Genomic DNA, 144,179 nt, shown 5'->3' on the forward strand with positions numbered 1-144,179 from the left:
TTCTTTTATAGCTGACTCTTTTTAAAGATTCACAAAGTTCACTGAGCCACCCATGTAAATATTTTACATTATTTAGATATGCTTAAATTCTATTTTGTAGCTTATGAGAATTATAACCACACTGTTAAGTAGAGTTATTAAAATACAACAAAAATATCAAAGTAAGTTCATGCAGTAGACATATACCCCTTGAACCACATCAGTAATTTCGCTCTTTTACAGTGTGTTTTTATTTGTTCAAGATTAGTTTCGCTTCATTGAGAAACACAATATTATCTATTAAATATTACATTTTAATACAGTTTGCAAACATGCTTAACTAGATCATAGGTGTGGGTAAAGTACAGGATGCAAACTCTAAGCTGGAGTCACTTGATTGACCCAATTAAGCAAGAAATATTAAAATCCGATCTGGTCTTGTTTGGGGCTAAACTAATTTTCCTGATCTATCAACTCTCACAATATTATGTGAACTACTTGCCAGAGGGTAAACTGCCTTGCCATTGTCCTTCATTGGGATGAAATCTTCCAGATGCCTACAAAACTGGCTTCTCCGCATTTTGTCTGTGATCATTTTGCTATTCACAGCCAGAAGCAGTTAAAACGGGAAAGAAATGGGTAGGATGACGCATAATTGCACCAGCCCTGAAGGTACCACCATAGAAGGAAAGCTTGGAAAGCGAGTCCTTTGCCATAATTGAGAATCATGGCTGCTGAATGATTGACAAGCTCATCTGAGATCATGTGATGCCACAAAGTGTGTCAACTGACTGAGAGTGGAGATAAATTGTGTCATGCAGACAAGTGTTTTACATTCCATTTGTTTTAAGGCAAAAATGTTTGAAGCACCTTTTCAATTTTCCAGTTGAAACCATTGGGCTTAAAAGCACTAAACATTTAATAGGAGCTTGAAAATGATATATAATTTCTTTGGTAAGAGATGATATAATAAAGGAACCATAACACTAATCTATACCATAACACCATTGACCTGGGTCTCATTTTGAAATAATTCAGATTTAATGAACAAAATATACCAAGTCCAAGTTTTATCTGAATTTCAAGCAGCAATGGTCTTTGCCTAAAATAGGGGTGTCAAACTTGCATTGTCACGTGATGTATTGTGACTTTTGTCCGCTAAACTAGGCATGGGTGTGGCCAGTGAAACGCATCCGGCCCACAGGCTGCGAGTTTGATAGCCCTGGCCTAAAACAATGAAGTGAATCTGTTTTTTGGCAAATTCACTCAAAGTTTGCTGCTTCTCTTCAAAAATGGGTATTTACAATTTTATCAGTAAAGTATTTTTACCAATATTTATTTTATTTTGATTTATTTATTCCTTTTCTCACCACCCATACGCTTCTTTCATATGTTCTCTCATACGTGAACATGTACAACATTTAATGGACACTCGGCTTTAATAGGCATTGATTTAATCAAGAGTTATATTTTATGTAAACTTCAAAAAGAAATCATTTTCCATGATATATTTTAAACATCAAGCAAAAGAAATAAGAAAATATGTTTTGGACAAGGAAGACAAATAACTCTCTGTACTTGCAAACAACTGCACATAGTTCTTGACTTACAGCCACAATTGAGGTCAAAATTTCTGTTTCTAAGTGAAGCAGTTGTTAAGTGAATTTTGTCCAATTTCCGACTTTTCTTGTCAGAGCTAAGTGAATCACTACAGTTGTTAAGTTAGTAACACAGATTTTAAGTGAATCTGGCTTCCGCATTGACTTGCTTGTCAGAAGGTCGCAAAACATGATCACATGACCCCAAGACATTGCAGCTGTCATAAATATGAGTCCGTGCCAAGAGTTCTGAATTTTGATCACGTAATCATGGGGATGCAGCAATGGTTGTAAGTGTGAAAAACGATCTTAAGTCATTTTTTTCAGTGCCATTGTAACTTAAAACGGTCATTAAACAAACTATTGCAAGTTGAGCACTACCTGGATGAATATGGTGTGGATATTAAATTTTAAAAGAACATTTTGTGAAGTATCTAACTACATTTACATTTTTTTTCTGTACGTGGGGGGCGGGAAGTTTCAACGTGATATGTAGGCTTATCATTGGTATACCATACAAAATATTTATACTGTATATTAAATGGTGTTAGCTGTACAATAATGGGCAAATTCAGAAAAAATGGCAATTCTATATACTATTTATATTCATATACAATACACTAAATATACTTTACACAGTAGTTTTCCTTCTCATTGGTAGCTAGTAATAGGAACTGAGTCACAGATGTAATAATATTTCACAATAAAAAAAATGTTCTTGAACAGGAAAAAGTTATCATAGCATTCTGACCATCTACCTTTCTGTTTAAAACCATCTGTTTTAAAAAATGCTATCCCCTTTATATTGAGAACCTTACTATTAAAATGTGATTCTTGGTCTTGGGATGCCACTGTACAACTCCCTTCTCAGGGGCATTGGGAGAAAAAAGAAGTTTCTTTTGTGTTGATTTACGTTTCAAATTGTATTCTTTAACCGTATCAACTGTACCAATAAAACCAGTAAAAATGTATTCACTAAAAATAAATTATTATTATTATTATAACAAACTATTACCTGAAGTTCTCTCAGGTTCTATAATACTTGAGGATAAAAGGCTTAGTTTATGATTAAAAGATACAGAATACACCTGCTTTGGCTTTATTATGGCTCCTGATGGGAAGACTTTTGCGCTGTTCTTTTCAGATTGACCCAGGCACTCTGCCAATATGTCTTTAAAATACTGAACTTCTTTTTTCTTTAATTACCCACTCTGCTTGAGGATTGGCACGGTACACATCCAGCATATACGCATCTGGATCCAAACAATGCTCCCCTGAAAGAAACATCAGCTGTTAAAAAAATTAACCTTTAAAAAATTCCTTACATTTAGGATTACGCAAAGCATTTTAGGACCAGTGAAGTATCCCTTCTTGGAGTATTAAAGCAGCCACCCTTTTTGGAGAACTCATGTAATGCTTGGCCTTGGTGTTCAAAATACGATGTCTTGAGAATCTTGAGAAATATATATGACAATTCTATACACTGACTGTGTAAAAGTTAGTATGTAGACAGACAATGATGCAGTTGCCAACAGAGAGGACAGATTCTCTGACCTTCTATCTTAAGACTGAGTGGCTAGCTGGCCCATTGCCTTTCATCTTGAAAAATAATTTAATTCTAAACTAAAAAAACAAAACAATTATGATGAGTGTTTTTTCAGATTACATCATGTTCTAAAATCACTTAGTAAATCCATTTACTTCCTCTGAGATGCTCTAATTTACAGTATTGAAATAAGCATTTGGTACATGGCACTTATGCAGAAAACAATTAAGACTTGCAGAACATCCATCTTAGTGGGGTCCCATATTCATATCTTGCTTTATAAAGATAAATGGATTAGGTACTAAAAGAAATTGGAGCAACACTATGTAGCCCTATCATACTTGCTGCACATTCTACTTGGCTGGACTGACAACGGTAGCATCAAGGACATAGTTGCTATTACTGAGATTTAAATAAGGACTTACCTATATTTCCTCCAATTTCAAATAAACTTTGGATTGGCATTTTCAATTCTTCTGATGATCCAGATCTAAGAATAGAAAAATAAAGCATTCTAGTAGCAAAGAGGTAGGTTTCTGATTAAGTCTGGAATTAAACCTCTCGCTATGTTGTCTGGGGCTAATGTTTACTGGATCCTAAAAGCGTCTGGAAAGAATTTACATCAGTGGTGAAATCCAATTTTTTTTACTACTGGTTCCGTGGGCATGGCTTGGTGGGTATGGTGTGGTGAGGCTTGGTGGGCGTGGCAGGGGAAGGATATTGTAAAATCTCCATTCCCACCCCACTCCAGGGAAGGATACTGCAAAATTCCCATTCCCTCCCCATTCCTGGGGGAAGGATATTGCAAAATCTCCATTCCCACCCCACTCTGGGGCCAGCCAGAGGTGGTATTTGCCAATTTTCCGAACTACTCAAAATTTCCGCTTCTGGTTTAGTTTAGTTTAGTTTTAGTTTATTTGATTTGTATACCGCCCTACTCCCGAAGGACTCAGGGCGGTGAACAGCCAACAATAAAATACATAAATACACAAAATTTAAAAACCCGATAAAATCAAATTAAATTATTTGGCCCAGACAAATTAAAATACCCCAATAATTTAAAAACAGATTAAAATTTACATATTTAAAAAGGGAAGAGATTAGGCCAAGCCCGCTTGATGGAATAAAAAGGTCTTCACAGCACAGCGGAAGGAGCACAGATCCGGGATCCTCCGTATCTCCGGGGGGAGCTCATTCCAGATGGTAGGTGCCCCCACAGAGAAGGCTCTCCCCCTAGGGGCCGCCAGTCGACACTGTTTGGCTGACGGCACCCGGAGAAGTCCCTCTCTATGAGAGCGTACTGGCCGGTGGGAGGCTATTGGTGGTAGTAGGCGGTCCCGTAAATAACCAGGCCCTAAGCCATGAAGCGCTTTAAAGGTGGTAACCAAAACCTTGAAGTGCACCCGGAAGACCACCGGGAGCCAGTGTAGCTCGCGCAGGAGAGGTGTTACATGGGAGCACCATGTCGCTCCCATTACCACCCGCGCGGCCGCACTCTGCGCCAGTTGGAGCCTCCGGGTGCTCCTCAAGGGGAGCCCCATGTAGAGAGCATTACAATAGTCCAGGCGGGAGGTGACGAGGGCATGAGTGACCGTGCGTAACGAGTCCCGATCCAGAAAGGGACGCAACTGGCGAATCAGGCGAACCTGATTAAAAAATCCTCCCGGTCACGGCCGTCAAGTGCTCTTCTAAAGACAGCCGTGAATTCAGGAGGACGTCCAAGTTGCGAGCCCTCTCCGTGGGGGCCAATGATTCGCCCCCAATAGTCAGTGATGGCGTCAACTGACTATATCGAGACGTCGGAAACCACAGCCACTCGGTCTTGGATGGGTTGAGCCTGAGCCTGTTCCTCCCCATCCAGATCCGTACAGCCTCCAGGCACCGGGACATCACTTCAAGGGCATCATTGGGGTGATCCGGGGTGGAGATGTACAGCTGGGTGTCATCAGCGTACTGATGGTATTCCACCCCGAAACCATGGATGATCTCGCCCAGCGGCTTCACATAAATGTTGAACAGGAGAGGCGAGAGGACCGACCCTTGCGGCACCCCACATATGAGGGGCCTCGGGGTTGACCTCTGTCCCCCTGTCAACACAGACTGCGACCGGTCAGAGAGAAAGGAGGAGAACCACCGCAACACAGTGCCTCCCACCCCTAACTCTTCCAACCGGTGCAGCATGATACCATGGTCGATGGTATCAAAAGCCGCTGAGAGATCTAACAGGACCAGGACAGAGGAGCACCCCCTGTCCCGAGCCCTCCAGAGATCATCAACCAACGCGACCAATGCCGTTTCCGTGCTGTACCCGGGCCTGAAGCCCGACTGGAACGGATTCAGATACGTCGTTTCATCCAGGTGCTGGGGGAGCTGTTGCGCAACCACACTCTCAACAACCTTCGCCACAAAACGAAGGTTGGAGACCGGACGATAATTTACCAACATTGCCGGGTCCAGGGAAGGCTTCTTGAGGAGAGGCCTCACCACCGCCTCTTTCAAGGTGTCAGGAAAGACACCCTCACCCAGCGTAGCATTTATAATCCCCTGGAACCAGCCTCGTGTCACCTCCCGAAAAGCCAGCACTAACCAGGAGGGACACGGGTCCAATAAACAAGTGGTCACGTTCAGTCTACCCAGAATCCTGTCCACGTCCTCAGGGTCACAGGATCAAACTCATCCCAGATAACATTCTCAAGACCTGCCCCAGTCCCTCCCCCTGAGACTATCCAGTCGGAGTCCAGATCTTCCTGAATCTGAGCGATTTTGTCATACAGATATTGAACAAAATCCTCGGCTCTACCCTCCAAACTGCTCAAAATTTCGGCTACCGGCTCTCCAGAACCTGTCAGAACCTGCTGGCTATCACCCCTGATTTACATCTATTATTTTTGTACAGAACCATTTAATCAAATTAACTATTTTGCAATTGTAGTGCTTCTATATAAAATGGAATTGCTGCTACAAATTTAACTTGAAGTCTTCTGTGAAGAATCAACAATATACTGTACCTAGCTTCATTCTATTTATTTCATAATCTGATTGATTTACAGACCTCCCAACTCCATCACGATTCTGGATAGCTACATTTTACAATTAGAATGAAATTCTGTGATAATTTCTGTCAAGCATTTCTGGTGGAGTGAATGTAACATTATGCAAATTCTAGCTGTACATTTTTCTTCAAGATTCCCTACATTAAATTAGATTCTCAGTAAATAAATGCAATTGTTTGGCACACATATTGAAAATATGCACCTTTCTCTTTAATTACAAATTACAAAGAACTGTAGGACATACTGGAAGTCTTTCTACACTGGCAGAGGAGATACCATAGATTTTGTATCAAAAGAAGGCTCAACTTTCAGCACTCTTCTGCCAATGGAACACTAGCAGGTGCAGTGATTTATGGACCCAAATCCCTGGTAATATATGTTTGAATGGAGGGAAATTATGCTAGCTTTAGAACTTGTAAACTTATCCAGCTGTCATTAAAAGTAGGAAGCAATGGACAGTGGAGGAAAAAAAGTGAAGTTGTAAAGCCATAAAAAGAAGCCATATGAAAATTGTCTACCTGCTGTCTTGTCTGTGAACACCTAATGGGACTTTGCAAGTGGTATTTTAAGAACCATGGGTTTTCTCTTAATTACTCTGCCTGTTGAGAGGAAATGCTGTTCAGAGGGCGAGCACAAAGCTAGTTTTTTTAGCTGAGCCAGAGAAACTATAATTAAAACCAGCTTGTTGTAATTTTTAGATTCATTCATTTTAATATGAGCAATTTGTGGGGGGGAAAACACTGGTGAATGGGTCTCATTTGTGTAACACTTGGCTTCAGCTGATATTAGAGCAATTCATTTTTTGTTTCCCTTTTGTTTCTTGGCTCAGAGCTCAGTTCCTAAAGTTAGTAAACTTGGAAATTATGACTTGAACAAGTGAATGAACAGTAGATTAATGCTCTGGCAGAGCAATCACATGGATGCTTTCCATTAATAATGACCCATCTTAGCCTCGCATATTAACTAGAGTCAAATACAAGCTCAAGCTTTCTTTACTTCTTAAACAAGGTAAAGGCTACTTGAACAACGAACCTTGAATCTGGGCTATTCGTCCATTGTTCTGCTTTTACTTGCCTGTTTTCACAATAGAATCGTGCCACAATATCTTTGGCTTTTGTTTGATTATTTGGTTGAATTGCCATAGAAACTTTTGAATGCAGTGGAGCATGGACTCTTATCACACCTTCAGGTATATCAGACTACAAAAAAAGGAACAAACAATAATTTAGCAAAACCACTGCGGTATTTAATATATATTATAGTATGATTGTAAATCACTATGCTATACTGAATTGCATTTTCATGCTCCTTTTCCTTATGGCAACTTTCTCTCCTGTACAAAGCCAATCCTGGTCTAGATACTTTCAGAAAAGACCAACTCTGAGAAAAAGGCTGCAAAGGAAGAGGTAAAACAGCAAAGGCAGAGCATTTTCACTTCAGAGCATTTTCACACAGCATTTTCACACTTCCAGGGTTTTACGGGGACAGCTACTGTACATCTTAAAAACATACATGAGATTTTTTTTTTGAGATGCAGAGGACACAAGTGGGTGAAAAAATCTCTTCTCTGTCTCTGAATCTCTGCCACTATTGCTAAATTTCTTACCGTTCAAAGATTACCTACAAGAATGGTTGAGATTTAAATTAAAGCATAGGTTTTTTTCAAAAAAAAAAAAGTCACAAAAAGTGTTTAAAAATGCACTCTCAATAAACCCTAACCTGAAATCAACTTTGTCAAATAATTATGTATCAGTCTGCAAAACTCCCCCACCCCATCCCACTGGCTGTATTTCTGTAGTGTCACATAAAAAGGGAAGGTGAAAGGATTCTGAAACCAAGCTAAAGAAAGGATTCAAAAGAAGTCTAAATCAAGGGAAGCAGTCCAAGTGAATGTAAACCTAGGAGGAGGATCTAAGAGAACTCAGCATGGCCGGATGGGGATGGCCCCATCGCCATGGCCAAGTCCCCTCTGCCAACTCATTGCCACCAGGTCATTGCAGGACAACTCAACATGGGCAATTCACTGTGGGGACAACTTGCTTCTGGCACCCAGATGGAGAGACAGAGGAGTGCAAATGAGGCAGGCAAGTGAGTGAGCGGATGGACAGAATGCACGGCTGTGGCAGCAGTAAGGAAGGGTGGAAACCTACATACCCAGAGAATTTTCTCCACAGTGATTTGCCCATGTTGAGTTGTCTTGCAATGATCTGGCAGCAGTGAGTTTGCAGAGGAGACTTGGCAATGGCGAGGAGGCCATCCCCAGCTGGCCGGATTGAGTTGTCCCATTTTGCCTAGGAGGACTATAGCAAGTGTACTTTTTGCTTGCAAGTGGGCTTTTGAATAATCCTTTTGTGTTTGCAACTGTAGGCAAAATGAAGAGACCTAATCAAGAAAATTTTAGGATTTGTACTATAGGTATTATATTACAGTGTTATTGCAAGCTCTGATACTGAAGCAAGGGCATAACAACACAGTAAATTATAATAAATGCAAGGGAGAATTGGTTTATATAACTATAAGGGTATCATTCAGAGTTTAGGGAGATTCTTTGAAATGCAACAGCTTTACATACAAGATGTCCAAGACTATGCTATATATGTACACATTTTAATTTGGGATCTCAATAATTGTGCATGTGCTTGAACTATCTTTGACCAACTATCTTTGTCATTATATATATAACTTTGAGACTGTTGCTCTTGCTCATCTGAATGTAAGAGACTAGTGATCACAGGTTAACAACTAACTTTAGAAATTGCTGGATCTTTTCCAATTGTATATTGACCAAATGGTACTGTTTATTGACCATTTACACAGTGTGCTAAAACCATATGTAAACAGCACAGCACAGATTCACTGTGAACAGTATTCCTGAATAAGATAGGAAGTCTCCTGTCCCCCAAAGTATTATTACTCTACTCACATAATGTAATGGCATATGAAATAAATTATCCATTTAATGAGAATTTCAATTGTAATTTGATGGCATAAAAAGACAGTAATTTTATTATTGCAGTTAATACTAAAGTAAATTGCTGGTTGAAAAGGTAGTTGCAAACACAATTTGACTGGCCTTACACTAGGTGCCTACAGATGGCCAATTCTTTTTTTGAAAAGTATCAAATTAAAATAATTTAATTTGTAATACTTGCTTCCAGTCCTTAAAACAATTAGTGCCACTGAAAGAAAAGAACAACTATTTAACAGTTTATTTCCTCTTTCTGGGCATGCATAATTTAAAAGTTCTGAAAACTAACATTTATGCTAAATTCACAAACATTTAGCTTACTGATCCAAGCACTATCAGTTTCATCTTTTATGATGGATAGAAATATTTTCTGTCAATTGGCACACCAGATTTAAAGCCTTGCTGTAAATTTGGTCATAAATTCTAGACTTATCATCTATGAAATCTTCATTCATAAACAGGGAGAATCCATCCACTGGAGCTGCCTAAATAGTGCATGGCAAATAGCTATTTCACTTATAGCAGAATACTGTACCTGTCTCCTGAAAAATAAACTCCAATAACAAATGAAATTCTTAAGTACAGAGGCATTGCTTAAAAAAAGAAAAAAGGAAAATATTTACAGACCCCTCACATCCTGGACATAAACTGTTTCAACTCCTACCCTCAAAATGACGCTATAGAGCACTGCACACCTGAACAACTAGACACAAGAACAGTTTTTTCCCGAACGCCATCACTCTGCTAAACAAATAATTCCCTCAACACTGTCAAACTATTTACTAAGTCTGCACTACTATTAATCTTCTCATCGTTCCCACAACCCATCTCCTTCCACTTATGACTGTATGACTGTAACTTTGTTGCTTGCATCCTTACGATTTATATTGATATTGTTTCCTGATTACTTATTTGTACCCTATGATTATCATTAAGTGTTGAACCTTATGATTCTTGACAAACGTATCTTTTCTTTTTTGTACACTGAGAGCGTATGCACCAAGACAAATTCCTTTGTGTCCAATCACACTTGGCCAATAAAAAATTCTATTCTATTCTATTCTATTCTATTCTATTCTATTCTATTCTATTCTATTCTATTCTATTCTATTCTATTCTATTCTATTCTATTCTATTCTATTCTAAAAAGCCAACCCCTTAAAAGGCAACCACTGGATTAACTGCTCTGTCTTTAGTTAAGTTTTATTCTTTAAGTAAAACTAATATAGATAGAATTAGCACTTCTAAATAAATAACTGTATGTGCAAATATAAAACTTTGGCACCTAGGCAATTGTAATCCATAGCACTTAGATTCATTCTACAAAGACTAGTTAAGCTCCTCTGGATCCCATTATATTATTTCATTTATTTTATTGCACATTATTTGGAATCTATGCTGATTTGTTTAAGAAAATTTATTTATTTTCTTAATAAAATAACAACCTCTGTTTTTTCTGGTCTCTCCCGGTCCATAGTTTTCCTTCTCAATAGTTTTCTTACACCCTTGTCAAACATGAGCTGCTTTTTCATATTGTTCATTGCTGCCTCGTTCATCTTTCTCACTTGAGTAATTAGAAATGTTGGGACCTACATATAAAAATAAAAGGAAGATAAGTTTACATGACAAATAGTTTTCTGAGTTTCATCAGAATAATAAAGGTAAAAAGTAAGGTTAAGATGGGCAGCAAATGAATGAATGAATGAATGAATGAATAAATGAATGAATGAATGAATAAATGAACAAATAGCAATAGGACCAGTCGCTTTCTTACAGCTCTAGAACGGAGACACTTCTGAAAAATCTTGTTAAGAAAACTGCAAGGAGTTGTCCAGGAAGTCTCCAAGAATCGGACACAAGTGAAGGAGGTAAAAAAATAATTCTATAGCTCCAGAACCACCATTTTACAAGTACTTTCATAGGATGAAAACATATATGGTTTCTTATCTTGGTGCCTGCTCTTTTCATGGCTACACGAATCAGATTTTATTTGCGTCTACACCATTCACAAATACTGTCATGGACCGAAAAGTATGAAAACAACAATACAGGAATCGGTGAATTATAAATGTGGTATTATTTAATCAGCACTCCTTATAGATTCTTGTAACTTCTAAATACATGGAAAAAGCTTACTACTAGTGCTTGGGAAGGCATGACTTTATTGCTGCTGAATAAGCACTTAATTTAAACATAAATATCAGCTTTATCTTGCAAGGCAGCTACCTTTAAAGGTAAAGATAAAGGTTCCTCTCGCACATATGTGCTAGTTGTTCCTGACTCTAGGGGGCAGTGCTCATCTCCGTTTCAAAGCCGAAGAGCCAGCGTTGTCTGAAGACATCTCCATGGTCATGTTTAGCATGACTAAACAGTAAAGGCCACAGAACACTGTTACCTTCCCACCAAAGGTGGTCCTTATTTTTCTACTTGCATTTTTTACGTGCTTTCGAACTGCTAGGTTGGCAGAAGCTGGGACAAGTAACAGCTGGCAGAAGCTGGGACAAGTAACTCACCCCATTACGCGGCATTAGGGATTTGAACCACTGAACCGTTGACCTTCTGATCAACAAGCTCAGTGTCTTAGTCACTGAGCTAGCTTTACATGGGTATAATTTCTAGATATTTTAAGACCCAGACAAAGGGAAGATCTCTGCAAGAAAAATGGCAATACTATTTAACAGTAAAATTGAAATCATTGCTTACCATCCATAGGATATCTTGGTATTTAATCAAAAGCCTTACAACATGAGCAGTGGTGGCCGCTGCTAGCATCTCTTCTTGATTGGCATGTTTGCCTTTGTAGATGAAGAGGTTTGGGGCAACAATCATGGAGACATTCCATAAAGTCATTTTATTTTTATTTTCATTAGCAACTACCTTCTTCAAAAACTGTAGAAGGGCCTAAATAAAAATCAATAAAATCACTGATATTTATTGATAAACACTGCTGTTGATTTCATTTTGTAAAAAAAAAAAAAAAGAATTATTTCCATGGATTTAAATAACGCTGGACTATATTTCCCAAAAAACAACTAAAGCTTATATAATAGTATAACACTATGTATTTGAAATATTTTAATTCTGCCAATTTAAAATCAAATTGAAGAAATTATACGACAGATTGTCCTTTATCTATCAATGTGTGGACTCATCTCATAAGGCGATCGAAGTTATAATTATAATTGTACAAATTGCACGTTTGTTGTACAAATTATTCCATTTGGTGTATATATGCCAGTACCAAGGATTACCTACCAAGTAACCAAGTGTGAATCACCCAATATCCTATATGATTGTCATTCAATTTAATAAGTCCATTTGATTTGAAAAACTGAAGTTTCACTCAGCCTCATTAAGTACATTTATAAAGGATTTTTCCTGAGAATTCAGAGAAAAGGTTTGGAGCTCCATAAATCATAGATACAACTCTGCTAGTCTTTTCACTTCAAAAAGAGCTTTATGTAGAAATGAGCTGGGAGTTGTGGAAGCTGGGAGGTTCCAGGCTGAGGAAATTCCCTAAGGACAAGAAAGTGGCAGGTTTGTTGAAGGCTTGGGGGAATTTTATTTATTGCATTTATTATTGGATCACGGGAACATGATCAAATATAGATTAATGTCAAGCCCTATTGAACAAATGCCTACCTTGGCTGCATCGCGACTAGCATCGGGAAGAAGCATGATCAGCAAATGCAAAGCTTGAAGCTGCAGTTTGATTTTGGAGATTTCTAAGAATGAAAGATCAGAAAAAGTCTGTAAAACAACTGAAGTGGGCTACCTGGTAGGAATCTAGCATGACATATGAAGCTATGGCTTTCAATGAATGTCATAGGTAAGGATTAAAGATACTTGTCAAATAGGAACATAAATCAAACAAGAAGTAAACTTCATTCACTATTCCTTCCTCAGTAGCTTTAAGGAATAGGACAGAAAGGGAAACACTGGTTTTAAGCTGTGGCAGAGATGTACAATGGCAATGATATATAGCTTTTCATTTTCTTAGTTGAAAAGCTGTTACTAAAATTATCCTCACTGAATGGGTTTAATTCTATTTAGGCATGTAGAGATTCTATTAATTCATAATTTATTGATAAATTCCCAAATGTCTGAAATAGAGCCTGAACAATCTATGTCAGATTTGTGCTATTCCTGAGTTCTAAAGTCATTAGACCTGACATTTGAAGTGGTATCTGATCATTCTTGTGTTTCTTTTTTGATGTTGATTCCCTAATCAATTTAACTTTAAAAATTTTAGGTTCAGATTATGTTAAATATATTTTGTAATCAATTAAGTGAAAATTTTGACAGCGCAAAGTGAAGTATTGGATATCAATAACTTATCAAATAAATCCCAGGAATGCCCTAAGGGCATGTGTAAAATTTTCTTAGAAAATAAAATGGTGAAGATAGTTGGGGAAAAAAAGCAGAGAGTAACCTTGGTGGTTAGAAAAAGTATGGAGCATTCTCATTAGTTTACTTTTTCAGATATTGTGCCAATTGAAAAGTACTGTATATGTAGGATGATTATTTTCTATGGGCATTAGACGCATTCTACATTCCAAGTTTGCCTTCTGGCTTCCTGCAGGAAGCCTACAGCTCTTACAATTTGTTGGATCTACTGTGTAATCTGCCTTTAAAAATTGGCAATACGCTGCATGCTTTCTAATGCCCCACTAAGAGCACTATTTTTAGTCTTAGCTAAACTCTGTTCTATTATTAACAATGTTAGAATTGAATGTGTTAATAGCTCTAGCCTGTCCACATGCTGGCACAAGTCTTAATTATTTTGCCATTCTTGCCTGGGAGGAAAATAAATAAAGAAAAACAGACAAGATTGTTTTGATGGCATCAGATAAATAGTCTATTCAGATTGGGACATTCTTCTGGAGCCAAAAAAAATAAAAATAAAAAAATCAACAAGATTGCATTGGTATATATATTTTTTTTGATATTGTTAATCCTTCTTCCAGAATGGTCTAATTTGTATTTCATTTTCTTGATGTTTTCACTAACCTTTGGATTATTGTAGTGATAATAAAAAAGTCACAACCCACAACAAAAACATTTGATAAAGCAATGATTAAGAAAATATTATTTTGTAGTTCCTCACATTCTACAGATTCATATTCAAGATTAGGAGGTTTTTTCACACCTGAAATTGAGTATGGATTTACTTCTTAATTTCTATGCAGTTTGGGTATTTTTTTTTTCATTTATTTATTTAGTCAGTCTCAAGTGCGCAGCATTATATAATATGGAAAACATCTGCTTGGGCTATTAAAATACTATATCCTTCACAAGGAAGCCTTGTCTTTCGGGATTCATTCTCTGCATAGCTGATATTATCTGGGTCACAAACAGGCCATTTTTCATTATCGCTTGCCAATCAGTTCTTTGATGTCTGAAAAACCATAATTTTTAGTTCAAAGGACAAGTCCTCTGTATAACATAATACATCTCTGTCTTGATAGCTGAAAATAGTACATTTCAATACTTTAGCTTTCTAAAAGCAGAGTGGCTCTGTCATGTCTTAGAGCAGATTTAAATCTTGCCTGCACATGCAAAAGGTGCAAGGATAAGAAAAGAGTCTAGAAATTAATCCCATAATAAAGTGACACTTTTCCTCTTTCTAATTTTTTTTAAAAAACCTGAAATTACAGAGTCAGCAACCTGTAATACCCCAGATATTACTAAATACCTTCAAGCAGTTCTATTCATTAGCTATGCTTCCTAGAATTTATTCTTGAATAAGATGTAAAACAAAACTGGTTACCTAATTCAGTTACTGACCATGGAAAATAAAGCCCTGACACTAAACTATTGCTATTGTTACTGAAGGCTTTGGAATATGCAGTAGGGTTGCATTTTCTCAATTATTGTAATTTAATTACTGATTGGGTTGATTAAATGTATAGCGGTCCGGCCTGTAATTTTCTAATAATTCTATCATATATACCAGTTCCACCTATTTCAATTTCAATTTCAAATCTTTATTGTCAGTGCACAACATATGTACAATGAGATTGGTTGAGCTCACTCAGTGCACACACCCCAACACAATACAACTCACAGTGTAGACAGAAAATCCCTAACCCAATAAATCATATTAACAAAACACCCAGTCCTATTACACCAGTGTGAACAAGTTACACATTGGCCCTGCAGTCCATCATACTGCGTAATTATGACGTTATTTCTCATTCAGGAATCTGACAGCCCACGGATAAAAACTGTTCTTCAGCCTGTTTGTGCATCTGGCTATATTTCTATATCTCCTTTCCGATGGTAGGATGATAAAAAAGTGGTGACCAGGGTGAGAGCCGTTCCCCACCCACCCCCACCCCCACCCCCACCCCTCATTCTCTTCATTTTGAAGCTAGGTCAGTTTAAGTGGCTATGAAAGAGTCTATTCTAAATAACAGTAACCCTATTAAAAGCAATAACAACAATAAGCTTTTAAATGAATCCTGAGGCACCTTACACTGAAGAGTGGTAGATGTATGCTCTCCTTATAGCCTCTTAAGAAAAAAGACCATGACTAATGCCTGCAGAGCTATTTCCAAGATCCCAAAATTAGATTAGGCACAAAGTACTCATGTAAAACACCACTACAATCTGGAAACTATTTTGGAGAATACATAAAAACCTCAATTTACTTTTCACTGATGGGAAAACCATATTTCCTATAGGGAAATGACAATCCAACCTGAACATAATTTTGCAGTTGGTTGAAAAACCTTAACTGAAGCATTGTAAAATTCTCTCTGCTAAAATCCAGACAGAACCACAAAAAGCTGTCTCTGTTAAATCTACTTCTTGCCCATTGAATGAATCTAAAGCAAGACGTCTTTCATTCATTGTCAATACATTTGATTTCTATTTCCTAAGGAAATACCTTTGTATCTGTCTCTATTAAAATCCATTATGTTATTTACAGCCCATTTATTTAACCTGTCAAATTCAATTTGAATTCTACTTAATGATAAATCCTTAAGGAACCATAGTTAAAACACTGTTTAAGAAGTATTTTTTGAGACCACTTAATTGTTGTGACACCCATGGTATAACTTTCTTGCTATGCCATGTATCATAAGTTACTTCATCATATGCTTTACTCTAAATCACTTTGAGGTACCTGCAGGGCCTGCCTTAGGAGGCAGAGATAACAATGATTGCAAAGCCTATTAGTTCTGAAGTACTTTAAAGCCTATGAAGGACTTTGAACTCTCCTAATTCAATATACTAGTTGGAAGCAGGATCCATGTCCCTTCATTGGAGCTGTCTCAATGGGCTGATTTAATCAAAACGTCATCAGTTTGAAAAATTCCTTCACGTTTTTACAGTCCTAGGATAATTTATCACTCGCCATCAGTTTATATGAAAGTACTGAACCATATTAGCCGAGGATTTGTAAATGGCATAGAAACAACATTGTCTTTCTAACCCAAAGTAAAGGGGGTATAAGGGGATTGGTTGGCATCAATTCCCAGCAGTTCATTTTAATCCTGTGATACAGACTATCCTGACTCAACCAATTATATCACTGATATCACTGGCAGTTTTGCCTTTGGCAGGGATTCTATATCCTGCATGGATGAAAGTATAAAAAGTAGCTAAGGGACAAGACATTACAATAATAAACAACATGGAACTGTCTCCCAGAAGATCCTCTTTCAACAGTCCAAAAAGTGTGTTTTTTATTAAAGGGGATAATGCCACAGACATTATATGAAATAGCATAACATTTCTGTCTGTAAAAGATGAACTGGAGTCATGAAAAATTAACTGTTTTTAGATGATCAGTAAAAATCCTTTAAAAATTCACAGAAATATCTTTCAACAAAGCTGGACTTTATATAATCAGATCTATAATCCTCCCTAAAAACCACCTATTAGTGCTATACTGTGCATGTTTTAAAAGTACAATTTCATTTAATTATTTTAATTAAAAATAATTTGAGCTTAAAACATTCTTCAGAGTTAAAAAGGAGTTGTTCCCACTATACCAGAAGTGTTTTAAGGCTAAAGCTGCTCTGCTTTTATTATGAAACAGGGATTTTGAGCTGAAAATGTGGCTATTTCAAGCTTGAAATATTCTCAGCGTGATAGAGCCTGATATAAACGCAAAGTAGTATTTCAAACAAAATGAAGTTCAAAATATAATTTAATTTTTGCTTGGCCAAAATTCATTGACTTTAGTTAGCATTACACAATTTTTCTTTCTTCATTCCATACAAATTAAATTGTAATTGTAATTAAAATAAAATTATATTTTATTAAAACAAAAAGGGGAAAAGAAAACCACACAGAATTCCATAAAATTATACCACAATTATCTAAAAATATGAATGGAAACAATTAATTTTTCATTACAAAATAATTCACACTGATTGAAATACAGCAGTTCAGTATGGCTTCTCCCATTTGCTTAGCTATGGTATTATCAAGGTGAAATGTATCATTTCAGCTCTGCCCATCATTAGCCCTTGGAATGTCATAACTTACAATAGCACTGGCAATCGCTGAAATTATACAATGTGAACTGGAAATAAAATGATCTATTTTTACTGAACAGGATAGAAAACAAAATATTGATAACAGGGTGCATTCTTGTGTACTGATATTATCATATTGAAGTTGAGGTATTTTACATTTGAAAGGTATTCTTTGCTCTCTTGCTTCTAAAAAATAAATGGGCACATTATTTCTCTTCATGTTGCTCCAATGGCTTCTTCCAGTGCTTTCTATGGAGTATTGGAAAATGCTGTCAGAGACTTCTACTCATGTGCAGGTGTAGAAACTGTAGGTGGTGTTGGAATGACATAAAACAGCCCAGTGAGATGAGTTCTTTCACTTTTGTGTTTTGACAAGTGAAGAGCATTGCTTTACATCATTCTATCACTATTGTCACGTTGCCTAGGTCTAGCAGCATTGGGCCACTAAACTGCAAGTCCAGCTCAAATTATGCCTTGGTTATACACTGAGGCAAGTCATTTTGTGGTTTGTTTACTTTTGGCTTATCATGATAAGAAAGAATGTCCTTTGCACATAATAATAATAATAATAATAATTTTATTTCTATACTGCCCTTCTCCCGAAGGACTCAGGGCGGTGTACAGCCTAATTAAAAACAGAATAAACATCAATTTAAAATAATTTAAAAATATTAAATAAATTTGGCTTAATTTAAAACCCCAAAAATTTAAAACATCCAATTTAAAATTATATTGCTAACCCAGCCTGGCGGAACAATAGGGTCTTGAGTATTCCACATGACTGTGGAATAATGAGATGTACATAACTTAAATGATATATTTTACAATACTGTAGATTTGTCACGGAGACTAAGTTCTTTCTATTAATAAACTGCTTATACATTTTTCAAGTTATAAATATTATGAACATGGTCTGTATTTTGAAAGAGTAACATCTAGACCTGAGAGATGGTACCTATTGATACAGCCAAAAATTTCACTTTTCACTTTTCTCTCTTCATTTTCCCCTTTATTATATGGCACGCATGGCATATTCTATCCAACTATCCAGACTAGGTACCTGAGCAGCAGGAGGCAATCTCACAGATTTAATAGAAGTAAATCAGAAATGCACATGTCCCCTGGGAAAAGCAATAGGAGTTATGTGTATTGACGTGGAGTTGCAGCTGACATGGAGTGAGGTGGATGAATTTGCTGAAATTAAAAAATATACTACAGTGCTTAATTTTTTTAATAAAAACAATTCGTCTGTGAAACACTGAGTCCTCCCTACTTACTTTCTACTAATGTGATAAAAGCAGGCAAATATTCCACAGGGAAGAGAGGACTTGGTAGTTCTCGTACAAACATCTTCAGCAGTCCTGCGGCATCATTGTTGCGTACTTGATCCCAGTCAAAAGTATCTTCATCAAATTTTGTTTCAATTTCTTGGCGAAGACTCTACAGGATAAGCAAATGTGACTAATGTTAAACATGACCACTGATAAAAGAAATTGTATTATATTTTATTGTTTTGAAACAACTCGATTAGACAGAATACAGTATTTATCAATGAAGTTATTATTAAATTAATATAATTACTTAATATAAAATTAATACATTTTATTAATTTATTATTTATCATATAATTTATAAAGTATATATAGTTTGCTCCTGGATTAAGTATAACACTTTTAAACCATTTTATATAGTTTGAATATCAATATCAAACATATGTAATAATACAAATAATACTCAATTCAATTAGACTAAGCTGTACTTTGATTATACGTAGACTCGAGACTTTGCAATTTAGCATTGAGCAGTGCAGTAGAATAATGAAATAGTCTTTTTTCTCACAGTATTTTCTAATTCTGAAGTAGCTATCACAAGAAATTTTAAGTTAAGCAGAGAAATCCCACTGACAAAGGAGAAGATGATATAGCACAGGCAAAAATAAAATCTGCTCTATGTCTGCATTTTGGTGGATAACTCCCATGACAAATCCTTGTTGTTCTGGTAATGTTCATGAAGCAAGTAATATAAAAGATAATAAAGATATTTGAACTAATGGTTTACATATCACTCTAAAATAGATTATTTATCTTCTTAAGTTTGTAACCCCACACAATATCTAGATAGCTTTGCGCATTTCTTGCCTGCACTGAAACATGGCCCAGCTGGCACCAACCTTTTATAGATACAAGTAGAAATTAAAGAACACAGAAGATTCTTTGAGACTTTATTCAGCTGCTACATTCAAAGAATAATTTTAAATCAGAACCACATGTATTTTCTTTAAGAAATGGGAATGCTTTCAAATGGGAATGTCAACATAATAAACAATGGCTTTGAATGGTTAAATCTGGATCAGCTTTAAAAATGTCCTTTTTCTGTTTCCACTTTTTGGCTAACATTAAATGATTCAATAACTGAAATTAAAAGCATTACATTTTCATTTTTGCTAGGGATTTTTGGCTTTTCTTCTAATACAGGGAAGTCTGACCTAGTAAAAACATATCACGGTGGCTCAGAAGACAAATAAAGAAAACAAATAAGGCAGTTTATAAACTGTATGAAATCTAATGCTGATAGTATTGTTCTTGCTGCAATATATAATAATTGGAACAGATAAAGCATTGAATGTTTAGGAAATGACCAGCTGAAAAAAAAATCCAAGCTAAAGATTCAAGATACTTCAGATTAATATGGAAAGGTGTTTCTAATGGATTTATTTTTTAGTTGTAGTCAGATTTCTCAGAGCTGTATCCAGCCTCTCTTCAATGCAGAATGCATAGCATTCACCTCATCTGTTTCTCTTCACAACAGCCCTGCGAGAAAGTCACCCATTGAGTTTCCATGGCTGGAGGTGAATTTGAACTTGGTCTTCCTTCTCCTAGCATAACACCACATGGCTTCTTACTGGTAATATCAGCTATTGTGTAGTGAGCTTCAGTAGGCAAGAAGCAGACTAGCATAGCTACAACAATATTTATTGACTCAAAACTGGAACTGAGGAACATCAGCAAAATTAGCTCTTTATCAGTAGGAAATCTGATACATGCACCAAAGAACTGATAAACTAGAATTATGTTATCTGAAACTATGGTAATGTAATAGGGCTATTCACTCTTGGGTTTTATGGATGCTTCTAAAAGAAAAAGATAGAGAAGACGACTTCCTTACAAGTAGCATCAGCTTATAATTTATTTTGAATAATCTCTCCCATAGTAATGGAATTTTGTGTTCTTTGAATTATACATTTGTTCTCTTGCATAAATTGAATATAATTGGCAAGGCTGACAGAGGCCTCCAAACAGAAGGTCTTGGTAAGATATCTTCTGAGGAGATTTTGTTTAGGTGGAAGAACTGTTCTGTCTAGTCTCTTTCTGCCTCTGTTTTTGCCTCTCTCTTTCTCTCCTTCACATCTACTCTTTGCTGCATCACTTCAGCATGTTTATTTAATATTTAAAAGAGATGATATCACCCATCTTCAGGAAAGCTTGATGGGTGGGATAATGCATTATGCAGCAAAACAGTACACCAGATCTAGGTCAAAGATGCAAACATACATACATAATCTTAAGTATTTTTCCCAGTTTTAAACAGTGAGCTAAAGCAAGCAGATGATAACTGTCATGGTTAATAACACTATAGCAGCAAATATAGCAGCAAATACTATAAAGATTTAACAAAATTATCAGACCCAATTCACTTTGTAAAAGATATTGAAATGCTACAATGTGTCTATACCTACAAAGATCATAATATCACGGTATTGTCTGTGACAATCTATGGAAGTAAAAATTGAAATTTGAAGAAGTAGGATAGGAAGATTATTGACATTGGAACTCTGATATTGGAAAAAATTCCTGAAAATAATATGACCAGTCAAGAAAAAAAAAAATGAAATGAAAAATTTAAATCCAGAATTCTCACTAGAGGTACAAATGAACAAGCTCAAGTTGTCATCCTTCGGATATCTTATACCTGTGATGGCGAACCTGTGGCATGTGTAGCCATATTAGTGGGCATGCCAGCTCAGCTCTGAGGTGCATGCGTGCCGACTAGCTGATTTTCGGGCCTTTTGGGCCCATCAGAAGTAGGGAAACAGGCTGTTTCCTGCCTCCAGAGGGCCTGGGGGGTGGGGATGGGTGGGTGGGAAGGCCCATTTTTCTTTCTCACCTGGCTCCAGATCCTCTCTATGCATCTGGGGAGGGCGAAAACAGCCTTTCCCACCCTCTCGGAAGCCCTCCGGAGGCCCAGAATGGCCCATTTCCCAACTTCCTAGAGACTCTGCAGGCTGGGGACAGCAAAAAACATCACTTCCTGTCCAACCGGAAGTTGGGAAACGGGCCGTTTTATGCCTCCGGAGGGCCTCTGAGGGGGTGGGGAAGGCTGTTTTCACCCTCCCCAGGCACATAGAGAGGATCTGGAGCCAGGTGAGAAAGAAAAATGGGCCTTCTGGGCCATTATGTGACAGGAGCAGGGGGGAAGAGGGAATCATGTGTGCATGTGTGGGGTGGGGCGCATAGAATTATGGGTGTGGGCACATGCACGCACAAACCTCCCCCGCCCCCCACCTCCTGGCATGCGATGGCAAAAAGGTTAAAGACCTAGTTCTCTGGAAAAAATTCTAACTCTGGGAAAGGCAGAAGGAAAGAGAAAAGGGAATGACCAACAACAAGGTGAATTGACTCAGTTATAGTGATAATAGGTGACCATTGAAAGGTCTGAAAGACCTGGTTAGGAACATAACATTATGAGAAAAGCTATGTGGTTACTAAAAGTCAATAATTATTTGCAGATCTGCAGAAATAGGATGCTGGACAGAATATACAGTACCTATTTGCCACACTTCATTAATTTCCCTGTTGTTTTTACTCAGCATATTTAATACTCAATATGGGTATGGGATGAAAGCCAGTTTGGTATAGTGGCTAAAACATAAGGCTAGAAACCAGGAGGCCTTCTTGGGCACAGAGTCAGCGATGCGAACTTGATCCAATCACTTTCTCTCAGCCCTAGGAAGGAGGCAATTGAAAAATCACTTCTCAAAAACCTTGCCAAGAAAACTGCAGGGACTTGTCCAGACAGTCTCTGAGAATTGAACATGCCTAAACAAAAGAAAAGAAAAAGAAAAAGAAGGGGGCGGGGCTCTAAGGGATTGTTTGGAGTCAATGCAGAAAGGTTGCTTTGGGATGTACAAAGTCAGTTGCATGGGGTAACCATAGGACCAGTTTACCACTGCTTTATAAAATTGCAGGGTGCTAATGAATTCCTCTTGCATGCATCTTTGGATTCAATTTCAAAGATGCATGCAAGAGGAATTCATTAGCACCCTGCAATTTTATAAAGCAGTGGTAAACAGAACTTGCCCATAAATGATTTTCTCCCTACATCAATATCAAAAGTCTTTAATTCTGAAAGAAAAAACTGATTACCTTCACTCTGCAAGCAGATCCAGGCACTCGAAGAATACCTTCTGTTTCCAGACCAGTTTCCTCAAGTTTGAGCAATAGCTATGTCATAATAAACAAAGTACTTTTATGCAATTTTTTAGTGCAGAGATTTTTTTAAATATAGAAAGAGACATTTTTACAACAATTGGCTCCTGTGAACGTAAAACATTATGCCTAACCAAAATAATCTGTGTGATTAAGTAAACAGAACGAGTCCAAATCCCTAAGTGGCTTTTTTTTATTAGTTTTTCAATTCTGTCTACTGAGTGAGAAACTTAAAGATAACAGATATCCTGAACTTTTGCCCAAACCAAAATTTAACAAGAAATTAAAACTTTCTATTGAAGAAATTGTTAGGGCTCTTTAAGAAATAAAATAGTATTATGTTCTTCTAGATAATAATAATAGCAATCACTCATCATTAAATTCTAATGTTATTCTTAGTAAGAAAATACAAGCCAAATATAATCAAGAGATAAAACAATTGTTCCTATTTTTATCATTTAATGAAGAGTCAGCAAACTGAACTTTTGTACTCAGTGGTGACTATGTTATCTTTTCTAGAGCAGGGCCTCCGATTGGAATCTTCTAGAACAGGGCTGTCATACTCCCAGCCACATCCATCCATGGGCTGGATGCGTCACACTCTGGCCACACCCACACCTGGTTTAGCGAAGAGGGGAAAAGTCCCGAAATGTCATGTGATGACACCGTGACAATATGAGTTTGACACCCCTGTTCTAGAAGGACTAGAATGTAAGTCCCAGAATTCCTAGCTATTCTGTGAACAAACTATTGGAATTCTTGGAGTTATGATCCAAAATACATCTGGAGGCTTCAGGTTGAGGAAACACAATATGCACAGTGATCTATGAGAGGAATGATTTTACCTGAAGTTATATCTTTCTGACTCAAAACATAAGCAGAAATAATCTTGTCAACTGCCCTGAAACTATAAGATTAATGACTATTATTCCTTATATGTGCAGTGGTGATTTAGATTAAGCTCTTTAAAATAGTACTCACTTTTTGAAAAATGAGGGGGACTTTAATTCCTGGAAACTTCTTTTGATCATTTTCCAAGAGTACTGCTAATGGAACTCCAAAAAGACCATTTTCTTAAAGAAAAATAATTTTAAATAAGAGACTTCAGCTAAGTAACATTTTGCTGGTTACTAAAAACTTAAATATATAATGTCATAACATTGTTTGTAACTACCTCGCCTTTTCATCCTTTCTGTCCGGTTCCTTTTCAACTCTATTCCTAAAGCATCGTAGACAGCAGTTAATTCAATCAGTGAGAGATAACGAATTTTCTTCATGTCCTCAGGAGACAAATCTCCAACTTCAGTTAATCCAAGTCGACTTTTCCTAATTGTATATTTCTGTAATAGATTTTAAATAATTATTTAACATTAAAACATTATTAAGTATGCATGCATGCATATAGTACTTCATGCTTAAGTGTATTTTTTTAAAAAAATGCAAGTGAATCAAATTATAAATCATTCTCTTAAGAAGAGTGCTGAATACAATCCTCAGTCTATAGATGGCATAGTTAGTTTCTCTTTATGTTGTAGGGATTTAGGGGAAAATATTAAACAAACTGTATCTGAATTCTTGCGTTGTTAAGTGCAAATATAGAAGACTTACAAGAAGCATGGAACCTGTTCGCTCTCCCATCCAAACTCATTTAGAATTGTTTTTTATTTCTGAATAATTATGCATAAGATTAGACTAAATTTATTTTATGTTTAGGGAAATTATTATATATTCATATGCATCCCTGTAGCAATTACCAGCAAGTCTTCCTATGAAGGATAAACTTAATAGAGAAGGACAAATAAATTATAAACAGTGTTTTCAAACAAAGATTATGTATGTGATCCGATACATGGGAAAATCTGTACAAATTCAAGTATTTATAGATAGTAGACCTATACACCAGCCCAATGTTTCCCTTCTTCCATTGTATGGGAAATTCTGAAATAATATTTGTATGCAACATGGAATATTAAGAGTCAATATTTATTGTTTTTTTAATATTTATGAATTTATTCAAAACATCTTGATATATAGCTCTCAGCACTTCATGTAGTAATTTATGTAATTATAGAGGGCAAAAAAACCTGATATAATTATTTTATTTATCCACTTATACAAAATGCTGTTTTACAATAATTAGTTTTTTTAACACTGAGATTTTTCTCTTTCTATATTTTTGCTAATTATTATATTGTTATGGAACTCCTGAAGCAGTACTCATTCTTCAATTTCTGGGGGGTGAAAACCCTCTAAACCTTGGGATCTTAAAGCCTTCTGCCTTTTCTGAGCTTGCCCAACAGATTCTGGAACTCATGAAAAATGTGCTTGACTTCAGGAGGAGAGATAAAGTAATTTTATTAAGTTCTTTGCTCCTTTTAAAACTTTTGACGGATAGAACAAGGTTTTGTATACCAAATTTGTAGTAACTTTGACTAATTTGAATATAGCATGTGGCTGTTTATTAGGCATTTTTAATAAAATTTGATAGGGCATGAAATTTCTCTTGCCTTTCATAATTTGCAATTAAAGCCTGTCAAAGACTTTTCTTCCAATATGAGTATTCTGTGAATAATTTCAGCAAGTTACCTTTGTTTGTATTTCTTTGTTATTTATTTCTTTGTTATTCATTTCAGAGTAATAGCACATGTTTAGAAAACAAACTGGTTTTCCTTTTTTTCAATGTAACATATTTTAAGATAGCCATTATGCTTGAAAGAAATTCAGTCATGATATAGAGTACATAAACTTGAGGAGCTTAAACTTACAGGTAATGCGGAGTCGTCCTTTTTTAACCTTTGACTTTTGTGACATTCTCTGTGTTTTGGAGGCACCGTGATTGATTCTGAGAAGGAAATTTCAAGGGAAAGTTCCTCTTTCTCCAACTGGCTGCCTTTATTGAGTTCATATTCCATACAGTCACTAGCTGAAATCAAGGGACAATTTTCATGAATGCTGTATTTGTCCATGGGAAAAAAACCACACTCAAAGCATTAACCATATATTTTTGTTTGTTTATAGTAAGAACTACATGGTAATTTATGAAAGAATTATGAAGATATTTGTTATTCATTTATTCTACCTCAGTTTCTGAACTGAGGTCCAGGACTCAGAAATGAGGGACCTGAAAAAATGTATGTTTTTTTTTCTCCCCATTGTGAACTCAGTGGGTTTTAATCAGGTGCAGACAATATGATGCTCATGGTAACAAAATCCCTGGTTTGGTTTCTGCCAAAAGATTGTAGGAAGTTAGCACTCACCCCTCTCCTAGAAGAATGAAATATTTTAGGAAATATTAAAAAGGCAGAATATTATATTTCCTTGGATGAGAAATGGAGAAACATGTTTTAAAGACAAAGCAGCTTCTTGCCTCCCCCCCCCTTTTGTCAATGGGCCAGAGGCAGAAACCCAGTCCTCCCCCACCTTTGTCAATGGACCATCATCTGCAACACAATAGGACCCATCCAGCAACAGAAATTTTGCCACGTGGCACCTGGGAAGATTACATCAGCCAACAAGGCTAGGTAAGACCACCACCCCCGAGAGTCTGACAACCAATCAGGATATTCTTCCTGTGCCCCAGGAAGTTCAAAGGTCAGAGAGGGCATAAAACCAAGGCACGCTCAGCATCTCATCCCTTTTCTGTTCAGGAACTCAAACCATGTGATCCTGTCCACCATTAAACCATCTTTTCAAGCAGTCTCCATGTTTTTCCCACTTGGAACTGAACCCAGAAGGACATTTCTTCCATCAAGGGTTAAAAAAAATTGAAATAATATAAGGAATTCTTTTAATATACATTTTGAAAGATTTATATTCTATTATACATTATATTATAAAGATTAATAAGTAAACAGAAGCATTCCCCACAGATTTCCCCACAGATTTTGTGCTTGCAAAAAAACCTTTGGTTTTGTTTTTACTGATTAGATAGGTTTTTGCTATAGAAATGCTAGTATATACTGTTGTGAAAAAGTAAAAAGTTGAGGATGTAATGTTAGTTCACCAACAATAGCTGGTTCACAAGCAGAGAAGAAAACAGTTCTTAGTTTCAATTCACCAGAGCAGACAAATTAACACACTGGTTTCAGTTTTATTTCTCTGCACAGACTCAGAAGCTGAAGACTAAGACACGCCCTGGCTCCAGTCTGTCTCAGTTCCCAATTGGGTGATTTAGTTGCTATGCCTATTCATTGGCTGATCTATTCCAGTTTATGAATATTCATACTCTGACAAAGACAGTTGCGAGTCAATGCCTTTTTCTTTCCTCCCCCCGTTTTCTATTACTTTTTAAAATTTCTCTTTGTATTTTATATTTTTATAAACTAATAAAATTGTATTATAAAAAAAAATTCTGGGGTCAGCAAGAATAGCATAAAATTTAGTAGACTAGTAAACCTAGGACAAAATATGATACATAATTAGTCATAAGTCCCATAGTGATAAAAGACATTTATTCTGAAGTAATAATAGATAGGATTTCTGCATAAAATTTAAATTGGATACTGTCACCAATGATCAAATTATTACCCAGATTTCTTTTTTAAAAAACAAGCTATATTATTTAATAGTACTCACAGCTAACCATTTTCCAATCTGGATTCTGCACAGAAAAATTGATACCATTGGTTGCAACAGGTAACGCTGGTATAGTCTCAAATGTAGGCTGGAAGACAAGAAAACATTAGAATAATTTATCTCTGATACAAATCTTATACAATCTTTAAAGATACAATTCATTGACTTTACTTAACATTATACAATTTTTCTTTCTTCATACTGTACAAATTAAATTGTAATATTAATTAAAATAAAATTATAGTTCATTAAAACAAAAAGGGGAAAAGAAAACCACATACAATTCCAAGGAATTATACCACAATTACCTAAAAGTACGAATTGAAATAATTAGTTTTTTATTAAATTATTTTTATTAAATTTTATTTTAATATTTAATATTAAAATATTTTATTAAATTATTAAATTAAATAGTATGTTTATTTAAAAAATAATTCACACTGATTGAAATACAATAGTTAAGTATGGCTTCTCCCATTTTAGCTCTGCTTATCATATAAATGAAATTATACAATGACAACTGGAAATAAAATAATTTATTAATGAACAGGATAAAAAACAAAATATTGATAACAGAGTGCATTCTTGTGTACTGATATTACTGATGGTAAAACTGCCTTAAATATCAAAAACTTGTGATAAAAACTGACAGAGCTGTGGGTAAAAGGAAGTTTTGATATGTATTTCATAGAAAGGCATTTTAGTTTCAATAATAACGTGATTTTTTAAAACAATTATTAAGTCCTATACATAAAATACTTCAGTGAAGATATATTGAAAGAATAAGTAGACTTCTATTGCAAAACATCTACCTTACATATAAACATATGTTATAGTCATAATATTTTTTTTGTTAATCACTAACCAATAAGTTTAGAAAAAAGAATGAGGTGGCCTAAGTAATTGGAGACACATTTGTACTTGCACATACTGCATTCCTTTTTACAAACTTTAAATGAGGTTTAATGTTACATAATTTCTTCATGGAAACACATAAAAGGTGATTAGATAAATCATGTAATTTTTTAATTCTTTTTTTTTTGTAGCTCTTATAGGAAAAAAAATTGACTTGAATTTATGAACACTATCTGTTGAAAGTTTTAAAGAAGAGTGCAGTTCCTATGTATTGTCATCACATTCAAGAGCAGAATGTATAAAACAAAAAGGGAAGCAGAAACTACTTTTTGAAAGGCTTTCCTAAACATTTTCTCAGCATTTTGGTACAGAGTATTATACCAATTTACAGTGAAACTCCACAGAGTAATCAACCAGTAGCCAAAATAATAAAAAAATAAATTTCAAAAATGTCTAAAGCATTAAAATAGTTCACTTACAGAGGAATTATGGATACCAAAGATATCACGCACATCTCTGATTGTGTGTTTATTTTTCTTTCTCATGGTCTGAGAATATGTGGTATATCTCTTCTGCACTGCAGCTGCTTGAGTTCGGGTCAATGTTGATAGCAATGCTTCTCCATTGTCTTCTTCAGATTCCGATATTAATGTAGACAGGCCAACATCTTGCAACCATTCAGCTTCTAGTTCACCTTCTATAGAGGAGCAGATATTATAGGAAGCAAGCTGGGTTAGTCTATGGTAGCAAAATATAAGGAGTCTGGTCACACCTTTTCTGATTAACACATTTTTGTAATTAATTGATAAGATACATCTAATCTGTTTCACATGTAACCTGTATCTGCACGACCAATTTGCTTCTACTCCTTACCCCTCATATCATCCCAGTTTAAATCTTCTATCAATCTAGCCATTCTAAGAATTTGATGAAGTGAGGTCCAGCTCATGAAATTTCATACCTTTTAATCTATTAGTCCAAAAAGATAAGTCCAGGGTCAGATTACCATTAGGAATATGATGAAAGGACAAGAAGATTGTCACCACAAAATTCCTTCTTCGTCTGATCATCTGGTTCTCAAATTTTGATAGGGAGAGAGATAACCAACAAGATCCACAAGAAAATACTGTGATGTAAACCAATGTTATTCAAGACCCACAAACATGATCCTTTCAACATTATTTTAGTATTTTTTTCATTCTTCCTTCCTCACCTGATCTAATTGCTAGTCAGTGTGCCATAACCAAGAATCATGCTCACCTCTGTAGGGCTAGATTCTATGTGGTTACAATTTCTTTTAATAAGAATCTTTGTTAAAATATACTTCTGAAAACAGCTTTGTATGAGCAGGCAGGCACAAAATCCGTAGAACAACGCAGTTTAGTAGAAACATTTCAGAAAACTTGAAAGAACAAATTTGGAAAAGAGTAGGGAGGGGAGGATATATGTTTGAGATGTCTAAATGCAAAATGTTTTGGTATTGGGAATAAATCAGGGAAACCTTTCTGCACATTCATACTGATCTAAGACAAACTATATCTGTCTATATCTTTGAAACAGGCTTATATGTCATCTTGCAGACAAGTTCTTTCATCTTTTAAAAATAATTGGCTGAGAATACTGGTATTTGACATTCTAGGGTCAAGGGTTGCACTGTGATCTGATTTTGAAGAGAAAATATGATTTGGAGTATGCAGGGACACACACATAGCTTCTATTTGTAATGCCTTAAACCAAAGAGTCTGAGTCCCCCAACCTCTTGGTCTTTCGGAAGGCTGTCAACACCTGGCCTCCAGATGTTAGGACTGAGATGTTAGGGGACTACAATATATGTGACTCTATATTGTGAATTTGTTCCTTTTTATTATTTTTAACTATGTGGAGCCCTTTTTACATATTGGATTATTGCAATGTGCTCTACATGAGGCTACTCTTGAAGACCATCCAAAAGCTGAAAATAGTCTAGAATGTGGCATTTGCAGTTCTGGGCACTTTGTGGTTTGTCCATGCTAGTGTTACACCACTATTGAATGAGCTGTACTGAGTTGCTTTCCAGGTGCAATTCAAGTTACTGGTTATCACCCTTAAAATTCTACATCACATAGACCCAGGTTATATTCAGGACTGCTCAATGTGAGAACACCTGCCCATCCAACTAGACCAGGTACAATGGGCACATTCCAGATCCATTCTTTAAACACTGTCATGTGATGGAACCTTGGAGATGTGATTTCTTTGTAGCCACCCTGGTCTTTTAGAATAGCTTGAGGTTGAATCAGGGGTCAACAGTATGGATGGTCTGGAGCAGGAATGAGCAATTAATTTTCCCAAGGGGCACATGAGGAACTGGAATTATTGTGGAGGGCTGAGCCAATAACTCCTGGTTAGTTTTGCCCATTTGTGCACAAGATACTTCTTTGATCAAGGTGGTGATGGGTAACTGAGCTCGGGTCAGATGAGATGTTCACCACCACCATCTCCTCAGGCTGCTCCTGGTGAGCCATATTAGTGTTTGATATCCAAAATCAGAAGAAATCTGGTAGCAGACTTTTCTGACTAATAAATTTTATGAAAAGGCATCAACTTTCATGAGCTGAAAATCACTTCATCAAATAAAATGAAATTTAACATTTTATGGAGATTTTTATGTCTTCTGAGACAAGGTTTCTAGAAAGAGAATTACCCTATGTAGATAATAGAGAAATAGTATTAGTGGATTCAAAGGATGTGTTACTTATATTAACTGTTAATATTTGATAGAGAGCCAGTTTGGTCTAGTAGCATGGGTGTCAAACTCAATTTCATTGAGGGCCACAGTAGGGCTGTGGTTAACCTTGGGGTGGGGGAGGCAGGGCTGACTGGGGGTGTGTGGCCAACCGGATGGGCATGGCCAAATGGGTGGGCACGGCCAGCTTGCTGCCAGTCCCCAAACTGCTGCCATGTTTCCTCTTTGCATTGGGTAGACTGGGCTGAAGCCATTCTGGCCTGACCTTTCGCACTGGGTAGACCGGGCTGAAGCTACGTTGGCCTGATCTTTCCTTTTCACATTGGGTAGACCAGGCTGAAGCCATGCTGACCTGATTTTTCCTCTTCACATTGGGTAGAGCAGGACGGCTCCATGGGTTGGATCTGACCGCATCACAGGCTGGATCCAGCCCACGGGCCTTGAGTTTGACACCCCTGGTCTAGTGGCTAAGGCACCAGACTACAAACTGGGAGATCATGCATTCAAGTCCTTTCTTAGCCATGAAACCAGTGGGGTGACCTTGGCCAGTCACTTTCTCTCAGCCCAACTACCCTCACAGGTTTGTTATTATGGGGAAAATAGGAAGAATGTGTGTTGGATATTTTTGCTGCCTTGAGTTATTTATAAAAAATAATAAAGACAGGATGCAAATACCTAAGTAAAATAAAGTATGTATTTTATAGTATAAAAATGATGATGTGTTTATATATGGTTCTTAATAATTTGTTAAAGCATTGAACTAGTTTTATATGAATGTACTGTGGATTCTCCCTCCTTAGGTTTTAGTTGATTTTTAATTGTATCATTCATATTCTTTATTGCATTACTTTTTATATGTTATATTTTACCAATATTTTTAAAAACATTGCCCTATCTCTGCACTAAGATACATGGATAAGCTAAAAGCATCTAAATACTTTCACAACTGTCTTTTATTGAAAAATATCAATAGAAAGATATCACTGTAAGCTTCCAATAGAGGTCCTTGGAGGCAGATTACTGGACTAATTTTGCCTTTGGCCTGACTCAGTATGTATCTTTCTATGTTATTGAGAGTAGCACAATACAGTAACATAAAAAGGTATTTGTTTTCTATATTATATATTGTAATTCTCTAAAAGGGGTTATGGCCACCGAGAAACCATAATCAGGCTACTATACATAATTAATGTATTATTAAATCATAAAATCATTACTAAAATTATTAAAGGCATCCCAATGACAATGAACTAATCCTCAAGGGCCCTTTTGAAAAGCTCAGCTAAACATCTTTGAAGCCTACTAGTAACCAATGAAGAGCTACTGTACTGGTGTGATGCCACAATTACAGCTTCCAGGTAGATGTCAAGGTAGGCCACATAAAGCATGCTGAAGTTATTACTACAAAAGATGACAAGGGCTGAGTTGGGGGTTATGTTGTATTCAGGTGGAGAAAGAAACCAAAACAGCGAGTGATCCAAGGCATAGACATTTATTTTATTTATTTATTGAATTTATTTGATGTCTATCTTGTAGCGAAGAACTTTGGGTGGCTTCCAGACTTAAAATCCTAACAAATAAATATCTTTAAAGGAATAAAATGGGAAAGTAAGGAAAACTTCAGAAATAATTTTTATGTTTAGAAACTTTGACCTAATCTTGAGAAAAAAGAGGCAGAAAATTAAATTGCTATTTGATGCTGCAGTATAAATGTAGCTTTACTTTTGATTAGCTCTAGAAGAATGCTGCCTCATGATTTTATCAACACAATTTTAATAAAGCTGTATAACTGATTCATTAACTTAGCCCCCAAGGCTCAAGAAACTTTATGCTTAGAAGACACAACTGGGACTATAATTCATTTCCATGGTTCCAAGGCAATATTTAACCTCTAGGTCTTCATACAGATCTTTTCTCCCCTTTCCTCCCCACATATGAAATAAATATAGCTCTGTGTTTTTTTTAAATAAATGTGGATGCAATCCATTCAGAGTAAAGGACGTCAAGGCTGTGGTGTTATCCTACTTGTCAAGAAATAAGCCTTTGCATAACTGCTTAGAGACTGCAGAAAAAACAATAATCTTTGTAGAAGAATTAAAAATGTGCTCATCTTCAGAGTACTTCTCCCATTTAAAATCAATGAGACCTAAAGAGTGTTAACCAAATTGTGAATAAAATTTTGAAGATGTAAGCTTTAATACAAAGGAAAAATAATGAATCTCTGTTTATTTGCTGTTTTTATCACTCCAGCTGAGCCATAGCAACTTGACATGTGCACAACAGGGCACATTTTTGAAAGTATTTATCTTGTGTGGCTATAGGGAAGACATTTCAGTGCTCACTGAAATGATCTTTATGTAAACAAACTTTATATCAATTTCTTGCTACGAAAAAGCAAATATCTTTGAATAATATTGTCCTAAATAGGAGTGTGATGGGTCAGTGGTTAAAGATACTGAACTTGTCAATTGGAAAGATGGCAACCCAGGTTTAAAACCCGAGCTCTGTGCGTCAGTGGGCTGTCCCATATTAGTACTGATTATTCTATGATGTACTCACACATTCAATTGCCAACTTAAATAAGTGGTCCCCAACCTTTTGGGCACCAGGACCAATTCTGTGGAGAGATTTTTCTTTGGACCAGATGGGGTGTGGTTTTGTGTGCTGCCTGCATCCCGCAGATGGAGCATCACTTGTTTGTATAACCCAGTTTCGGGTATGCCATGAACTGGTGCCAGTCCATGGACCAGGGGTTAGGGACCCCTGACTTAAATGAATTAATTGAATCAGGAACCAATGTTTCACACTGATTATTTAATGCAATAAAATGAAAAAAGGAACAAACTTTGGGGTAGTTGTTTATCCAGACTCTCTATATATCCAAAAGGAGACAAATACAATTTCAAAGAATTATGGCTAGTAAAAATCAAAACACAAACTTCTGCATTTGACTCTTTTTTTGTATAATTTCTGTTGAAGTCTTGTACAGAGAACCATTAGTCAATTAATCATGGAATCCATCCTGCAGTGATACTTATTTTTATCTTTTAAATGTTATCCAGGAATTCAATCTTCCCCCTCAGTTTTCTTATACACTTCTGTGTTTTTCATGCAAAACTTCATTCTAAAATCAGTAAAATTTAAAACCTTAGAAATATTATTATCGAATATAGCTCTGCAGTGCTTCTGATTCAGTTCTCAAACATAAATGAACATTTATTACACCAGCACTTTTTTGGAATAAAAACAAGGATCAAGGAAGATCAGAATTGTTTATTCATACCATCAGGAGGCTTGACTTCTAACAGGTTTTGCTCATCTTGCCTGTCTTCTGTGCTCTCCTTGATGTTTTCTACCTCACACCAGAAATCCTCCATTGAAGTGCTATCAACAGACGCTTGAGAATTGGAACGGCTATACACGGGAGGGCGCAATGATTCATTGGAAAGCATTCTGCTAATTCGTTGGCACCGAGGGAGAGATTTCCTGAAACAAAACAAAAATAAAGATCAGGAGAATAATGAAGAAATGATCTTATATTATTCACCCGATGGGCAGATTCTTGAGTATTTATACTCAATTAGCCAAGCTGTTCATTTTGTTCTCTGCATGTGTAAAAGTGAGTTTCAGGTGGAAAATAAAAATCAGGAATCTCTATCATTCATTCAAACTTCCCCACTTTGGTGTTTGGGCTCACCAAACTGTTTGAGGTCATATCCTTCTGACTCTTTAAAGCAAAGAAAACCTGAAGTAAAATTGTAAGCACAGTTATGTGGTTTTCACTTAGCAACTGCTTCACTTAATGACCAACTTATAAGAATCAAATGTGGTTGCCATATGAGGACTACCTGCATTGTGTTTTATGTCAAGTCAAAACAGTAGAAAATCGTATTCATGTTATATGATAGTGTGCCATAAGTTTTGACAGCACAATCTGGGAAATACTAATGGTTGCAAAAATGGAGCTCATGGTTAAGTTTATAGTAGATTGTCCCCACTGCCTTAAATAATGATATTCCAGATAATAAAGAAAGAAGACAGTAAAGCACATGTTCTGTTTACACACACACACACACACACACACACAGAAGAGGGAGGGAGGGTGGGAGGGAGGGAGAGAGAGAGAGAGAGAGAGAGAGAGAGAGAGAGAGAGAGAGAGAGAGAGAGAGAGAGAGAGAGTCCTATTTTTCCAGTACTACATTATAAAGGATTATAATTGTTTTAATAATCAAGAGAAAAAGTGTCTGCATATTGCAAGTATGGTTTTGTTATTAACGCATTACAATAAATTGCCTGCTTTCCAAGTAACTGTGCCCAACAATGCTTTAATGTCAAGATTAAAAGTTTAAGGATATAGAGAAAAATCAAATTGTATGAAAGGAAAAATCAAAATGGCAAGTTTTTTTAAGAGAAAGTTTTATACAAGTCAGTGGAAAAGAATGTTCCACATAACTCTGTGATATGCAAATAAACAATAGTGAAATGATTCTAACCAAATGTACCTATTAACCATCTGTCAAATGATAAGATATAATTCAGACTTTTAAAGCAGATGGTATATTTTGCAAAAAACAATAACATTTTTTGGTTTTATGGAGTAATATTTTTATGGAAGAAAAAATATTAATTGTAGGTAAATGCAAATATTTCATATTTCATATGCATTAGGACAGTTACTGCTTTGAGATAGATAAGATATAGAACAAATATTATTAAGTATATTTAAATGACTCAAGTCAATGAAGTGGATTCCATCTAGTTTGGTTATTGGTACTGCATAAAAAGGGAATAAAGTAATTTTAAAGGCTGTTTGTACTATGATTTTTAGAAGAAACTAAATCTAACTCTAGTTTACCTCTAGAGTTGTCATTCCTGTGCTTCTACATGAACAGATGAAGTTTACTTTTTAAAAATATCACATGATACTTAATTTCAGAGAGTACACATAACTGCAGCTGTATAAAGTTGGAGGTCTCTTGCCAGAACTCTGCATATTTGAATGATATTAGACTGAGGTAAGTGTTGGTCTTAACAATCACAAAGCAATCATGATTATATCTATTAAGGGCTTTATTTCATGATGACATTGGTTGCCTACCAAGCTGAAGAAGCAAGGCAATTTGTCCTAATTAATTAATTTTATTTTTATATCCTATCACAATCCCAAAGAATTACAAAATTCTACGTAGGACTCTTCAGATTTTAGTTATGGTACTCCTTGGGTACAATTGCTTGTGACTAGGAGAATAGGCAGAATCTTTACATAAACCATATAAAAAAATTAAGAAGTTAAAGCTGAATAATAGCATAAAGCTGGGAAGTGGGAAGTAGTAACAGGATCAAGCGCCACAGCCCTATAGAAGTAGGAACTGAATGCCATGGTAAGTGCCACAGTAGAAATTAGAAATGGGAAGCAGTGGGAGAGGATTTAGAACGGCAAAATATTTTGAGGCACATGCATCACCAAACCTATACTTTGCTTACATGCAAGAGTAAGCGAAGTATAGATAAGTTATCCTAGCCTAGCTTCTAGCTTATATTTGTGTATGTGTGTATGTGTGTGTGTGTGTATACATACATACATATTTGTTTTCTAAAATTGGAAGTGTCTACCAATCAGAACACACCTCCACCCAATCAGAACACAGCCAAGCTCCCACCCAATCAGTTCACATCCCCACTGGCAGATAAAAGGAAGAAATAGCTGCGATCACACATTACTCCTAGAAGCACAAAGCCGAAAACACCAGCCTGAAGATGATGAATGAGACTTCGTCGAAACGTCGCCAAGACACTTCCAATTTTACACAGGAGAAAACCCGAATAACCAAAGATCTACATACATACATGTATGTATGTATGTATGTATATGTATATGTGTGTGTGTGTGTGTGTGTGTGTATTTGTTGACTTATAAAACCTTGCGGCCATTAAAATGTACTTAATTTTTTGCATGCATTATTGGGGATATCAGGAAATAAGCGGATACTATGGTGTTGTCCTCTTTTGCAAACAAGTCCAAAAACTTTAGAAAGTTTAGAAACAATTGTTAACTACTTATTGTAGATAAACAATAGCTACGTGTTAGATAACGAATTTCCCTACATAATTTCTTATGGAGACTCAAGAAATATAAAATATAAATCTAAAATAGTGTTGTGTGAACAATGCACTTCTGTACATAGGAAGCACTTCAGAAAGGATCAGATAATAACAATGATATAGACAACACAGCTGTTCTTTTCATATTATCTTAAGTGCAAACATTTTTAGATTTTTAAGTTTGGGCAAGATGTATTTATTACATGTAACAGTTAAGAAAATAAACTCATTGTAAATTATGAAACGTTGCACATGACAGCAGCTTTCCAAGCTGTATTATTTTTGGACCATTCTTTCATATAATCGGTTTCATGCTGTAGAGGCATCTGAGGACTGAAGAGATGACAGAGGAACAAAATGGTTTGCTTGGATTAGATGGACTGTTAATCATTGTCAGGAAATTAAAACATTTCTGTCTCTCAGAGAAAGGGCCACTAACATGATCTTTGCCCTCATCTAGCCCCATTACTTTGTTAGCATAAGCACCATATAAGGAAAAAAAGGGTTTGTGATTTCAACAGCAGGCTTTTCTTTTTATTATGGTACCATGTAAGAAACAAATACAAAACTGATTGTGTCACACTTGTAGCATTTAACTCATTTGTGTTGTTTACAAGGACATTCACAGCTGTTCAGACCAATTAGGCAAGAAATATCTAAGAAACATCTAAGACATGAATGGAGTATATGCAGTGTTTAATTTTGTGATTATATTTTCTAGTATTTACATCTTATAGGAACATGAATGTATGAAACACACAGAGGTCTTCAAGACTGCCTTGTACAAAATGGATATTTGATGTGCATGTTATACTGCAGTATGGACTGAAGTTTATATTATATTTCATGGGGAAATAACTTACTACCCAACTTGGAAATTGGTATTCTGTGATTGGCTGCCCCTATTGCGACAATCATTATGTGAAAATGTTTGGGTTGTCTTTTTGTCTATGCATTCCCAAGGTCCATGTAGCAGAAGCAATATGCAGATAAATTACAATCAATCAATCAAATTCTTTTGCCAAAATAATTAATTATATACCAATATGCTTTTGTTCCTCCATTGATCTTCACTACCTTTCAAATGATGTGAACGAGATTACAGAATCATTTCTAAATGTACAAAATCATCTGGGTCTAATGTCATGCTAGATGAACTGAGTCGAATGCCTGTAGAAAAATAATGCCTGAATTGGATAATTGAAGAGGATATGAAACAAACACTACTATCCAGCTGCCGTTTGCTAAGTGTTTACTGCAGGTGAAAGACAGGGATAGCATGATGGTGTTAGTTTGATTTAAAAGGATGCAACACCCCCCCCCCCCAAAAAAAAACCACCTTTCTGGAAAACCTGGAACCAGAAAAAACCTGAAGATTCCCTGGAAAATCCAGGGAGAAAAAAACCATGAGCTTTAAATGGCATTCCATTTCAATTAGTAATGGAATACCGGAGACAGCTAAGAAAACAAACAAATGGTTCATCATACAACCCAGATTTCTCACTCAAGGCACAAATGAACAGGCTCATCCTACTTCTCACACATTATGCAAAGACCTAATTGAGAATAACTCAATTACAGTGGCAATGATTGTTGGAAGACCTGAAAGAGCAGGTCAAGGACAGATTGTCTTGGAGAAAATCGATGTGATTGCTAAGAGTCAACAATGACTTGATGGTACATAATATTTCAAATTAACTGGGTGAGAAAATATTGTATGCAGTACAGTATACAATTAAAAAAGCAGTGTTATCCATCAGTGTTATCCTGTGCTCAGCTGAAAGGTTTTATTAGTCAATTCTTCTTTCAGAAAGGACTCCCATATTGAATTTTGAAATATTAAGCGTTTGATTTGATATTGGATGCAATTTGATGTTAGCCAGAGAAGCATTTCTTTTTCGGCTTTCACAAGAATCATGAAATAGATACATATTCTACATGTAATTCTTCCAAATTCTAATGCTTTTGTATAGCTCTATTAGCATATAGACCATAGGAGCCTTGGTGGCGCAGCAGACTAAAGTGCTGTTAAGTAGCACCAGCTGCTTGCAATTACTGCAAGTTCAAATCTCACCAGGCTCAAGGTTGATTCAGCCTTCCAGCCTTTCGAGGCAGGTAAAATGAGGACCCGGATTGTGGGGACAATAAGCTGACTTTGTATAAAAAAGAACACCACTTGGGGGGGTGCGAAAGCCCTACTAAGCAGGTATATACAAAAGTATGAAGGCTATTGCTTAACGCATTGTAAGCCGCCCTGAGTCTCCAGAGAAGGGCAGCATATTAATCGAACCAATAAATAAATAAATAATATCAAAGCATATGGAAGAAAAAGTGAACCAAGGAGATATTTTCAAGTGTGAAGAATAAATTTTCTTGTGGTACCATATTTGGGTTTTTTCTCTCTCTTTTGATAGGTGTTTAATCTGCCAGGCTACATTTACAGATAGGGCACTACTTGGGATTGTTCATTCAGCAACCATTCAACAGTAGGACAAGCGCTGAACAAAGGGACTTAACAATTCATACCCAAAATTCCAACTATTGCAGGGCCCCCCCAGTTGTGATCAAAATTCAGGCACTAGGCATGTATAAGATAACAGATATAAGTATAAATATGATTATGAATATATGAAATGGATATGAATAAATGGACACATTAGGACAGGAACGGTAGGCACGTTGGTGTGCTTATGCATGCCCCTTATAGACTCTTAGGAATGGGGTGAGGTCAACAGTAGACAGTCTAAGGTTAAAGTTGTGGGGGTTTGGGGATGAAACCACAGAGTCAGGTGGTGCATTCCAGGCATTGACCACTCTGTTGCTGAAGTTGTATTTTCTGCAATAGAGTTTGGAGCTGTTTACCTTGAGTTTGTATCTATTGTGTGCTCCTGTATTATTGTGGTTGAAACTGAAGTAATCATTGACAGGTAGGACGTTGTAGCAGATAATTTTATGTATTAGGCAGCCCAGCCATACTTGGGAGCATTTCAACTCTGCTTAGCTCCCCATCTATGCCTTTTGGCTCCTTGCTGTCTTGCACTCTGCCACCCCAGGTGACCTTCACCATCTTCTTGCTCTCACCAGGCATGCCTAGCAAGATTGATGGGCTGGCCTGGGGCTGGATTTTGCTGCAGTGCAGGGGCTGCTTTTGTAGCCATAGAGGCACAGTGCACCAGAATACTCCTTTGCTCACTTCTGGTCCAGGCTCAGGCTACCTTCATGTTGAGGAAAAAAACTCCAAAACATTATTTTGCAAGGAGCTCCTGGCAGGGTAAGGCTTTGGTTCCATAAAGGGGGAAAAAAGCCCAAAGGACTCCCATACCTGAGAACAGGGGTGGGTTCTACTTTCCTTTACTACCGGTTTGCAACAGGAGCTCGCTTTGCTCGCGCGCACACTTCTGTGCATGGGCAGATCATCAATTATGACGTCCAGGTGGGTGAGTGGAGCCTCCTATCACTTTTACTACCGGTTCTAAAAAACCAGACAGAACTGGGAGCAACCCACCACTGCCTGAGAGGTATGTAGCTTTTTGATGCACTGCATGGTCACAACCTTTTCAAAAGTGCATGTTAGTGCATTACAGCTCTGGGGTTGCTTTTGGCTTTTGTTTATGCAGCTAAAGCTCTGGTCCTTTTACCCTCACCGCTATTTTGAAAGAGACAGCCTATCTGTTCTAATGTTCTATGAAAACAATGCTAACAGAATATTTACCTAATATGTTATATGACCACTATTTCTGGTTTGCAAAAATTCAAACAAAAACTAGATGGCAGTGAAGACTTACATCTTGTGGTGAGCCCAGATACAGTAGTCTTGATAAAATCTTCATTGGTTGACTAATTTTTATCTGATCAAAACAATCTGAACAAAAATACATTCTGTTCTTGTTATGATATATACACGCATTAAAAAACATTTTAAAAACACATTTGGTTTTGAAAAGGATGCCTTGAATGCATTGGAAAATTCTCATCATGCACACAGCTATCAGGCTATTTCATTTTGCAATAAGCACTGTTAGGCAATTCACAAAAAAGAAGTAAAAACTAGAAAGCCAAACAAAATTAAAGGTAGGAAAAAATAAAAATAAAATAAAAGTGTTTGTTCACACCCAAACTATTCATCAGATTACTCCATAATTTCCTATCATAGCAATCAAGTTTTGTTCCATCATATCAATGCACCATTTCATATATTTCCTTTTGTTCTTTAAACTTCGCAACTTCCTCCTTTTGAGGCTCCCATCAACTCCATTGAAACAAATTTCTATTCTTCTTAATCCTATTCACTCTTCTTTCAGGAATTTGAAAGAAATTGTTATTGAATCACCTTATATCATCAGACTATCTTATCATTCATTCATTCATTCATTCATTCATTCATTCATTCATTCATTGCATTGTGTTCAAAATATTTATATAGCTGTCCATCTTTCAGCCAACTTTCTTCCAACTACCTGCACAGTTGCATGCCACTTTTAGTCCCGATGCCTGTTGGCAGAACCAGGTCTTGACACTTTTCTGGAAGACCAGAAGAGTGGTGGCCCACCTCAGCTCATAAGATGTTCCATAGAGTGGGGACAACAGTAGGAAAAGCTCTCTTTCTAAACGCTGCCAGCCAAAATTATTTTAACCATCAGTGTGCAACATACTTTTCCTGCTTGACCATGTAGGATGAGTCAATAAGATAGGGACAAGGTAGTTCCTTTTTATTGTTACATGCTTAAACTTTAATGCAACATACCAAATCATTTAGTTGATGTAGTTTTTTGTACAGAGCAGCCTATAATTCAAAGCCATTTATTTTATCTAAACCAGAGAACAGAATAAGTTTTATTTGCGATATCAATTCATTTCTCAAAGACCTGCTGAAGAGTAAAAATTTGGCATGTATATGCTTGCCTGGTATAATTATGTTAATTATACTGCATTTTACAAATTTTGTTCTTTTCCAATTCTTGTATCTTGCTGGTTTCCAACAAAAAAAAAAAATCATAAATCACATTACATAATTGCACAACATTGCATAAGCCATAAAGGTGAGCCTGTTGTCAAGCATATAAAATGTGATCATAGGGGGTGGTGGGGTTGCTGCTGCTGGAATTCTGGAACTGGTGTCATAAGAACTTTTTGGTGGGGGCCCATTATAATTTTGAATAATCTCTAAGGGACCAGTCATTAAGCAATAACTATCTTCTCTTTATAGAGCAAAACATCATTTTTTCAAATCCACAATTGTGAACATTCATCAAACCAGTTTTAAACCCATTTTATTAGTAAAGCACATTCATATTTTAGTAGTTCCCCAATTATACCATCTATACCTGCAGCTTTATCACTTTCAATGTTCTTACATTTATTTCATCCTTTTAATCATTTTTTTCACCTCTATTTATCGATTTGTTTCAGTTGTGGTGTTCACATGCATTGTCACTTATAAAACTACTCTATTAGAAAACTATATTCATATTTTAGTAGCTCTCAAATTATAAACCCTTCACCTATGATGTGTTATTAGGCCTTGAGCCCAGATACAGAAATGGAATGCTAATAATGTATGGAACAAGCCTTGGTGACCTAGAATTTGAAAAGACCAGTTTCAAATTACTATTATTAATGGATCAAATAAAAATATAATGTCTCCTTGAGCAGAAACTCACAGACTTCATGTTTGTAAATGAATGATAGATTAAAAACGATCATGTTGGGAAAGCTTGGAGGAATTAAAAGAAAAGGTAGTAGTAGGGATGATGGGATGATGGGATCAAACTGATTGTTAAATAACAAGTTGTTATTAAAGAGAGGTCAAGTTGGCAAAGATTTTTCTGCACAATCATCTCTTGACTAAATTAAATAACACCTCAAAATCAATAGAAAAGTGCAAATTAAAAGCTAGTGCAGGATATAATTGAGAGGTTATTTAAGATGATGTAATTTACTAACACTTTCATTTTATAGTAAAAGTTTAATTTTTGGAACTTACCCCTAATTAGCATTATCAAAATCCTCAATTAATTGATTTGAAGAAAATTTCTAATTGTATACAAGAAGAAATAATATATATTGCTATACCTTATTTTCCCATATAAATCATGACATGTCCTAAATTTGGGCTTATAAGTATGTTGATATCTTCTGAATATGTGGCATGAATTGGCAATCCTAATTCAACCTTTTTGTCTTCCACAAATAGGAAACATAAATATATCTGCAAGCCACTATCGCACTAACAGATAAGTGTGGGAATTGTCTATGAAAGACAGCAGAATTCAAAATATTTAAGACATTGACGTAAGAAATCAGAGGATAAATTCCCAATGAGAGATTTTTATGTAGTCTTCATAAAATATTTGGCAAATTAGCATCACATGTTTTGCCTCTAAGTTTGTTAAATAGAACAATTTTCAAGTCTTAAATAGCATAGAACCAACTTCTAGCATACTGTACTTTTATCTCCCATTTTCTAAAGTAATGACTTAGTGATGATTACAAATCAGAACATTTGCTGCAATTATATGCATTTCATATTTTTAAAATAGAATTGAATTATAAAAATATTTCTATTATTGAAGTTTTGTTTCTATATTTACTGATAATAATGAACACTCATAAAATCATTTAGCTAAAAAGTACTGTGACATTATAGAGTTTTAATCTTATGAACATTTAGTTAGAAATAAACCCGCAACATATATTCACCATCATTTTCCTCAAACTTTATTTCAAATGCCCTGTAAAAATTTGTCAATTTGGGTAATATCTATCATTTTTAAATTTGAAAAGCATATTTATATATCTACACAATAGATAATGTGCATAGATAGTTTGGATTGTAAATATTTGTTAAACTTACTAGCATATAGAAAGTTTGGATCTGATTCACAATACTATCAACTCTTAGAAAAATGCATATAATCTCACTTTTCAGTATCTATTCTTTTTTTAAAGCTATATTTTGCTCAATATTGTGGTAATATAGATTGTAACTGCATGTTCGGGTTTTTTTCTGCAACCCTTGGTTATTTTTTAAAATGAGAGGAAAATATTGATGAGCTATGTCTATAGAACAACTTACCTTAGTGGGTTAGGTTTTTATTGAAAATATAGAGTAAAAATAATGCCTTTTGTCATAAACCCGTGGCAGCTGATCTTCTTCTAACAAACATACATATTCTGAAACTCTTCTGCCTCTGATAAGATAGACTAAAGCTTTGTATTTCTGGTTTTAAAAAAAGGTTCTCGTCTTTGCAAAAAAAGGAGGGAGAGAGACTGTTGGTCTTTGAGAGAAATAGAACCTCTCTTCACAGTAACTAATTAAATGCTTGATGCCTTCAGGACAAATGCTTGGACTACATTTTTCTGGCTGTGTCAGGACTTAAACCTTTCATACACTTGCCTAGTAAAGAAATTAAAGCTCAATTGGCTGTGAGTAATCCTGATGATTCATAAGAGCTCCATTTCTAAGAATGGGGGAAACAAACCAAAAATTATTTATTTTCCACTACAAGATTATAATACCTCATTTAGTTAAGAAATTAGAATCTATTGCCATCATCCTGCCCAGAATTTATAATGTACAATAAAATGCACTGAAAATATAAATTCATAAAATATGTAAAGAATCTTTATTAAAATCATTCTTTGGAAAAGTTTCTTGAAAAGTGGTCTTTTTAAAAGTTACAAAACAATGAGAGTTACATTTCTGCTTTAAAGAATACTTCAAAGAGTCCTTTCTTAGCTACCACAATTGGGAGCAGCAAAACTCCATCACTAAGTCCCATAGTTGCTAAGTGGAGAATTATGTGACTACAACATACTTATTTCCCATTTGTCCATTAAGAAAGTCACTATGGTCATTAAGCAAAACACTATGTGACTGTGACTTATGATTTTATTTCCACATTTTCCACTAATACTGTTTGTTGCAAACTGATTCGGAAGCGTGCAAATAGCAATCACATGACTTTGGACATTTCAATGGTCATAAATGTGAGTATTGGTTCCCAAACTGTTTTTTTATACTGTTGTAACCTCAAATGATTGATAAACAAGGTGATCATTAAGTAAGGATTACATGTAAAATACATCTGCAACAAAATGATCAGACAATCTATCAGCAATATCAAAAATATTAGGGATCAAATTTAGGGAATTTAATTCAACTCCAATATAGAAATCATAATAAATGGTAGATGGCCATTTAACTTCATTGAAAGGAGTCCTTCTCTTCTCTGAACAGTTGCTTCCACAGTCAAACTACTCTTAACCATTTAGAAAGTACCCAGAAATAAAATGAACTATATTATTGGTACATGGAGGTAGAAGAGATCAATTATAATAGAAAAGATGTGATATTCTGAAGCTGATTTTACAAGGTTCTTGAATCCTTGTGAATTACAAGGATTCACAAGTTCCAAGTGAAGCTGAAGCAAAAGAACAAAGCAAACCCATTTCTATGATTGTGAGCATATACTCACTATTTCAAGGCAAACATCAGGAATCACTTGGATGTCCTGAACCTAATTGATAAGAATCTGAGGAATTCAAGTAAACCCAGATACCAAGTGCCAGAACTTGGTTGTAAGTACCCTTTGAATAGGTCTGTTGTAACTTTGACCAGTCAGTGTTGTTAAGTGAAGACTACCTGTACATGGGAAAATTCCAATTTTAGCAACATTCCAGTTTGCAAGTATACATATTTCCTTATTTGAAATAGATTTTCAAAGATTTTCAAAACATGGTGATCAAGAGAAGACATGTTATAGTAAGTCTAAGAAAAAACATGTACAAAGGAATTTTTTTCTGAAAAAACCGTTTATGTTCATAGGTACTGTAATAACTGGAAATAATATTTCTCTCTCATATAGCAAAATATCTTATCCTTTATTTCATACTGTGAGAATGTGGTGCAAAGTCTGTAGAATACTGAAAAATGATAAATCATGTATATGACTAGTATCAGGACTTGCTGGAAAAGTATACTGTATTGTTCCAGTTATTTAAACGCTATCAGGAAACAAGATTTGGTCAAGGTTTTAAGACTGTAGTATCTTTATCCTGAGGCTGGAAAATTATCCTTTGTTCAGAAGTGATGACCTAGCTGTCTTGAGATGAAAAAATTCAGTAAGATTTCCTTGCACAGAGAAACAGAAGAAGATTCCAAGGCATAACTCATAATCAGGATTCCCCAAATCCTGGCAGAGTATCCACTGAAAATATTTTTGAATTTACTTCATACTATAGGTCAGTGGTTCTCAACCTTCCTAATGCCGCGACCCTTTAATACAGTTCCTCATGTTGTGGTGACGCCCAACCATAAAATTATTTTCGTTGCTACTTCATAATTGTAATTTTGCTACTGTTATGAATCGTAATGTAAATGCAGGATGTATTTTCATTGTTACAAATTGAACATAATTATAAAGCATAATGATTAATCACAAAAACAATATGTAATAAATGAGGAAGGTCAGCATGCATTGGTAGGAGTGAGTTGCTCATAATTTTTTTTCTTATCTTATTTATATTGTCCCCCATTATTATCTGAAAGAACCTATTACTCAGCATGTTATTAATTAGTCAATAGAGACTAACCAACTCTCCACTCTGGTCTCCACTGAGGTTGAGATGACATGGACCTCTGCCTACTTCAACGTTTGGTGCTGAAGCCTAGCTAAAAACCTCACTCATTTTCAGATGTTGGCAAAACTCTGCCGGCGACTCTAGAGAGATCACTTCTATCAACTTGAGACTAAGAGAAGTCAAGGTTTCTGGTCAGAAGATTATCTACCAACTTTTGCCTGCTCTCAGCTTCCCAGCGTTCTCCCTCTCTCACTTGCCACCCTTCCTCTTCCTCAGGAAGGGCAGGACTCTTTCGCCAGTCTCCGTGGGAACAAACAGCTCCCCCCACCCCCGCTGCATTATAGACTGGCCTTTTTCTGTTAGCCAACGCGTCTTGTCCCACCTCCCTGCCCTTCTTCCTCCCCACTCTCGCCCCGTCAAGCATCTCTTCATTCGTCTTCCCCCTCCATTTCCTTTACTTCCCTTCATAAGTAGGGCTCTATCTATGGTCCCCACTCTTCCCACACATACACACACACACCGCATCCACCGGCTCCCTACGCGCACCATTGCCCCTTGCGCCCAGCCCAGCTGGACCCTCTCCATGGCTGCAGGCAACTACTGATGCAACCGGATCCTGAGGCTCGAAGCAAGTCAATCGGTGCTGCCGAGTTCCTTACTCTTCGCAGTGGGGCTGCTGGGCAACGTGTTGGTGTTGGGGCTGCTGTGTGGCAGCACCATCTCAAGGTGAAGTTGCAGCGCGGGCAGGGGCACCTGTGGGTGTCCGCTTTCTACCTTCTGGTGAGTACCCTGGCCGCCACCGACCTGCTGGGCAAGTGTTTGCTGAGCCCGATCGAGCTGGCTGCCTATGATCACAACCGCAGCCTCATCAACCGCAACCAATAAAGTTCAAGTCAGCCAGCCCGGGGAGGAACCGATACGCTCCCCCGGCACGCTGTGTCAGCTCTTCACTTTTGGTCTACCCATTTGTTTTTGGAGTGCATTGGTCTACCACCACTCTGCCTTTTACCGCTGATCAGCTGTAGGGCAGCCCTTTGAAGGGCGAGAGTTTAAACTCTCTGAAGGGCAAGAGTTTAAACAGTTTTTTTCCTTCTAGCTCAAAATTTCCACTACCGGTTCGCAAGAACCGAGGAGAACCGGTAGCAACCCACCACTGCCACAGATCCAAAACGGCTGGAGACCCCAGCTCTAATAGGACTTTATATAGGATAATTTGGAAATATTGACAAGATTTTTGTATCGAATAGCTTTAATAATGCATTGGCAAGCTTCACAATATGCTAGACCAAGCAGGCACTTCTGCATCTATGCATCATGGTGGTATGAAATGCATGAAATGTGCTGCTACATTTGAGGCAACTGAAATAGGAATGAGGACAAGTGATGTTTATTTTCAGGGGCACAATGGCCAGAACAAAATAGAAAATGTTAATGACCCACAATTTGTTTCAGAGGAGAGTTTCTCTCGCATTTGAAGCCAAAGTCAATATAAAAAGTGCCAGAAAGGATGTAACATTATCCAGAACAAAAATGCATGCTACTTGGGAAAAAAAATCTGATTTATAATTCTTTATTTAATCCTGTAAACTCTATTGATAAAGATACTTTATATAATTTTATTGTCAGTACAGTCTATCTCATTTTTTTATTTTTATTTTTTTTGCCCATCATGCAAATCATTTTATTTATTTGTCAACAAGTACAAGGAAACAAGTAACAGTATAGACATGGACATGGACACATGAAAAAAATTGGCACAAATAAAAGGATAATAAATAGGCAAAACATAGCCATAAACACATAGAATGATTACATATAAATGGGGACAGTAGAACAGGGACAGTAGGCACGCTGGTGCGCTTATTATATTAATGGAGGATTATTATTATATATTTGATTCTGTGGAAATGGGTACATGTATCAGACAATTTTTAAGTAATTTTGAATCTACTATATTGTTGAATTTACTACTTTTGTGTAGTATCTATATTTTTGATTGTTATATAATGAAAATGTTTATCTATAAATCCAGTCTTACCTGGGCAGGTATAGGTATATTTGTGTATTTCTCTCTGAATGTGTGTGTTTGTGTGTGGGGGGAGGGTATGCAGCAACAGTTGTTTCAGTGAATATTTTCAAATCTCTTTTATTAACTGTAGCTATGTTGATCCAGCCCAGCTGTTTAACTCTCCCCAGAAATATATTAGTGAACATTTTAAAATTTCTTCTAGGATATATTAAGCGTTTGTACTACTATCTTAGTTGAATGACATCATTTTGAACAACTGCAGAGAAATAGTGATATAGTGAATATAACTTTAAAGAACATTTTTGAATTTTTTATTCATCTAAATATCTGTTATTACATTAACACTATTTTAATTAATAATATATTTTGTAATGAATAATGATGCTATTTGTCTTCTTTCTAAAATCTCATCTAGAGACTGATCAACAACCAATCAAAACTGCATTGTTTCCATGTAGTGAAATTTATTAATGTAAATGTAACAACATATATTACAAATGTGTACTTAGACAGTAATAAAAAACCAATTATGCAAATAAAGCATTATTAAAAATATGTAAAAATCAATAATCCTCTGTAACGTGCTAGTGTAAACTTTAAAAATATAAAGAAAAAGATACTGATTTTGAAAAGTTATCAATTTATCTTTGAGAGTGCTGTTGTGTATTGCCTACAGAGCTGTCCTAGGTAAAAACACTTATGAGAAAAGGAAGTCTCAGGAAGTGCAACTCCAACTTTGATTCTAAGATACCATTTAATCTTAGAATCAGATTAAATAAAATAAAAACACTACATGTGATAGGAAACAAAGCATATAATGCAGATTAACTTGTCCAGAATACATAAATGACTATACTTTATTCCAATGCTTTAAAACACTGAATGACCCACGAACTTTCCACAATACCAGTTTTGATCTCTGTCATTTGCAGCCATATCAATGAACTGAGGAAACAAATAAAAAAAAAAATGAAAAATGAATTTATTTTACTATTGCTTACCATATTTCCCATTATAACAGCAAAGACTGAAAACTGTCCTTAGGCCAGAGGTGGGGTTCAGCAGGTTCTGACCATTTCTGGAAAACCGGTAGCAGAAATTTTGAGTAGTTCAGAGAACTGGTAGTAAAAATTCTGACTGGCCCCGCCACCATCTATTCTCTGCCTCCCAAGTCCCAGCTGATCAGGAAGAAATGGGGATTTTGCAGTAACTTTCCCCTGGAGTGGGGAGGGAATGGAGATTTTATAGTATCCTTCTCCTGGAGTGGGGTGGGAGATTTTACAGTATTTTCCCCTGCCAAGCCCAAGCCATGCCCACCAAGCCATGCCACGCCCACCGAGCCACACCCACAGAACCGGTGGTAAAAATTTTTTGAAACCCACCACTGCCTTGGGCCTATATATTTTAGCCTGATTGTGTGTAAATGATGCATCTTGTATGAGTTGTCAGTTGAAGCAGGGGTGCTATAATATTCACTATGTAACTAGGCAACAGGGTTATGCCCTACTTTTATCTCCCCCCCTCAAACATACACATCAAAAACAAAACAACAACCAAAAAAACCCTGTCATGTCTGCTGAGTCAATTCTCTTGCTATTTGCCTGCCAGTAAGATGTAGATCTGTGAAAATCAACTTTGATTTGTCTTCATGAAGCTCTTCATGTTCCAGAGTCACACTGCTATTCCATTCACTGCAGTGAAGAGGCAATCTGATTTGCCTCAATGAGACACTTCACATGTCCTAAAAGCCTTGACTTGAAGCTCCATTAATGAAGAGTGACCTTCAGCAGCTGACGAGAAGCATTAGAAGAAACTTCTGCACATATACAGAATATGCAAGAGCTTCTTTTGATTATTAGAATTACAGCAGGAAGCTAAAGGAAACAAAGTCACTATTTTTAATCTCTAAGCAAAGTGTCAAGGAGGCAAAGAACGGCTCAAGTGAGAAACCCAAGTTTTCATTAAAGCAAAGTATCCTCCTCAAAGATTTGCATGGTTCGTATCACTTTATAGGGACGCGGTGGCTCAGTGGCTAAGACGCTCGAAAGGTTCATTGAAAGATCCTCAGTTCAGCAGTTCAAATTCCTAGTGCCGTGTAACAGGGTGAGCTCCCGTTACTTGTCCCTGCTTCTGCCAATCTAGCAGTTCAAAAGCACATAAAAAATGCAAGTAGAAAAATAGGGACCACCTTTGGTGGGAAGATAACAGCGTTCCGTGCACCTTTGGCGTTTAGTCATGCTTGCCACATGACCACGGAGACATCTTCAGACAGTGCTGGCTCTTCGGCTTTGAAATCCTAGAGCATCACCCCCTAGAGTTGGGAACGACTAGCACATATGTGCAAGGGGAACCTTTACCTTTACCTTATCACTTTATGGTAATACAACTTTACATGCACAGATTATATGTCTTCACTGAATCACAGTATTCCCGTGAAACGGAATATTCCTCTAAGCAATGCAGATTATTTTAACCAAACAGATAGTTCCACACACACATCTGCCAGCCCTGAAGGACTATATTGGGAAAGTACTTCTAAAATCTAAAATTATTTTCTAACTATGATTTTTTAGATGATAAGATCTAAAAATTAAGACTGTGCTGCTTGCTATGAGTGATGGGACATGCTGCAATTATTTCCATCTCAAACATACATAGAGTACTTTCCTCTTTTAAGAAAATAGTAATTTGATTTCAAAATGATTGAAAGAATTATGAATTATTAGATGGGGTTTATTATGATCATAGCGTAGAGTTGAAAAATAAGAATAAGAAAACCCCAAAATGAGATAAGAATGTTACAAGTGGTGGGTTTATTGCAGTAGTGAAATGTAAAATTTGTTACTACCGGTTCTGTGGGCGTGGCTTGGTGGTGGGGTAATATGACTGAGTGGGCATGGCCAACTTTTTTTTTTTTTTACTTTTAAAATCATTTTTTCTGCAACCTCTTCGGCTGAAGAGGTTGTAAAAAAAATGTTTTAAAGCCTCTGACGATCCCAACTGACTTGCCTGATCGGCAGAGGCTTTCTTTTTTCTTTTAAAGCCTCTGACGATCCCAGCTGACTTGCCTGATCGGCAGAGGGTTTCTTTTTTTTTTTTAAAGCTCTGATGATCCCAGCTGAGCTGCGCGATCATCAGAGGCTTTTTTTTTTTACTTTTAAAAGCATTTTTTTCGGCCAAAGAGGTTGTAGAAAAAATTATTTTAAAAATTAAAAAAAGCTTCTGATGATTGCGTGGATCAGCTGGGCAGTGGAGGGGGGCAAAGATTTTTGCTACCGGTTTTCCGAACCACCCGCCTCCATTGCTACCGGATCAGGCGATCCAGTCCAAACCGGGAGCATTTCACCCCTGGTTTATTGATGGGAATTCAAGGTGTGCCTGGTTTTAGCAGTATAACAAGACTTGGCTATGTTTAAGGAAATTAAATCATATGGTTATTTAATATTAAATTGTTAGAAGCTATATAAATTAATTATAATTCTGGAAAAGATTTTAAAAATTACTAGCAATTAGAAAATGAATTAAATTCTCATAATATAGGACAATGAGATTTCTATTAGGAATAAATTATTTCTGGATATTTTTAAGTACAGGTAAAAAACCAGAGAGGTAACATTAGGAAAATTTCCGTTCACTCACCTGTTTAGATGTACATTAAAAATATTATCTAAACAACATAATTCTGCGCTGTCTCTATACTTGCCTATCCAAGATTTCATTAGACGTTCCAGTTACCAGCCTCTTTTCAAAACTCACAAATTTTATTATAAGAATTAGTTGTTCTTCCTGAATTGTCAAGTATTTTTAGAATTTACTATATATTTGATAATGAAACTCTCTCTTAGATATTATGCAAGTACAGGTGGTACCAGACTGCTGCATATTTTTTCCATTAGAGATATGCGAGTAGCCTCATCAAAACTATCTTTCAATCAGGAAACTCAAATTAATCGTGTTTGCCCAAGAGCAAATATATCTCTGTTATTAGGATAATTAACTTTTTTCAATTTGCTGCACGATTGACTGCTAAACTGGTAAATTGCATTAAATTAATATTTAAGCTACATTATTATTTTGTATTAGTTTTATGTTAAAACTTAATTTAAATTTAAACATAAGTATTTTATTTGTTGTGTTTAAATATTTTATATTTATTTTCATATTTCACATTTTAATTTTTTTAATGTAGTTATCTCTTCTATAAATGAAGAGCTCATGACCAAGCAAACTCGTTATAAACCAAAATGAGGAATTCAATTGTAGCAAGCTTTGGAAGAGTATGGTGTCAGGGAATGTTCATTTGGGTACATCCAGGGATGACAGATTTGGTTCTAATATTTGCTATTTTCATGGAAAGACAATACAATTATAAATGCAATTTTTATTAGAGTACAGATAGCCCTTACAACAATTCACTAAGTGACCATTCAAAATTACAATGACACTGAAAAAAGTGACTTATGATCATTTTTCATATTTATGACCATTACAGCATCCCTATGGTCATGTGATCAAAATTCAGACTCTTGGCAACTGACTCGTATTTATGACAATTGCAGTGTCCCAGGATCATGCAATCTCCTTTGGTGGACTTCTGACGAACAAAGTCAGTGGGGAAGCCAGATTCACTTAACAACCATGTTACTAATTTAACAACTTCAGTGGTTCACGTAACACTTGTGGCAAGAAGGTTCGTTAAATGGGGCAAAATTCATTTAACAAATGTCTCACTTAGCAACAGAAATTTTGGGCTCAATTGTGGTAGTAAATCAAGGACTACCTGTACAAGGAGTGGACTAAAGCACATCGCACCAGCAATGTCCAGGGGTCAAAAGAAAATTAAGAGACATGCAAAAAGGTTCAGAGCTTGGATCAATGGCTGTGGCTGCCAGATATACCTATATAAGATTTTTGATTATAAAATATAATATGAACTAAAAAAGAGGCAAAAAAATAAAAATGCAAGGACTCTTTACCCCTCTGACGTTACAAAAAATTATTTCTTCATCCTACATCCCATCTCTTATCAATAGACAAATTGGTTACTTGTCCTTGCTGTAGTTGACAGATCTACTTTTCCACAGCTGACTTAAATTCACCATACTTCCTTCAGAATTTTTCATACTTCAGGACAAAAAAGCCCTCATCTGATCTTTCCCTTTCTTATTATAGCCTAAGGATTGAAAACTACTTGATTCTCTATCGTCCCTGATATTCCTATCTGTTCTCAACTACTTTCTACCCATTGTCATTGTTTAATTTACTGTTACTAAGAAGCTGAATTTACTAACTTAATTGATAATCTTTCAAAGGTTCTTCACTGATACTTTTAACAATCTGTAAATAGAATTTCTTGAAAAAGCCCTATAGCACAGACTGGAGAAATTTTACAAATTTGAATGGGAGAATTAAAAATGATTATGAATTATTTAACGTATTTTCTTTACTCACACTGTTCACATTTCATCTTGTGGGAATTCTACAGTTTATTATGATATCTGAAATACAGCTGCTTATGGAATTGGATAGTAAACCATCTTTCCTATATACAAAGATTCCTTCACAATTTTCATCTTTGAAATCTTTCAATCTTTCAATGTTATTAATTCATCTTTATTCTTGTACAAATATTGTTTTTGTATAAAAATATTTGTTTTTGTTTGTTATACTTTATTGCAGGGCATCTTAATTGCTAATAATCTGGTAATCTATTTATGATGTATGATGCCAAGATACTAAGATACTAAGATACATCTTTTTTCCAAACTTACTCAGATATAACATATTCTGTTCTATAACCTTTAGGTAATTATCCAGTTAAAAGTTAATCAAATTTTCATGTTATAATATCAACAATTTGAATCTCTAGTCACATAATTATGTTTCTTATACTTCTGACAGAATAGTGTGATACAAGTGGAGTTCAGGTAGCTAATTATATATATTTTTTAATTGAATTACCTTTCCATAATTTTAGCATGCAGTCAATTTTTATATGCCCAGCTGTCACTGATTTAAATATAAACACTGAACATTGCTAATCCAGACAACAGTGTTATCATTTTCTACCATTTGGTTATGTTTTTCTGATTTCCAATCAAAGTAGATGACCAAGTTGGTTTAAATCACAGTCACTTATCAATTAAAAAATGGGGTTAAAAGTAATTTAGCAGTGGATTGCTATGAAACAGTTAAGAGTTCCTTTTCTTTGATACTTCTCTTTCAAAACTGTATTATAATGTAAGGTTTCTAAAATATGTAGTTAGGCTTTTCAAGAATACAAAACCTACTATTTCAGCCCAGTCTAGCCCAGCCCATTTCAATATCTACTTTAAAATAACCAATGATTACTGGGAATGGCTTTCACAGATTCAGCTAATTATCTGAAAGTGCATTCCTTTCTCCAACGTGTTGAAACAATTTTTTTAAAACATCACAATACTTTTGTTTGCTGGCCTGCACAATTTTAAATGAGGTTAAGCATTTTATCTATACATAGGAAAGTTAGAAAATGATAACTCAAGTGCTTTTGTCAGCTTTTGCAAGAAAAAGTTGCTAACCAGAGTTTGGAAAGAGGAGGATCAAAAAAGAAAACTTTTCAAAATGATAAGTTATCATGGTTTAAGTGGAGCTGCCAGCAATTCATTTTTTTCTAATTGCAGTGATCACATTTAATCAAGCTTCATAATTATATACTTTCCAAACACTCTTTAGCACTAGTTACCAAAATGTGAAACATGCCTTGCTAAAGAAGTGTTGCTTGAGAGAAAAAGGCTCAGTTTCCCAACCATTAATATGGACTTTCCCTTCCATTACAGCTTAGCAACAGGAAGAGATGCAAAAGAGATGGATAGCCGTATAAATTTAACAAATAGATAAATTTGCTAAATAAAATGTTACTCAAAACTAGCCTTGTGGAGTTGTATCTATTGGTTTCTTGCTTCTATAGCAGACAGGTGCAATTGCTATGTATTGAGAGATCTTTGGGTTGAAGAACTGGGAGTTTAGGCATCATACTGTTGGTTTCTGTAGGGTGTCTGGCTTTTTTATAGGGAGTTTGGGAACATAAAATACAGTTTTAGTCCATTCTAGACTAGCAAATGCCACTCATCAGGTTTCACATGACACTGGTTCCCATACATTTTAGAACTGGGAATATAAATACTGCTTCAGGTGGCTTGAAATGATTTAGTTTTCCTACCTTCTGTTATGCTGAGCCAGACATAGTACCTGACAGTCTAGAAATATAAATCAATACAATTGTAAAAATGTTGCCGCAGAGTTAGCTATTTGTGTTTGGGTAATTATTTACAATTATAAAATTAATAATCACACATAATTCCTAGTGCAATATACTTTGTATATTATGTAAAGATTTAAAAGGACTATTTAAAATTTTAGTTTAAAAAAAGGTTAATTTTTTGTTTTTTTAGATTTTTGATTTTACAAACATTTGATCCAAAATACTATTTTCCAGCAAATTTAGAACAATATAAATCTATTATATTGATTCCTCCTAAATATTCTACACTCCCACAATTATATCTGTTTCCCCTTAAATGTCTTACAGTCATAATATGAATTATTGTTATTCTCATAAATGTCACCCAAGCAAGGATAGCTCATGGGATACAGCAAAAAAACAAAACAAAACAAACAAACAAAAAAAAAAAACCCCACCTTCTTCCCATTTCAAACACAGACTTGAAATCAGTGGGTATAATATAACAATGCATGCAAAATGAAGAATAATAATATATGCTTACAGGTAAAAAAACCAGAAAAACTGTACAAACATACTCACAATGTAGCTTAACTGATAAATTCCAAATGTTCAGGCATTGGTATATCTGAAGCAGAAGCATTGTTTATATCCACAAGGAACAGGACCTTTGAACCTGCTTACATCTCCGGTTCAGGGACCATAATAGTTGTATTGCCACAAAGCCAGCTTGTCAAGAAACTGCATCTGTATTTTTCCTTCTTTAAAAAGTAGTACAGTAATAATGAGGCTATTTATAGGCTATTATTACTGCATTGAACTTAACTTCATTAAGTTTAATTCATGTAATGAAACCACAGATGCAGACCAATTCAGATGCTAAAGCATTAAGAGAAATGCAAGCTAAAGAGGTTTTTTTTCCCTTCAATCCCTTTCTTAGCTAGTGATTCCAGTGATGCAATCAGGAAAAGGAAGGAAGAACTGTGTTGCTATATTGTTTTATTTTGCGTTTTATGTCCAAGGTTAACATGTGATAAAATTTCCATTTGTAACATAAGGAAACAGTTTTGTGCTACTTCCAAAACAAAGGGTGAACATTTTGTTATGTAAATAAAAGATGAATAGGAATTCTAATACATTCCCCTAAGCAGCACTATGCTCTCAGATGATTGTAGTAGTTAGCATATATAATTTATAATTAAAATGCAACAACTGGTCTCTGCTGATTGTAATTTATACTAATAATGAACATACGACACACTTTCTGGGGGTGGGGTGGGGAAGGTGTCTATTAAGTCACTTCAACTGACTTGCAACATTTTTGGAAGTGCCTTGCCACTGCCCTCTTCCCTGGGCTGGGACAATTAGTAGCCTGAAGCCACCTATCTAACTTCTTTACCTAAAACATAGTTAGAATACATGATCTCCCAGTTCTAGCCAGTGTTTACAATTACTACACCAAATTGGCTCTCATTTCTACCTTAATACATTTAACTTATTTGAACCGGATTAATAATACGCTAAGAACATTTTATGGGAAGGACACACCAGTAGGCTTTTTCTACCTAAACTACAGCTATGAAGGGACTTTTGATTTTCTCTTTATTCCGTTTAAAAGGGGACATATATTTCTCAGTAACCCAGAGATGCCTTTTCAAAAGGCAACTGGACTTCTCATCCCAGAAGCTTCTTCAGTTCTGACTGAATGGACATCAGGACAAGATTCAGAAGTCCATCTGCATTTTAAAGACAAAGGTCACTCTTTTGAAGACAACAAAATCCACATTCTGGACAGAGAGAACTACTGGTTTGAAAGAGGGGTCAAAGAGGTCATTACAGTAAGACTGAACGGCCCTCTCTCACAAAGGGGAAGGGATATGACACCACCTCTCTCCTGTTTACAACACAGTCCTTTCAGCAGTTCCAAGAAGGTTCCACACCCATTTGCATTATTCAAGTGATCCTGAGGACACAGATAAACCTCTCAGAATGAATGTTAACAGCCAGATGATTGCAAGGAAAATAAATCCTTCCACTGTCCACCATTCAGTTAGAACTGAAAAAGCTTCTTGGATGAAAAGCAAATGTCTTAAAAGAAAAGCAAAGTCCAGTTGCCTTTTGAAAAAGCACCTTTGGGACAACCATGTCCTGGATGACTGAGAATCTCCAAGACATTTTTCAGTGACCTACTAAAAATCAGATATCTTGTCTGTATATCATTTGTGGATTATACTGCATTTCCCAATTGTCACCAGTAATTTGCTTTCAGTCAACATGCTGACAATATCCTTCCCAGGAACAGTCAAGCCAATCTAATCTTTGCATTTTGTTAGTTTTCTCTGTGTAGAACAAAAGTGCAAACAAAAGACACAGACACCCCATTACTAAATATATTTACAATTTATCATTTTTTGCAATTATACTTGCAGTTTTGCAATTGCTTAATATTCTTATTGCATTTAAGTCTTAATTTCCATTTTGGTATATTACTATTTTTCTCACAAACATCTCTAAAATACTCTTTCCAGCATTCCCTTTCTCATTCCTTAACTTTTTTCTTGTTTTTCACATGTTGAAAGAAGCTTTTTTGGGGTTATTTTTGACTTTTGTCGCAAGGCTTAGTTCATTTTGAGCCTTAACTTTTCTTATTTTATCTTCATACGTTTTGGCTATTTACTGATATTCTGCCTTAGTTATATGCCCCTCTTTCCACTTTTTATACTTGTTCTTTTTGTCTTTCAGTTTTTCAGAGAATTTTTTGTGCAGACATGCTAGTTTACTTTGAGAATTCTGATTTTTCTTCTTCATTGGAATTGTGCTAGACTAGGCTTTTATAATCTCACTTTTCAAAGTTTCCCAAGTTCTCATTGATGGAATCTTTCTCAAGCTCTAAATTATTGAAATCAGGTCTCTGGAAGTCAAACAATAATTTATTTTCAATTTATTTCAATTTATTTTCAAATACTTTTTTTCATTCAGGACACCTGTTTTCTTGTCCTGCTCTTATTCTATTTTCACTCTTGTTTTACTTCAATCCTTATCTTCTATATTAATTTCTCTTTAAATCCACTTTTGAAACAGTCAAATTATGCTTTAGGTGTATAGTCAATCTTTAATTTTATCTTTCATATATTCAACAAAAAACTCCCTTTTTACAACCCTATAATCTCTTAAATCTGGGTAGAGTCAGGGCAACTAGATGGAGTTGAGCATTTACTGGCTGAATGCCCTTCCTGATGCCTATGCAGAGTTTGCAGCAGATATTTTCTTTGACCCCCTAGGAGAAAAACATCTGCAGCTACCTAGGATTTAACTGCCAACCTTCCAAGTGGGAGGCAAGCATTTTCACCACTAGGCAACCATATCTTTCATATATTCAATACATATGGCTATATTATGCTTCCAATAATTATATGAAACAGACCATTTACATTTATTCTTGATCTCCAAATGGCCCAAACATTTTTGGGTTCTTTTGTACTCTCTCATTTCACGTCACCTAGCAGAATAGTTTTTATCCCTACAAATCACATTCATTCAGAATACTGCACAAATTTCCTCTTTGGTTCTTCTATTATCAACATTCACTAGAACAGAATAAGTAACTATCAATTAACTTATGAATTCTGTCTTTATACATGCCTACAACAGCTTAGGAGACACTGGTTTATATTTTTTTAGCCTTTTCATTCATTCATATCTACATCTTCACTGCCTTACATGTATTCATGAATTCCTTTTCACAAAAATAAGCCATCTTAATTCAGCTCTATTAATCCTTCTCCCTTCTTTTGTTTCACAGAAAAACTTCCTCCCTTCCCTTCCGTTCCGTTCCCTTCCCTTCCCTTCCTTCCTTCCTTCTCCTCATTCAGCCATACTCTTTACTACTTTTAATTTCTTTTATTCCTTATCATAATATTTTATACACTGCAGGCACCATCAGTTGGATTCTTAAATATATAGATCTAGGTCTCTGCCACCTATTAGGGCTCTGGTCAGTTTAAGCTTTTACATCATACCTTATAATAATATAGAGAAGATGTAGACCAGGTAAAACAGCCTTACCAGTGCCACATCAGCATTTTCTGCTAGTAGTAAGAAATAATATCAATCAATTTAAAAAAATTTAGCCAGTATATTACAGGTGGAACCAAAGTCCAATTTGATCCCAAGGATGTTCATGCTATTTATAAAAGTAAGAGATCTAATCTAGAGACTACATGACAAAACCACACACTTTTCGTTGCATAGATTAACCAGTGATCTATATAGATCACTGAGACACACACACAATGTAGAAGTGAAAGAAAGTTTCTTACAGTCTTTTCAGTCCTAAAATAGTCTTTTGAAATTTAGATAAATATAATAAACACAGTAAATAAAAATACACAGTTTATGCTGCAATAAAATATTAAAATCTATCCTGATTATTAAAAAAAACCTCATCTAAAACAACCACCAAGAATGCAATGCAGTCTAACTCTCTATATTCTGATACAGTCAGGAATGTACTTTGTCAGCCTACACAGGCTTAGTTGCAGTTGGCAGGCTTAGTCTAAAAGGAAGCTGTTATTAGCAACACAAAATTCCTGAAATAATTTAAGTGGGCATTGCCCACGCTAACCAATAACTACTTAATGACTTTTAATTTGAATTTACAATAAATACTATAAATGTTCTATTTTTGATAATGGTGTATTTTTCAGTGTTTATATAGAAATAAGAGAATGAGAACAATGTATTACTGTTTTTAATTTATATAAACTATTAACATTTCAAGAAGAGATCCATTTTGAAGTAGTAGTATGAGGCCTAGTAGGAAAGTAAATTGTTGTGAATTTGCAATAAATCAGTTTAATTACACCACTGTATTCCAAACTGTATTCCAGTTTGCAGTCAATTCATTTTTGCATATCCTAACCTGTTAAATGTAACCTTTCCTTAACTTTTTCATTTTAAAGCAATTTCTACAATATAAATTGTACATGGAAATTGACTGTCCAGTCATTGTTAAGGCCAGTGGGAAATACAACAGACTTGCTGTTGTATACTGACAATAACAGTATTAATAATACAGAATGTCACAACATAATTTCAATATTTCGCATGCTTGAACAGCTACCACATTTTGTAATATTTCTTCAGCAAAAATATATATTTATAACCTTTGACTTTAAATACACACTTCTTATATGACTGATGATTTCTGACAATCACACTAAGTAATAGAAAATATAATTTTACTGAAAGCTTATAAAACAGAGAGACAATAGCAACTATATATATACATATAAAGTGGAGTTCAAAAGAATAGAATAGAATAGAATTCTTTATTGGCCAAGTGTGATTGAACACACAAGGAATTTGTCTTGGTGCATACGTTCTCAGTGTACATAAAAGAAAAGATACATTCGTCAAGAATCATAAGGTACAACACTTAATGATAGTCATAGGGAACAAATAAGCAATCAAATCCTATTAAAAAACAGTCAATATAAATCTTAAGGATACCAGCAACAAGGTTAGAGTCATACAGTCGTAAGTGGGAGGAGATGGGTGATAGGAACGATAAGATTAATAGTAATGCAGTCTTAGTAACTAGTTTGACAGTGTTGAGGGAATTATTTATTTAGCAGAGTGATGGCTAAAGACACTTTCTTTATAGCTAATGACTGATGATGGACCAAATGTATGTTTGCATCTACATATGAAATTGCCACACAACAAGCACATGTGAAAACTAGACATGCATAGAAACAGTATGAGTAAAGGTTTTGCATCTCCTCCCATGTCTTGATTGTAGAAGACTGTTAAGCATGATTTCTCAATGGCTATCATTGTTACCATGCTTGTAGGTAACACATATCTCTAACATATACTGTATTTGAACACATTTTTATTTCATGGAATAAATTCTACAGGAACTATTTTAACTTTAAAGTTAAAATAAATATTATACCTTCTGGCTCTGTAATTGGAAAGGCTATTGCCTATCCAATACAACACGCACAATAACTAGAATAGATAAATTAAGGAACATATAAGATAGTAAGACTAATTCAATAATACTTACAGGAGAGAGAATGGAGACAAGTCCCTGGGATTAAACAAGAACTAAAGAAAATGTATATGTGGTCTGTGTAGAGAATCTACTTTAGTTATCTAAGGTAATATGTCTTAGCAATTCTACTTGATCCCTTAGAAACAAGACCCATTTTAGTTTCACTGTAAAACACCTGTAAAAGTGCCATATATTCCTAGAAACTAGTATGTAAATGAGCCCTTGAGTGAGTACTCTGGAATAGTTAAGTTATATTCTAATGGAATATAGTCATGTTCTAATAAGTCATGTTCTAATGGAAGCAATGACTGGTTAGAATTGTCTTGATTTAAAACTAGTTCAGCAGAAAATAACTTCAGATTTGAAGGAGAGTCAGTTTAAGGTACTAGGCTAGAAAGTGGAAGATAGTGAATTCAATGCCACCTTAGGCCATGAAAGCCAGCTGGGTATCTTTCTCTCTCTCTCTCTCTCTCAACCCAGGTTGGAGACAAATTATTCTGGAGATAACCCATCTACGTAGTTACAAATAGTCCACATTGATTTGATGGCATACAATCAGTCAATTGGTGTTCATACAGTATGTCTCCCTTATTAAATGTATCCTAAATGCCATGTTAAGTTATAAGAGGTTTCAAACATGCTAAGAGACAAAACTGGGTATTCTTTAACTTGCCAAAAAAGTTATATCTTATTAAACATTTTTAAACTATTAAAATCTCATTCTCTAGCAAAAAAAATGAAGCTTTCTGACTAAGATATTTATAAGATATTTTTTTCAAAACAAATATATGAAATTATTAAATTTAAGAAAACCCTGGTTTATAAATTTTGGTCGCAGGATTCACACATGACCTTCATGGGTATAGCATCATATAACCCAGGGCTGTCAAACTTCCAGTCCGCGGTCCAGATCCGTCACGCGCTGCCCACGGCCACATCCTGTTTAGCACAGGGGGAAAAAGTCCCAACATGTCATGTGATGCTGCCATGATGTGAGTTTGACACCCTTGATATAACCCTTTGAACAATGAGGGGCTTTTACAAGGTTCTGGATGAGTTTCCCTTCAATCTATTTACTAAGAAAGGAAACCATGGTAGTCCTCACTAAACAACAAGGTGGCTTAATGTAGCAGAGCTGTTTATAACTATTTTCAAAGTCCTGATGGACACACAGTCTGGCGATTGCATTTTGGAAACTGGCTTGCATTTAGGTATGCCATCGGTAGCATCCCTCAGTCACCTAACTCTGATTTTCAACATATTTTATGGGTTTTCAGGGTTTATTTCTGGTTTTCAGCAAAAAAAAAAAAAAAAAAAAAAGCCATTGGAGAAAACAGACTTCTTTAACTACTGTGGTATTTATCTAATGACTGTGTAAAAAAGATCATAAAACTAAATACAGTCACATGGTGATCCACTTAACAGCCACTGCATCTTAGTACCATAACTCTGATATGTTTTTACAGCTTTTTAAATGCTTTTTGTAACTTTTTGCAATACAAAGCAAAGAAGTGACTTTAGAGTTGTTTTCAAAGACTTTGTGAGAATGATTTCAAGAAAGACTTTGAACTAATTGGAAAAATCCTCTCGTGAGGAAAGAAAATCTGCTTTGTTTTATTGTAGGATTTAAAGATGGCTGGGAGGAAGAAGATAAAAAAGCATACAATTGGCTTGACTGTGAATTGCTACCTTTAGTAATATTTAATAGTTATATGGATTGGATAGTTTCTCTTCTGGAAATGTTCAATGTTGTAATGCAGTGGTCCCCAACCCCAGGTCCGCGGACCGGTGCCGGGCCGTGGAGTACCTGGCACCGGGCCGCGCAGCGGCCGGGGGACATGAACGCTGCAGCGCAAAGGCTCCTGGGCCGTGCGCAAAAGCTCCTGGGCCGTGCGCAATGGGCCGTGCGCAAAAGCTCCTGGGCCGTGCCCCCACCCCTGCGCGCGCTCAGCGGGCCGCGGCGATAAAAAGGTTGGGGACCACTGTTGTAATGGATTAGGTTGTAATATTTACATTATTATTTTTGGATACTTAAATAAGGGATAGTATTTGTGGTGATCTTTAATAACTCTGCACACACACACACAAATATATATATATATATATATATATATATATATATATATATATATATATATATATATATATATATCTACATGTATGTATGTATGTATGTATGAGTTATCTTGGTTGTTTTTTATCTGTTTAATATAATTCTTAATAAAATCATTGGAATATAATGATATACACACTTGAATCCATTTTTAGAAATAAACCTTTTCTTCTTTCTGCAAGTACTTCAAGCACATTTAATCAATGTATAGTAAGTGACATTGTTAAAATAAATGGAAGGCAGCTGCTCAAATGTTTAACCAAACAAGCTGATCAAAAAGACAGTGCCAGATGTTTCTCATAAGTTCTGCATATGAAGGCACCAGGGAAATCAGCAGGGCACTAATGCTAAAGAAGCCAGAGAAGTTCAATCACAACATGAAATTCTATCAAGACTATAAATACTGCATTTCCTTAGTCAGTGTCTCAAAGAATCAGTCTATAGAGTGTATAGGAAAAATTGAATCTACAATTGTCTGGTTTAATTATAAGTGTTACTTCCTATATAATTTAACAATAGTTTGTAGTTGAAAAAAACAAATGGCTTGCAAAATTCTGGTTAAAAAGTGACTTTTACATTCCATTCTTTAAAAAAAGCCATTCACTATTTGCCCAAGCCAAATGAAATACAGACATTTCATATTTCTCTATCTTGACTTCGGTTTTATTTCATCTATTTTTCAAAATTACATAGCTTTTTAAACCAATACATAATTAAGAAAAACACATGTTTATATTTAACTTTGATACACTTTTAAAAAGTGACACTTGAAATCATTCCATTCCCATCTACTGATGAGTTTATGATCTAATGAACAACATCAAGAATAATCTAAGACTGTTTACACGGCACCTCAACAGAAGGGTCTTGACATCATTTGTATCTCAAATGGTACTGTAGAACGAAGCTGCTGAAAATCACCCAAAGAACCTTTCATTTTCTTAGTGGATTTTCTCCATATCAATGTTTGTTAAGGAAATATATAGGAATGGTTGTTCATGAAACAATATGCCATGATATTGTTTTGATTTGCATGATAAAGTAGCCTTGCAATGTGCTTGGAACATATTTTTCTAAAGATTAAAATAGATACCATTATTTAAAATGCTCAATTAATGATGCCTGAAGTAAGAGTCCTGAATTCTATCTTATTCTTTCATCTATCTAAAAAGGGTGAAGCACAAAGCAATTGGCTATCGTTGTAAACCAGTAGTACAGGTAGTGCTCAACTTACAACCAAAATTGGGACCAGAATTTCCAGCGTTAAGCAAGGCAGGCATTAAGTGAGACATGCCTTAGTTTACTATATTTTTTGCCATGGTTGTTAAGCAAATCACTGCAGTTAAATGAACCATGCGGTCATTACACTAATCCTATTGACTGCTTGTCAAAAGTCATCTGAGAAGGTCGCAAATGATGATCATATGATTTTGGAATGCTACTATCATTGCTTAATGCCTGAATTCTGATCACACGACCCCTGGAATGCTGTAATGGTCATAACTGTAAGGACCAGTTGTAAGTCACTTTTTTCAATGCCATTGTGACTTTGAGTGATTGCTAATGAATGGCTATAAGTCAAGGACCATATTTGGCTATTACTATTCCTTAACTGGGCTGTATTACCATTGTTCATTTCGCCACAGGTTTGGGTGAATTATTGCAGATGAGCATAAGCAAAAAACAAAAACAAAAACCACCTTCCTAAATTCTTATATACCAAAGGTTTCCTGTGACACTCAAATCAGGAAGCTGCAATTTAAACACTGCTTGGTTTATAATCTTGTTTTACAGCAATACCTGAACCATACTTTTAGAAAAGTTGCAGTTTAAACTAACAAATTTCTTCTGCAGCTTGTCAATCAAATGGTAGATGGAAGATAATCTCAAGAACGTTTTGTGTTATAGGTATATTTATGTGTGTTTGGGTGTATACACACACATACACCAAATAATTCACTTTTGGAATAAGCAACATTATACAGACTGCAAAAGGAAGCATGAAATAGTAATCCAAAACAAAGGCTTGAGGTAAGAAAAAGAAAACATCTAAAACTAGTTTACATCAACAATATTCTTCTCAACGGCCTTTCATTTCTCAAAGTGACCCTTGTTCCACCTCTTCCATACACTGTTTCATATATTACCTTTTATTCTTTAAATGTCTTACCCCTCCATTCATTAAGGCTTTTTCACTTTATAACACATTTTGTAAATCAGCTAACATACTGACCTTCTTACTGACTTCCATATGTACACACATAAATTTCTCAATGATCCAACTGTAAAAAGAGTTGAGCATTAAATATCATTTCTTATTTTCATCCGATACTATAATTCAATGACTGTTTTTTCTCAACTGGACATTATGAGCTAATTTTTATCACTGTGTAAGAGAGTTTACAAAATATGTAAATAAATGCAAGGAACACATATTTCGTGGTATATAACACTGTGTATAATGAATTAAGATTGGTAGATACATTGATTTTATTTCTGTAAAGAGAAATATATCACCTGATAGAGCAAAAAAAAATGTATTTGGGAATAAACTCCTTCAAGAAATACAGATGAATCATTTTAAGCTAGATTAATATCCTCAATTACAGTAACAAAGGAATTTTGCCAAAATTTTGTGTTTATGAGAAACAATATAAAATAAAGAAGATGGCAATGAATTATGAAGCCAGTTCCGTTTATAATTTATGGAACCACTACATTGTGAATTTAAGAAAATATTTCAATAAGAATTACTGTTTTCAAATTCATATTGATTTTTCTGTATATCTAATATTTAAGAACTTCTTTCCATTGAAAATTGCAGTAGCTTTGTGAATTGTTAATCAGTTTATTTTATTTCCACAAAGGTACTGATGTATTAGCAATCCCTATTTGATTTATGAAGTTTTTCCAGAGCATTATGCACTTATCATTCGCTAATTGTGAATGCATGCTTTATTTCCATATATTTAAAAATCAAATACAATACAAGCACAAATGAAATAGAAGGTAATATTTCCTTCTTCTAGATAACCTACTGTATACTTGGCAACATAATTACACTTCAGGATTTTTTTCTTATCCTCATTTTTCATGATATCCTGTGCTTGTCATGTCATGACTATGATTATATAGCTTTGTGTGTTTTATTTAGTCACATTTTATGTTGCATTTTCACTGTTGCTTAACACTTAAGATTTGCATGGCAAGCAGTATATATATGTTGAAAATAAATGAGTTGATTCTGAAAGCAGAGGGGAAAAAAGCTGTATTATTCCCAAAACCATATAGCAGTAGTTCTCAACAGTTTTCTTCACCATGGACCCACTTTAAATGGTCTTTTGTGGGCATGAAGCATGGCCATGAACCACCAAGACTTAACTCAAAATTTAAATCATAACATTTCTTCAACCTTTTGTGGACTCCCTGTGACAACATCACATCCCCTCAGAGGTCAGTGGACCTCTGGTTGAGAACTACTCCCATAGAGGTAAAAAGGCTGGACTTCTGTTTTAGCCACATCAAGTTAATATTTTATTTTAGGATCATTGTTGCTATTTTTCCTCCGAATTTATTCATGGAGCTAAAATAATATTTTATGAAAGATCCAAGAATGCCAAATCCTAAAACAAAAGTATTTTGGAAAAATCTATAAAGCAGTATAAATATCTTATATATATTTACAAATTTTGAGTAGTTCAGAGAACCGGTAAATACCACCTCTTATTGCCCCCCCCCCCATCTATTCTCTGCCTCCTGAGTCCCAGCTGATCGGGAAGAAATGGAGATTTTACAGTATCCTTCCCCTGCCACACCCACCAAGCCATGCCACACCCACCAAGCCACACCCACAAAACCGGTAGTAAAAAATGTTGAACCCCACTGCCGCCTATGAACATATATATATATGATAAATATTAGAATAAAGAATTTTATACTGATTGTGCTCATTATAAAGACACAAGATATTATAGCCTCAGCCATGACATTGCTTTCTCCTACAGTAGTGAGCTCAGAAGGAACTGCTTAGAAGTCTTTGCATTTGTTGACTAAAGCATAGCTGATGTCATGTGTGCTTAATCTTCAAAAATCATGGTTTTGAAACTTTCTTGATTCAATGAATCATTCTTAAAATAAAAGGTAATGCTAAACTTTGGGAGCTAAAATCTGGAAAGCTGTCTGTCTTCTTTACAGCTTTCAAGATGATGGAATAGAAAAAAAAACACAGTCCAATTTCAAAGAAGTCTTTTGCCTCATTTGAAACTTGATTTTTGATCAAGTTTCATGTTTCAAAACATTCTGATAAAGTGCCTCCTGCCTCTAAAAGACAGAACAGCAGTATTATTTTGTTAAAATAAATGGAGAGATTTCTGCAATTTCTAGAAATCAGCTGCCAATTGAGACAGTTAAGACCCTTCCTCCAGTTCTGGTCAGGGCAAATCTCCTTGATACTTCAGCTGCAGAAAACAGCCTATTTCACACAGGCTATTCTTTAGACCTGTCATGACATATCATAGTTTCATCATTAATTTCAGACATAGCTATTCTGTTGAAATGAAACTTTGGCTGTACAGGTGAAAGCCATCTCAATTCTGGAAAACCTATTGTCTGAATTTAAAAATCTTTCTTTCTCTATGTAGCACCATACACTAATGCAATGTGGCACATACTTAATTCAGTAACTTTGGACATCAGTGTAAATTTTTTGCAATAATTCCATATTAAAGTTTTTACTTCTTCAGCAAACACAAGCAAAAGAGTTTAGATGATTATTTTGTGCACAACAATATAAAATCACCAGTACTTTAACTGGTCTTCATATGTATGAAGTTCTTTCCACAAAGATGTCATAATGTAACCAGTGTGGCATTTTGTAATTGACAGATGAAAATGTTGTCAATACGCAGATTTTCTAAGTTCCGTCCAAGATTGTTTCATTTGGTACGCAGAGTGCCAATAACCACTGGGAGCACCCATACCAGTTTATGCCATAATCTTTCAACTTCAAATTTCAAATCTGATATTTTCTGATGTTCTCTAATGCTTTCTTAGATTATTATTAATACTACTAGAAAATTTGATCCATTAGACAGTAATTAGATTACTGTCTGCAAATGAACCAATAGGGACTGTAAATAAGGAAGAGAGTAAGAGAATTAATATGACAGTATTTATTAAAAAAAGATTTGGAAAACATTCATGCATCTAGTCTTTTGAAGTCTGACACCACCAGTTCATTTGTTTCATGCATTCTGCATTCCGCTAGGCCAATGCTGAGGTAATATAACCTTGCACAGCATGTTTTGGAAACACAGATGGAGTTTCTGACTGCCCATATGGCAATAACTAGCTATTGCAACCAGACAGCTGCAGGAAGTGGGCAACCTCACTAGGACAGCCATTCCAAAGCCCTGTTGGTGTTCTGAATTTTGCAGGAACTCATGAAACGTGTTGCTCATATTATCTCACATAGAGCCCCTGTTATAACATTTTACTTGCACATATATTTGTTACAGATTGTATATCATATTGTAACTCTTCGGGAATATTTCAGAAAGTTTAGAATTCTAGCCAATTTTGAATCTGTTTTGGAAAGCATGTAAACTGATTCTCCTTAACTGGTACTTTAGGAGTAAAATCATACTTTTAAATTGGATCCAGACTGTTCTTCACACAAATAGGAAGGGGTCTCTTTTAGTAGGTCAGGGGCAAATCATAGAGAGAACTTTCAGATTTAGTTTTCATTCCCTCTTTTGCCTGGCTAATAATAATAATGTTTCAACAATAAGTGAATGAGCATGTTTTGATCACTTAGGAGGTGAATCAAGTAACAGTAAGCATTACAAGTGAAAATCAGAATGCAAAACAATAAGTGTGGCACAGTACATTTAAATTGAAACAAAAGGCTGAGTGAATGTCTTAAACTGGCACAAAAATCTCATAAGGCTCTGTGCCAATCGTAACTGAACAAAGAGGAAATTCCACAACTGGAGTGCTCTTACTGAGAATACCCTCTCTAGGGTTGCTTGATGAATGAGATCATTGGATCTTAATTGATTGGCAGGATAAAAAGGAAGTGTTCTAATGGAGTTCTCAAAGTTGTAGTCCCAAATAGTGTGGAGGACACAAGTTTGGAGAAGCTTTGTATATAGGTTCTTTTTGTATAGTGTTTCTGTCCCTAAACAGAATCAACAATAGTAACAAAAGATGCATAGGAATACTAGTAGTCCTCATTTAGCAGCCAAAGTTGGGAATCAATAACTCCATTAATAAGTGAAGTAGTTGCTAAATAGTAACTCCTAACAATTCCCCCAGGATGGAATGTTCACCCTGAGGGTGAGGGTGGAATAGTTGTTAGGAGGCAAAAAAAAAAAAAAGTGTAAAACTGATTAGTCTTGTCAGTTTCAAACTGGAAAGCACAGTCACAATCACATTATTTCCAACTTACTCACTTATGGATAATTAACATTAGTGAACTAATGTTTGTTTTACAAAAGAAAAGCCAGCATATAATGGGGCATCAATACCAATGTGCTGGCACCTGCAGCCACAAGTACTCTCTATAAATAGCCTGGTGTAGTATCAATTGTATGCCTGCTTATTCTCTTGTAATCCCTTTCTCTACAATCTCTTTGCTTTGTGGAGGGGAGAGTAACAAGATCAGGCACAGGAAAGATTGCCTATAGATTTTTTTTTCTGCTTCCTCCATAGACTACAGATATTGGGGAGGAAGGGATTACAAGAGAGTAAGCAGACACACAATGGGGAATACAACAGGCTTTTACATAGTGTGCTGGAGCTGTCACTGGCAGCACATTGCTTTTGATGGGCATTCCCAATTGTACCTCGTTTCTCATCCCTTGTTTTCCATTTTTGCCATTCTGCATTTGGGGGGGGGGGACAATAGGTTAAGCACAGGTCATGTATTAATAAACTGCAGTGGCAATCATGTGACTGACGGATACTATAAAGATTGTAAATGCAGCCATAGATCATAACGTTATTTTTTTCAGCACCATGATAACTTTGAACAGTTGTTGAACGAGGCAGTCAGTAAGTGAGGACTATCTATACTACCTCCTATCAGATCTAGGTAACATTTCTTTTTCTCTCTCTTGAGAGCCAATCTTGAACTGGACCAGGAAGATACAATTTGAAGTCATTATTTGATCAGAAAATTCTCTAGCCTGACTTTTAGCTAGTCCTTTTCTCTTCCTCCAGCCTATCTCACAGGAACAGAATGAAGATAAATGAGAGGCTGACCTTACATTACATCATCTTGTGCTCCTCAAAGGACAGGCAGAGATATACAAAACAAACAGTAATAGTTTAAATAGTTTACCTTTGGGCTGAGGTGGTGCATTCCTTATATATAAGAGAACTACAAGAATTATGTCAATTTATAATTTCAGATATTCAATACTTCCCTTCTGCAGTTTTTTACACATATACATGCACGTGACACACAGACACAGACACAGACACACACACCTCCATGGTCAAGGTTGGTACTGCAAGACAAACAACAACTATCTATTTTATTAACAAACTCTTCTTTTTGGCCAACATTAGGGTCTTTAGATGCTTAAAGCATTTAAGTTCTCCTTCTTATGCCAAAAGTGAGGAGAAAAAAAGTAAACCTGAGCAATATGACATACTAGCAGATGATTGATGCAAAACATCTGAAAGATCCAGGTTATTATACCTGGAATATACTATTTATTTCCTCTCCAACCAATTCTAGATTGTACAAGCAGCTAACAGGTATTATACAAACACACATACGTAATATAGCTATTATAATGATGCCAATTCTTAGACAGAAACTTCTATTGCATGCAGTGTCTTTAACTATAAAGTAAACAAATATAGAATTATGGTATCACACAAAATAGTGTCTTTTTATGGACATTAAAGTATAAAGGATAGAAAAATCAGAACTAGAGAGAGAGGAGGCTTTAAAAAGCTATTTAAAAAGTCCAATTGGAAACTACCCTATCCAAATATTGAAACTATCGTGACAAGCTATTTGATTAGATTAGTTTGGCCATGTCATGCCTATACTGGTCATTGTTAAAGTGCTGAATAAGCAGCATGAATGAATCAATTGCATCCAGTTAGTAAACTAATTTATCGCTAGTATTGGTACTAGGTCTGGAACATTGCAGTGTTGTGATTCTGTTACCTTTGATTTATTCATTTTGTATTATTTTCGAAGCAACCAATATCCACATTTCAAGGGCAAAGTGCAGTAACTTCAATCCTACCATCTCCATTTTTATAATTATTTCAATTTGCAGAGGCTATCCAAACTCAGATTCCCAAGGGGGAAGAAAGGTCAGCTTCGCCCAGTCGAAAAAAGGTGTTGCTGGTGAAGATACTACCCAAACTATTTCCTCTATCAGCAATTTTATCTGGGACAAATGCTAGGAATGTCTCCAAGATACACACGAATATTGTGAAATGCTTTACCTTGCAGGGGAAGGAAGAAACAAAGTGTGTGTGTGTGTGTGTGTGTGTGTGTGTGTGTGTTGAGAATCCTGTATACCGTTTTAACTCAATTGATGGATTGCTAGTCGAATGACTGGTTACCTCCTTTCGGAATGAGCACAACTAAGCATTATAAATTAGATCCAGACAGATGTATTTATAAAATCAACAGGTGCGCAAATAAGAAGAAACCCCCCCCCCTTAACCGCAATCCTAAATCCTTCCTCTGGCCGCTAGTCTCGTTAGCCTAGTTCTGAAATGATGGGGAGAGGGAATAACTTGGGGGTTGTTTCAAGGCGAGGGACATTCCGTCTGCCAGCTGATTCCCTAACTGGGAACTGAGCCTCTTCTTAATAAGTGACCATTTCCGCGTCCCTTCCGCTCTCTGTCCCCTCATTACTTTTTAGGTTATCTCCAGGCTAATCTCGGTTAGCAAACAAACTTGATCTGCAAGCTCTCTCCGGTGCCTTGAAACGGAGCCATTTGGCCATTTGCGTAACACACACACACACACTGCTTCCCCTCGCCAGGGCACCACCAGAAGAACCGCGCATTCCTTCAGGAGTGGACGGGCTCCCTCGGGTCGCGCCTCAGAGCGGAACGGCGTTAAAAGCCGGAGCAACTAACTGCAGCTCCCCGATTGAAAGATTGAAAGACGGCGGCGAAGGGAGGGTGGGGGGATTCCTCCCGAAGGGCGACTCAAAACTCCCCCGCAATGGCAGCGTCCGCCAGGCAGGCAGCCGAGGGAAGAGCCGAACGCCCGGGCAATTAAAAAAAAAAAAAGCACGTCTGGTCGGACCAAGCGCTTTTCCCCCCCCTTCCACTTTACCTGAGAGAAGACCGGCTTGGGGGACTCTCTGGAACAAAGCTCTGCTCCACCCTGCTCGGTAGCCGGGATGGAGTGTAAGAATGGTAGGCTGTCAGCACCACGCTGCCCGAATCCTTTATCTCCATTATGGGACGCGCATGTCTTCCTCAACGCCTGGCGACCGACAAGTTGTCTACGGGAAGCCTTTGGCTTCTTTGGATCAAAGGACTCTGTCAAGCCAGGCAGGCATGGCCTTGCCCTTTAAGAGCCCGTTCCCTTGTTACGGATTGCCGGGCAGGCGAGAACGAGGCTCTTCCTCCTGCCAGAACATATGAATTAACGTAGATTCCAAAACGCCGCCCCCTCGCCCGCCTCCCTCGAAGAAAGCCCCGAGTTTCTAAGTAACTAGAAACCAGAAGGAGCCCTGCCCTGCGTGGCACTGAAGTCCAGAAGCCCATACTCCTCCGTCTACTCCCACCTCCGCATTTTGCTGTACTTTTCTAAAGTTTTCCAAGAAAAATGCGAACTCAGGGTTCTTCCTCTTTTTACACGCGTATGTTATCGCTTGAGTATGCAGAAAGAGGAAAAAAAAGAAATGAAAGGGGGAAAAAACCCCTCACAAATTATATTTATTTTTCGAAAGATCGGTTTCTAAAGAAAATATGGAACAATATTAATCCGTTTCTTTCATTGCATAGATAGAGACGGTTCAGAAGCAGAGAGCAAAGATATATCAATCCAAGCCTAAATCCAGGGTGGCATTGCTTTTCCATTGTAAAACAGTACTCTTTTTTTTTTTTATTGCAACACATTGTGCTAATTCCATAGTTTTTTCTGTACCGAAAATTCCAAACATGGTCTATTTGATTCAAAATCACATACTTTTTAAAAAAACCTACATTACTCTCTTCAAAACCAAATACCGTGTTTTCCCGAAGATAAGACCCTGTTTTATATTTTTTTGAACCTGAAATAAGCAGGCTTATTTTTGGGGAGGTCTTATTATTTTGGGGTGCGTGGAGCAAGATGGGGCTCCTCTTGCCATTTTAACTAATTTCCAGCTCTGTGTTTAAATATTTTCAGGGAGGGCTTATTTTCGGGGGGAGGCTTATTTTAGCGCATGCGCTCAAAAGTCCGATTGGGTTTATTATCAGGAGATGTCTTATTTTCGGAGAAACAGGGTAGTATAAATAAACATATTAGGAAACAGAACAGTAGTCATGCTACATAATATCATATGTGTAGATGTCTCTTACATCATTTTACACCTCTAATGAAGTATCTGTTTCAGTGAAAAACTGTTAATTTTATTTAGAAACATTGGAAACACACTTTATCCACTGATTCGTTAATATGGGATATTCTAATGCTACCAACATTTTTGCGAATAACCAATATTCACCTTAGCAATACTTTAATTTTCTATGGAAAGAGTACTGTAGATTTGGAATCATTCCAAAACACATTTCAATGCCAATTGTAATTATGAATATTTAGATATTACTAATACAATTTGGTCTGAATTGTAAAATGAGCAGGTGTTATAATTAAATGCTGTGCTACTTTTGCCATTTTTGCAGTGTGACATGACAATTCAAGTGGTTTAAAAACTTGATAGGAAGTTAATTTAAAATATCAATACATCAACTAATCCATTAATTAGAAAGAAAAGAAATGTCTGATAATTTCAAACTAGAATCATTGAAAAGTGTAAATGTAACATATGAATATAGGCTAAATTTGTGCCTTCATCCAGCAACATTTAAATATGCTTTAGAGCCTTTTACACTGGTAATATTTTAAAATTCCAAGCAGTTGACCCAGGTTCGATTCCTACCCAACACAGATATCCTTTACAAGACAGTTTGTTCTAGTGGTTAAGATGCTGCCTAGAAACTGGGATCCTATGAGTTATAGGCCAGTCACACTCTTTCAGCCCAACTAACTCATACAGATTAACAGAGTTGGAAGGGACTTTATAGGTCATCTAGTCTCAACCCCCCGCTCAAGCAGGAGACCCTGACAAATGGCAGTCCAACCTTTTATTGAAACTATCAAGTGATGAAGCTCCCACATAACTAGGTAGAAATAATAATATAATCATTGACAAAATTTCCATTGGTCAGTTACAAAAGGCCATGTTGCTTGGATCCACACTGTACTATACCAATACATTATGATATCTTAGATTCTGGGAAAATGTTGATGCGCATGAAGACCAATACCTGCTAAAGAACTCACAGCTATGATTTCCCCTTTTTTGTGAATACAATAATAACAAACTACTTTGTTAGCTGCTGCAAGAAGATCATAGAGTCTGACTACAAACAATGGCCTGACAAAGTAGCACAATGGTGCATTGGAATACCTGCAAAATATCATTTTGCTGCAATAGAAAATGAAGAAGTTTAAATACTCTGAGACTTTAGAATTCAAACAGACAGACACTTGCTCAGACTTCACAATGTCAATAAAAAATACAAAAAAGTCTGGATAGCAGATATAGCAGTACCTGGAGAGAGCAGAATGGAAAAAAGTGGACAAAATCACAAAATACATAAATAGAATGACTTTGGCAAAAGAAAGCCAAAATAACACTAACAGTAATAGGTTTCTTGGGTGCATTCCCAAAACATCTGGAGCACCACTTGAACATTATGGGCATCAAAATGACCAGCATTCAATTGCAAAATCCAGCTTTACTAGGAACAGCTAACATCTTGTGATAAGACCTTTTAATACCATCAAACAACAGAATATTCTTTTTTCAGGTCCTTAGAAAGGACTCAGAAAACATGTGCGAGTGCAACCTGAAAATGCAATGTGTACACGGTCCTGTGCATGTGCCCCACACATGCACCTTCGCCCCCACATGCATTCCACCCCCGCGCATGATTGCATGGCCCCCCTGCATGTGCCCCGCCCCCACACACATGCGCAGCAGAGACCTGAAGACCAGCTGAACGGCGGGAGTCACACACATGTGCGGCAGAGCTGAGCTGGGGCGATGGCTCGCGTGTCCACAGAGAGGGCGCTGCATGCCACGTATGGCACATGTGCCATAAGTTCACCATCACAGCCTTAGAACATATAGAAAGGAGATGAAACATCAGTGAATTGAATACTCTGATAATTTGCCAAATGATTGTGCTACATCAACCCATTTTATAGTGATATATTAAAGTAAATTATCATGTAATAATAATTCCATTTATTGTTATGCTAAAAAAAGGACTTCCAGTTACTGATAAGAGAGGCCAATGGTTCTTATCAGTCTTAATTTAAGAATAGTTAAGTGCAATGAATGCAATCCTTGATGCATTCAATAGAACATCTTGATAGATCAAGAGATAATTTCATTTATGAAACCACATTTAATTCAATTAATAAAAAGAAAAGGAAATCCACATTTGAGCAAAATGGGCTCCAAAACCTTCCATTGTGCCGTATCAGTAGCTTTTTCTGCACAGATTTGATGCAGAAATATGTTGCTAATTTATATCTATTAATCAGTTAATAAGCTAATATTATCAAGGCTTTTTACCTTTTGATAAAATCATATAGCACAAAATCGTGAATTAGAAGTAATATGTACTCTACATGTCAAAAAGTTGGCATCAACATTAAACAAAGAAACCAGCTAACAACTTGGCCAATTAGCAGACTTTTGACAGTCTTCACTGTTTTGTAAAGCTTGAAAAAAATATATAAACATTCAGTGTTAATAGAAACAAAAAAATAATGTATATCTTGTACTATTCTACTAGATAACCATCAGGATTAGGAAGTTTTCTTGTGCTCATAGATTTAATACAGCAGTATTTTTATTTCTGGAGAGTATAACTTTATAAACAACTTTATTAGAAAAAATATATAACAAAAAATAAGAATCAATGTCTTATTCAACGGTTATTGTCAGCAGGATAAAACAGATAGTATTTTTTTTTAAAAAATCTGTTTTTGTTAAATCAGAACTTGCTTGATTATTATTATTATTATTATTATTATTATTATTATTATTATTATGTGCTGTTTTAATTGAAAGACAAATAATTTATTAGGTCTTTCTCTTCATTTTCAATATTTTCATTTCTTATGATTCTATTAACATTCTGTATCCAACTACACAGAGGGAATGAAGTTTCAGATCTTCCAGGAGTTAGTTACAGTGTTATGGAAACAATTAATGTTAATCTTCTAAGGCTTCTAAGGCTTCTTCCTTTTGTTGTTTACATTCATGTAGTTCTTAGTCATAGTTTGTATATTTACAAACCTCTATAGGCTTAATCTGAAAGGGATGTTATATTAATTTATTTATCTAATAAAGTTCTGTTTCTTATATGCAGTGTTTCATTTGTTCAATTTGGAGAGCTGACATCATCACTGTGATCTGGTTTGCTAAAGCAGGAAATAAACATTAACCAATGAATGCTGGAAGCTCAGGGAAAACTCTAAACAGATCAGTCATTTCTGTACAGCGGTGTGACTCTAGAAAAACAGATGAAGGTGGTGCATTTTCAGCAAATGCTGCAAGAATAAACTAACAGTGGAGGAGGAATTTGCAAACGGCAGCAAAAGCGAAATGACACATTGTTAATGTGGGTTCCACTCTTCATTTAGTTCTTTAGTACTGTATTTCATTGCAATTACTTATACTGCTGCACACCTGTAACCATTAACATTCCGGAGCAATTATTTCCGTGTTTTCTCATACTGCAAAATATTTGGCTTCTACAGGATCTAAACCATAGGAGGAAAAAGCCCACCCCATCATATTGTACATCAGGTTTCTAAACAAAAAGAAATTATGGGAACACATAATAAAGCACAAAGTGCAACCCAAATGTAGAATGCAGAACACATTTTTTTAAAAAAATACCCTAAATCAGGCTGAGTGGATATACCAGCCATCTACCCTGACAAGCACGCCACCTAAATATTTAATGAACTTAGAGTCAAGCTATAATCTGTTAGTTGATATAGAAATTTTTTTGATTTCTGCCTTTGAATTAACTTTTCAAGAAAAGACAGCCAAGTGAAAGTTGTATTGGTTGGTTAACTGTTTGCATTATAAAAATCATCAGTATTAAACTAGACCTAGAATGTAGTTCCATTGGGTCAAGGAACATCTCAAGTTTGAGTAGCATGGCAAGGTCCACATTTCAAAAATGGAGTGGGCAAATCTTAGGGCTGTTTTGAAGAGATAGGTTCAGGAATTTAAAAAGAATCTGCAATTTTGACAGCATTAATTTTGTCCTTCAACAGCACTCCCCTACCATCCCAAATGCAAGAAAAGTCCAGATTTTTGACCAGGGCATATTTTTTATGATATATTGAGCTCTTCCATAAATGCACCACAGGTAAAAACTTGCATAAGGGTGTGCCATGCCACTTTGTCTCAACTAAAACAGTTTGAGCTTTATGATATTCAACATTTGTCAGAAATCTTTAATGAAATGAAAAGATAAAGAACTTTCCGTTCAGGTTTGAGGACTACAGGTAGTCCTCGACTTACAACAGTTTATTCAGTGACCAATCAAAGTTACATCAGCAGTGAAAAAAATGATTTATGACCATTTTTCATACTTACAATCGTTGCAGCATCTCCATAGTCCTGTGATCACAAATCAGATGTTTGGCCAGTGACTCATATTTATGATGGTTGCAATGTCCCAGGGTCATGTGATCACCTTTTGCAAGCTTCAATGACAATGGGGAAGCCAGATTCACTTAACAACCGTGTTACTAAATTAACATCTGCAGTGATTCACTTAACAACTGGCAAGCAGGGTCATAGAATGAGGCAAAACTCACTTAACAAATGTCTCACTTAGCAACAAAAATTTTGGGCTCAATTGTCATAAATCAAGGACTACCTGCCTTTTGTCAAATAAGGATATCATGAGAGCGACCTTCAGTTGGTTCCAATCACTTATATCAGAAAAGTAATAACATTGAAATTAGGCGTAACAAACAGATAGCAAATGAGAAATCCTCACCTTATCATGAAATAAAATCATATTAATATTTTGGACTGTTAATATTATTTAACATTACCATTCAAGTGCAAACAGATTATACCTTTGTATCCTGTATTGTATAGGCCCTAATTAAACATGAAGGAGTAGCATGTGGAATTCTGATTTTGTTCCATGTATTCACTTTGACACAATTAGAAGATATGTGAAAAGTGTTCTATTAATAATGTTTCTGGTGATACAGAATCTATAAATAAAAGATGTTCTTGCATCTGAAGAATTTCATGTTTCTATATTATGAAAATAGACATTATGATCATATTGCTTTCAACTGACATAATTCTTTTTTTTGAAAAAACAGAAATAGTTACAGACATTGAATGTCTTCATAAATCTATATTTTGAGTGGGAACAAATGTGATACTAGTGTTAATTTAAACTGGCCCCAATAGACGTTAATGCGCTAAAAATTCCATTCTGTTGCTTGAGAGACTGAATATGAATATATTGGCTCATGCCCAACATACTGGTAAATTTTGTACATATAATGTAACTTTCCCTGAATATTCAATGACAATTATAAAATTAATGATGCTATTGGTCTGAAGTAATATAAGATGATATTTAAAAATAAAAATAGGATCATATTGTCGAGCCATGTCCGCAGCTCAACACATGAGCCGCAAATGAGACGGAAATGTGGGAAGCCGGGTGGGTGCAAGGGGCCGTAGCAAGAAAATGCACGGGGGGCGCGAGGGCCTGCAGAGAGAAAACACATGGTGGGGAAAGCTGCAACAAAGACGGGGACACAACTGGTGGTGGTGGCACGGGGTGATCGATTGGGCGAGTTGGACTTACAGCGCTATCGGATGACATCAGGAGCAGCGAGCGGGCAGCCCGTTTCATTCAGACCGCAGAACAGCTGAGAGAGCCACCGCCACGCGCCTAGGCAATTGGAGGGATGGGGCATTGCTTTGAAAACTGGCGCTGAGAGGCGAAAGCTCTCAGCACCGACTTTGCGAATGTTAAAGCTCAATGTTACTTGTAGCCAGCTTGTAGCAGGAATAAACCCACATCTGGCAACCATTCCATGTGTTTCCAGTTGATTTTAAGGGCTCAGCACAAGTGTGGCCAAGCGTCTGAGATATACATTGTTTTATAACTAATAATGTGGTTTGTTTATTTTTTTTAGCATAATTTTCTAGCCCAGCCATTTTGTATTTTTTATCTATTTTTATGTAGAAATCTAGCCAATTATAGATTTTTAAAGAAACTATAGAGGTAGTCCTCGACTTATGACCACAATTGAGCCCAGAGTTTATATTGCTAAGTAAGAAATTTGTTAATTGAGTTTTGTCCCATTTTACAACTTTTCTTGCCACATTTGTTAAGTGAATCACTAAAGTTCTTAAATTAGTAACACAGGTAGTTAAGTGAATCAGGCTTCCCCGTTGACTTTGATCAACAGAAGGTCACAAAAGATGGTCACATCACCCCAGAACTCTTCAACTGTCATGAATATGAACCAGTTGCCAAGCATTTGAATTTTGATTGTGTGACCGTAGGGATGAGGGATGCTGTAATGGTTGTAAGTGTGAAAATGGCCATAGTAGTTCCGTTCAGTTCCATTGTAATTTCAAACAGTCACTAAACGAACTGTTGTAACTGTTGTCACAAACTACTGCCTTGATTTAGTGTAATGTGTGAACACAGTCTTTAAGTCAACTTAATATCAAATTTATTTTAAATTATATTGACTCAACCCTATAAGAAATAAAACTAGGTCTGAGTATGGTTTGATACACAGTAGAACTTGGCCTGAGAGCCAGTTCGGTGTAGTGATTAAAGTGGAGATCGGGAGTTCTAGTTCTGCCTTAGACACTATGCCAACTGGTTGACCTTGGGCCAGGCACTCTCTCTCAGTCTAGGAAGGAGTCAATAGCATACCACTCCTGAAAATCCTTGCCAAGAAAACTGCAGGGATTAATCCAGATAGTCCCCAAGAATATGATATCATTAAAACATGTCTTTTATTTATGTAACAGTTATGAAGGAATGCCTTGATTTGGCTACAATCAAGCTACAACTTACAGGCAGTGCTCTACTTACAAAAGAGTTACAAAGAGAATGCTTATAAGTCTATTTTGTTTATAAGTCCAAACAAGCATTAAAAAAAGTTGCAAGGGGTAGTCCGAAGAAGGCAGGAAACAATTAGTCTTCCCCCAACTGAGTATTTATGCTCAATAAATACTCCTAACATATAACCCTTTAGGATGGAGTTGCAGGCAGGGGTGATTTTTTTTTTATAATCGGTGAGAGTTTGTAACTCAAAAGTTTGTAAGTAGAATAATATCCATATTAATAAATTACTCACGGAATAGTATTTGGCCTGCAGAGTCAATTATGCTTAATTTTACCTACAAATATTGAAAAACAATATCATTTTCTGGTTTTGTCTCAGTTAAAGATTTAGTTTGCAAATAGAAAGACCTTCATAAATTGTTATAGAGTTTTACTAGAATTACCATACTTCTCTGGATTTGACAGTTGAAGTATAACACAGACAAACTAAACATAGGTTTTAATTTAATGTTGGGATGTGAACTTTTGAAAATATGGCTCAGTTTTGTTCTGAGGAACTTAATATCTATAACATTCAGATTTGGAGAAGTAAAATATGTGTGTTTCTTTTGTTTCAAAAATTGTGAACTTTTTAGGACGCTTTCAAACTGGTTATCATACTCATGGAAATAAAAACAGAACTAAGTATGTTCTTTTGAAATATGTGATTAGGGAACAGACAGAAATGTTTAAGATCAGAGACAGGAAGACATTTCAGTCAATATGTCTCTTGAGATTGGCATTTTTTAAAAAATAACATTATCCTAAATCTAATTTACTTTGTCTTTATTTTGGGTTTTGCTTCACTTTTACTAGTTGGACTTATTAAGACATGCACAGATTTCACCATTTAATGCTGTCTGAGAACTTTAAAACAAGTCAGTGATGGCAGAATTGTATTGAGTCATTAAACTTTGTCAAGATTACCTGTAATCAATGAAATATAGGGCAAGATAGACTTGGGATGTCTGCGGAAAATAAGAACCTGGCCATACACCCAGGACTTTGTTTAAAGGATTGAGTAAACTGTATTGGAAAAGTTACAGCATGGATAACTTGGTCTCTTCAAGAAAAGAAATTAAACATAATTCCTTCTTATTTCCCCTTTATCTCAGATGAATGATTTATGGATCGCCAAAGCTAAAGAAAGCCATGGTCCAACTTTACTCCAACAGGTGCATCATATGCCTTTTCTTGTCATACAGATACAGTATGCCTTTAATATATATGAGTGATTCCCAATATCTCCTTATTTATAGAATGTTGCTTTTAATATAGCAAAGAGTTCAAAAAATATGTTCTTTACTGCCCATATTTATGGCTGTCAGTGCTGAAAATAATCCACAATACTTTTCCCTGCATGACAAGGAATTTATATGCTAGGAGTATTTATCCTCCATAAGGTCAGGATCACTTTATTAATCTGTAACATAAAATGATTATTCTATATATCCAGAGGTATAATAATATGCTGGTATGATTATCCATGTATGGTATTATCTTAATGGTGGAGACGTAAAAAGTCAGAAGTTATGTACATTTAAGCTTCTGTATTTAAGTAGACTTTTAATATAGAACTATTTAGTTCTATAAGAACTAATATATATTCTATAGAAATATACTAACTATATTAGTTCTATAAGAACTATAGATTGTATTTATTTTGAATATGCTATTTATTTTGGCTTTTTGTCAAAGGCACAAAGACATTATTGGAGATATTGTTCAGATATTCTGAAGTCACATTAGGTAAATAAATAAATAAATAAATAATAGTTCACCAAATGATAGGTTTTTTTAGTAATCAATTACAAAGTATTAAATCAATAATTACTGACAGTCTTTGCAAAAAATAATCCCCTAAACAATGAGTTTCTTCATTTCAATTTCACACTTTTCCTTCTTTTTCTTTTGTTTATGATTTTTACATGAATAATGTATTCCACTCTTGTATTTAGTTTTTTTAGGAAACTGTTTCTTTTACTGACTGTCTTTTTTATTTACTCCAGACTAGATCAAAAGCCACTTAAATTATATTTCCTATTTCTAACCTTTTTATTTATTTATTAGAAGTGTATACTACCTGAATTTTGCCTTAATAAAGATTACCTCTGGTCAAATGTCTAAATTATCTTTCTTCAAAAGTGTTCAGTTTCAGTTTCTTGGAGCTGCCTATAAATCAATGAGTTTCTCAAATTCATTACTGGTTATTCTTTTTCAAAGTCTACCTGCTTAATAGCGTCTTCGTTCATACATTTGTCCCAAAGTAAAATAGGACATGAACATGGGTTTATAACTGAGATATGGGCCTGGACATGTGTTCCCTCTTATTGCTTTTATGTCCTCTATTTAACTTTATAAACTCTTTATGAAAACTTTATGAGCAGGGACCTACCAAGTAGCTGCTAGCTTTTAAATTCTGAATTACTTTCTACAGCTTGCCATTCTTATAGTTGACCACAACTATATAGTTGTGTTATACACTTTACAAATTGTATAAAAATGGAACAGCAGAATTTCTTTAATTTAGGAATAGTTAATAGGGTAGGCTTGATACCTACCACATACCTTTCCCTCAACAATGCTGGTGCCATATTACTAACCATGTCCCTTGATTTGATTCACCACACAGGGGCTTGTGCTTCAAAATTAAAAGTGCTCTGATTTGGCTATTTCTTAATAATATGAGCTTGAAAATGCCTATAATGAGGATCACCTTCCTACATTGGCACTTAAAAAGCTAGTCTCAACTGTCCTAAACACTTCTCTTTGAGAAAAAAAAAATCAAGAGAAGTGCCAACCAGGCAAAACTAAGAGGTGTACCACCTAGGGACCATTTGTAACCACTGCCTACTGTAAACAAGCAAAGGAGGTATTGTGCATATTTTTCTCTATTAGAGAAAAGCAGACATGGTATGGGGATTGATGGTGTGGATAAAGAATCTGAACATTTACCAGTATATATTCCTCAGGCTACTCTATAGTTAACTATGGCAAACCCAGATCTTCTTAGTCAGTTATAATTTAGTAATTTTCTCAGCCTGAACTTCTGTCACTTGTTCAACATATCATGCTTTAAAAATCTTGATTAAATGGAAGAGGTAAGCTCAGCCATTATGATTCATATAAGGATGGTTATCATTATTTCAACCACAAGAGACTGGGATTTCAACCATAAAGGCTGTGATTGAAACAACACTGCCTGAAGTAATTTACAAAAAAAGAACATTTGTATGTTTGAAAAAGTCAACTTTTAAAATGTCAGAAATTCACCCATTCCATTAAAAAAAAAGTAAAACGTAATTTTGAATCAGGAAAATACATTGTCAAATAAAATCATCCATGCTTCAGTGAAGTAGAATGATATACATTCTCAAATACTTTAGAGTACAGTTTCTTCTTGAATTGCAGTATACAGTAAATGATAAGCACTGAAATGAGTTATATAGAAGACAGAACAAAAGTAATGTTAAATTATAACCATTCATTCCGTTAGTTCTATGATTAAAGCAAACATATTTTTATAGAAAGACAATGTTGTATAACTGCCAAAAAAGTATTTCGAATCCTTTGAAATCTGACTTTAACCTAAAAAGAGAGGGAAGTTTTTATTCCAGATACATTTGAATTTATCTACCAGTTATTGTTTAAGGCATATAAATCTTTAAAAGCACAAGTTCCTATAGAAGTAAAGAATCATTTCTAGCATCTCTTATTTATGTTAAGTTCATCCATTAATGAGGTAAACATTTTGTCCTAGATAAAAAATACATGACTCACGTACAGTGTAAAAGCAAAATGGATACAATTATGTGTTATCCTTGATAGATTGTTTAGAACAATGGAGTGGAATAAGAATGATTGATATTTGGCTAATATGGTTCAGTATTTTTGTCTAAAACAATCTATACTACTTAATACAGGTTAGCACAATTAGAACATAGACTGTATGTTGTTTTCAAACTAGTCCTTTTTCCTCCAGAATTACTGTCTCCTTCTACTTTTTAGAAGTTTGCAAAGGTGTTAAGGCAAATGATTTTATTTCACTATTTTCTGTGTTCTTCTAATGCTATCAGACTTGTGAAGACAGCACTAGCTTGTCCAGTTATATACTAGATACTATTGTACCATATTTCTATTTGTAATTCTATTCCTTTCATTTTCTCTCCTTCAGTAAGCCTAGGGAACCACAGGCTAACTTCCATCAAGGGAGCACGTAACAGAAGGAACACTTCTGGTATCAGAAGCAATTAGCTATATGCTGTTGTCCTGCTTTCCACAAATGCAGTGGCATATTTAAAATTTAGTCAGATATCTAATTTAGCCAGAATAGATTGTCTAGATATTGGGAAAAGTGTCACTGAAAGATAAAGCAAATATTTAAAAAAATAAGAAAATGTGAATAATTTCTGTGCAGTACATAATCATCAGTTGATATCATAGAAGGCCTCAGATTCATCTCTGAAAACAGAAAGTGCAAACCACATATTATAAATTTTTAATATTTATACTACCCACACTTTCCAAATTTCTAGCCTTTTTTCTTTTTCTGTTCCTTCCAAAATAAAATAAATATTAACTGAAATAATATATTATTCTGTCCCTTCCCAAATAAAACAAATTTAACTGAAATATAAATATTGTTTCTTGGGAATACTATTTTTGGGAACATCCCAGAGAAATTCCTAATCTTAGAAATAATATGACCTAGTGATAGCACAATAAAATAGACTCCCCTGTCTACTCGGAACATATAATGTTTTTTCATATAATGGAAGTGATGTACTTAGAAACATAGGGAACAGGGAAGAAGAATAGAGAAAGGAGGGATGCCTAGATTAGTCTTGTCAAAGTTGACAGTGCCCAGTATCTGTTTGACATCATCCATGACTACCAACACATTGTCAGGCAGCATCAAGTAATATATATTAAAATCTAGTATTGTAAATTTCATGCCTAAGAGTCCTGTCATTGAATGCTTTCCACTCCTAGTTCTAGTCACACAGAGGACAGAAATTCTTGTTATAGCCAAAGCTAGGTATAGTACAGTGGAATGATGTCAGAAAATCCTCCATTTATATTTTAAAAAAATAGGAGGAGGGAAAGGAGACTGAGAAGCCTGGAATTTGCATTTGGCACATTTCATAATAGATGATCTAATTACTAGCTGTGTATTTAAGAAATAACATTAGTGGTCTGGCTCCAGTTCCTCTTCTTCCCTACAGAACAAATTATTAAAAGGCAGAGATTTCTGATGAAGCTAAAGGACTGAATTGAGATGGCACAAATTCCATCTTCAGGAATGTAATTCTTACTTGAGGAAAATATACTGCAACTTTAGAACTGGAGGATAACATATCAGGAATAACTCAGACCCAAGATTTGCCAATCATTTTATTATCAGTAGACACTTGCCTGAGTCAACAAAACAGATGTCCAGCATTCACTGCCTTTCCTATCATACCACAGTAGTCTTAAGTCTATGAGCTGGAATATTTATTATAAGAGGCATCTGTTCTATGAGCAGCTGCTGACACATCTGTCATATCATGTAGAATAAGGAATAACTGTAGTCCTGCACTATTTGCTAAGGAAAAAAAAACTAATTAGAATTGCTAGTATTCAGAACATATATCATATTTACAAAGCAAAAGTGCCTACTCAAAGTTTGTTTTAATAGATAATATATAATTTCTTTCACTGGTCCTGAATCAGGGGTGGTATTCACTTACCTTCACTACCTGTTCATAAATGAGGACCTTCCAAGCATTCACAGAGCGTCAAAAACAGGGCGTGATTACATCCGGGTGGGTGGGCGGAGCCTCCTGCTGCCGCCGCTACCAGTTTGCCCAAACCGGATAGAATAGGCTGAATACCACCACTGTCCTGAATGCTTTTTTTTTTTTTTAACTTGAGATCATGAGATGTACTTTACTGGAACTTTTGCTGGATTAGGCACAGCCTATCTACTTCAACGTTCATTACAAAACTAGGTTGTATTGAATGATCCACTGCTGGGCGATGAAAGTTGTTGTTTAACATTTATTAAATGTACATGTTGATGATAAAGAGCCTCCATTAAAATATATTAAGTTCAAAATAAAGAAAGCAGTCCATATCAATTAAAACCTATTTAGCATACATCAGCTTTATCTACAAAAATATGTTAACTACTTGTGTCTACTTCTAGAAACTGATCCAGTGTATCTTTCCAGATGTATTGCCAGGTACATAAATACCTTTCCCATGTGATAAATAACAGTTAAAAATAAGCAACCTCATGTGGCACCTTAAAGATATATGCATTTGTTATGGTATTTATGATGTTCTCACTTTCAGAGGCTAAGGTTTAATCCATCAAATTCCTGAGTTGCTGGGTATGTATGCAGTGACAGAGAAAGAGAAAAAGGAAAAAAGTGGGATTAGATTTTTTCCCCTAATTTTCCATTAGAAAAGTGGAACTAGAAGTGTAAAAGAATAAAATACTCTTTGACAACTATGTCAAAACATGAAATATAAACATATGCAAAATAAATATACCGATGTAAATAAGTTCACATGATAAAGTTCTTTTATAAATTAAAATAATTGGAAGCATAAGATTATATTTTCACTTTCTCATTTCAGTTTGTCCTAAATTAGAGTGTGAGTAGTTAGACTACATCATTTATTTATTTATTTATTTATTTATTTATTTATTTATTTATTTATTTATTTATTTATTTATTTATTTATTTATTTATTCATTCATTCATTCATTCATTCATTCATTCATTTAAAGGGGGGGTGTGATTCTATGAAAATAGGTAGACATAATTGAAAGGGAAAGCAATGTAAAATATATCAAGAAGTTAAAACTAAAAGTAATGTCTTTACTTTTCTCCTACTCCCTGTATCTATCACTGTAATATATAATAAAAAGCTGGAATTTGTGAGGTAGGGAAGAATACTTGAGAAGACATTAACAGGTACTAAGGAAAGAAACTAGGTTGGCAGCCAGAGGAACTGCAGTAACACAATTTACTTATTAACTTGCCTCAAACACTGAAAGTTCTTCATTCTTAAAGTAATCTTGAAATGTCTTTTATTTCCATTAGTTCCACTTATTATTACTCATTTACTCTGCAACTTTTACCTTTTTGTATTTGTGGGCTCACAGCCATTCTGTTTTATAGAAAGAGAGATCTAACTATTGATTATATGGAAAGCAGAGTTAAATCCCAAGGGTTTATGAAATCATCTGTGTGGCAAAGCATTTGCCGGAAACCTATTTTTATTGAGTAGATTAAATATTAATTGCCACTATACTGGAATGCTTGTTTGAAAGTATGGTTTAAATTACTTTATATAGTTTGGTCCAATCAGGTATCTTTCAGATGTGATGGATAACAATTTTCATCATTTACAGTGTAGAAAGTTAGCACCCACCGTCTCCTAGAAAAATGAAATATTTTTGAGGAATATTTAAAAAAGGCAGGATAAAATATTTCCCCTAAAAGAGAAATAAAAATCTTAAGGGAGACAGAAACTCAGCCCCAGCTCCCACTACCCAGCAAATATTTTGTACCCATTAAGAGAGACTGGGCCATCCTATCTACAAAACAAAAGACCTTCAGGTCCAGGATGATGGGATTAAGACATGACCCTCCAGGACATAATAGGATTAACCCACTAGCAGCAGAGTTCACCACATTGCACAATCTCCTAAGGACATTGGATCACCCAGCAAACTTCAACCAATCCTGGGACAACCTATAGAGCTAGCTATGAACCCTACAACAGCCAATAGAATACATGTTTTTACATAGGAACAGGAAGTTCAAGTTCAAAGCCCAAGAGAAAGAATAAATAACCTCATTCTCAACTCCATGTGTTCAGCTGCACCAGAGAACCATGTGCTTGGTGGTTCTGCTTCATCATTAAACCATCTTTCCAATCAGCCTCCATGTTTCCAGTGTCTTTCTCCTGGCTTGGAACTGAACCAGATGGATACTTCTTCCAATAACAGTAGGGGTGCCCAACCTTGGGATAACTGACTTGTGAACTTTAACTTTTGACTGGCTGGGTAATTCTTGGAATTGAAGTCTTCAATTGTTAAAGCTGTCAAAATCTGGGGGAGGGAAATACAGAGCAAGCAAAACAAAGTGAAACCAAGCAAAATACTCCTTCAAAGCTAAAAACAATAACATTTCAAAATATGCACCCACATCAAAATAAGTCCCTGTCCCTGTACTACAAGATCAAGGAGGATTGGAAATAACCTTAGCCCTAAGTTTATTTATTTATATTTATATAAACATATTTATATAAATATATAAATATGTTTATTTATTTATTATTTATAAGATTCAGAATAATTTAATTTAATTTAATTTAATATTTAAATTTATATACTGCCCTTCTCTCGAAGGACTCAGGGCGGTGAACATACATTTAAAAGCATATTCAAATAAATAGGTAGACATTGAGATAAGCCCTTATGGATTCCAACAAGTATAGAATCATAATAAACTACGGTAAGCCATCATATGTGCTAGATCAGAATGATGCTTTAGTATGGTACTGTCCAAATCAGGTTGTCTGCGTTCAGTAGCACAAGAGATGTGACTCTTGAATAATTAGAGTTATACAAGATTTAGGAATCAGCTCACTTTATCACATTTTTTTCTCCATTATATAAAACCATTGTTTGTAAATTTACATCTGTACAAACTTTCTATGATATGCACATTTCTTTCAAATCTCTTTCTCTTCTATGTTGGTGGTACATTTTTTTTTTCTTTGAAGGTGGGGGGAGCAGTGTCAAAGAAGCCTTCAAGCAAAAAAAAGGTGAGAGATATTTCCTAGAGTCACCATAGAGGGAAAAGCAACAGTGATAAAAGCTTTAGCATTTTTTCTTCTTTCTCAGCTAAATTTTGTTCTTTCACACCATTTTTCTGTGATGATTCCCTAAAGCTTATTTCATTTTCTTACAAATCATTTGATTCTTCTTCAACAAGAGGCAGATTATGGAAACTATAGCATAATCTCAATTTGAAAACGTAATCAGTGTTTTGTGAAGTTCCTCTTGATTTCTTTTAAATATAGAGAGGTTTATAAACGAAAGGAAATGAAGAAAATAAATACATTTCTCCAACTTCCTGTTTTTGAAAAACGCTTATTAAAAAATAATGCCCCTCATTTTTTAAAAAAAGAACGCTAATACCGTATGTACTTTTTCTTGTGCCTAAGTTTTCTATCACTATTATTGTAAAAGTTATTGAAAATCAGAAAATCTGCTCTGCCATTAGTTGTCAAACTAGGATGGTAATGTGACAGATTTTTCTGTACAGTACTTGAAGATGTTGCTGTTTTCTAAAAATGGCTGCCAATCTAAATGAATTCCTCCTAGAAACGTCGCTGACAGTCTCCAGAATTTTTACCAATCAACATTTTTACCAATCAACATTTCTACTTTCTAACCCTGTTGCAACAGTTTCAGAATATTCCTATGGCCTTCTGGAGGAGCCATCTTCCTTAAACTGCATCTCACCCTTCCACAGTTCAGGGAATTGAGAATCACAAATCTGTGAATTGCCAACCATCATGGCTAATGATTAGAAATTCTGGGACCTATACCAATGCACCAAGAACAAATCTAGAAAGCAGCTTTGTTGATCTACTATGGAGAGCCTATTATGGATCCGTCTGGTCAAAGAATACGACTATTGGGATCCAGAAGAAGAGCCTTCTCTGAGGCAGTGCCTATCCTTTGGAACATCCAATCCTCTAGGGCAGGGTGAAGAATCTCGGCCTTTTTATGACTTGTGGACTTCAACTCCCAGAATTCCTGAGCCAGTATGGGAGTTGAAGTCTACAAGTCATAAAAAGGCCAAGGTTCCCCACCACCGCTCTAGGGTAAGATCTACCCCCACTCTCCTATCCTTCACCAAGAGCCTGAAGAATTGGCTCTGCCAATTGGCCTGGGGACCAAATGGAAGAGTTCCACACTGGAGGTGGCTGTTGGATTGATGGCAGACTCTCTGCTCTCCACCCATCTATCTGTTTCTTATCATATTGATGTATTCTCATTGTTTTCTTTTTCATTGTTTATTTCATTGTTCTATTATTTTACTTCTGTTTTGTTTATACTCTTTTTATTTCGTCTTTTTTATTCTTGTAAGATGTCTAAAGTAGCCCATGGCAAGATAGGTGGCAAATAAATTTAACAAATAAAAAATCAATAAAAATTTGTACTTGTTTTCATTATGCATTATGCAAATTATGCAAATTATGACTGGAACGAGATACAATGGAACAAATCCTTTCATTGTGGTCCCTGGAAAGTTGCTAGGAAGGAACCTCAAAGTTTTCCCACTTTCATTTTAATTCAGGGATATCTGTAAGGAAAGGGGGATTTTAAAAAGTCAATATGATGGTTGAAATGATATAGTCACAACTGAATCTTGATTTTTTATCTTCCTATTGTGCACATCTATTCCCAGTACTCTTCTAGTATTTCTCTATCAAGGCCTAATTCCAGTATCTTCTTCACAGATATTATATTGCCAAGTTTTGACATTTCCTCTTGATTTCTGCTAAATTTTGAACAACTTCAATGCATTTCTATGGCTGTTCAAAGTTAGTTTATAGACAAGGTGGGCAGAAAAACCTATTGCAAACTTCTCAAGATCCAAATTATTTTAATCATTAGCAGATCTAATTGTTTTGCAGGGTAGACAGAACCCCTTTAAGCTGGGTCCAGTTTTAATGTAGTTTTTCCATTTCCATTTCAAATTGTAGTAGGTATTAGATACAAATATTCTGGAGTAACTCCAGATAATGTGATAAAATGACTCCCCATTCATAAATTTGAAGGTATCCACCTGTTCTTTAATCAGCCCAATCCTATACCTATACCTATACCTAGTGTGGTATTGTGGTTAAACCATCAGGCTAAAAACCAAGAGCTGGTTAAGTTCTAGTTCTGCTTCTGGCATGAAAGCCAGCTGGGTCATGTTGGGCCAATCATTTTCTCTCAGTCTTCAGAAGAAAACCACTTCTGAAAAATCTTGCCAAGAAAGCTGTAGTCGCCAGGAGTTGAAAACTGAAGGTACAATAAAAATAATTTTTAAAACTCCTATTCCTAACTCTACTGGTGCCATCCCTGTTGATCATTTTAACCTACCTCAAGTGCCCTATTTCAAATCTTTTCCAGTCACTTGGCTCCCCTCCAATGAAACGGGGGCCAAGGCCTAACATATTTCACATAGTTTGAGGCCACCTTGGACAATGTTAGAATAAGGGAGTGAGAGAGATACTACTTATTATCCAGCTAGGGACAATTTAAGCAAGTCTTACTGGTGTCCTGGGACTTGGAAGGGGAAAAAACTGTTTCTGAGATGTTATTATGGTTAGATTTGGAAGTATAATTTCACTTGCAGTGACTTTTAACTCTTCAATCTCATAACCACAAGGGGCAGTGGAGTGCATAAAGATAGTTAGAAATTTCTTCTGTGTTCCCTATTTATATATTACTCTGTCTGCTCTTTGTCTGTAAGATTGTTAATCTCAGGATGCTTCCTTCCGGCCATTGTCATTGCAAGGGCGCTTGATCTCTAACTCTGTGCCTGATAGATGTGGCTAGCCCAGAGCTAGGATTTGTGTTTCCTGTAATAAATCACTCTTCTATTAAAGTTGCAATGAGCTGCTTTGCTATTCCTTGCTCAGATTAGGTTCTCTGGGAACACTGCAATTAACCCATCCTCAAACCACAGTTCAAGAGCAAAAAGGTCTCAAGTGTAATGAATGCTGAGCTGTTCTGGAGACTCACAAGAACATCATTCCTAAAGCTAAAGATTAGACAAAACAAAGGGACAACTGATAGAAATGTATCAGTTGACTGCAATCTAATGCCTTAACCCTTCCAAAAATCATAGATAATCTGTTTCTCTCAGATGTTGGTATATCTGGAGAAGGGAAAATGAGGCCGACATTCATAATATTATTTGATTGGACTGACATACATCAATATTCAACACTCTAAAAGAAGCTTTCATATGTAATGCAAAAAAAATATGATAACCTAAAAGTCTGATGCACTGGGAGTAGAAAACGTGTATCTGATAGTATTAAAAATAAAGGAAGGAAAGTCAGTTTTGGGTAATGGTGAAAGTACCAGGATAGAAACTGAAATTGTGAATTCTAGTCCTACTTTAGGTATAGAAGTCAGCTGAGTGACTTTGGGTCACTCACTCAATCTCAGCCCTAGGAACCAGGTAATGGGAAAGCACTTCTAAAAATGTTGCTAAGAAAATTCCATGGACTTGTCCAGGCAGTTGCCAAGAAGCAAGATTGACTAGAAGGCATGAGAGAGAAAGAGAGAGGGAGAGGGAGATGGAGAGAGAGAGAGAGCACACACACAGAAGAAAATTAAAATGAACTGAGAAGTCACCATATGAGACAGAATGAGGAACTTGTTTTAGCTCAAGGGCAGAATTGGTTCCGGGCAAGAACCGAGTCATTTGAATATCAGTAAGTAGTGTGGTTACAAGAGGTGAATGATCCACTGCATGAGATCCATTCAGCTTCAAATGTACTTCTCTAGAACTAAACCCACTAATTCATACACAAACAAAACTATTTGGGCATACATTGTTCATCCAATAGCAATAGCACTTAGACTTATATACCACTCAATAGTGCTTTATAGCACTCTCTAAGTGGTTTACAGAGTCAACATATTAGAAATTAGATTAAATTAGAATTCTTTATTGGCCAAGTGTGATTGGACATACAAGGAATTTGTCTTTGGTGCATATGCTCTCAGTGTACATAAAAAGAAAAAATACATTCGTTAAGTATTATAAGGTACAACACTTAATGATAGTCATAGAGTACAAATAAGCAATCAAATCACACTAGGAAACAATATAATCATAAGGATACAGCAACAAGTTACAGTCATACAGTCATAAGTGGGAGGAGATGGATGACAGAAACAATGAGAAGATAAATAGTAATAGTAATGCAGACTTAGATAAATAGTAATAGTAATGCAGACTTAGTGAATAGTTTGACAGTGTTGAGGGAATTATTTGTTTAGCAGAGAGATGGCTTTGGGGGAAAAACTATTCTTGTGTCTAGTTGTTCTGGTGTTCAGTTCTGTATAGCGTCGTTTTGAGGGTAGGAGTTTATGTCCAGGATGCGAGGGGTCTGTAAATATTTTCACAGCCCTCTTTTTGACTCATGCAGTATACAGGTCCTCAATGGAAGGCAGCTTCGTAGTAATTGTTTTTTTCTGCAGTTCTAGTTATCCTCTGAAGTCTGTGTCTGTCTTGTTGGGTTGCAGAACCAAACCAGAGAGTTATAGAGGTGCAGATGACAGATTCAATAATTCCTCTGTAGAACTGTATCAGCAGCTCCTTGGGCAGTTTGAGCTTCCTGAGTTAGCACAGAAAGAACATTCTTTGCTGTGCTTTTTTGATGGTGTTTTTGATATTAGGTGTCCATTTTAGATCTTGAGATATGAAACCTAGAAATTTGAAGGTCTCTACTGTTGATACTATGTTGTCTAGTATTGTAAGACGTGGTAGTATGGGAGAGTTTCTCCTAAAGTCTACCACCATTTCTACGGTTTTGAGTGTGTTCAGTTCCAGATTATTCAGGTCGTACCATGAGGCTAGTTGTTCAACCACCCATCTGTATGCGGATTCATCATTGTCCCAAATGAGACCAATCACTGTTGTATCATCTGCAAACTTCAATAGTTTAACAGATGGATCATTTGAGATACAGTCATTGGTATATAGAGAGAAGAGAAGTGGAGAGAGCACAGATCCTTGGAGTTTTGCCTCCAACAATCTGGATCCTCATTTTATCAATTCTTGAAAGGATGGAAGGCTGATTCAACCTTGAGCCAGTCAGGATCAAACTTCTGGCAGTGGGCAGACTTTATACATCCACATTTACAGATGCAATTTTCCAAATGACATGAAAGTAGTAGTAGTTACCTATGAATTGAGACTTTGAAAGGATGCCTTCCATGGAGCTGATTTGCTCCCCTTTATCAGAAGGTCAGAAAAGAGTAGAATTCTAGAAGGTCAAATAGTGAGAACAAATGAGCTGGATTAGACCACCACTGGTGAAAAGATATTTAGTTTTGCCTCCTCCTGTTTCTCAAAAATTCTATTTTTATCCCTAGTTGATTAAAGATATTTATCTGACTCCAATATACACTGAGCATGAAACTTTGCTCAGTGGAATCCATTATAGAATTAAATAAACAATTTAAACCTAAAGAGCTTTCTTCTTTTGCTAAAACGTTGTTTGGAATCATTTCAAAAAGTCTTTTTGTGTTCCACTCATGCCAGATGAAAAAGCACAGCAAATATGCTGTGAAAGTGGAAGCTGGTTTAGTGTTCAGTTTCAACATTGCTAGATTAAAACTGAGGTAAAATTTCATAATGCATATATATTATACAGATATGGAGCATCAGAGATTCTAGTCGGTCAGCATTTGTCAAGTCTTAATAATTTACATATGAAATAGGCATATATAAGAAGAACAAGTTTTCAAAAAGGGTTTATTTCAGTTTCTTATGTTGATTTATATTGTAGTCCAGGTATGATATGCCATTCGCTAAATAAATGACCAGCATCTTGCATCACCTTCTACTCTCAGTAGGGCTACAATTAGTACAGCAGTTCAGAAACAGGTACAACTATGCACAAGATAACTCTTCTTGGTTACATCTGTCATAATTGCCCCGAGATTAGATTAGCTTTGTCCCTATTGAGGGACATAAGGCCTTGAAAACTTGGCTTAGTAATAGTGAAATTGGCAGCTAAATAAATCAAATCAAATCTATCTATCTGTCTATTTGAACAGAAGTTGAAAGTACAGGAAGACTCTCAAATTACACACTACTTCAATCTGGCAGACTGTAACCTCATTCAGAACTACACATGGAAAGTCTCTGGATTTGGAAGGTTCATGTAACCAGTCACCCAATCTTGCTAGTGTTGAACTTAAGTTTGTTTATGCCCATACAGTCCTTCACTTACCTGATTAGAGCCATTATTACCAGGGTCATCATGAACTCATGACTTTCTTCAGATTCTATCTCACATGAGGGCAGGCTAAGGTCTGCTCTTGAAAACGTCACTGCCCACCCAGCAATGGACTCAAGCAACACTGTCAAGGATGTCACTATATAGTATGGAGGCCAGGACAACAACCAACTCAGTGACAGCTGAGGGTATCATATCAGGCTAGCTGCAGTACTCAGCCTTTGAAAGCCAGATAATATCAATTTAACATTGAACACCTGTAAGACTGAGTTCCTTATAACTGCTGAGGTCTCCAGTGTACTATAGGTAAACAACCACCATTATTCTGGATTTAAGGCTGAAACATTCTCCCAGATCTAACTGGAGATATCTCATTTTTCCCTCTTTGTCCAGCCAGGTCTTGTTGTTACATATAAAGTATATCTAGTTATGAAAAAGATAAGGAATGTCCTAGATTAGAACAAATGTGGTTTCTTTGTACTGTGCTTTCCTTCTATATAGGTGTGCATTGAACGTATGTGTATTATATGCATGATGGATGTGTGTTATCTCATTTTTGGATATTGACATATGTGTGGACATCTTTGTCTATATATACTGAGGTAGATAGCATCATGAAAATCCTTGCTGATATACTGCATAGGAAGTATATAGCTAGAGAATTAGAATTCAAATTCAGTCTTTGCTTTGTAATCAGTTTTGGTTTTCTTGGTTAATCTACTTCATTTATATTTGAACCTCAACATCTCATTTTCTGAAAAATGAAAATTGAATTTTAAAATTCTGTGGATTCCAGTCAATAGTTTAGTATATTGGAATGCAACATTGGGGCTTATTAAGTGACAGCTGCTTTAATGTGCTTTTCTCCCCTTCTTAAGTTTGTGGAAAAATATATTAACATAAAGTACACTATGCCTGAGTGACAACACTGGCAATATTGTTGTTTTAAACACAGGACCATGTTATGTCCACCAATGATTGGCATATTCCTTGCAGTCCTTATCTTCCCACTTCCCCTTCCAAAACAAAAAATAGGTACCCAAAGTCCTACAGGGCAGCTGCTTGAATGAGGCTTGACAGACTCCAGTAGCTCCCTCTCAGAGTGACTGAGACCAAAGGACCTGTTGGGGAAAGAAATAGAAATTCAAAAGAAAACATAATCCATTTTGCAAAATAAGGAAAATTGCATGTAAAAGACTTTAAGAAGCTTTAACTGTCTGGTCTCCTTTCCTTTTATTGCTCTCCACTTATTTTATTTTTTTTAATTTACTTTGGAAGACCTTCAACAGCCTTATGATTTCCCCTGATGGCATTCAAAATAATTATTTACTTTACCTCCCCAAAATCATTTTTACCAAGACCTGAAAGGACTAACTATAAATATGCCCCTCTCTGTCCTAATTAAGTTTTACAGAGTAAATTTTGTTTATAAGAATAAGTTTAGGATTTTTTCCTCGTCTCTCTCATTTCCCTTTCCTTCTTTTATTTCTTTATCCAGAAAATGCCCATTATCTGGCCAGGGAGGGTAGCATTCTTCCCATCTTTCTTGAGCATGTTTTTCTCTCTTGCAAGCTATTTCTCCAAAATTTTGGTAGACTACAAAATAAATTCGGATGTTAATTATGTCACAAGCAACCTGCTGAGATGTATTAGCAAATCACTCAACGGAGCAAAGGGAAGTATAAGCATGTGAGCGAGTGTGAATCTGGTGAGAGAAATCTAAAATATTTTCACACCATATTTATCCAATAAAAAAGTTGCCAGTAATAAGCAATCCAAAAAGTATTTGACCTAAGAGTGGGAAAAAAATACAGAGTAGGTAGAATATTTCCACCCAAATACTTTAGTTATATTGCCAGAGGGAGAAAAATAATCCAATAGTACTTGTCATCTTCCAGGACATTAGTGAAGCTGGGAGACTATTCATGAGAAATGAAAAAGAACTGTCTCATCTCCTTATCACAAAAATGCCTCACTCAATAAGGCATAGTTTGCATGATTGTATCAGCCCAATTCTGAAGCAACCATTGCCTTGGAGACTGATATTCTATTCGGAGAGCAAAAAAAAAAAGAGAAAATTAGGAAGCCAAATGAGATGTTTTTCTTGCATAAAAGATAAAATGGTAATAGTCATAATACTCTATAGGTAAACTTACTCAGCCATTAGGAACTGAGCAGATTGGTGCTTCTGATGGTGTCAGCATCAAGGTACTCTCAGTTATTCATATAGCAAATGCGATATTGGGAGAAGAGCATAAATTTTCATCAGATCAAGTAAAACAATCCTTTTGTGCTGCCACAGCAGGCTGAAAATGAGACCGGACCGACAATATGAGGAAATAGTCCTTTAAATCAGTAAGCAAGCTGTCCTTGTTCTGTGGTAAACAGGACATTATGATAAATCTTGTACAGAGAGCTCAGCTCAGCTCTGTGATCAAAATGGGAATCTGTCTGCAAATATAATACAGTTTTAGCAAGTTGTTGAGTTAATAACAATAATAATTTTATAAATTTATATGCCACTGGATTTCTATTGACTCTGAATCATTTATTCCTTTGCAGGAATGGATGTTTTACTATAGTTTGGTTTTGCATATTCTTATCTTTGTGCACACATTTATGGGTACAAAATTCAGTATAGAAATTTGAATATCTATAGTATAAATTCATGTTTCTAATATACAATATTAGAGATATAACATAATATGATGGATATTAATGGCATGTTACGGCAAAAGAATGGACTTCATTAGAGAAGGAAAAAAGAACCAAAACCCCCGACCGTTTTATATCTTTTCAGAAGTAAATGAGATATTTTTCCACTTAAGGGAGGGTGAATACTAGCTTGTTCTATAAAAAAAAATCATTGTGCATTGACTTCACCTTCTGGAAGTCAAAATTTCAAATTCTTTATCAGTAGGATCTATGAAGGTTTTTTTTACCTTCTGACATGTGAATGAAATCAACTGACATCTGTAAGCTTAGAATACCTCTATATTTGCTATCACTTTACAAGAGGACTGGTTCAAACAACATTGTCAATTTGCTAGTTTTTATTTGAGGGCTAAGATTTTACGTGTGTGTGTGTGTGTGTGTGTGTGTGTGTGTGTGTGTATGTTGTAATCTGTATGTATTATCCATGTATGCATAATGTACCATTTATCTTTTACTGTTGTCTTAGTTATTTTGGTGAATACATTGTTCAATATACATCCCATCATTTTTCTAATATTGAGTTTGTGCTCTAGAAAATAATTTAAAGCTATATTAAATTCCAGTATAATTGGACTTTATTCACTGATGATAAAATTCCATAGTCAAAGGTCTCAATGTTGCTAGAATCTAGACTGATCTTTGCTATTAGGCCCAACTAAATTCTGGAGAGTAGCCAGTGTATTCTGTCTAGTGTATTAGCATGGGAAGTATTAAAAAAATCTCTTGGAAAATTTGTGACGTAATAGGATTTCTTGGAAGCTTTTGTACTCTGATTCCACAGAAATAACTAAATCAGTATTTTATGAGATAAATTAAGACTCAAATAATTTTATGGAGAGTTCTGGGATGCTTCCAGATGAGATTTTTACTGAGTAGAATTTTATGAGAACTCCAGATCTTATCTCCTTATCTCCTCTATTATTTTATAATTCTCACATTATTTTGTCTTCTTTTTTATCATGTAGAATATCTGGAATGTGGGGTGGAATTCCTGCACAATGTCTTGTTGAATGATATGGCTAGGAGCTATTGACCTCAAACAGTGCCTTTTTAAGAACAAGAGAAGCCCAGGGGCAAAATGCTAATTTAAATTCTTCATCACTCATATTTTTCCACTATATCATTTCTCAATGTATTTTTTTTTTTGTATTCTATTGTATTCTTTGTCCATTCAGAACAATGGTTGATAAATTGTGTGTGGGTGTATTTAAAAATTCAAAATAACTCTTGGAATTTTATTAATCTTATGTGTTTTATTGTTTTGACTAAAAAGGATTGCTCCGTATGATCTTTACAAATATTGAAGCATACTTTGGATGGATGGAGTTCCTTCCATGTAGGAGACCTGGATAAAATCACAGTTCTTGAAACATCCCAGAAAAATTCTTCCTTTTCACCTCTTTTTCTTCCCTTTGGGCATTACTATTCAGTTGCAAAATACATCCATTTAAAAAAGGATACTTGAAGTTTGATATCTTCAAAATTCTCCTCCTTTTTTCTTATATACTCTTCTATCATAAAAGTTGTTTCAAAATAACCATGAATCTAGAGTTTAGAGACTTGAGAAAATGTGCGAAAAGAATATCTTCATTCAATTGTAATCAAATAACTTTAATCAGCCAGGTGGTTTATCATTGTTAGCAGTATATGAATAAATTGGAGTCATTTTTCTGGCAGAATGGAATGAAAATAGCACAGATGGTACAAATACATCCTTTAAAAGATATTAACTTTGCCAAGAGTTTCATCCAGATAGCCCAAAGAATTTCACCAAAATATTGTAAACATTTAAAATATTACCTTGCAGATAGTAAGGATGAGCAAAGTCAGTAAAGAAATATCCAAATTATCCAAGAAAGAATATACAAATATACTCAACCAATACAGGAAATATCTTAGTCCAACCTAAAAGTAAAAACATTCAAAGCAAAACTTGTTTACAGAGAAAGCTCCTACACAAAGTATGACACCTCCTGTTCAGTCTTGTTGGCATGGATCACTGGTGAGGTTATCCTTTTCTGTGTATATTATCACTGTTGTGTATATTGTACAATGTCCTATAATCTTTAATGCATGGTCTAGTCTAAGAGTAGACTAGGTCATATAATCATAGTTTTACTCAGTTTGACTTTTCAGAATGGTTCTCAGCCTTCCTAAACTGCTGCCCTCCAACTGTGTGAGGATCACAATTCTCAGGAGTTTCTGCATGAGAATTCTAAATGTTGTAGTCCTAAAATATCTGGTTCATGTGTTCAGATATCTGAATTATGGCTTAATATAGATGTATTTCAGAAGTTATGAAAATGAAAGAATAAATTCACAAAAATACCAAAATAACTTTTGTTTGTATCGTTACGATTTATATTGATATTGTTTCCGGATTGCTTATTTGTATCCTATGACTATCATTAAGTGTTGTACCTTATGATTCTTGATGAATGTCTCTTCTTTTATGTACACTGAGAGCATATGCACCAAGACAAATTCCTTGTGTGTCCAATCACACTTGGCCAATAAAAAATTCTATTCTATTCTATTCTATTCTATTCTATTCTATTCTATTCTATTCTATTCTATTCTATTCTATTCTATTCTATTCTATTCTATTCTATTCTATCTAAAATTAGAACGCCTCTGCTTACCTACCTACCTACCTACCTACCTCCCTTCCTTCCTTCCTTCCTTTCTTTCTTTCTTTCTTTCTTTCTTTCTTTCTTTCTTTCTTTCTTTCTTTCTTTCTTTCTTTCTTTCTTTCTTTCATTCTGCTGCCCATTTCACTACCCAAAGTCACTCATGGTGGCTTCCAATGCTATGGCTTAGGACCTGGGTACCTACGACACCGCCTTCTGCCACCGGTAGCCTCTCACCGGCCAGTACATTCCCACAGAGAGGGGCTCCTCAGGGTGCCATCAGTCAAACAGTGTCGACTGGCGGCCCCCAAAGGGAGACCCTTCTCTGTGGGGGCACCTGCCCTTTGGAACGAGCTCCCCCCAGAGATATGGAGCATCGCGGATTTACGCACTTTCCACCATGCCCTCAAGACTTTTTTATTCTAACAAGCTGGGTTGGCCTAACTCTTTTTAATTGCTTAATTTTAATTTGCTTTTAAAAAAGGGGTGTTTTAATTAGTATGGGCCAAATTTGTTTAATATGTTTTAAATTGTTTTTAAATTTTATATTGTATGTGTTCTATCTTTGGCTGTTCACTGCCCTGAGTCCTTCGGGAGAAGGGCAGTATATAAATCCAAATAAACCTAAACCTAAACCTAAAATGATAAATACGAAGCATTAAAATTAATGATTAAAAAAACTAAACTAAAACCTGAGAGCATGTACAGAACTGGGGGAGGGGTGGGCTCTTTTCTATCACTCCATCAACCACCTCCAGCATATCATGCCATCTGGGGATGCAAGCCAATCACAGAGCCAGGTTTCAAGGTCCTTCTGGAAGGCCCAATGGGTAATGGCGCACCTCACTTTGGCAGCAAAATGTTCCAGAGAATGGGGACCATGGCAGAAAAGGCTCTTTTCCAAGAACCCACCAGCCAAAATTCCTTGACTGACAGTTTAATTAATTATACTTAATTGTGTGATTAATGTACTATCACTCAATATTGAGAAAAAAAATGTTTCTCTTCTAATGAATGAAATTAGCATTTAATGAAGAGAACAGTGACTCTCTTATGAATCATGAATTGTTTTGATGGTCTGTACTTTAAGCCTGGTGCTTGTTTTCTATAATGACTAAAGCAGGATCTCTGGTCTCCGAAGGCTGGATTAGCTTTAAATCAGATCCTTTGTTTGTGACTGAAGGAAATTTATAATACTTAGGATGATCAGGAAAATTCTGAATTCCTGTTTATCACCTGTTGTTTCAAATTAAAAAGTTATGTTATCATTATAAAGCATTTCTTTCATATGGAGATTGGATTTAACATGCTGGCTACCTTGAATTCTAGCCTATTTTGAAACTTGTTAGCATATTCATAGGACTGTCTCTGAACCACATCTTTCAATTTTTCATAGGAAAATACCTTATGAGTAGTGCATATAAGAGACCCAAACTTGCTAGCACTTTTTCTATTAGTTCTCATTCAATAGTATGAAAAGAAAACAGCTTTTGAAATTTTCTTCTAATATTTTTGCCTCCAACTCCCAGTTCCAGATTTTCTCATCTGCTTCTCTTCACTTGACATAGACTCTAACACCATCCACCATCCCTCTTTATTAGCAGCGGATAGAGAAGCTTCCACTATGTAACAAAGGGCGAATCCATCCACCCTTGTGGTGTTTATTTTATCACTGCATCAAGATTCTTGCTTGAATTATTCATTTGTTGATACATAACAATCTGTTGACTCTTGTTACAGCTGAGAAAATCAGGAGTGAAAATGGTGAAAACAGTCATAGAATGTAATGAAATGATGCAGTAAAATAAAATGATGAAAAGAATTGTAAAAGTAATTTGTACCTTTTTTTTTAGTAAGAATTAAATATATTACCCAAAGAGTCAGTAGAGATGAACTGTTGGAAGTACATTTTATCAAAATAAATGCTTTATGTTTTTATGTCATTACTCTGCATCCATGAGAAACATGTGCTAGATAAGATACACAATCTTCTTCTGCAGATTATGTTTAACAGACTTACTTGTATCCTTTCAGGAAATTATGGAAATTCCTGACATGGGAAACAGAAAGTGGGGGGGGGGGGAGGAATCTCTCTTCCTTCTCTCTCTCTTTCTTTCTTTCTCTCTCCCTCACACACACACACACACACACACACACACACACACACACACATTCCATCTTGGTATAGCCAAAATATTTAAATATATTCACTGTGATCATCTTTTCTTTAAAGACATGGAAGAATGAATCTCCCGATTCCCCATGAGCCAACCAAAATTTCCACTTTCAGGAACTATTATTTGGCACAGGAAATAAGTTTTCTTTGGCACCAAAGAAAATTTCCTTTCCTTCTCGTAGAAGAAACATTATAGAAATATATCATGTATTAAAAAATGCCATGTTCCCGTTCTCGCCATCCTGGCTGCTACTGTTGAGAGAGGGAAAACAACTATAATAAATATATTACTACATTTAATATCATGTCCGTTTTAGATTTCAGACCACAGAAGAACTGAGATGATGAATCATATATATAGCATTTTATGCATGCAATTACACATGTGGCTGAGAACAGATATTCTTTTTTTTTAATTTTAAAAAGTTTTTTTATTTTAAACACATTAAAAACACATTAAAAATCAAACATATACATACAACAAAAAGTAACACAAAAAAGAAAAATATCACTTTTCTTTCAGCTATACACCAGTCTGCTCTTTCTATACATCAATATTTACAAATATTTAAGTATATATTTATTTGACGTTCATTTTCTACTTTATATCATTTCTTCTTTACTAACAAAAGATCATACATATTTCCTCCCTCCTTTTTTCAGTCATTTAACTTATTTCCTTATGTTTCAACCATTCATACTATCTACTCCAAACCTTATAATACTTTAATTCTTCTTTCCCCTTAATTTCTTTAGTTAATTTATCTAATTCTGCACATTCTAGAATTTTTTTAATTAAATCCTCTTCCGTTGGTAGTGTTTCCTTCTTCCAATATTGTGCATATACAATACGTGCTGCAGTTAATATATGTAATATAAGGTACTGTATTTCTTTAGTATAATTGTCTATTGAGATTCCTAACAGAAATTGTTCCGGTTTTCCCTCTATTGGGTTCTGAATTATTTCTACTATCCAAGTTTTGATTTTCTTCCAGAATTTTTGTGCCATCGTACAGGTCACCATTGGTGATAGTATGTTCCGTAGCCAGTCTTGCACTTCCAACATTTCGGGGAGTTGGTAGGGAACATTTTTGCAATTCTGGCCAGTGGGAGGTGCCATCTATAAAACATTTTCATCTGGTTTTCCTTGTATGCCGTCGCAATTGTTAGTTTCATGTTCGTTTTCCACATCCTCTCCCACTTCTCTAGTTCTATCACATGGTTAAAGTTTTGTGCCCATTTGATCATCGTGTCTTTCACCGTTTCCTCTTCCATTTTATACCGAATTAGAAACTTGTATAATCTACTTATTAGTTTTCGATCATTCCCTAGTATGATTTTATCTCATTCTGTTTCTTCTAGTCGAACTTGATCTTTTTTTATATCCTCTGTGTACTTTGAATTTATCTGCAGATATGTCCACCATTGCACTTCCCTTCCTAAGTCCAGTTCCAATTCATTTCTAGTTTTTAATATTCCCCTCTTGGTTATTATGTCTCTATACCTAAGTACTTTTGTCCAGTCTACTAAATTTGGATATATTAAAGTTTCGTCTGGGGAAATCCAAGACGGGATTTGTATATAATGCTGTTTTTTAATTTTATTCCAAATTATTATTAAAGAATTCCTAATTGTGTGCCTTCTAAAGTATCCATAAATATTTTGTTTTCCTCCCCATAAATATGAGTGCCACCCTATAGTTAGATCATGTCCTTCTAATGTTAGCAGCCTTTTATTTTCCATAGAACAGATATTCTATGTGCTGAAGTGAAGACTTCTGTGTCTCCCAGCCAAGGTTGACTTTAATATCATTACTGGAGAAAGCAAAGCATTGCTTATCAAAATACAACAAATTAGTTTTGACCAATTCTTTCTGTTTATGTTATCAGCAAATTATAGTTCTGAAGAAATATTTGGAGTCTACAAGTACAACTTTGTAAGATGCAGCAACCATGAAATTTTCAACCTTTAGAGAATGTTGCATAAGGAATGAGCATATAAATGTAGATGTTGTCAGACTTCAGAATAGAAAAACTTTACTGTTCATTTACATAAGTGCTTAAGAGATTTTCACAGAAAAATACAGTGAAGTTAACTGTGTTCTTATTAATATTGCATTTGTTCTACAGAGTTCATTGTTCCATTTAGTAAAGCATGAAACAATATAGGTGAAGGCAAGCAATACTATTCAATTAAATATGCAATTTTCAGGCAGTTAACAATGCTGGTACTTTCTCTTAATACTTTTAAATTATTCATATTTTAAAAGCGCAGATACTGTTCATTAAATATTAAAGAATAATTTAAAACAATGTAACTGCATTAAGTGAAGATGATGTATTAGAAGAGAACCTTCCTTATGATCAATCATATAGAAGTTCTTTAAAATAGGACATCCTATAGAATGACGTGGGATTCCCATCAGTTCCATGTAATGTGGCTAATGGATAGCGATTATGGAAAAATATAGACTTTTGGAGGGTTTGATTACACATCCTGCCTGAAACACTTAGAAGAACGGAAGATGGAAATATGTTTTATTTTCCATCTCTCATTATTTCAGTGGATTGCATTTCTAACAGGCCTCCATTTTGCCTCTTCTGCAACAGATCCCTGCCTTGCACTTGAAGGGATGATCTGAACTCTGATTCAGTTCCATCATAGTGGTATGCAGCTGCTATGCTTTAAGAAGAGAACCCAAATGCAAAATGGACTGCTTGACACAAGAATGGAAGTTTGTCATCATGGCGCTGTTTGCAAAATGGAAAAATACTAGCGCCTTATTTCTGTTCTAATGATGAGATTAAAATCATATGTGTCTAGACCAGTGGTGGGTTTCAAAAATTTTTACTACTGGTTCTGTGGGTGTGGCTTGGTGGACATGGCATGGCTTGGTCGGTGTGGCTTGGTGGGCGTGGCAGGGGAAGGATACTATAAAATCTCCATTTTCTTCCCAGTCCAGGGCAAGGTTACTGCAAAATCCCCATTTCTTCTTGATGAGCTGGGATTCGGGAGGCAGAGAATAGATGGGGCAGGGCCAGTCAGGTTCTCCGAACTACTCAAAATTTCTGCTACCGGTTCTCCAGAACTGGTCAGAACCTGCTGAAACCCACCTAGGCGTGGTCTAGGCATAGGTTTGTAGCAGGGGTGAAATTAAAATTTTTTCCCTACCAGTTCTGTGGGTGTGGCTTGTTGGGGGGAGGTCATATGACTGGATGGGTGCGGCCAACTTGACATCACTCACATCGAGCGACTCCTCACTGGCTCCTCCCCCCAGCCACTCCTTGTCGCAAATGGCAGGAAAATGGGGAGGGGAATATTCCTACCTACCATCCTTCCCTCACTCTGTGCTGAGATTGAGGAATGGATGACAGGCAGAAAAATCCCCTTACCCATTTTCCAGCTTTTCACAAAAACGGCTCCATTCCAGCTGCTCCCCCCCCATCCCCCTCCCTCCTGGGGACTACCTTAAAAGGGACAGGCTGCAGCAGCTGCGTTCTGAATGGAGGGAGAAAAGTTAGCATTCTCTCTGCCACAGAATTCAGTGTTAAATGCAGCAGAGAGAATGCTAACTTTTCTCCCTCCATTCAGAACGAAGCTGCTGCTCCCTTTATGGTTCCCTCCTGGCACCCTCCCTCCTGGGGACTACCTTAAAGGGACAGGCTGCAGCAGCTCCGTTCTGAATGGAGGGAGAAAAGTTAGCATTCTCTCTGCTGCATTTAACATTGAATTCTGTGGAATATTGAGCGGCTGGAAGAGGTGAGCGGCGACCGGCTGGGCGTGGCTGGGGCCAAGGACAGGTAATTACTACCGGTTTGGCGAACTGATGTTCATAATCCCTAGCAGTTTGCCCGAACCGGTCTGAACCGGAAGGATTTCACCCCTGGTTTGTAGTGTAATGCATTCAGTTCCTGGCAAGCAATGGAATTACAGGCCAGAAAGGATCAATGCTATCAGGTAGCATCTCTCTAATAAATACTCATATTAGCCTGTGCTCTTAGCATTCTGATTCCATGTACGTATATCTAAAAATATAGATCAATTAAAATGCATTTTGGATTGGTAAGGATATAGGAACTTTGGTTGTCTGAAAACATAAATTATGTCCCTAAATACTACCTTCAAATGTGTCACTTCTTTTATTTTTGTTACAATTCTAAGCACACATATCTAAAGTTCCACTAAAATCAGCATGTAATATTTTCACTCAAAGTTGTATCATTTGTCCTCTCCTGTAATTTGGGCTAAAAGTTGAATCTAAACTAAAAACAATATACTTTTTTCCAACAAATATCCCAAACATCCCCTGGCTGCTGTTTCTGAGCTATGGATACAACAAAAAATTTTCTCATGCAATATATAAGGGTGAAACTGCAGGTTTCCTTCCTGACTTAACTTCGGAAATGGGTCTGGATAGCATTGACCCCATGGAATTAAAACACATCTCAAAATCCACAGCCAGAAATTTACAAGAACATAAGATTATTTTACATCGATTACATTCAACTTTTAGTTTGTTATAAATGCAGAAAAATACACACAAACCTACACACACAGAATCTTTAGTCCTTGCCAGCTCGCTCTTATGAATATCTGGATAGTGAAATAGCTTCATCAAGAAAATTATGATAGAAAATTATGACAGAAAACTCCTTGCAATTACTCATCTTCAGATTAAAATGTAATGTTTCATCATTGTCAACACACTTTTCTCCGTAAAAAAAAAAATGGAATCTGCACAATACATGTCCATCAAATATGGATAACAGTTGCTAGAAGGTCCATTTTAGAAATTGTTCTCCCACACATCAGTTGTTTAGCTTAACTGAAAATAGCCCTTTCTGTGCTAAAAGCTGTGCAAGTTTCTCCTATTCATATACAAGGGGAAGGAGGTGTCTGCAGTGAAGTAATTAATATAGACTTTCTCACAAAATTTTGGAAGCAATTCATATTTTTTTCCCTTTGATGACCCTTATTCTGAAATGACTCTCATGGTTATACTGCATATGGTGGTGCTGAACAGAGGATCAGATGGTAGAAGCTTGGAGTTGTCCCTTGCTAATTCTCTCCATCTATTTCACACATACACACATATCAACAACCCAAAGATATTGGTTTTCCTCTGAAGAAATACTTCCAGATTCTTAATAAACCTGCTGGGATCCAACATGCTGCAGCTGTAGTCTTTGCTCAGCACCCACCTGCCTGGCTGAGAAGCCATCTGTGGTGGTGGAGCACGGACCAGCAAACTTACCACTTTCTCCTCTCCAGGGTGCTATCTGCTCACATTTGTCCCTTCAGCCATCTGGTGCAGATGTCATTGTTATACCTTAGCTGATGTTTTGGCCACCCTGCTCCTCAGGGCATTTTCTTAGCAGCTTGATCGCCAATGTTGAGCTACTTTCTGTTCTTTGCTGCAAAGCTTGAGCTGCAAAGCAAACTGAAGGTCCTAAGCTTCATTGAGAAGGGTGATTGGGGGCATGTTGTGCATATTCTTCCAGGAGGGCCCCAGAGGTATTGACTCCATTAGCATGTAGTTCAAAAATTTCTTCCCCACCCCGCAAAAAATGTAGAGAGGCTTCTATGGGATTTTTTCATCCTTGAATTCTCTGTAGCATGACCCCGAGTGGAATCATTGGCTTTCCATTAGTATATGTCCTCTATTGGAATGAAGAAAGTATGTGGACAATATGTATATGCATATAGGATACATCCAGGAAGAAAGATTTGAACATTGTCAGTGGAACAATGGTGGCCTATGTCAACATGCAGGGCTTGCATAAAAGACATTTCACTCCCGATATTCATGAAGAGTGCAATGAACACTGCAGTTCCTTGGCCTTCTTAGGAAACTGCCTTGATCAAGGCAGATCATTGGTCCAATTAGCTAAGTATTGTCTACATCAGGAGTGTCAAACTGGCAGCCTGCAGGCCGGATGCATCACACGCAGGCCATGCCCACCCCAGCTCCGCAAAGGGAAAAAAGTCACAAAATGTCACATGATGGCAACATGATGCCACAAGTTTGACACCCCGTGGTCTACACAGAGTTGCAAGTAGGTCTTAGGAACATCAGATAAGAGCCTATCTTAATCCAACATAAACATTCTGTATATAAAGTGATTGCTCTAATTTGAGCAGTGGCTTATCTCTTATATGCACCTGGACAAATTTAAGAATCTCCTCTGTCTCATGACCAATTTCAAGACCTCAGATAAATTTCAAATATCTTAATAATGTGTTGACCTAGGATAATTCTAATTCTACCTGTAATCCCAAGCATAATCCACAAATCAAAAAATGAGAACAAAATAATAGTAATTTTAAAAATACTACAAATATACTGTATGGACTTCCAGAAGGAGCATCTCAAGACACAAGGCAGAAAATTCCCAATGAGCTAAGGACTAAACTATTACAATAGGAATAATTTAAATTATATAAAAAATCTTATCTTCTTTTTCCAAACCATGTGCTAGTTAGCATTCAGTCCACGGACTCTTTTCTTTCTAGAATATAGAGATAAACAAAATTGCCAGGCTCTTAAAACGTTTTTTCATCTTCCATCTTGATGCAAGATGAATCTCACAAAACTATCTGTGTTTGTTGATTAACTGAGGAAATGAATCAGGAAAAAATAATCTTTGTTCCATTTTCAATTATTTCAAAGAGACAGTTGCCTAGAAAGCTGCAAAATATTATCTGAACAGATTGATCTAAACCAGTGTTTTTCAATCTTGGCAGTTTTTAGATGGGTGGTCTTCAACCTCCAGAATTCCCCAGCCAGCAATTGAAAGCTGGGGAATTCTGAGAGTTGATGTCACCCATCTGAAAGTTGTCAAGGTTGAGAAACACTGATCTAAACAATTTAGCTTCAGTTCAGGCCTTAAATTTTTAATGAGAATAGTACTTCAGACCATATGCAGATTCAATATCTAAATTTGCTTGCTCACTATGGTGGAGGGAAAAAATGAGAATATTGTTGAGAATATGGCATAGCAGCATTTATAGTTGACTCTAGGTAAAAGGTTATCTGGAACCTTTCCAATTTGGGTTCAGGCCCAGGCATAGAATGGAGATTTCATAGACTCTTATTATATGTTTCTCAATACAATTTAATCTACCCTTCTCTGCCCAAGTAGACAATTTAGAAGCTACAAAATGCAGCTAACGGGTAAGTAGTGGTACAAGAGTATAATACTTATCTTGTGAGAGCTGCCTTGGTTGTCATCAGGTTACTAGAGCCACTTTAAGGTGCTAGCAGGGGTGAAATCCAGCAGGTTCTGACAGGTTCTGGAAAACCAATAGCGGAAATTTTGAGTAGTTTGGAGAACCGGTAGCGGAAAATTTGAGTAGTTCAGAGAACCGGCAAATACCACCTCTGGCTGGCCCCAGAGTGGGGTGGGAATGGAGATTTTGCAGTATCCTTCCCTGCCACACCTACCAAGCCACACCCACCAAGCCACACCACGCCCACCAAGCCACACCCACAGAACCAGTAGTAAAAAAAATTGAATTTCACCACTGGGTGCTAATTATTATTTATAAAGCCTTATATGGATTGGATCCTCACTATATTTACAACCTGACCTAGGTAGATTTTGACTAGAAGTCAAGAGGACAAGCTGAGAATTCCTCCTTCACAAGAGGTTAAGGAAAGGGAGTCAGGAAACAAGCTCCCTCACTGTGGAGCAGCTTGTCCGTTCCTGAATTTTTTATCAGAAAGCCACAATTTATTTGGAATTAGCCAACTCAGGGAGGATGTATTACATAATTTAGGGCCATGTGATCTATTTTATGCACTTTAATGTTTTGTTTTGAGGTTTTCAATGGTTTTTATGTTATTGTAAGTCTTAGGAGTAGGTGTCATTGTGTAAATATATTATAGACAATGAACCTTGGAAAGAGTATTTTATCTTGGTGCATCCCAATATCTTTGTCTATTTCTTATCAGTATTTTTCAAGTTGCCCGATCCTTATCTTAAAGGACTTCGTAATTATCTTTCATTTCTTTACAGAAGTCATCCAATTTCTGGTTAATTATCTCACCTTTAGCTAAATATGTTTGTAGCTGCTGAATAAGAGATTTCAAAAGCACCAGGAGTTCTGAATTAGAAGCTTCCGGAATGCTGACAGGATCAGAATTAAAATAGCTCTCTCTCATACATGTATGAGCTTCACTAGGTTTATCAGCAATTTTAGCCATGTCAGCCCTTCAGATTTTATTTTCCAGTTTTTCAATAAAAACCATCCTCCTCCATGAATGAAGGAATGAAGAGGTTTTTTTTTTCTTGCAGTGAGCTTTTTTCTGCTTACCAATTAAATAAGACAAAAGTCTCAGGAAAAAGATAAAGTTTTTAACGAGAAGAATGTAATACCTGCAGCAACTGCAGTATATCTTAATATTAAATCCATCCCAGTAACTATCACTATTGTGGTTACCTGATCTCATGAAATACTGGACTTTTCTGGATGATTTATCACTGATCACTGGGCATATTTTTTTTCCCATCAGATTTCTGCTGTTCAAGCTAATTAATTTAAAATGTTATCTGTAGCCTTTGCTATTATCCTTGTTGGCTACTGAGCTTAGCTGTTGTTGTATGGGGGTTATAGCAAATTATTCTATACAATGTAGTTTGTATCAGTGCCCACACTAACAGAACAAAACACAAAAAAGAACTTAGTGGAAGTGTGCCCATAAACTCATCAAAACATTTCATTGTTCAAAATGGCAATTCAACATTTTGTTACATGAATTTAAAGCCTTGGATTTGATCTTATTTCATGTCCCCCACCGTTTCTTTAGATGTACCAAGTTAATGTATTTTGTATGATTATAGATTATACAGTAAGTCAGCACTTCATTAGTGAAAAAAAAACGTGAGCAAATAAATAGAACTTCCTGTCAGGCAGTGGTGACCTTCCTGTGTTGAATGTACTACTGTACTTCCTGACCATGTACTAATTGCAGAGCTGATTCTCTTACTTAAGGCCCATGTTTACTTACATGATGGCATTCTTTCAGAGGTTGAATTAGTGAATAATCAAAACAAAGTCCTGAGCTATTTGTACAACCAATGTAAAATGGAGCATTTCTATTATTTCTGGCTCAGGGATCCAGTCCATTTGGTCTCAGCCTTTCCCGGTTGGCATAACACACAAGCAGAGGTTCTCAGTGAGCTGGAGATTCTTTCATTAACTATATGTCAATTTCTACCCTTTTGTTCAAAAGGTCCTTTACGAACCCATGTTCATATGGCTATTGGGCATATGAAACTGAAAGTGAACTTTCTGCTCTGGCTGTCACCCCTTCAAGATACTATTGAGTTCATGATGTGCACTGGCTCACATAGGTTGTAAAGTGTATATATTTTGCTACAAACAGGTCATTAATGGCCCACCAGCTGGATCCCAAGATCTTTGCCCTGTGCTTTGTGAGTTAGACACATTTCTGCTTTCCACGTATCGTATGATGTAAAATAGTAGTTTGCATTATACACAGGTGGCCTCTGTTTTCTGAAGTCCTTTTAGCTATGGCTTTGCAGATCCCCAGCAGGTAAGTAGAGAGTAGATTTTATTATTCTTATTAAAGATTTTCATGGGTTTTGACAAGTGATTCAATTTGGAGGAAGACTTCTGGAGTACTGTTTGTGCATTTTACACATCTGCAAAATGGAGATGAGCCTTTTGAACATGAATAAATTATGCTTTTTCTAGGTCTCATCCTCAGTGGTTTTGGTTTCCATATTGCTATGTTGGAACAAAACTTCTGTGTATGACTAAAAAGGTAAAGGTAAAGGTTCCCCTCGCACATATGTGCTAGTCGTTCCTAACTCTAGGGGGCGATGCTCATCTCCATTTCAAAGCCGAAGAACCAGCACTGTCCGAAGACGTCTCCATGGTCATGTGGCCAGCATGACTAACCTAATGGCCTATCTCAGTTCCATACATGCTGGAAAGATATATGACAATATAGAGAAGCAGCTGAAAGAAAACAGGATTAAAAAAATAATTTTATAGGAGAGTGGGGTGAATCAAACAGAAATTAAAGAGAGACTGAAAGAAAACTGACTAACATCATAAAAATATTACTGTATATTCTTCACTACAAGTCAGACAAAATTAGAAAAAGAAGTATGGATTTGATGAAAGGGAGAGAATTTATCACAAGGGAAGAGGAAGGGAGGAAGAAGAAGAAGGTGGTTTCTCTTTTCTTCGCTCTGTCTTCAAATGAAACTGCCAGAAAAAAATTATGGTTGGAGAACAGAGTGAGACAAACAACAGAGCAGAGATAGAACAAATGCATCACATCCCTTCACCAAGCACTCTGGCAGCAGGAGTTGTAAAACTGATATAACATACTGGCAGCTATTTATGCCAATATTTAGAGATGAGCTAAATGAAGAGGGCTCAGCTGGATGAGAAACCAATGAGTTCCTCCTCCAGCTATCTCCATATGAAGGAAAATCGTGACTTTATTGTTAAACTCCTAAATATCTGAAACCCCATCAAACAATTAAAGCAATTTCAATCAACTATTTAATTTGAGGATTCCATCTGAGGTGATGACTCAAATGAATCTCCTTTGAAGTGAATGTTCATGCTGAATCTTCTCATAATAATTGTTCTTTGCAGCAGTAACAGATTTCCAGCATTTAAGGGGATTGTTGTCCATTGTATCAGAGGATTGAAATACGTATTACATTTAATCTCTGGCATGGAACAGACTTTTTTTAAAAAAAATGTCATATGTGTGAGATCCTTTCCACTGGAGATATTTAAATGTCCCTACTTCAGGCGCTTTGTTTGTAACATTGGCATATTTTAATCTCAACTTATTTTCCTGAATTAGATAAATGTCATACTTAACCACTTTGGCCAAATTCAATAGATGGAGTTGCTCTTACTTTGTAGCCTTTTGCTTTGCATTCACTCAGATGAAAATATGAGACGGGCAGGCTAAATTATACTATTGCAGATTCTCATCAACACAACTGTTAATTTGATATCTCATGAATTGACTTAGTGATTTTTCTTCCTTTTATGACCTTTCTAGCCACAGTTGTTCAATGAATCATTGCAATCGTTAAATTAGTAACATGATTTTTAAGTGACTCTGGCTTCCCCTTTGACTTTGCTTGTCAGAAGGTTGCAAAAGCTGACCCCAGGGCACTGCAATCATCACAAATAGATCCAGTTGCCCAGCATCTGAATTTTGATCATATCATCAGGGGCATACTGCCACCATGGTAATTATGAAAAGTGGTCATAAGACACTTTTTTCAGTGCTACTCTAACTGAACAGTCACTAAATGAACTGTTGAAAGTCAAAGACTACTTGTATACAAACCTCAACTTACAATAGTAAGTTGACCTGGAAAAACAGGCCAAATAAATATTTTAGCTCATTGAATAACACTTACCCTACTTTACCTTTCCAATACTTTGCATTTTGAGAATGGATGCTGAATTGATGCCATCTAGTGGCCGTAGTGCTTTGAGTACAATAGTTGGTGTTTCAGTAGTTAGCCTTTCGGCATCATTGTTCCGAGTAAACAAACAGGATAATGCATCAAATCCACTTCTTAAAAGAAAGTTTCTTGTTGCACAGATGGAAGTGAATACATTATTATCATGGTTCATTGCACAGCCAGCTGTTTCCAGTAGGCTGGATTTGGCATTTTTATCACCTATCATGTCTTACCTAAGGATCTTGTCTAGGTAGATGTTGTTGTTTGATGGTATTAATGGTATTGTTGCAGGATGAAAGCTGTTCCAAGTAAAGTTGCCTTTTGCAGTTGACAGGTGATTATTATTATTATGGTTGGCCACACAGTCAGCCAGATGTTTAGATTGGATTTGACATTTTTATTCACCTATCAAGTCCTTCCCAAGCACCTGTGGTTGGTGGATGATTTTGTTTGATGATACTAAAGGTATCACTGCAGGATGCCAGGTGTTCCAAAGAAACATATGACATAACATTAAAATTCTCCAATAGCTATTAAAATGGATCCCTAGCTCCATTTTTGACCACAATGGAGTCCTGTTGCCCTCTGCCAGTGAAAACGAAGCTCGGGGGGTGGGGAGGCATGCACAGCCCTCTGAGGCTTTATTTTTTTGCTGCAATGGCCTCCTGCCACCCTCTTCCCTCAAAAATGGAACTTGGGGGGTCTCGTGCAGCCTCCCTAAGCCCTGTTTTTGGGGGCAGACGGTGACAGGAGGCTGTTGTGACCTAAAACAGAGCCTGGGAGGGCTGCATGTGGCCCTCCTGAGCTCTGTTTTATCTGGCAGAGGCACCACAGGCTGGTCCTTGCTATTTTCAGGGCAGCCCCACAGACTAGATCTAAGCCCTACATGGGCCAAATCTGGCCCACAGGCCTTGAGTTTGACACACATGATCTAGAGATTTTGATTATGTTTAATACTGAATTGTAATGATGTACTCATCTTGACGGTGTTTATCACGAGTTCCCAAACCATTTATAAGTCTGAAGCTGAAAGATATTACAAAAAAAGCTGCTAGGAGATTGTACACAGGCAGAATTTAGTTAACCGATTTGGCACTTGGCCACTGTGCTAAATTTAACAGTCCTTTTTCAACGATGAGGGTAATTTTCTAGTCACATAAAAATATCTTTGCAGTTGCTGCTTTCCTGGAAAAAAAAATACCCTAATGTGAAAAAAGTATCCACCTACTAATCTACAATTCTTCTGTACTTTATTTAGATAACTCATTGAGAATGACTCATTGGCTGAAACAGGCAGGAAATTCTGTCTTGTATCTTTGCCTTCCTGGCTCCCTTTGGTGTTTATCACCTGCCTCCTCACAATAAGACATCCCTTCCCCCCCCTTAAATTATAATATATATATTCCCCCCCCATTTTATTTTTTCTACAACTAAGAATTTTGTGGCATCTAATATTTATTGGGTAGAGTTTATTTGATAGACACATTGGCTTAGAGCTATTCCAGAACAAACTGTGAGGATACATAAACATGTGTAACAAGATAGCAAATCAAAACAAAAGGGAATTCTACTTTGTTAGTAGAGACAAGTTCTATCTAATAGTGATGATATTCTAATCTATTATTTTGACATTGTTAGCTGAATATTGTTGCTGTATCTGTACCATAAATGACAATGCGGGTTCAAATGACACTACTTACCCATGCTTCAAATTTCAAGCATTGCCTAAATAATACTAACCATGATATAAAAAATAACTTATGCAATACAATCAAAAGGTTATTACAATTGTCAAAATGTCAAAAATCTGCAGACAGATGGCACTCTTTCCTTTTTACTAGGAAATACTGAATCAAATGCAGCAATGAAACAGGAGGTTGTAACCTTTTCTTAGAACTGGGTCATTTACTAAAATGAATTAGAAAATGGGAATAGGGCTGTCTTTAATCAGACCACAAATCCATCCGAGCCAATCTTCCGTTTCTACAGTGGCCTATCACTGTGTCTGTTGGCATTCCACAGCAGTACATGAGAACGATAGCACACCCAGAAATTATTATCAAAAAAAACCCAACAACAACAACAGCTAGAAGCAGGCAGTCTTCATCATCAGTGGTAATTGAGAATCTTAACTTTTATGAATGTGTGTAAAGTCAGATGGGCAACCCCTACAATAAGCAATTCTGGCAGCAGGTTCTGCAGTTGTATTATGGAGTTTATAAATATATCTTTCATTTCGCCGGCTTGGCGAATTTATGCTAATTCTCCTTTATGCTAATAATGTAAATAGATGCAGAAACAGCAGCTGTGTAAAGATGATTTTGATAATGAACCTTAGCAACTACATTATCCATGATGATCTCTCTCTAATCCAGCCCTTCAGAGTTGGAGGCCCACACTATTGCTGTAATTGACCCAGTCCTCTTGCTTCCTTTCACCATTCCTAGCATGACAGACTTCTTAGCCAAGCTTAGTCTTTATGTAAAAATATGATAAATTGTCTGTTCCTTGAGTGAGAACTTTGGATTGATTTATTCCATGATGTATGTGTGTATGTATGTATGTATGTATGTATGTATGTATGTATGTATTTTCTGCTGGCTATTCATGACAATATTCATTTGACAACTCATGTCAAATGTAAATACACTTTCTTTCTTTATTCTTCAAAACCTAACTTCTGCTTCTATAGAGCATCACAAGAAAAAAAAAACATTGCTTGCAGGATTCCAATCTCTGCTGGGATGTAGACACATCCCAGCAACTGAGTATTTTTTATAATGCCTTCAATGCTATTGTACCAAGTGTTAGTGTATACAATATTTATTGATGGCAGGTTCCCTTTAGTAGATCCTAAAAGACAGAAGCTATCCATCACTTCTATATCTTCATTGTCAGTTCTAAGCTAGTTGCTGTAATTTTTGTAAAATTAGTTTGGTTGTGTATATATAATCTTAATCCCATTTTATTCACTCCATGCAGAGTGAATGTAGTTACTAGAATTTTCAGATCATTTCCATGTTTAATTATTAGAATAGTGTCATGAGGATTATGCAGGTTTCTTAGTCCTATTTTAAAACCATACTCATTTTCTTCCAATCCAGCCTCTCTCAACATATATTCAGCATATAATTTGTACAAATAAGGACATAGTTTTGTCTCGCTCCCTTATAGACTTGTAATCAATTTATTTTGCTATGTTCCGTCTGTTTTGTGGCTTCATATCCTGTTTCACGTGATGACAATAAGTTATTCAGGGTTTCTCATTTTACTAAGGACATTCCACAGCTTGACATAATTTCACAGGGTAGAAAAATAATGCTTAGCATCATCCAGTGCAGATTAGAGCCCTACGTGGAAAGACAGATGGCAAGCTGGTTTTAGTAGTTGCAGAGCAACAAGAAACATTATTGCTGATGCATACTGGAAAATTGAGAAAGCCAAAGAACATCAAAAAGAAATTAATATGTCCTTCATTAATTATAGATTATAGTACTCTGGACAGAAATTTGCTCTGTTGCCTTTGAACTCCACTAAATGGCAGTTGTGAAATTGAGGTGGTACTATAGGAGTTGTTTTAATCACTTCATATATTCATCGTTTATATTTTAAATTTTAAGTGCATTCATACCATTAACATGTTTCCATGTTTGTAGGTTTATTTTTCCCATTTTCCAATGGTGAATCTACCATTTTCACAGTAGCACACTGAGTCACTGTTATCAAACTGTACACCCCAAACTCTAATATCAAAATCTTTTTCTTGGTCAGTCTCTACTAATTAAGCATATATATATAAAATTAGGATTTAAAAAAAATGTTTTTGCTGCAATATATATCAATTTACACATACATCAAATGCATTTACTATCTTCATTCAAACTGTGATTTGGTGGTATCCACAAATTCAAGTACCTTAGTGCTCATTTCTAATTCCAGGTTCATTTGGTTTCTATAATTTCTGTTCTGATTATAAGGATCAATTTCTTTAATGAATATTCTGCCTACTTCATTAACCAAATGCATATATAATGCCACCTTGTTCATTATCTTTTATCGTATGTACATACAGCCTTAAAGAGTAACGATTGTATAATTAACTAACTCCTAATGCTTAATTTAAAAGCTAAGCTAAAGGAAAAGTGGTACAATTGTATAAATATTATATTCCTATCACGGATACATGGAACTTCATATGACATAGAGTATGATCTAGTATGGTAAGGCATCAGGTAGAAACAAGGGCACTGTAAATTCTACTCTCACCTTAGGCTGACTGGATATTAAGCCACTCTGTCTCAGCCCAGCTCACCTCACAGATTTATTGTTGTGGGAAAAATAGGAGTAGGAAGGAGTATTAAGTATGTTTGCTGCCTTGAATTATCTATACAAATAATAAAGGAGCCTTGGTGGTACAGCAGGCTAAAGTGCTGTTAAGTAGCACTTAGCTGCCAGCTGCCTGCAATTACTGCAAGTTCAAATCTCACCAGGGTCAAGGTTGACTCAGCCTTCCATCCTTCCGAGGTAGGTAAAATGAGGACCCGGATTGTGGGGGCAATAAACAGACTTTGTATAAAAAGAACACCGCTTCGGGGGGGGGGGCGAAAGCCCTACAAAGCAGGTATATACGAAAGTCTGAAGGCTATTGCTTAACACATTGTAAGCCGCCCTGAGTCTCCGGAGAAGGGCGGCATATAAATCGAACCAATAAATAAATAAATAAATAAATAAATAAATTTTTAAAAAGGGCAGGATAAAAGAATATAAAAGGTTATTTCTTTTCATAATTATGTGCAAATGATGCTTATCCTGAAATTTTAGTAGAAAATGTCCACACTCTCCTGAATTTCGGTATATTTTAGTCTAGCTGGGAATTTGAGCAAAGATCCTTTATGACTACAATAATATATTTGTTGAAGAGGAATGAAAAAGTGAAGATGGCTGGTTTTTAACTAATCAAGTAATTGTAAACAATCTTACATACAATAAGTGTACAGGGGTGCCATTTTTGTACACTTTGAGCTAACTGTGGTTTAATATATAACTAGAATACTAGCTATAGTATTATAGATAATACTAGATACTCCCATGTAACACCTCTCCTGCGCAACTTGGATTGGTTGCCGGTTGCCCTCCGGGTGAGATTCAAGGTGCTGGTGATGACCTATAAAGCCCTACATGGCTTAGGCCCAGGATATTTGGTGGACCACCTGCAGCCAGCAACAACTTCCCATCGCCCGGTTTGTGCTCATAGGGAGGGTGTCGTCGGCTAGACAATGTTAGCTGACGACCCCCAGGGGTAGAGCCTTCTCTGTGGGCGCGCCCACCCTCCGGAATCAACTCCCCTTGGGGCTTCGGCTGACCTTCGCACTTTCCGCCGCCAATTAAAAACTTGGTTATTCAAGTCCCCCGGCCTGGACTGATGGGGTTTTATATGGGTTTTTAACTTTTATCTGGTTTAATTAGGTATTTTAACTTTGTACTGTGGTTATTGTGGATTTTATTGTTGTGAGCTGCCCTGAGTCTGTTGGAGATAGGGCGGCATATAAGTTAAATAAAATAATAAATAAAAATAAATAAAATAGAAACAGGACTACAATAAGAGTAGATGATTGCAAAGAAATATTTATTTTATTTATTTATTTTATTTTTATTTATTATTTTTATATGCCGCCCTTCTCTGGAGACTCAGGGCGGCTGACAATGCGTTAAGCAATAGCCTTCATACTTTTGTATATTTTATACAAAGTCAGCTTATTGCCCCCACAAACCGGGTCCTCATTTTATCCACCTTAGAAAGGATGGAAGGCTGAGTTGATCTTGAGCCTGGTAAGAATTGAACTCGCAGTAATTGCAGGCAGCTGGATGTTAAATGCTGCCTTAATAGGAGGCATTACCCTCCAACGCCACTCAGGCTCTAATATTATTAATATTAACTATTTATTATTATTATTATTATTATTATTATTATTATTATTATTATTATTATTATTATCCTTCCAACCCCCCCTCCTCCACCCTATCAAATGAATCCCTCCATAGCTCCCACTATCCATCCAGAACTGATGAAACTTCTTGGATGGGAATGAAACGTCTTTTGAGTAAAACGAGTTTGCCCCATTTTACAACTTTTCTCGCCATAGTTGTTAAGTGAATCACTGCAGTTCTTAAATTAATAACATGGTTGTTAAGTGAATCTGGTTTCCCCATTGACTTTGTTTGTCAGAAAGTCGCAAAGTGGGATCGCATGACTCTGGGACACTACAACCATCATAAATGTGAGTCAGCTTCTGGACGTAACTCATGTGACCATGGGGATGCTGCAATGGTCATAAGTGTGAAAAATGGTCATAAATAACTTTTTTCAGTGGTATTGTAACTTCGAAGTCATTAAATAAACTGTTGTAAGTTGAGGACTACCTATATTAAAGTGTATTAATGGCACAGCTCTCTTGTATTTTGATATTTCAATTAGATTTAAATATGTGGCCACACTGCAGCTAATAGCCTGACAACGGAGATAAATCCTCTTGAAAGACAACTTTGCATTTTTTGCCCTATCTACATAAACTATGACTGGGTCTGGACAGAACCCAAGGTAATAAAACATCTGATGAATATCAGCTTTAGCAGAATAAAACTTCTTCATTTGGAGATAAATTATCTGGTAAAACTAAGAAAATAAAACTAGTAAAGCAAAGTAATAATTTTAACTACTAACTTAAGATGTTTATTCTTATCTTAATTTATATTCTTGACTTAGAATATAAGCCAAGACTTAGAACCACATTTTTGAATGTACCAGGAGCCCTGGTAGCGCAGCAGACTAAAGCACTGTTATTAACATCAGCTGCCTGCAATTACTGCAAGTTCAAATCTCACCAGACTCAAGGTTGACTCAGCTTTCCATCCTTTCTAAGGTAGGTAAAATGAGGACCCAGATTGTGGGGCAATAAACTGACTTTGTATAAATATACAAAAGTATGAAGGCTATTGCTTAACACATTGTAAACTGCCCTGAGTCTTTGGAGAAGGGCGGTATATAAATCAAATAAAAAAACAAAAAACGATAAGATACAGTATCTGGAGTATTTTGTACAAAAATTGTGATTGCAATGACACAAAGGCTGTGATATTATTAAGGGTCCTTATCTTGCATTCAAGGTTTGGTTGTAAATAATTTAATTACTAATACAAACAGAGCATCTCCAAATCAATAAAATGCTTTTATGGCCAGAGTTGACTTTTGTGTATTTGGAGCCATGAAAGAGTCAAATCCTAACTGGAATTTTTTAATGGTTTTGTAGGGAGAGCTTTGTATTTACTCAGCAGCAGAGCTGTTGTGGCCTGTCAGCGGCCTGTGTGGATTGTAGCTGATTCTGACAACGAGGAGGCTGTTGTGGTGCTGTGCCAGCAGCCTGTGCAACTGGCACTCGAGTCAGACAATGAGGAGGCTGAGAAGATGTGGTGCCAGAAGCAGGGATTCAGCCAGGGCCTTCAGAACCTCCAGAAGCTCCTTTAAATGAAGAGGATGAAGAAGAGGAGCCTCTTCTCAATGCACGGGCACACAGAGCTCCTCGAGAGTAAGGCTTGGGGCTAATTGGGCACTCCCTTAGCCGATTTAAGGAGGAACGCCGACTGAAACAATTTGTAGGGAACAACTTTAGTTCACTTTCCTTCACGTCTGGATTCTCTGCAAATTGCTTCTGGACTTTCTGCCAAGATAGTAAGATTGTGATTACTTTATCTTTGGTTTCTTGTAGGCTGTTAAGAAAGTTTATTAACAGCCTTTGTTTGAAAATAACCGAGTTATTTTAGTAAATTAAGTTTGGTACAGACTTTGTGTATGCTGTGTTCTTGGGGTCCGTATCTGGGGCAGAACAAGAGCTACCGGCCACTCCAGTTATGGGGCAGGACTACAGAGCAGAAATACAGCAACAGCAGCCGAGAAAAAAAAGAATCTCTTGGATAACACTTTATACTGATGTTTCATCTCAGAACTTGAATAACTCTAGAGTACTTAATAGAGTCTGAGATGCCTGGAGTTCTTAATAAGCTACTAAAATGGTTATTTTATGTTTTATATAGCAGGAGTGGATAATTTTGTAGGAGTCAAGGGTTGGATTTGACTGCCAGGAGTCCCACTGCTCTACTCTAGAGAGTGATTGGTGGGACCAAACAAAATTAAAATGTTGGGGTTTTAACAGAGTTGCTCTCACCAGTTACATAATTTTTTTTTCTTTTTTCTTTTCACTCTAAAAATGGCAATTGGGAAATAAATATGCGACATTTCTGTCTTTTAAAGGCCTGGAGTTGCTTGTGCTTTCTAAAGGCACTTCAGTCAAGAAGCATAGACATTCATATTCAAGTACATTTCTGGTATATGCATAGTACTCCATTCATTTTTATGGGTGTGACTTACACACTCAAGAAAAAAAATATGCATGAGAATATAGTAAAATGTTTGGAAGTGTGGATGGTTAGTTATAATATTTCTTCCTTCAATAGTTACATGGTAACTGAAATCATTTGACTTTCGTATGCAGACTAGTTTCCTTTTTTTCTAACTGCACCTTCATTTTGTGTCCAAACTCACTTATCCTCATCCAACACACTGCACTCACTGAATTTAGGCGATGTTGACTGATGCCCTATCCTAACCAATAGTAGTGCTAGTACAGACTGGCCATTCCCATAGTGTAGATTCTGTCAGGACTGTAGCGCTGTAGATTTTTTTTTTTTTAAAAAGAGAGGAATATGTGCTGCAAAACTATCATTAATCACAAATTCATTTTATAATTCCTTCAGCAAACATAGCCTAAAGGCAGCCAGAAGGGCATGGAATTTGTGCACACTCCTAGATCTATATCTGTCACATGCAATCAGGAGTGTGGAAGTAGCAGCAGTTTTCTCCAGAGAAACTGCACTGAAACTGTATATTCCTGCAAATAAGCAACCCTAGAATTTTTTAATGAAAATATCACAGAAATGTGCCACTCATGGGTAAGCCAATCCACATTTTTCATAGTAATTTGCTTAAAAATTCAAAATTATGTTTCTCTCTGATGAGCTCATATGCAAAGATATGCTCATTTATACTCATTGGTAAACCCGTGCACAGCTCAATCAAATCCAATTTTGGGATTATTTTGGCATCTACATTTTTAGTTTATCTGCAAATATATACATTATTTCCTCACTGAAAGGGAAAAAGAGAAGATAAAGCAAATAGTATAACTATCTCTAGCACAAAAAAAATTGGATGTCTTGCAACACTCTGTGTATAATTTCTTCAACAAGAGGCAATTTCCATCTGGTAATTTCTCTAGAGTCGGCAATGCAAGAGCAGAAGGTAAAAGAAGAAGACCTTTAAAAAATCCACTAGTGCTAGAATGCTGGATTTTATGCGTCCTTGCTAAGAGCTATAGCAGTCACAATGATAGGCCCCGGGCTGATAGTTTGTGAAGCATTGGAGATCTTAAAGCAAGAAAACACCCCAGGATTGCTCCAGGTTGCATTATATTCATCAGTGTGATACAACCAAAGTTATAAATGCACACATTTTCAGCAGCAAACGATCCATTGCAAACTTGTATAAAGTCATTGGCCTGGAATCTCTTTTTTTGACACATGAATTTTCATGGTTCTGACATTTTAATTTCTCCAGGCTGCTCAATAAACTAGAGAAAATACAGTCATTCTCTATTATTTGCCTGATGTTAGCCTTTTTTAATGAATTTAGTCTCTGTTTAATACATCCATCCATCTATCCATATTGGTACCTTGGTACCCAACTACTGTGAAACTCATTGAATGTGGTACTCAATGCATTTTGACATGAATATTTTGTCCTGGTACTCATAGTTTGTTTGGTACTCAACACACAAGCTGGTGTCAGCTGCCTTATAGCTGACCACATTATTCCTCATGGGAAAAAATTGTTTGGTACTCATTGTTTTTGGTAATCATTGTGCCTCCTGGAACCAATTAATGATGAGTACTGAGGTACCACTGTATGTATGTGTAAGTATATGTATACATACATATATATACTGTATATTATTTAAGCCAATGCCTTGATCTAAGAAAGACGAATAATCTGTTTTACTTGTGATTCCTTTTCATGTCAGGGTGGGATATGGATGTTTTATTACCCTGTCTCTTGCTTCAATGAGCCACTGTTGTCTCTGTCAGTGGGGCTCTTTTTCAAATGGAGAACCACAAATGATGTGGGACCATGACTACAAAGTGGGTAGGTATTTGAAAAAGCTAATGTATTGTCTAAATAACAATACATTAAACGCAGTTAGTATAATTAATTCTCATATGTTTAGTGTGTCCCTTTTTGTCCAACTAAAAGATTAATAATCAGTTTTAACTAGCAAAGAATTGAAATTACCAGAATTCCTTGATTAACATTTTTGGAATTATGCAGCTAGTTGTAATAAATTACTAAGACAAGATTGGGATACATGCTGCCTGTGACTATTGGGAGCCTACAAATCCTGTCCTGGTTGTCTGCCAATCTCTTCTCCAACCCATAAAAACAATTAAACAGGTTTCTGAAATTTGTAAGACATTTATTCACAAAAATGCTTCTGAATCCTCATAGGTGTTTAAAATTCTTTATGAATGGTTCCAATCCAATACTTGTTTGGAGGAGTAAATACTTTTCTAGGAAGAAAGACAAAGGTATGCTGGCATTGGTGAGGTGGCAGAGAATAAGTTCACTAATTTGCCTTCTGTTAAATAAATATGCTGTTGGGATCATGTCCAACCTGGCAGTCATTTTGTGAATAGTTTCATTCCTTTCTCAGAAGACATTTTTCATGCCATTCATGACATGCTCTCAAAATTCAAACAGTGCTCATTTGGACCCAAACTTTATTTCTCACTATCTGAAGTTCACATCAGATGTCACAAATGCATCTAAACCCCCATTTTCAAAATGTAAAATGGGAACTCACATTGAATATCTCAATTTCTTATAAATGTATAGATTACAAAACTATATGTAGACTGATAAATTAAATACTAAATTATGAGGTATGAGAAGAAGATATAGTAGTTTTAAAGTCAGTTTCTTCACTGACATTATAACCTATTGGTTTGGAGATGATTGCTTCTTTTCAAAGTAATAGATGTTTCCAATCAACATCCTTACGCATTTGTGATAAATATTGCAAGGCATCAGCTCAGTTATCTGACTTGATATTATACCAGTTGAATTGCTGGGGTGATTTTTCTTTAGAAGTCATTTGGAGTTGGAAGAATTCTTTTTATTACATAACAGCTGCTTCCCAGATGAAATCTATTTGCAATCAGATCCTGCTTGATGTTTAAAGAAAAAAAAATCAGTCTGTAAAACATTGCTATAATACTTAAATATGAGTTGCAACGATTTTAACATCTGCACAAATATTATAGCTTGTCTAGCGAACTTTCCTTTTTGTTAATAACGCATAGACATTTGTATATTATTTAAGTATATTTTAAGTTCCATATTCAACTTTATTTGTATAAACCTGTCTTAATCAAACCAAACTGTATCATCGATTGTATCAAACATTGCTACCTCAAATTTGAATTGCAAGAGCATAGAGGGACGTTTCCAATTCAAAACTTTTTTTCTTTATTTCTACATTTCTTTTCTGCCATTCTGCTATTTAAGTTCAACATTAAGTTAAAATCCAAACTTAATTTAATATATCATGTTAAAAATGTGGGAAGATGTAACATATAATTTAATATTACTGGATGTCCAACTTGCACAGATATTGACAGATCAACTATTGAAAATACTTTATTTTAAAAATTGTTCCACCCTTTCAACTAAGAGTATAGATACCATTCTTCAGTATGCTCCAAAATTTGGGGAACTAGGGAATTACTATAATTTATGTTTGCTAATCCACACATATGTGGCTTCAACAAAATTATACAATAGGAAAACCTACTCAACACACTTTTATTTTATGACAAAAGAGAAATGCTTCCTCAGTGAAATCAATTGGAGGATCAAAGGACTCAGCACATTACATTTTCCTAAAGTTGCTCACCAAATGTATTCTTTCATCTCCTGAGACATACTTGAAAAAGAAAAGCTCCTTCTAGTAGAACTTTACCCTGAAACAATTTTCAAGATAAATGAGCTAGTCTAATAGTTAATAAAACTAATGTGACATTTTTAGATTGGTCAATTCTCACTCATTTGTCCATTGCAGTTTATAATATGGATGACTCTGAGATTTCCCAATGTAAGAAAACCCAATTGTGATAAAATGTCAGTCAGGAGCTATCCTGACAGCCCAGTGGGAGATTATGTGAATTGCCTTCTAAGACTCTGGAAGCAGATGGATTGAAGGAAGTTTACCTTTATTCAGATGCTTAAAGGGAAGGGATTGCTATCTATAGTTTCTTTTTTTCAGTATCGCTCATTATCCAGCTAAGTGGAAACACTTTAAATGGTTTTCCAGCATAATCCATTATGTGCTGTTTCATTAACAGAATGGCATCTTTTTTTTAACTAAGTACCAAAGCACAAGACCTCTGTTTTGACTGAAGATAATTTGCCATCTCAAAATTAAAATAAGTTTGCTTCTGCAACTTGTTTTTTCTTAGCTTTAATGGAATTGGCCATCTCCCCCCTCTCCCCAAAATCAACTGAACAACATATTTTATCCATTTGCTAACACAACTTTACACTTGTTTTGCAATATAGCTGGCTGGATAATTACATACAGTCTACATTTATAGTGTTGCAATAACTTATGAGTCATAACAACTAAAGTGATACATTATCTACCAGGGAACTTTTGCTGCTTTGCAGTAATTTCATTATAGTTGGCTTTTATTTAGTCTTGGTAAATGGAAACTTCACTGTAAACCATAAGGGATAATGATAGAACAAATTAAGAGTCATAAAAGTTCACTAATGGGACCAGTGCACTTGTGCTCATAAAACAATACCAGTTACCTCCTGAAATATGAAGACAGAATGGTTTGGAAGGAAAAAAGATATCGATTAATTAACAAACTTTTGTATGCTGCTTATTCAAAAAGATAAAGTATAAAATCACAATAATTGAATTAAATTAAAATAAAACATCCTTGAATTCAGCAGGCATCTGCGCCAACTGCTATTCCATCTTGCTGCATCTCACCCCAACCTGTCCCTCACATTCTCAAAGCACCAGGTCAAATTTCAGGATTATATTGTCTCTACACAAGAATGTCTGGACAAGATAATTCACACTTGACAAAAAATGCCTCCGCTCATAGAACCTAATACTAAAAGGTATTTTAGGATCATCTCAATTAATGTATTAACAAGCAGAATTCTGTCCTTTGGACAATCTACTAAAAAATAAGCTATAATTCATGTTTCTTCCAAGAAGACAGGAAGTCTCTAAGCTCAATTGCCTGTACTAGAAAAGTAGAACCATTATTTCATTGTCTTAAGAAGAAGCACAAAAATATGAAATATACACAAAAAATAGAATAGCAATGACTCTGATATGAAGATAATAATAATACACCCGTTTATCGCTATCACATATGAAATGAAAATTCATTTTCTGGTTAGATTCAAAATGTATTTGGGACTGATGAAAACCAAGGAAAAATTCCTGGTACTTTTTGTTATAAAGATCTCATGAAGAATGACTGTAGAAAGATTACAGGTTATTCAAAATGTAAAATTTTGATTTTGACAATTTGAGATTGTTTCTTCACTAATTGTGGGTGTACATATATGACCATGGATTTTGTATGTGTGTGTATTCTTGTCCCACTTTTGAAAATAATTACCAAATTTTAAAATGAATTGTTGCATGGCCAGTGGAATAGAAAACAAATATACAGTGCACAGGATTATCCATCCTGTGGTCTGAGAAATACTGGGAATTATAGTCCAGTAATGTCTGCAAAGTTGTAGTTTTTTTTATTTTTTTATTTGATTTATATGCCGCCCTTCTCCGAAGACTCAGGGCGGCTTACAATGTGCTCAGCAATAGCCTTCATCCTTTTGTATATTTATTTGTACTAATAAGTCAGCTTATTGCCCCCAACTGGGTCCTCAATTTACCTACCTTAGAAAGGATGGAAGGCTGAGTCAACCTTGAGCCTTGGCGAGATTCGAACCCTGCAGTAATTGCAGGCAGCTGGTCTTAATAACCAGCTTAATAAGGATGTAGTTTCCACATCCTTGCTGTAAATAAAGCCTTTGGCACTATGTGGAAAATTAGTTTCTTAGGTAGCCAGGACCTATTAGCCAATAATAGTTTTTGCAGTTTGTAATTGACTGATTCTCTCTTTTCTTAGTACAGAAATGAAATAATTGTTGAACTACTGAAGTGATAAGCTCTTGTTTTTTTACAATAAGGCCCAAAGGAACTACCGCATGGTAGATATTAATGTTCTTTGAAAGATCATCAATCAAGATTCATGTGTTTTTTAAAAAAATATCCAGCCCGAGGCTCATGTGGATTTATTTCCTTCTTTAAATGGAATCTTGTACAGCTTCCAAAAACATTTAAACATGTCCTCAGCAAATGGGTAGAATTGCAAGGAAAAAAATTACGTGAACAAAAACTGAAGACAAAAGGTTTAGCTCAGTGAACTGGAAGACTGTACTGAAAGGATGAAATGCAAGATTGGCATCAAGATAAGTGTTTGTGATAGAAAACAAGAGCTAGATTCCAAGGCATGCTGTCAAAAAGCTCAAAGGCAAACTTTTCATTTCTTTACTCTTAAGTATTATATCTTAGGATGTGAATGTCTTTCTGTTGCATTTATTCAGATTTTTTTTATGAAACTGCAATTCTTGCTTTGTAGGTTATAATTACTAAGTAAATAAACAACAGAATTATCTATTTTCCATCATGGTATTTCTTAATGTATAGATTATTTATTCAGAAGCCCATTAATCAGTGGAAATTGATTTGATAATTAAAATTATTCTGAGGGAATTGTGAAAAGGACACATTTATATATAATATTAAATACACATAAAGAAAGCACATTGTATCAGAAGTTCACATAAATAATATTTCATTAACGAATAATTGGGATATACTATGTCTTTTTCAAGAAATAATATTTCACAAGGACAATTACAATGACTCTATGTATGCACTATTGGCAATATAGTGACTTCTATTCTCCTCCCCCTCTTCTGCATTATTTATCATTCAGGAGCTCAGGACAGCATATGTGGTGCTGCCTCCTCATAATTTTTTTCCCAAACAATTCTCTGAGCTAGTTTGGACTGAGAGTGACTGGCTTGTAATTGCTCATTAAGATTCAGTTAGTGACAGTTGAATAAGAAACTGCTTATGTTCACAGGTTATCACAGGTAACAGACATTGGAATTATTGGCCCAGATTTGTTAAAATTTGCTCTTGTCCACCTCTGGAGCACTCACATTTTTTTTTTGTATACTCTGCTTCTGTCTTCTCTTCCACAGATTTACTAAATCTGGATTGCAAAAAGTCTAGAGGAGTATCTCTTTGCTTCTTAGTTAGTTTTTTTGCAGCCTACATTTGGTAGCCCAACTTATTTCCTAGTGTCATGTAGGATAAGGCAGCAAGAGTATACCCATGAGAGAGAGAGAGGGATTGGTTGACTGCACTCTATGTTTTGATAGAGTACAAGTACCAAATTAAAAACCTTAAATTTGACTGCTATCATTACCTGCTACTAAGAAAACTAAACTTCCCATATACTGTTGTCCATTCCTAATCACAACAATGAGAAAATGTTAATACAGGTCAATCCTTGTTTTGCAACATCACAAACAAATATAAGAGACAAAATTTGCATTGTGATGTTATGACATGTGTTAGTCATTAGCATCCTTGGTTCTTCCTGAAGACATTTGATATTCTCTGTTGGTATATATGGGGATGGTGGTAAGAAAAGTGAACATTGTATGAGAAAACATATATCTTTGCATAAATATATAAGAAAAAGAATCTAAATAGATTTGATAAGTAGATATCTTAATATTGCTCTTCATTGGCTTTCCAATCCTTGCAATGAGTGACAGACAACAAAGCAAAGACAAAGAAGGAGGAAAAGCTGGTCTTCTACTGCCACTTCTATTGTTCAATGGGATCTAATCTAACTTGTGTTGATGCTGTATTTACAGTTACATTTTGCATTTGATATATGGTTGAAATAACAGGTTTTGTGACAAACCTTTTCTAACATTTCAATGAAACAAGATATAAGTGCTCTGCACAATGAGCTATCAATGACCTCATAATCTTCAGTGTTATCAGTACAGAATATTGACTTGTCCTTCCTCTTTCTGCAAGCACTGAAAAGCACATTTTGTTTCTTCACTACCATGTTTTCCACTATCCTCCAGCCACATACAAGGGGTTTCAAGTAGCCAGAAGGTCATTCAGCCTCTGCTTAAACATCTCCAGTGAAAGATAATCTCTCTATCTCTGCAACAACTGTTTAAAAACCTGTTTATTGTTATTAAATTCTACATAACAAGTCACTGAAATCTACTTTCCTGAAATGTTCACCCATTAGTGTATAACCTTGAGAAACAATAAGGAGAACTGCAAACAGTACAAAGTCAGAAAAAAGAAATTTGAGTTCAAGACAAAAATGTAATTTAGTCATGGATGATTATAGAGATAGTGGGGAGAGGCAAACAATGGCAAGCAATGATAATGTCATCATGCAACTGTTATTTATTTATTTATTTATTTATTTATTTATTTATTTATTTAATATAATTTGTATGCCGCCCTATGTCCATAGGACTCAGGGCGGCTCACAACAAATAAAAACAAACCCAATAAAATGTAAAATGCATAAATATGCATACATAAAATACATAAATGTATAAATATATAATTTAAACATATATTAAAATCCATTAAAATAATCAAAACACCCCTCAGTTGAGGCTATTAATATTTAGATGTCATGGCACAAATCTATACCTGTAGTAGCTGCATGATGACATAATCCTGAAATGTTATTATTTTCATATTATTGCAAGTTATTGTGAAAACCATTGTTTGAGTGTTAAAAGAGCATCCTTCCTAATGCATGTGATGTCATTGTTCCTAGCTGTACCTTATTACAGGAATCATATAACTATAATTCACACCTGTGGGCTTGACTTAAAATATGGGCTAGCTAATGAAATTATTGTGCAGAAAAAAAAATTGCTTCATAGTCCCATAATTCCATTTAGGCCTTGATTCAGTTCCTAGTTTTTGTTTCCATTGTGAATGCAACCTGAATGTTTCTCCTACACACTCCATGAAACCCAATCCCACTCTGCTATTGCTTTTCTTTTTCCAAATGTTGGTGAGGGTGGGAATACCATCAGTAGTCTTAAGAGGCCTGGGGTAGATATCCAGGTGAGAGCTGGCCTTCTTTTCCCTTATGAAGTATGACAATGAATATGTTGTTATAGCAGCTATACAAGCAAAGGAATAGTGGGGTTACGAAGCTGTTTGAGACAGTTACAGAATTCTTAACACCAAGGAAGAAAGTAAATATAAGTAAATGTTACTCCATTGTTAGAACCATCAAAGACAGAACCAGCTTCAAATGCAACATTGGTGTGTGTGTGTGTCATAGGGTGATATTTTTCAGAAGTGAAACTTTATTAGACTTTATATAATGGAGCACTTTAATAAGACTAAGTTTAATATTATGAGGCTTCTTGATAAGTTCCAATTGTATTTAGGACGATCACAATATACATAAATTGTCCAGGAATGAGTATACACATTTGACTGAGAAACATATGATCCATTTTGCGTGTCCCTTTGATCACATTATGAAGTCCTTAGGAAGGGTCAAAGCAAACACAGTAAAAAGTCACACTGAATGGTATCTCTTTATACAGCAGTTAAATCAGTTCCTAATTGTCTCCAGATGACTATAAATCTTTTGAAAAACTATTTGGCAAGTATGAGTAAAGTGTGTTTAGCATAAATTTAAGGATTGAAGGTGGATGGCCATTGAAATAAAGGCAATTACATCATTGCATATTCTTGTGTTCCTGAGAGAGGAAAAAAAAAGAAGCTCATGATTTATTAAGACAAATGAGTAATAGCATGTGTGTGTTGTCGTTTGTCAAGAATTATAATACTAAAAATACTATAATACATTGATGATGCAAATGATATTCTACAGAAGTCCTTCAAGACTTCTGAATTTCACAACTAAAGAATACGTGGGGAATAATGTCCACTAATTTATAATTTCCCTGACTGGCTCATTTCTTTCATTATCAGGTTGAGGAAAAATAAAGAAATGGAACATTACAAGGATTCTCAAATTCTTTTGATTAGAAAACATGTTTTTCGTTCTGTGTTGAATTTCAAGATTCAGTTTCTGTTATGAAGCTTGCCAATATCAAATGCTGCAAACATTTTAAAATTCCATACCTTACCTCTTTTCACTTATTTTTTCCCCATTGTTTCCTAAAGGATTAGTACTCAAAAGAAGAGCTGACAATTACTTGTCCCGCTGAGGCAACTAAGAAAAAACTGCCAAGTGATCTAATCCATCACTCTGACTTTGTAATGCTTATGTGCAACAAGACAAATAAAACCCAAGTAAATTTTACAAATGGAATACATGTAGTCCTCCACTTACAACAGTTCATTTAGTGAACCTTTAAAGTTACAAAGCAGCATCCCCATGGTCATGTGATCAAAATTCAGACACTCGGCAACTGACTCATGTTTATGACAGTTGCAGTGTCTTACGGTCATGTGATCACCTTTTGAAACCTTCTGACAAGCAAAGTCAATGTCACTTAACAACTGTGTTACTAACTTATCACTGCAGTGATTCACTTAACAACTATAGCAAGAAAGGTTGTAAAACGGGGCAAAATTCAATTATAAAATGTTTCACTTAGCAACAGAAATTTTGGGCTCAATTGTGTTCATAAGTTGAGGGCTACCTGTATTTTAAATTACAGGCAATCAGTTTTAACTAATTACCATTAATTCAACTATTAGTTTTGGAATGTAATTTTTGGTAGCCATGTATACAGTATATGGTATATATATGCATACACATGTGAAAGTATGCATATCTATTTAAGGGTGGGAAAATCTCCAGCATTTATTTCTTTTAGACAGTTTATCATTTTTTTCTCTTCTATTCTTCCATGGGGGAGATTATCTAGATTTGGAGTCATCTTCATTTGAATTAACAATAGTAATGATGCTAAGATTTATCCCTATGTTTTTGTTTTTCTGGAACATCCCCATCTCTTCCTCTTACCCCCCAAAAAAGCATGTCTCCTAGCTTGTAAGCAGTGGATACTTTGGTTTTTTTTATTGTTCCTATAGAAATATAGGCATAATATTGAAGGCTGTGGGCATGACATGTAGTTATAAAAATCACAGGAAATGGAAGGAAAAGGCAGAATCCTGCCTCCCCCCTCCTCTATTACTGGCAGTTTTGTTGTTTAGAAGCAAGAGAAGAGCATCTGTTCTTTCTCCTTGGACCCTCTGCTGTGGCATTTGATATTCCCTGAGCCAAGTAACAGGAAAGGCAAATGGATGTTGGTTTGCCTTTCCCTTTCCCAGTATGGATTTTATTTCAGATGCCATCTCTTTCTACTGCTTTATTTCATTTGGATGCACACCCTGGAGTGAAGAATTGTCAGTCCTGTTAATTTTGGCAAGAGGAAAATATTCCCTCCATCTTGGTATTCATTCCTTTGTGAACAGTTCTGAACCATTTCATTAGAAGGAGGTAAAAAATATTACAAATATAACACTTATTTTTGAAGCTGCTGAAATATCTGTGAAGCTTGCCTTGTGCTACACCTTAGCATAATATTTTACCCAGTGTATGATAATTTGGGAACATAATGCAATCAATCCTTTGATGTTGAGAAAATTCTGTGTACGTAGATACACGCTAAAACTCCCATTGCTTCTATCTTCTAATAAACATTTTGCCACACAATAGAAGTCTATATTTCCATCTATTCTTGACAAAGCCTCAGTCTCACTGAGAAACCATAGATGATGCTGAAAATAGCCTTTCTGTTTGAGTGCCTACTTCACAAAGCAATTGCAGATTTTATTTGGCTCACAACAAGGGTGGGAAAATAATGTTTGACAAGAATATATAAAGGAGAGGAAACTATAAAAAAATAAAATAATGTACTATAATCATTCAATTGTACATATTAATATTTTCTTACCTTGTGTACACGCTTCTAAAAATCATTTGAAAGGGGATAGTTGAGGGCCATTTGATGTGAATACAGTGACGTTATTGAAGGAGGCAAGTCCAAAATATTTGACTTTTGAGGGTCTTTTTTTTTTTAACCAAACAGGTAATTTAATCCTATTTGAATTTTAATGTTGAACAAGTTGAACAGTTGAACAAAAGTGCTACCGTTGCTATCTGGATTGCCTCAAATTTTTGCCAGCATGATATTTGCAGAATCTAGTAGCTGCAAATAAAAAATTGCTACAAGTCTCAGCATCTCCAATTTTATTTCTAAAAACAATCCCAAACCTTTTCCTTTCCTGCTGAACATGTTGGCTATGCAAACTTTGGTGATAGCCTTTGGTGATAACCGTTATTATATTCCAAAAGATCTTGAAATCTCCTCCTACAATTAAATTGTTGCAACCAAAACAGAAAAGTTGCCCATTGTGTATTTGAGGTCAGATTATTTACTGGTTTCCATTTGCATTGGAAAAGAAAGGAGAAATTGATTGCATAATATTGTTGCTGTGTGTTTTTTTTTAATAAATATGCATGCATTCATACATAAACTGAGGTTCATTAATTTGTGGTTAAGAAAAGATATAAATCCTTTCAAGGCTTTTCTTAAACAAAAAATGCAAATAACAATGCGGCCTTGGACTGCGTCGTGCCTTTGTGGCCTCTGACTCGGTGCCGTTCTCAGCTGGCTCCTTGGTTCTCCGAGGAGCTGAGAGAGATGAAGTGCTGGAAAAGACACCTAGAGAGCGATTGGAGGCCAGCCACACTGAACCTGACCAAACACTGGTGAGGTCTTATATCAAGACCTATCTAGTGGCAGTAAGAGTGGCGAAATTTAATTATTTTTCCACTCTTACTGCATCTGCAGAGAACCGCCCAGCCGCCTTGTTTAGGGTGACCTGCTCCCTACTGCAGGTAGGAGTGAGGGAGGATCCCTTGAAGGGTAGAGCTGAGGATTTTGTGCAATATCTGCATGATAAAATCGCTCAGATTCGGGGTAGCTTGGACTCCAACTGGGTAGCCTCGGACGGGATGATGGAGGTGAGTCTTGAGAATGTTATCTGGGAGGAGTTTGACCCTGTGACTCCTGAGGATGTGGACAGGATTCTGGGGAGGTTTAACGCTACCACATGTTTATTGGACCTGTGTCCCTCCTAGTTGGTGCTGGCCTCCCGGGAGGTTACACGAGGCTGGTTTCAGGAGATTATCAACACTTCGTTGAGTGAGGGCGTCTTCCCATCCACCCTGAAAGAGGCAGTGGTGAGGCCCCTCCTCAAGAAGCCTTCCCTGGACCCGGCTGTATTTGTTAATTATCGTCCTGTCTCCAACCTCCGCTTCACAGTGAAGGTTGTTGAGAGTGTAGTGGCGAGGCAGCTTCCTCAGTTCCTGGATGAAGCTGTCTATCTAGATCCATGCCAGTTGGGCTTCAGAGCGGGTTACAGCACAGAAATGGCATTGATCGCATTGGTTGATGATCTCTGGAGGGCCCTGGACAGGGGTTACTCCTCTGTCCTGGTCCTCCTAGATCTCTCAGCGGCTTTTGATACCATCGATCATGGTATCATGCTGCGTTGGCTAGAGGGGGGTGGGAGTGGGGGGCACCGTGTTACGGTGGTTCTCCTCCTTCCTCTCTGACTGTACACAGTCTGTGTTGATGGGGGGCAGAGGTTGACCCCGAGGTTCCTCATGTGTGGGGTGCCACAAGGGTCAGTGTCTCGCCCCTCCTGTTTAACATTTATGTGAAGCCGCTGGGCGAAATCATCCGTGGTTTTGGGGTGAAGTGTCAACTGTATGCCGATGACACGCAGTTGTACATTTCAACCCCAGGCCACCCCAATGATGCCCTTGACGTGATGTCCCGTTGTCTGGAGGCTGTGCGGATCTGGATGGGGAGGCACAGGCTCAGACTCAACTCCTCCAAGACTGAGTGGCTGTGGTTTCTGACGTCCTGATATAGCCAGCTAACACCATGGTTGGCTATTGAGGATGAGATCTTACCCCTCTCAGAGAGGGCTCGCAACTTGGGCATCCTCCTGGATTCACGGCTGTCTTTAGATGATCATATGACAGCCATGGCCAGGGGGGCTTTTTATCAGGTTCACCTGATTTCCCAGTTGTGTCCCTTTCTGGATCGGGACATCTTGCGCACAGTCACTCACGCCCTTGTCATTTCCCGTCTGGACTATTGTAATGCTCTCTACATGAAGCTCCCGTTGAGGAGCACCCGGAGGCTCCAACTGGTCCAGAATGCAGCCACGCGAGTGATAATGGGGGCGACTCGTTGCTCCCATTTAACACCCCTCTTGCGTGAGCTGCACTGGCTCCCGGTGGTCTTCTGGGTGCGCTTCAAGGTGTTGGTTACCACCTTTAAAGCGCTCCGTGGCTTAGGACCTGGTTACCTACAGGACCGCATTCTGTCATCGTCTTCCTCCCACCGACCAACATGCTCCCACAGAGAGGGCCTCCTCAGGGTGCCGTCAGCCAAACAATGTCGACTGGCAACCCCCAGGGGGAGAGCCTTCTCTGTGGGGGCTCCTGCCCTATGGAATGAATTGCCCCCAGACATACGAAGGATCCCCGACCTCCGCACCTTCCGTCGAGCTCTGAAGACCCTATTATTTCAGCAAGCCGGTCTGACAGGATAAATGATTTTAAATTGGGTTTTAAAAGTGGTTTAAAATGCTTTTAATTGGAAGTTTTAATTTTGGCCAAAGATTGAATTGTTTTAATATGTTTTTTTAAATTTTGTCTTGTATGTTGTTTTATCATGGCTGTTCACCGCCCTGAGTCCTTCGGGAGAAGGGCGGTATACAAATATAATAAAAACTAAACTAAAACTAAACTAAAAGAAAAGTATTGAGTACTTTTGGCTAAAATCCAATGCCAAAACAAAGAAATAAAATAAAACCTATTAAAAGCAGTGTATAATTAAAGAGATGTACTAAAAGTTTAGTCACATATCTTTATTCATTGAATGTGACCAGCCTGGATGGTTGCCATTTATTTTTTTTGCAATGATGCTATCCATATTTTCCTGATTACTTGTTCCATCCTTTACTTATCATTGAGAAATGAGTGTCTGTTGTACTTGCAGCTAATAACAAGCAAATACAATCCAATAAAATCTTTTTTATAAAAGAGCCCCAGAAAAATAAAGTGTTTAAACTTCTAAATATTGCGCAACCATTGTTCCAGCATTTTAAGAAAATGCTTCTGTTAAGGCCACTGACAATATAGGATCGTCTTGGAGCTTCTGATGTGCAGAATTCTAGAAATAGAGAATGCAGTGTTGCTTATTTATTCATTGCATTCAATTTCATGGAAACAGCATTGCTTTTGAGCATTATTTTAAAGAAGAAGAAAACTTCAGTCAAATTATATGCCTTCTGTTGGGCTTTTTCATACAAGGAAGCTGGAGTTGCAGCTTTAATAGGAATTACCTAACAAAAACAACAATAAAAAGAGCGCCCTCTGTCACCTCAGCAAGAAAGTGCCACCCAAAAAGTTTGAAAGAAGTTCTAAAGCAGGGGGCCCCAACCTGCAGTCCACAGACCCAAACTGGTCCATGGCCCATTGAGAACCAGGCCACACAAGCGGCTGGCAAGCATGCGAAGCTCCATTTGAGCAAGTGGAGGATGTGCACATTAAATCATCTACTCACCACCACTGCCACTGCTGCTGGTCCATGGAGCAGAAAGGTTGGGGACTGCTGTTCTAAGAATGAGGTTGAAAAATGGAAGCCTTTTCAAAGACAAAATCAACATTCTAGAAATTGGAGGGCAAATATCGGGACAGATGTAATCTTTTAAAAATCTATGATACACAGTGGGGGTAGTAAGCCAACAAAATTGCTCAGTATTTCCTCTGAAGCAATATATATGACGTTTAATAAGATAGTTTCAGAATCTTTTAAAAAATTTTTCCTATTAACAAAAACATTCATTATACTTTCAGCTAAAAAGTAAATGCATTTGTTGTACACAGAATACTTATGCTGGAATCACACTGTCACAAAATAAATACCAATTAAACATGAACAAAACTGCCAAAAGCTCTGTAATTTGAATAAATTCAAAATGTATAGATCTTTGTAAGCCATTATAATACCCCCATTTTTTCATAACTATGAAACAATAGAAAACAAATCAATCACATTCATTTTACATGATTTAGGAAACAGAATTGTCAGTAGTTTCTTTGCTTTGCTTTCATAATGGCTGAAGAATATCGCAGAGCAGAGATCAACAAGATAATCTTGTTATTTAAAATTTTAACTTGTGAAAATTAAAATGATTTTCTTTCAATTTTTCATCCTTGGTGGCAAAATGTAGGTAGAATTTGTCAACAGTCACTTTTGAAATATTCTTTTCCAAGCAAAGAAGCTCATTTCATATGCTTGAATTTTATGCTTTTAAAATGCCTTTACCAAAAATGTTTATTTATATTCCTATTAACTGAGGATTCATTGTTATTTGTAACAAGTTTCCAAAAAGTCAATGCCTGAAAGAAGTCAAATTTGGTATCCATTCATAATGCAATTTTTTGCATTTGTAGCCAGAAGTAAGTTCCTTTGAGTTATGTAGGCTTTTATTCAATGGATATTAATCTGATGAAATGCGTAGTAGCTCATGAAACTTATGCCTTCTAATAAAATTTATTTGAAAAAAGTGAGGACGATTTTTTGCCACCATAGACTAACATAACTCTCCTATTACAGTGTCAATAAAAACAGATTTTTTGTATATAATCTAATCCCATCCCACTCAATAAATCTTATTAAAGAGAACTCTGTGAGAAGCCTGCTTAGAAATGAATCACCTCCAGTTTAAGGAGCTGTCATAAAGCCGGAAGCAGCTTCTGCCATAATGCCTGTTCTGTACTTTTAACACATGATTGACATGAGAGACATTATCGTCCCAACACTTGAAAAAAGAAAAAAAAAAGGTTCATCCAGTTAATCAGAAGATGTAGAAATATTGGCTAAAATGATGACTAATCAGCAATCCAAGTCATTTGCTGTGACTGTCAACTGACCTCTTTAAGAGTCTGTAACTCTTAACTATGTAAATTTTAATCTGTTTTTAAATTATTGGGGTATTTTAATTTGTCTGGGCCAAATAATTTAATTTGATTTTATCGGGTTTTTAAATTTTGTGTATTTATGTATTTTATTGTTGGCTGTTCACCGCCCTGAGTCCTTCGGGAGTAGGGCGGTATACAAATCAAATAAACTAAACTAAATAAACTAAACTAACCTCTAAGAGCCCCTCTTTGAGGGAGATGGAAGGTTTGGAAATATTAAATATAAACAAATAAATGAACAAGCCTCACCATAGTTGATACAATAACTTTGCTTAGTATGATTATCTTAGTAGTGTTACTGGTACTTAAAGAATGATTTGAAAACAATAGCAACTGACAGATCCTAATTTTAGACTTGAGAACTTATTTACTCTGTAATGTAATTGATTAATTGGGAACTTTTTTTAAGGAAGGGAATCATGAAGTTTAGAAGACGTCTGAGCTACTAGGAATGGATCAATAGCCTCAGTATAAACGCTACATTTATCAGAGCCATGATGGTGCAGTATTTAGAATTGATGGCTGACTTTGCCCATAGACAGCAGTTTGATCCTGACTGGCCCAAGTTGCCTCAGCTTTCATCCTTCTGAGGTTGGTAAAATGAGGACCCAGATTGTTGAGGGCAAGATGCTGACTCTGTTACAGCCCATTTTGAGAGAGTTGTAAAGCACAATGGGATGGTATTTAAGTCTAAATGCTAGTGCTATTCATGGATTTGGGCAGGGAGATTTAAAAATATGTTTATCCTCAAAATAAACTTGGAAGAAATTGTCCTACTATCTCCATTATAGGTTCAGTTACACTTTATTGTCTTCCTTTTGCACCAAATGTGCAGGATGTTTAATTCAGCAATAAAAATAGGCTTAGGACCATATTTTCAATCTCAATTATTTTAAAATATGGAATTAATAAGAGAAAGACTACTATTTTTGTTTGCGCTGGCTGCTGAATTCATTGCCTCTGCAGGGATTAGATTAGCTGACCTTTGAGGCACATTTGCAAAGCCTAACTATGATTTTATCATTCTGTGCAATAAACTAAGGAATGAGGTGTCCTCTACATGCAGTATTACACCAGAAACTCAATTAAAAAACAAACAGGACATAATTCATGTTACAGCTGCTTAATGATGAAGTCATTTTTCTTCTGAAAGAAAACTATTCTATTCTTAATTATTCCAGCCCTTGATTGATACAAATTTAAATAGGAAGCAGCAGGGGCTACGATATCTATTTTTCCTGACGGCTACTTTACATTAAGCAAGAGCACAAATTAGCAAGCTGTGGCTTGAAAACCTGTCAAAGGTAACACAGCAATTTGCACATATTTTCTGCAATTTGTATTTATTTTGCTCTAGGCAGCCACCTAAGATTTTAACATTGTTTATGTATGATTCAATTATGTCTGTGGTCGATGCCTACTTTTAATTTGCTTTCAAATGTAACTGATGGTGATTATACTACTATTCAACTGAGTGATGATTGCTTATCTGGCAAAAGACGCACCTTTTCATTTACTCTCCACAGAGCAACTGAAATTTACTGAAAAGCTTTTAATAATCCTTGACTATATTGATAAGGATAGAAATCAGTTCTTTGTCTGTAGCGATTCTTCCTCTTCCCTTTGCAAATGCTACAAATATCATGGAGAAGCAGCTGTTTTGTTTGCTTGTTTTTTAAACATGGGGCTTTTCTTTTATGAAATCACACCAAGAATTAGGCAAGTTGAAGACCCTGTCCATGCAACCAATCTGAGAAACAATTAAGGGCAAACATTTGCTCTCAAATTTGCTGCCAAAGTTCTCTCATAATTATGAATATGCTCCCAAAACAGTTACAAGCAAGTTTATTTTTCACATTCTGCAGCTGATTCCCAAGGACTTTAATAGCAATAGTACTTAGGGTTATATACCGCTTCATGGTGCTTTACAGCTCTCACTAAATGGTTTACAGAGTTAGTATATTACCCCCAACAAGCTGGGTCTCAAGTGTCAATGGTCCTCATTTTACTAACCTTGGAAGGATGGAAGGCTGAGTCAACCTTGAGCCAGTTAGAATTGAACTTCTGGCAGTGGGCAGAGTTAGCCTGCAGTACTGCATTTTAACCACTGTGCCACCACGGCTCTTAAATAACTAGACATTTTTCTTCCCTACCTTCAGATTTCTGTTTTAGAAAGCCTTCTGAGTTCCTAACTCCATCCTCTCTATCTCAGAGACAAAGATATAAAAATATCACATTAAGTTTATAAAATAGCAGTTGGGGAAATGGTCTAGTTTCTCAGTAGCCTTTCAATTATTGGACGTAACAGGAGTTTCTGTCAAAACATCTGTTTGGTTATAGGCACCCTATAACAGATTTTTCTCAGAGTGGAAATTAATTTAATGTAATAGCAGCACAAATAACAACAGAACCACAATATAGCATAAAATCAGAGGCAGTAAAAACAAATTTGAGCTGAAGTAGTTTCAGTGACAGGGAAGATAGAAGATCTGCATCTGGCAAGGCGCATTCTCTTTCCTCACGGCATAAAGTTATATATTATTCACAAATATTTTATTATCTTAATATGACTATATTAGAGCTCCCTTGTGTATGGGGATCCAAGATGGTGGCATTATTAAAAAGCACATTTGCTATTCAGAAGACACATAATTAATATGTTATTAATATATGACCAGCAGGTGTACAATGAGAAAAAATGTCAAACCTAATGAAAGCTCAGGAAATAGTAACAGGCTTTGATGGATAAAAAAAGAAAAGATTGATTGCTGACAATTCTGGTTTCAGAAGAAAGTGGAATGATGAACTATAGCAAGGAATGGAGGCCATAGAAATAAATCCCTATCCCAGAAAATAGGTGCCCCAATGGATTTAAGAAATGTGGCCAATATTTCAAATACAAAGATAATTAACATTACGAACTTTAAAAAAGGTTACTGTCATAATTTTGAAGACTATAGAGAGATAGTCTTCAATATACAGAACTCATCAGGTTAGCTAAGGATGGATTTTGCATTATAAAAT

General features: G+C 36.0%; 1 protein-coding gene across 4 annotated transcripts; it reads right to left on the minus strand.

The window, feature by feature from the left end:
- Window positions 1-214: 214 nt before the first annotated feature.
- Window positions 215-74,244, minus strand: ARHGAP28 (Rho GTPase activating protein 28). 4 transcript variants are annotated; one of them, XM_087890428.1, is made up of 16 exons: window positions 73,706-74,244; window positions 34,561-34,763; window positions 29,032-29,249; window positions 27,698-27,785; window positions 25,888-26,045; window positions 24,297-24,462; window positions 24,104-24,195; window positions 23,060-23,137; window positions 18,914-19,076; window positions 12,787-12,869; window positions 11,848-12,045; window positions 10,590-10,733; window positions 8,331-8,537; window positions 7,251-7,375; window positions 3,549-3,613; window positions 215-2,851 (listed from the first exon to the last, which is right to left on the minus strand). In XM_087890428.1, the coding sequence occupies exons 1-16, from the start codon at window positions 73,828-73,830 to the stop codon at window positions 2,751-2,753; spliced, it is 2,214 nt and encodes a 737-aa protein (XP_087746554.1). In that variant the 5' UTR covers window positions 73,831-74,244; the 3' UTR covers window positions 215-2,750. The 4 variants fall into 4 exon arrangements, with proteins under 4 accessions (XP_087746554.1, XP_087746553.1, XP_034285402.1 ...); XM_087890427.1 differs by having other exon boundaries at window positions 7,209-7,375; XM_034429511.3 differs by lacking the exon at window positions 8,331-8,537.
- Between the last annotated feature and the right edge of the window lie 69,935 nt (window positions 74,245-144,179).

The sequence above is a fragment of the Pantherophis guttatus genome, chromosome 3, assembly GCF_059756535.1.
Source record: "Pantherophis guttatus breed Tessera chromosome 3, ASM5975653v1, whole genome shotgun sequence".
Classification (NCBI taxonomy): Eukaryota; Metazoa; Chordata; class Lepidosauria; order Squamata; family Colubridae; genus Pantherophis; species Pantherophis guttatus.

Coding starts and splice junctions, on each gene's coding strand:
- ARHGAP28 (XM_087890427.1), bottom strand. CDS start 73,830: ATGGAGATAAAGGATTCGGGCAGCGTGGTGCTGACAGCCTACCATTCT. Junction 23,138..24,103: donor TCCCCCTCATTTTTCAAAAA/GTGAGTACTATT, acceptor ATTATGACATAG/CTATTGCTCAAACTTGAGGA. Junction 19,077..23,059: donor GATCTGCTTGCAGAGTGAAG/GTAATCAGTTTT, acceptor CTTATCCTGTAG/AGTCTTCGCCAAGAAATTGA.